The sequence below is a fragment of the Caretta caretta genome, chromosome 8, assembly GCF_965140235.1.
Source record: "Caretta caretta isolate rCarCar2 chromosome 8, rCarCar1.hap1, whole genome shotgun sequence".
In the NCBI taxonomy this organism is placed as follows: Eukaryota; Metazoa; Chordata; order Testudines; family Cheloniidae; genus Caretta; species Caretta caretta.
Window position 1 is genome coordinate 6,490,630 of NC_134213.1, and position 111,790 is coordinate 6,602,419.

Sequence of the window (111,790 nt, forward strand, 5' to 3'; positions counted from 1 at the left end):
GGGCCTATTTCCGGTGGGCCTGAGCTCTTACTCGGGCCGACTGACCTTCTGAAAACTCACGTGCTCAGTCAAAGTTGCAGCATCTCAGCTGGTTGGACAAAACCCATAAACATAGGCAGGCTCTGTAAGCAGCCAGCAGAGATCAGTGACAGCCTTAATATCTTGTTTATTTATAGCCTATCAAAAAAGGCCTCACCCTGGCAAATTGTGCATGTAGCCCGTCCGCATGCCCATGGGCCCCTGCTGTGCTCTCCTCACCCTCCCTCCCATTGTCTGTTGACTTCTAGTTCAGGTCCCAGCAGAGTAAAGTCGTAGCCTTGCGAGTAATTATGCAGGGCTACATACATGGTTGCACCGCCCTCGCTTGAAAGGCGCTCTGCTACAGCATCACTGCTCCGGGACCCGAACTAGCTACTCGGGTATGTCAGCTCCAGGGGCAATCACACCTTGTGACTGCAGTACGCACATACCCATAGTGCCATGCATGATGCCATGCCCCCAGGGAGCTGAGAGCAGGGCTGGTACAGAACCCCTGTGCCCACTCTGGAAGGCCCTTTGGGCAGAGGGCAGGGTATCCTCCAGGGGCCATCTCCAGCCACTTTTAGGTCCCTTTGCTCTGTGCAAATCTCTCCAGCCCATTTTGAATGACAGAAACATGGAAAAAACAAACCAAACCCTCTCCCCGCCTTCCCTACCAGGAGTGAATCTGACAACTCTTGTGATGCCGCGGCCACAGCTCGAGAATAAGCCCATTGTGAAACGCAGCCATTTATCAGATAGCAACAATCAAAATAAGTGAGTGCCAGATTGTGCCCTTGTGATCTGCATGGGGAGAGAACACCTCTGCTCACAGATCTCCCACCTCTCCGAAAGGGGTGTGTTCCATCTCCAAGAAACAGTCCCATGGGCCCATGAGCGGGAGGCGTTCTCTGTAGCTCTGGGGATCCTGGAGTGAGCGGGGACAGGAAGGTGTTAGAAGGTGCTTTGTGCTTCAGGGCTTCTGCTCATCTTGCTCATCTCCAACTATTAGAGACCATGATGAGGCCTAATGTGGGGGAGGAGAGGGAACAGATTACCCCACATCTGCTACCATAGGGTTCTTATGCCTTCCCCTGCAGCATCTGGTCCTGACCAGCGTCAGAGACAGGATACGGGACTGGATGAATCTTGGATCTGACCCATCTGGCAATTCCTATGTTCCTAAAGTGACTGTTTCCCTGCACCAAAATGCATGCACCGAAAGACACTGAATCCCCTTTAAATGGCTGTCTGAGGAAGGAGTAAACTCCAAGTGCATTGGACCAGGGGAAGCCACATAGGAAACAGGCCTGAAAAGCGAAATCTCGCCAGTGAGGACACATCCTGTGTAGCCCGCACAGGCGAGGTTTCATAATGATTTACTGCCAGTGAAATGCAGAGATCTTTGGTGCAGCAAAGTTACACAGCGAACCAGCTCTCCACCAGGCACCAGTGCAGAGCCAACCGCCTCGCTGAGGGGAGGGCCTGCGGGGATGTAACCTAATCTGGCCCAAGGCCCCTGATTTAAATGGCAGTACTTTAAAAGCAAACATGTGTTGTAACTGCACTCAGTAACCATAACACTCCCTGCCATGCTGCTGCCCAACACAGGAAGCCTGGCCTATCAGCACATCCAACATAGTTATCGTATTACAACGAGTAGCGTGTGCCGAGCAGCAGGCGAGAGCAGCCCAGAGAACGAGAGCCAAACATGGATCCAAGCCCGCATTCACCGCAAAACCGTCGCCGGGTCACCATGAATCCTGACCGACGGGGTGAGACCAGCCCTCCAGCTCCACAAGCTGCAAGGTGGGAACGGACACGCTGGGAAGCTGGGAACTGACCAGGGATCGGCGCTAAGCAGCAGATGGCATCTGCTTACAGATTCTGCGGGCAAGGAGGGTGGAGCCTTAATTGAGTCAGAGTTGTTAGAGCTGGTCATTTGGTGCACTTCCCTGCCAAGGTAAAGGTGTTCCCGACAGTACAGATCTATGCCCAGATACAGACCTTGCATGAGACAGTCAGTTCCAAAGACCACTTTTGTGTTCATGAGAGCAGCAGGGACTCTTCCTTCTCCTGTGACCAGCCACTCTGCCGGTACTCCACTCTGTCCTCTAATGCCCTACTGCACGCCCCCCGGTCCTCCAACAGCTCTTGCCACACATCATCCCTCCTCTTCCCATAATCCAGACAGCCTACACCTGGACTTCCATTTTGCATCTGGGTTCTTGAAGCCAGACATGCCTGAATTTGGGGGAAGTTTGATCTGGATCTATACTGTGTGGTTTAGACTTATGTCTTGCACAGACTACCAGCCCCCCTGCCCCACTCTGCTAAAATCAGAGGTATTTATGGAACGAGTCCCCAGCAGGAGGGGTCTCAAATACCCATCATCCTGCACAACCATTGACATCACATGGCACATGAGCGCTCATTTAAAAGGTGACTGGCAAAGCCCTATAGAATGTAATAAGGTTCTAGAGAAATCACTCTAAAAAGCTACCGAAGCTATAGGATTTTTTTAAATGTCTTACAGAATGATTTAGCAGCCAGAAATTATTTTCTATTTCAGGCCAAAAAAAACCATAGAAGAGTTATCGTTTCCTAATAATTAAGTTCTGTAGGATTTTCCATGAGCAAAGGGGCGTGGGATTGTGTCTGTGCCTTTTTATGGTATTTAAAGAAATATTGGGCCAGATTTCCAAAAGACCTCCGGCTGCATTTAGGAACACTGGACAGTTCTTCAGCAGCTGCCATGGAGAATTTTGGGAGTTGTTGGGTGCAGAGCACTTCTGAAAATCTGGCCCATCAGATCTGGTCCTTCTGGGGGCCTCCTTGCGTACAATGTCCACTCCGCTATCCCTTTTCATGTTATATTTAAAAGGCAGTAAGACCAGAACGGTGCCTGGGATTTCTTCTTCTTTTTTTAATATGTAAGTTAAAGATGCCTCTGAATATCCTAGCCCACCAGTGACCTTAGCCTGGCAGTCTGAGAACTGGCATCTCAAAAAATGTACATGCACAAAATTGTGTGCAGATTTGGGCACTCCGTTTGTGGACACAATTACCAATAATGCACATGCGATTGCCATCATTTCAAGTGCCAGTGACCAGTTAGAAACATAACTGGTCAGTTGCCCATGCAATTAATTCCCATGTTTCTGTGCACCATCACAGCAACCTTGTGTGCAAATTAGACACAGAAACGTGCATGTATTTTTGCATTTCCATTTTGCATGCCTTAAATTTTGAAAACCTGGGCCAGTATTTTTAATTAACTCTTAATCATCATTCTTAATCATCATTGAGTCCAGTTCCTTGTGCTGATTGAACTTTTGCCCACCAAATGGTATATTAGGCACATCCAGCAAATACCCTCAGCTGATGAACCAGTCTTGCCCAGTATATTTAATGTTCCCAAGGAAAGCACTGCCAGGACCTGCTTCCCTTATGGCAGCCATGGAAGAGTTCAGAACACTGGCCTTATCTGTGGCTCCCACATCACCTTGGCAAAGGAGAAGCTGGTGACAGCTGAATGCTGGGAGGCAAAAGTGCCTCACAAGCTGAGCTCAGAGCTAATTTGCAGCAGAAGATAAAGATTATGCAGCATCGGACCCAAAAGAGAATAGGCAAAGCTGGCTGTACCAGTCCCAAGAAGACTTCTCTGATGTACAGAACTGCAGATTGACTGGCTTGCTGCAGTGTGTCCACCCCCACCCTGTTATCAAACCAACCTTTCACAATTCTCTGGGCTTTTTCCTCCTGTGGTTGTGACAAAGCGAGCTCTGGCATGCGTCAGCCAGGAAAACTACCCACAAGCCACGCTGTTCTTACTAGGAGCATTTCTTGGGTCTCTCCATTCACAGCAGGAGCAGGAAAAAAATTAGTCTAGTGCCTTCCCAAAGGCCTTGTCTACGCTAGAAAATGTTTGGCAATAGAGCTATCCATACCTGTAAACCCTCGTAGTGTTATGGAGCGAGTGGTGGTTGGAAATATTCCTGCGGCATGGGTTTCCATTAGCAAATGCTGTTTCATTTATATCGGGGTGGCCAAACTGCGGCTTGCGAGCCACATGCGGCTCTTTTATGTTAAAGTGTGGCTCACAGACCCCCCCAGGCCACCGACCATTCTCCACCTAACAGACTGCGGGGGAGGTTGGGGCTCCTGCCCTGTGGTAGAGTGGTGGGGCTAGTGGCTTCTGCCCCATGGGGAGGGAAGAAGGGGGTCGTGGCCTCAGCCCCACTGGGGACGCCTGCCGGGACTCGGGGCTTCAGCAGGAGCGTGGCTGAAGCCCCGAGCCCCAGCAGACACACCCCGTCTCTCAAACTTCGGAAGATTGTCGTACGCGGCTCGGAGGGTCGGAAAGTTTGGCCACCCCTGATTTATATGGAAACTTGCCGTGGGAACATGTTCGTTCTGACGACATTTTGTGGCGTGAGGGAAAAAAGCGTTTCAACAAGGTTGAAACATTCTGTTTCGACATTTTCAGAGGGGAACGTTTTGATTTTTCTGCTCACAACAATCTTTCATTTGGGCATTTCTTTTATTTTATGTTGAAAGCATTTCAAATGTTGAAATCAAAACGAAATGTTTCCGTTGACACAAAATGATTTTTTCCCCCTGAAAATGTCATGGTGCGGGAAATTTTTAAATTCCAGTCCAATTCGGAACAAAACAAATAAACCAACAGCAGCATGGAATTTCCTGCGAACCGGAAAGTCCAGTCCCGCACAGCCCAACCCACAGCTTATACGGGCAAAAGTGTTTCCCAGTGTCAGGTATGCTGCTTCCCTGAGTGAAAGAAAGGATGCCAGTGCACTTTTATGCCGTACAGCTGCATCTACACTAAGACTTTTGCTGGTTTAAAAATGTAAAAACATCACTGGTCACCACAAAGATTGGCAAAAGTTTCTGGCCTAGACCTGACCTACCAGAACAGCTGGGGCTGCCCTCTGCCCAGAGGGATATGGGACACTCTGGCTCTTTCCCCATCTGTTCCTTAACACATGAAGCCAGCGACTCCTGGGGGGTAAATGTGCAGGGCAAACATGTCAGTATTTTGCTTTGTGACTCCCACTGGACTCTTCCGAAAAGCTCCCCAGCAGTTATGGGCTTGATGCAGGGATCACTGGCTGGGAGGGTGTCCTCTGGCCTGGGGGAGGGCAGAGTGGATGGCCATAATGGTCCCCTCTGGCCTTAAAACCTAGTAACCGCTTCCTCCCTCGGGGGTGGGGGCACGTGCGGCCCCGAGACAGAGGAATTGAGACCCCGAAGCTGCCCGGGGGGACCAGCTGTACGTTGGGGGCTCAGGCGGGTGGCTGTGTCCCGCCACCCCAGTTTGGAAGAGCAGGTTCCCTGCGGCGCTGGACTCCGGAGAGGGCTCCGGCCTCCCCTGGCCATGCCAACACGTGTTATCAAACGGGCGCCTGGTATGCCGCCAGGCTCAGCCCTGCCAGCTGGGGATGTGGTTTTTTGCAGGGGGGCTTCTGCTCGGGTATTTACGGCGCGCGGCGGTCCCAGCAGAAGTTCAAGCAGACGGCTCGCGCTTCGCTCGCGGGCTCGCAGCTGCAGCGCCGGGCACGGAGCGCTCCGCGCCCCGCGGCGGGTCCCGACCGCCCGGCCATGGGCTGCACATGCAGCACGACCGGCCGCTGCCAAGCCAGGAGCAAGGTAACGGCGAGCGACTCCCTCCCCCAGCTGGGTTTGTGATGGGTTCCGCTTTGACAGCGATCCCAGCGCCGGGGAAGGGTGGCGGCCCCCAGAGCCTGCCCCTGCTGGGGTGCCCCCCTGCCAGCGCCCCGCTGGGACCGAGCTTACCAGCAAACCCCAGGGCTCTGCCCTTGCCCAGCTCGCTGCCGGGCTGCCTGCCCTCTAGCATGCGGCCCCATGGAGTGCGCTGATGAACCGCAGTTAGTGACCCCGGGGGCGGGGTGGTGGGGGGCTGGGCGTCTGTTCTCCCTCTGCTTTAGATAAAGCCCCTTCCCCAAAACCATGAGCAGGAGAAGAGGTGCTGGCCCACTGCTGGGGAGAGTACCAGGCTGTAAAGGGGTGACGCTGTTGTTCCTGAAAACTGCAGGGCCTGTGTTGATTGTAGAGTTGTGTGTATAGTGAAGAGGGTCTAGGAGTTCCTTCTCTAGTAATGTGGGGGGGGGAGGGTCTTGAGAGAGACTAGGGGTTCCTTCCACTGTACTGGGTATATATAATTATTCACAACATGAGTAAACTGTGGTGAATCCCAAAGGCACAACAAAAAACTTCCTGTCCGAAGGGTCTCCCTGACTCTCAGCAAAACTCTCTCTGCCAGGAAAGGGTTAGCAGCAGTACCCAGAGAAGGGGTGAATTCCACCAGAGGCAGCAAAATCTGGCTGATTCTCCTTTCAGTTTAAACAAGAGCGTTCCTTCCATCCGCCCATTGCTGGTTCCTGGGGGGAGCGGGGCGGGGGGAGAGAAAGATGCTTTTAAGATTTAAGGAAACTAACTGTTCTACAGCAGGGAGGGTGGCAGCCAGGGAGAAGGAATAGGAGAGAATAACGTGAGCCTAGAAGGTTGAAACAGCACCAGAGCAGGATGTCTGCAAACCTCACCCTCAAGCATCTGATGGTTAGAGTCTTCCTTGTCTTGCTTTGCTACCTGAGCTGCTAAGCAGGAAGTGCAATAACTGATATTCTAAGGGTGCTAACTACATTTAAGCAAAGTACTCTGGGTGAACTATTTATTCTATGGCTTTAGCCTGTCTCCAGTTCTGGAATTATCTGCCAACAGACTGATCTTTACAAGCGTGTTCATTATTTGACTGAAACGTCACATGTTCATTGTCAGTTTCTGGGTTGTTTGTGAACTATTGGTTTCCCTTGTGCTTACAGTTATTCGCTATTTGTTATTCGGGGCCTGTGATTGGTCAGCTGAGCCAGGCAGTGCACCCTGCCTGGATGATTTTAAAAGGAGGAGGGAAATCACAGAGATTGCAAGATGGCTGCACAAAGCTTTGCACAAATTAATATTTGCACGAGGGAGTAGTTCTGAGACTTCCGGGAACACTGAGACAGAAAAAAACCCACTTGTACAGATACTCAGGGGAAACGGAAACAAAAGGACACACCTAATGTCCAAGAGAATTCACAGTGGAGTTGCAGACAAAGGTCTTTGAATATTCTTTTTCAGCCCCATGCACATGAATAGCTGAATATTAAAGAAATGTACTCATCTCTTATGCACAAGGTCAAACACTTCTAGGCCAGTCCATGCTTCTGAGGGCTCCCTGTACAAAAGAGACACTGGGTGAGAAATGCTGCATACAAAAGGCCCCAGGAATTGAGACAAGGGCATTTCGTTGACATGAGATGGAGTCATTTGGAGACTCTTCCCTTGATTCCGATATGTCCAGTAAATACCATAAACTTAGCTGGGGCAAGGAAGGGGATACAGCCTTTGCTGGCCACATCTTTAAATCAAGATTGGATGCCTTTCTCAATTGTATCCCTAGCTCAGCCAGAATGTATGGGCTTGATGCAGAAAGCACTGAGTGAAACGCTGTGGCTTGTGTTAAGCAGTAGGTGAGACTAAATGCTCACAGTGGTCGCTTCTGGTTTAAAACCTCTGGCACAAGGATAGATCAGAAAGCCTGAAAGGGGGAGTGTAAAAGGGATTGAAGGTGGGGGAAATTCAGAGAGTCACAAGGAAGTAGAAGACGAATCCTCAATGCTAGGGTTTGAGAAAAATAAAGTTGGATGCTACAGGCCTGATTCCATTCATGTTTAGTGACTTCTCAGGCTGGGAAAAGTCCCTTGGACACCAGTGGTTCTGATGTTTTAATGGGAGTGGATGTTTTAATTGCTGTGATTCTTTCACCATTGCATGGGGTTAAACCTGATTGCCAGAACTGGGGATGGGAAGGATTTTTTTCCCCGGACCCGTGTTGGAAATGACCTTGGGGAGTCGTCACCTTTCTCGAGGGTACGAACCAGGGATCATCTATTCAGATCAAGTGGGCGTATCACATCTTCTGAGTGCAGGGAGAAGGGCATTGCCAGGCCTCAGTCCTTCGTGTCATTCTATTTCTGTCTCTTAGAAGAGCAAAAAGATAAGAAAGTGATTGTGTAGGTGCCAAGTGCAAGGACCCAGCTGGGATCTTGTAGCCATAAAACCACTGGAATGTGATCAGCTCTGAAACTCCGCTGCTTGAAGTAGCAGGATGCAATCTGCATTTCATCTGACATCCAACCAGGAGAGGTGCTGAGAGGTCTTCTTGAAAGATCAGGGCTCAGGTCTGACATCATTCCAACAGTGGGTTATATACATTATAATTAAATGCTACACACACACACACACACAGTAGAACTTCAGAGTTACGAATACCAGAGTTACGAACTGACTGGTCAATCGCACACCTCATTTGGAACCATAAATACACAATCAGGCAGCAGCAGAGACAAAAGAAGAAGAAAAAAAGCAAATGCAGTACAGTATTGTGTTCCACGTAAACGACTAAAAAAAAGGAAAAAATTAAAAAAAGATTTGACAAGGTAAGGAAACTGGTTCTGTGCTTGTTTCATTTAAACTAAGATGGTTAAAAGCAGCATTTTTCTTCTGCGTAGTACAGTTTCAAAACTGGATTAAGTCAATGTTCAGTTGCAAACTTGAAAGAACAACGATAACGTTTTGTTCAGAGTTAGGAACATTTCAGAGTTACAAACAAGCTCCATTCTCAAGGTGTTTATTCTTTATTCACTTAAAATCAGAAAGGGTCAGAAATTAAGATGCTAACAAGACAGTTAACTCAGCCACAAATCTCAGTTTGTATGTTTATGGTGCAGATTTAATTGCGCGAATGGTAGTATGTTAAAAGCCATGAATAGACAATGGGGTTTAAGTGGACCACGCCTCTGCAGACATTGCTCTTGAAGCACTGAGCATCTGCTCCCATTGAAGTTATTGGCCTAACCTTCCTCCCATTGACGTCAACAGCAGTCACAGAGCAAAGCTCCTGGTGACTTTAGGGAGAGCAGTGTCAGGATTTAAACACACATTCCTTGGTTTTTGGTGATTTCATTCTGCAACACGAAGATTGCATTATGCATTAAAAAATGCAATTTTAGAAAAAAATCTTGCTCTAAAATCTAAGGCCCGGATCCTGCACATTGACTGCTCCTGGGTGCATCTCTCTACCCACACCAAGACTCACTGGCTCCACAGGGCAGCTCAATAGCAGGACTGCAGGGGTCATTCAGTCAAAGGCCGACTGGTGCCTCTTCAGTTCATGAGGAGTAGAGTAGAGTAACAAAGGGACACAGCAAATACTCACTGAGCAGTGCACAGGCTCCAAGTATCTCTGCCAACATGCCAGTGCTCCGTAGGCACGTCCAAAACGGTCTTCATTTTCAGCCAGCTTTTGTTTTGAGGCTTGGTTATGAGCCTTCTCCCCACTTAGGTTGAACGGACACCTAAGAATCAAGTTTCCAAGCTTCAGACAGCCTGGCGTTACCTCTAGGGGGTGCGGAACATGACAGTAATTTCTGACGTTGGGGAAAGTGGTTTGCTTTTCTTCGGCCCACGCTCCTCATCCGAAACTAGTGAAAGGCATTTGGACCAAGCTGCAAAATAATTCACCTTGGGACAGACACCCACTTTAAGGCCTCTTTACACGGCTGGAGCAGTGGGCTTGTGAAACACAGCTTGCTTGCGCTGCTGGACATCCTGCTGTGCTATTTATTTGGACGGTCGTTCCACCAGAAACTGCAGCCAGGGGCATGTGCTCACTCTGGCCCCTGTGAAGCAGTGAATGGTCTCTATGGGATACTCCGAGAAAGACTATCACGGAAATGGAGAGAGATTGTTAGCACATGTGGAATACTCCGACTTTTCTTCCCATTGTAAGCCTCAGGCCCTATTCCCCCCTCGCAGGGCGTGAGTCGTGTAACCTCCCTGGTTTGGTATTGGACACAGGGACAGCAGCACAATCCAGGAGCTTCCAACAAACAGCCCTTTACTGCAGCTTGCTCAGAGATTGCCCTGCATAGATCCAGCCACTTGCATCTCCTGGGGGGTGCCACAACTGGGACTGACAAAGGCGCAGTCCGCTCCAGACAACACCCATTGCATTCCATGGAAGTTACTCCTCTCCTGTGCGGAGTCGGGAGAATAGACCCCCATCACTTGTGTACAGCGTCATGTCAGAGAGAGGGGATCAGATCTAGATGTGATGGACACAAATGCAGCAAGCCAGAAAGAGCTGAAAAGAAGAATAAATCAAACCAGATTTTCTTCCATTTCCCAGGTTCCCATTTCCTTTCACCGGGGAGGGGAATCCAAATGGCAATAGGGCATCAGTCTCTGTGTTAGGTTTGCGCCAGGGGAAAGGCCTTTGGGGCCTGCCTATCATTGCCCAGCTCTAGCTAATGGGCCCGACCATCCCCTCAAGACTATCAAAGTGCACAGGGATAAGAGAGGCTCTGTCCAGGAATCCCAGACTGGACAGCCCATTCTGCCACCAGGATCAGGAGCAGCAGCTGGCAGGCATGGTGCCAGGGAGAGCGGCTGTTCTCGTTGAGGAAGAAGCCTTGTTTACCCGCACGCTCTGCAGCCTGTGCAGGCCCCCTCCTGCTTTTAGGCAGGGGTGGGGGTCTATGGTGGCCTGACCAATGCTGAAGATGGGAGGTAGCTGCTCTGTGGTCAGGACCCTCGCAAGCCCAAGAGGGCACCAGGAGCTCATGCAAATGCCCCCTCCACCAGGCTTCTGCAGAGCCTGACCGCTAGGTCTCCCTTAGGCAGGAGCCCTGGAAGCTGCTGCTGCCTGAGGGCAGAAGTGGGCCCTCGGGAGCCATCTCTATGAGGATGGAAAGAAGGCACCTGGGATTGAGGGGAGCCTAGTGCAAACCCACCAAGAGCAGCTGCCTTTGGGGAGAGTGGAGTAATCCTGGGAGCTGAGCTGCCACCTCCTTTTCCCTGGGGGCTGATATGGCCTGATGGGCTCCCATCCTTACAGGACATCAGCTGGTTCCAGGGCTAGGTAGGGACTGAGGGGCCTGGTCAGATCCCTCCCTGCCTATGCCACACACATACATCTCTGCCCCCCCCACACACACACACCCGCTCTGCACTGCCGTGTCCCTGCGCAGGGGGATGCACTGTTTCACCATGGCTTAAGATGAGGTGTGTTCCTGGGAAGGTGCAGCCAGCCCCTGGAGAAGGCAGGCAGCTAGACAGAGAAGGGTCCATCCCCTGCTGAGGTTTCATCAGGTGCCACTTTCTGATCTGAACCCTGCTGCACACTTCGAAAGGCTGTTGCCACACAGGGCATGGCTGGGAGAAGATCGCTCCCCTGACTGCTCCTTTGGGGTGTGGGCTGGGAACGGGTTGTGGCACTTCTGGCTCTCAGCTGTGATCGGGGAAGTTTGCCTGGAGTCAGGGGCCCGATTTAAGGTTTGCCCATGATTTGTTACAGCCCCCGAGTCCTCTCTTTGCAGCTCAAGAGCCAGCCATAAGGGGATGCTGTGGTGGCAAACGGCAGCCAGCCTGGCCAGAGGTGCCATGGGGAACCTTGAGGTGCTCTGCCATGGGTTCAGGTTTCCCGCATGTTGGCCTTTGTCGCTGTGCTTTCAAGTCTGTGATTAATTCAGCAAAACTTTCATGCAGCTTCACAAATCGCTGCTGGGACTGAGACTGAGGCACTTGGGAACACCCCGGCTTTTACAGCGTGCAGCCGATACCAACCAACAGGTTGCCTCCCAAACATACCTGGGGTCCAGGCAGCAATTACACGCCCCTCCCCTTGATCTGATGTTGTAATGCCTCTCCCAGGGCTGGAGGTGCCACTCCCTCCTGCCAGCCCCTACGGCACACAGACACAGGAGCTCGCTGGTTTGCCTCTGACAGAATTCGGTACAGGTTCGTGTGCCCCGCCCCTACATCACCATCGCCGTAGTATCTGAGCAGCTTCCAAAAGTGCATTAAGTGATGAGGCTGACATCTGCCACGTGTGGCACGTTCCCTGTGTCGTGCTCCATGCCGGAAGAGACGCATGCGCAGGGGAGGGTTTTGTCTGAGAGGGTTTTTTTTTTAAGTGTACGTGCAGCTTTGTGTTTATTTTAGAGGAGTCCAGTTCACTAAATATGCCTCGGCGCTGGGGTCAGAAGGTGGGAAGATTTGTGATGGGCCTTTGTTCCTGGGCGAGTTTGCTCCAAGCGGCCCCTGAAACAGCTCTGCCTCCTGCATGGAAAACTTTACTCTGATGGTAGAAGGGTCCATTGTCCTTGAGGAGCAGAGCTGTCCACTGTGGTTCTCAGGCCAGAGCGTTTGGTGATCTTTTATTGTTCCAGGCCTAGTAGGAGCATATGATCCTGCTGTAAAAAGCCGTCCCTGTGCCTACGAGGATCACTCCTTTCGGGGTAATTTACTGCTTGGAGAAGAGGTGGACAGTTTATTTCAGGGTTTTCAGGCTCCTGGCTGTCTCCTTGTCTGTCACTCATTCCCCACCCCCTGGGACTCAGTGATGCAGTGACAGTAACCTCTTTGATCTTTCCCTGTCCTGGGAAATCATGCACAAAACCCTGCTGTCCTTCCTTTCACCACTCTCTAAATGTGGCTATCACACTTCACAGGTTGTAAAGTAGCAGCCCCTGTAGCTGTTTGATATTTCTGGACTGCGCTCAGTTTCTCTCTTGCACATGCTGTGGCTTGGAGGTCTGGAGCATTCCAGCCCAGTGTTCAGAATTCAGGGAGGTCCTGCAGCTTTTAGGAAAGGTGGCACTGCCCTAATCTGTTTTGCAGCACTGGGCATTCCCCCCCCCCCCCACTTAAGTTTTCAGTCTCTTTTCCAGCCTGCGTCCTCTCTAATCCATCCCCTACAAGCACCCTCCAGGAGACCATGGCAGTGAGCAGAAAACGACTCTCCTTGTCTCCTCTCTCTTTCCGTAGTTGTTGCTGTGAGATAAGAGTGCTTGCTGCAAAGTCCTTCTAGGGATGTTCTGGGGAGGATGCAGGCACCAGCTTGGGCTTTGGACAGGCTTTATTAGCTTTGTGCTGCTGCTTCAGATGAAACTTGGCTCCTTCTCGCATTCTGTATGTTTTGGTGGCATGGAGCCTCCTGGCCCAAGTGAACAAGCCATGTGCTTCCAGCACATAAACACTGAGAGCCTGGGGCCAAAATCCTCCTAGCAAGGGTAGCTAGAGCAGGAGGGATCTCATAAAACATAGGGGACTGTGACCACTCTTGACCCGTTTCCAGGTCTTCTATTCTTGAACCCATCTCTCCTCCCTCCCATTCTGGCATGGAGTCATTGTCAGTACAATTCAGATAATTTTCAGAGCTTTGTTTTCTTGGCTCTCAGGTTCCTAGTGCAGATGGGAGGTCTATGTCAGTTAAAGGCCCCTGTTTTGCCCAGATCTGGGTCCTGAGCAGCTGTCAGTTTCCATTCAGTAAGTGGTGTCTGCATACCTCTGTCTGTTAGTCTCTAAGGTGCCACAAGTACTCCTTTTCTTTTTGCGAATACAGACTAACACGGCTGCTACGCTGAAATCTGTCTGCATGAGAGGAGCTGGGCACAGATCACCCCTGAGGTGTCTTTACCTATGCGACTATTATGCCTTTGTTTTCTGTGTACTGCACCTTTCAATCTGTAGGGACCCTCCTGTCTGCAGGGAAAGGCAGGCAGCCAGTTTGGGTTCAGTTCTCCACAGCCTATTTGATTTCCAGGGCAGAACCCACTAGGGCAACGACAAGTCCTTTTGGGCCACAGATCCCAGCAAATCAGCTAAATACCCGGAACCGAGAATGAAAAAAACAGGGACAGGGGTGCAGGGCACAAGGTCAAAACAAGGGATGCAGAGAGGGACCCGGAGCAGAGAACCCCACGGGTTACCCACTAATCCAAGGAGGAGTCTGTGAATGCCAAATTTATGATGGAAGGCAGTTTACAATGCAGGGATCACTGGGTGGAATTCTCTGTGTTATGAAGTCAGACTAGAAGATCACCATGGTCCTTTCTGGCCTTGAAAATCTGTGGTATAAGCCCTCTTCAGACTTCCATGAGCTGAATGTTCTGTTGTGGTGGGAGGGGATCTGCATCTGCACGCATTACACATGTCTGCACCTGCCCTGTTCTGGGAACTGTTTCCTGCCCATAGCAGCAGGTGTGCCAGGTTGGGAATATTTCATTCCTGATTTTGCACATGCTACTTCCCTGGGAATCTTTCATTTCCAGATGTGCATCTCCACCGTGCACGAGGTGTAGATAAGCTACAGAATTTTAATGCAGATGCTGCCCATAGGGCGATCTGCTCTCACTCTAAATAAGAGGGCAGGCGGTTGATGGTGGTTGGTTTGTTAGACACGAGGTTCAGATTTTAAAAAAATTAGAGGTGATTTACACACTGTTGAAAATTAGAGGTGATTTCACACGAGTTGAAAACTCGTGGCGAACCGGGGAAGTCCCGGATGACTGGAAAAAGGCTAATGTAGTGCCAATCTTTAAAAAAGGGAAGAAGGAGGATCCTGGGAACTACAGGCCAGTCAGCCTCACTTCAGTCCCTGGAAAAATCATGGAGCAGGTCCTCAAAGAATCAATCCTGAAGCACTTACATGAGAGGAAAGTGATCAGGAACAGCCAGCATGGATTCACCAAGGGAAGGTCATGCCTGACTAATCTAATCGCCTTCTATGATGAGATTACTGGTTCTGTGGATGAAGGGAAAGCAGTGGATGTATTGTTTCTTGACTTTAGCAAAGCTTTTGACATGGTCTCCCACAGTATTCTTGTCAGCAAGTTAAGGAAGTATGGGCTGGATGAATGCACTACAAGGTGGGTAGAAAGCTGGCTAGATTGTCGGGCTCAACGGGTAGTGATCAATGGCTCCATGTCTAGTTGGCAGCCGGTATCAAGTGGTGTGCCCCAAGGGTCGGTCCTGGGGCCGGTTTTGTTCAATATCTTCATAAATGATCTGGAGGATGGTGTGGATTGCACTCTCAGCAAATTTGCGGATGATACTAAACTGGGAGGAGTGGTAGATACGCTGGAGGGGAGGGATAGGATACAGAAGGACCTAGACAAATTGGAGGATTGGGCCAAAAGAAATCTGATGAGGTTCAATAAGGATAAGTGCAGGGTCCTGCACTTAGGACGGAAGAACCCAATGCACAGCTACAGACTAGGGACCGAATGTCTAGGCAGCAGTTCTGCGGAAAAGGACCTAGGGGTGACAGTGGACGAGAAGCTGGATATGAGTCAGCAGTGTGCCCTTGTTGCCAAGAAGGCCAATGGCATTTTGGGATGTATAAGTAGGGGCATAGCGAGTAGATCGAGGGACGTGATCGTTCCCCTCTATTCGACATTGGTGAGGCCTCATCTGGAGTACTGTGTCCAGTTTTGGGCCCCACACTTCAAGAAGGATGTGGATAAATTGGAGAGAGTCCAGCGAAGGGCAACAAAAATGATTAGGGGTCTGGAACATATGAGTTATGAGGAGAGGCTGAGGGAGCTGGGATTGTTTAGCCTGCAGAAGAGAAGAATGAGGGGGGATTTGATAGCTGTTTTCAACTACCTGAAAGGGGGTTCCAAAGAGGATGGCTCTAGACTGTTCTCAATGGTATCAGATGACAGAACGAGGAGTAATGGTCTCAAGTTACAGTGGGGGAGGTTTAGATTGGATATTAGGAAAAACTTTTTCACTAAGAGGGTGGTGAAACACTGGAATGCGTTACCTAGGGAGGTGGTAGAATCTCCTTCCTTAGAGGTTTTTAAGGTCAGGCTTGACAAAGCCCTGGCTGGGATGATTTAACTGGGAATTGGTCCTGCTTTGAGCAGGGGGTTGGACTAGATGACCTTCTGGGGTCCCTTCCAACCCTTATATTCTATGATTCTATGATTCTATGTTACAACAGATTACTTCCTTACAGCTTTTCTGATTTAAACTGTCATTGCCCTTGCTATAAATGGAGTCAGTCTGAAGCTTCTGGGACATAAAATAATAAAAACACTAGGCAAGTATCGATTGCCTTTCAGCTGGGGCAGGGACTGGCGACATTTCTGTTCTCTGTATGTACAGCTCCTAGCACAACGGAGTCCTGCTCTACAAGTGGCGCTCTGGGCACAGCCACCTCACTGCAAGCAATAGTAGGACTCCCAAAGCACTTTACAAAACCACCCTTGGTTCCTAATCTCCTATCTCCACTTTTCAGAGAGGGGTGCTGCGGCAGAGACATTGACCCAGGGCTTTGCTTAACTCTCACAGCAAATTGGTGTCAGTCAGGAACAGAACCCAGATGGCTGGACTCACATTCATCTGCTCTATTAGAGACTGGGACAGGAAAGCACAACAAGCCAGTCTAAGGTGCTGTCTATAACAAGGCATAACTCCATCAGTGTGGTTACACTGGGACGAATTTCCCGAATGTGGACAGGGCCTCCCCTGGTGTGACTTGCGCCTCCTTCGGCATGTGCACTAAGTTACACACCCTTGCCCGCGTGCTGCCCTCCATTCAGCCAGGCTCCGTGGGCCCAGTTCAGAGGTGGTCGGCGAAGGTGTGAGATACACGTTGGGCAGTGGGTGTGAATTTTCAGGAGTCTGACTGAGGCTGAGAGCGGCAGAGCCGGTGGAAGAAAGCGTAAGTGGCACCAGCTGGATTCCTTCACGTTCCTTGACGCGACAGAGTTAGGCTGACCCTGCTTCATCACGGCAGGGGGTGAAAATCTGCACCTTTGCGTGACATGGGTAAGCCCGCCTAACCCCGGGTGTAGACCGTGCCAGGTCAGTGGAAGAATTCTCCCGTTGTCCGGAGCTGCAGCGTTTCTAGTGAAGGCCGCTCCAGAGCACGGAGGTCAGTTCTCTTCATTCCACTCCACACGGGTGTAAACGCCGCTGGTGTCAGTGGGGCCGTTCCTGATGGTCACCAGTCAGATCCGCACAGGGCTTTGAGGCAGGGGGGTTGGGGGGGAGCAGAGCTGCTCTTTGGCAGTTGAACAATCGCTAAAAATAATTTAGTTTTTTCTTCCAGTGCTATTAATGCAACTAAACTAAACTGCTCCGGGGCTGGAACATGGCCTGCTGCGACTGTATCTCCTAAGCAAGCTCCTAAATCTGAGTTCTATAAACCTTGTTAAACAGGGAGGCTAGGATGGAAACTGTGACAGGACCTTCGCACTCGCTCAACCGGGGCTGGGTGCAGGAGCTGATGCTATAACAAAGCATTCCTCTGATGATGATGTAATTGTTTGAGCTGGAGGGAAAGGGAGAGCTTTGCTGGTGCCAGATATTCTGAGGCGTTGTTAGAACTGGGCTTTATCCCTGTAATTGCCTTTGGTTTAGTGTTGTTTTTCATCTTTCATTCCTGCACAGGCTCCGTGCTCAGAGCCCTATTTCTAGGCTCTGAGCCTGGCTGTCAAAAGCATCAGTTGAGCTACAAGTTTGTGGGTGTTGCTAAAAGACCTGTACCCACTGTCTGAGCCTGGGCACTGACTGGCTAGTCAGCTGTCCGGGGTCCCGGGCATGCACCAGTGGCATGAAGATGGGGTTAAGGGAGGGGCACAGCAAGAGCCCTGGGAAATGTTTCCAGCCCTCTAGCTCACGTGGACTGGTTGCTGGACAGATTTGTACGTGTCCATCACATTGTCCAGTGCTCCCATCCCAGACGCCCTTTAAGGGAGTGTGGAGCTGATAATGATACTAAGGAAAAGTGGAGATTTGGACCTCGAGCCAGGAGGGTCCTGGTAAGCAGAAAAGCCTGCTGGTGAGACTGACAGGGCCCCCCACAAAAAAGGTGGAAGGGCAGTAAATCTTCTAGCCTATCCGTGTGGCTGGGCGGCTGCACAGGAAGAGTGTGTGTTTGTGTGTGTGGGGAGGGGGGGTGTATTTGTGTGCGGCAGGGAGTGTGAAGGGAGGGGTGTGGGTGTCTCCTCCCTTCGCTGGTACATGCCTTCTCTACGGAGCACTTCTGCAAACAGAAATCCAGGGCCAAGTGGGAACTTGAGTAACCAGGAGTGAGGAGGGAGAGAAAATGAGTGGGCACATGTGACCCGGTCTCGCCTCCCTGTGCTGGGATTTCTCACCAGAATGGCCCTTTACATGCCACAGGATATCTCCACTATAATGGGGGCAGGGCCCCTCTGCATGGGAGCTCCCAGGTCACACGTTCCCCCCTTGTGTGCTGTACCATGTTAGCAATAAGGCCAGCCAACGTGTCACTTTCCATCATACCCAAAGGAGAGAGAGATGGCAGAAGGGCAGAGTGGGCTAAGTGGAGATGGAACAGCCTAAAATCGGAGGCCAAAGGTGGAGATAGCAGAGATACTGAGCTCCCTAGGAGGAGAACTGGCACAGATTCAGAGCTGGCTAAACAGGATAGAGTGTGACAGAGGCTTGGGGTCGCTGGCTGGGGCTGCAGGTTGAACTATTCCTGAATAAATACAAGGTGCTGAGTACATTTCAGCAGTGCTCTGGATTGGACGGGACCTAGCGGAGCTGCTGGGTTCTTAATGTTGCGGCAGCTCTTTCATTTAGAGGGCCTGCTAAATAACTCCACCTCATAGGGACCCATTTAAAAATGTCCTTCTCTTAGGGGGACTAATTTCAGGGTGTATCATCCATGACACGATTCCCTTCGGGTCTCAGCTCTGCCACAAACCCGCGTGGTTTTACATTTTCCCAAGGGGTCCCACTCTTCCTTAAGGCAGGCCATGCAGTGCCTTCAAAACTGAGCCTCTGGGCTTCAGCACTCCTGAGTCACACCGTGAGCTCTGCCCAGCGAGTCCCACTGAGATAGACCACTGGTCAGAGTCTTGGACACACTTCAGGGACCAATGCACCTCAGCAAGTACATTTTCCTCCCTGCATTTCATGACTCCAGTCTTCTTATTTTCCCCACAGAAACGACTAAGAGCTCAGCAGCCAAAGGGGCAGGTTTCCCGGGAGCTGACGGCCTTGAAGACAGAGAATCATGGTGAGGTGTAAATCTTTTCCCTCACAGGGCTTTTCAATGCCCTTACCCCTTTAAAAGCATTAAGCTAAGACAGGGTCCAAACAGATGGGCCAGTGTGTTCCACGCATAGATGCACCCGGTACCTTCTGCAGCACTGTAAACTCTGATGCGGCCAAAGTGGCACTGTGACTAGTGAGCCTTCTATTCTGGTCCATGCCCAGGTCATCTCACCTGTGTCTGTTCAGAAGGCTCCTCCGGATGGGGAGGCGATGTGTATGAGGATCACTGGGCTAAAAGGGCTTTACTGACTTGAGTTAAATCAGTGTGGATTCTCTCACTCCAATTTCCCTGGGGGTCTTGGCATGAGTCCCATCTGAGATGGTGTCACAGAGCCACAGGATTGGTGCTACACGCCAGCTTTTAAACAGCCCCTTGGAGGGTCCCCTTCTGTGTGGCAGACCTGAAAGGGGTCCCACTCTTCCTTAAGGTAGGCCACGCAGTGCCTCCAAAACTGAGCCTCTGGGCTTCAACACTCCTGAGTCACACCGTGAGCTCTGCCCAACGTATCCCACTGAGCTAGACCGCTGGTCAGAGTCTTGGACACACTTCAGGGACCAGGGCACCTCAGCAAGTGTTGGCAGAGACACCAGGCAGCCTTTTCAGAACAGAGGCAGATGGAACCCAGCACTGGGAAGGCCTGAGATTAGCATAGAGGAATAAAGGTTAAAACACCATCTCTTCTGGCCACACCAGCCTTCCCTCTAGTGTCCTTTTCTGGCTCTGGCTTTCCATGTCCCTGTGACACGCCCAGGTGAGAGCTGCCGAGACCCTCCAAAAGCCAGCTCTTATCCCAGCCACCTGAAACCTTTCGATCCAGTGTCTACCTCCTGCAGACACGTGCTGCGTTCACACGGCTCCACCTGCAGGAGATTCCCATGTATAAATGTCAGCTGCTCAGTGCTTGGGGCTTCCGTTGTCTTTGTGGACCCTCCATTTATATGGGTCAGTTTCAGCCAGTACTTGACAGACCCATTTATTTCACCCCAAACAGATACGTGACACAACAGCTCATGTCTCTTTCTCTGCCCCATGAGCAGATTTAACCCTTTTGCACCCCCTGGGGAGCAGTGCAGAGTACAGAGAAACTGAGGCATGCAGGGGAATCATAAAATATTACAGAAGATTCCCACTTCATCACAGATGGTTCCTTAGAAATTGACAGAGTATTTGGCATACGTTCCTGGAAATGCATCCTTGTTCTAGTGGAAATATTGCAAACTTGTATGAGACAAACCGCACAATGCAGAGCCAGGCTAGAAATAAAGATCTGTATCCTCATCTGGCATAAATTAGCCTGTCAGTGATGCTGATTTGCATCAGCTGGGGATCTAATGCTAAAAGTCCAACTCATGCTGACGAAGAGTGTAATGCTGCCATCACAGAAGCCCCTCTACCCACGGAGCAGGCTCGGTATTGGCAGGGCATCAGTGTAAGTTTTCCCTGTGCTGCCCAGGAATGAGAATCAGAGATTCACAAGCAGTTTCCAAGATGAACAGCAAATTCCACATGCTGCTGTTCATGGACTGACCCTATTAGTCACTCTCGAATGCCTGGGTGACAACACTGCTCGTGAAAATCTGAGCAAATTCTAAAAATGTCATGAATTCATAAGGGAAGCAAGTAAAAAAACAAAGCTCCTTGCCCAAGGGAAGTGGGTAGGTAGAATTCTAGGAAGCTGCCTTAGTGTTTATTCATGGACAGAGAAATCGATGACTGAAGTCTAGTAATATGTATGACCAGGCGAACACCACAGATGGCCAGCTCAAAAACTGCACTAGCTGACCAAAACGTCCCACCAGACGAACAATCCCACCCCTAAGGAAGCAGTCAGTGCAGTAGTGAGGAGGACATTGCATGGAGCTGGAGAGGATGGTGTCTGAATGCTAGTGAGATGAATTACCTTATGGGTATGTGTCTTGTTGCTCTGTTCAGAGTTGACACACTCTAGCCCTTATGTGAAGGGCTGGTTCAGGCAGAGAACTACAGACAAGCTCAGAGATAAGTGCTCTCTACCAGCTGAGTTATTCAGCAGGCAGTGTTTGTCATTCGTCAAAGTCCCGTTTAAATAGCTTCAGTCACCCAATCAGGAAGTGGATACGATACCATGTGACCACTCCCACACACCAAATTGTGACCAGCAGTCAGCTGTAGCAGACTGTTTGCAAAGCACCCGGTGGCTGGAAATGATTCGCTCAAACCAGTCGTTGAGCAATGAATGCACTCGCAGAAACTGGGAACGATTGACAGGAAACAAAGACCTAAATGAGACAGTGCAGGGAGAAATAACTGAGCTGGAAGGGTCATCCCCAGGACTGAGAGGCCAAGGTTGTCTCCTGTCTCTATTCAAAACTTGTCCCCATTGCGGAGACTGCCAACACGTTGCCCATTGGTGCTAATTAGTGCCAGGGGTAGTGTGGGTAATTGTCCAATAGGAACTAGACTGAGATCATATTTTATGTGGGCCACCAAATCACCCCCAAGTGATAATGAGTTGACCAGGCCTCAGTTCAAACTGGTGACCTGTTAGGTTATAGATATTCAGGCCTATCTGTAAAGGCCTATACTCTAAGAATTTAGGTGCATTCTTATCACTTGGCTAGTTAGAGGTATAAAAGGAAGAATCAAAATCACTGTCTGCCAGTGTAAGGGCCTTCTCTTACTGTGACAGTCTGAGGCCCTGTTCTTAGGCTAAGGCCTTTGGCTAAGCAACAGAGGCAGCCATAAGCTGGGAAGCGACGGGTCACCTCCTCATATCCCAAACTAGTCACATTGAAATAAGGTGCTATTGGGCTGTTAGGAATACAGTCCTGTCCTGAGAATGCCTATTGCCTCCAGAGAAAGGGAAGTGCCTAGAAGATGTAAAAGGAAACTTAGTTTGATAACATCCTGTCTGGCAAGAACTCACTTATCAATAGCTGGGATGTGAAATCCTCACTTCTGTATTGTTTTGTCATTATAGTTCCCACTTTGCCATTGTTTGTCTGTATAATCTCTGTCTGGTTCTGTGATTGTTTCTGTTTGCTGTATAATTAATTTTGCTGGGTGTAAACTAATTAAGGTGGTGGGATATAATTGGTTAAATAATCATGTTACAATATGTTAGGATTGGTTAGTTAAATTTCAGTAAAATGATTGGTTAAGGTATAGCTAAGCAGAACTCAAGTTTTACTACATAGTCTGCAGTCAGTCAGGAAGTGGGTGGGGGTGTGTCGGGGGGGGGAAATGGAAACAGGGAATGGGGGTGGGGACATTGGAATCATGTTTTGCTAAAGGGGGAAATGGGAACAGGGACACAGGTGTAAGGCTCTGTGGTGTCAGAGCTGGGAAGGGGGACACTAAGGAAGGAAACTGGAATCATGCTTGCTGGAAGTTCACCCCAATAAAAATCGAATTGTTTGCACCTTTGGACTTCGGGTATTGTTGCTCTCTGTTCATGCGAGAAGGACCAGGGAAGTAAGTGGGTGAAGGAATAAGCCCCCTAACATGACCGAGTGGAGAACAGTCCCAGAAATTCTAATCCTGTCAGCAAAACCAGCTGGCCATGGTCTAGCCATTTATGTTTAATTTGCAGTCACCGCAGCTCCCTTGCACGAGGATGTGGAGACAAAGAAGGCGCTGCTGCTGGAGGATCAGAAGAGTGAGATTGCGAGGCTCCTGCAAGGACATCAGGAGGAAACGGAGAGGCTGAAGGAAGCCCACCAGGCAGAGACCCAGAGACTGACCCAAGACATTAAAATCCAGGTTGGGTCAAAGTGGCTTCCCCACCCCAGGAGTGTCTGTGTAGTGTCCCAGCACAGTCACCTCAGTTCTGGGCATTCATGCTTCTGCTTACTGACATTCGAACTGCACCACTATCATTGGTTCAGAGCTAGGCAGTAGTATACAGCAGGACCTTGATGACCTGATGGTCTCCAAAGACACCAGACAGCATGAGATCCTTTGGTGGTCAGCTAGCAGGCTTTGACATTCCCCTTTCAGCCCTGATCTCGCATTCAGAGCCAGCTGGCCTGCTCCCCCAGTTATAGACACCTGTCTGCCTTCCCCAGGGTTAGCAGACTCCGTATGGTTGGTTAGTGTCCTCAGATTTCACCTCTAGACACCTAAGGCCATGAGTAAGGCTACAGTTTTGTCATGAAGGTCACGGAAATCGTGAATTTGAATAAAGTCCATGAAATCTCAGAAATGGCTGTAAAAACACATTTGACCTGGTGCACTGGGGTCACGGCATTATTCAGGTTTGGCCCCTCCAGCCCCACCTATGGCGGGATAGACAGACCCAACCTGAGAGGGGCTGTGACCCATTCCCCAGCTCGGAATGCCCAGAGCAGGAGGCTGTGCCTAGTCCCACCTGCTGCAAGGTGAGCTCGCTCTCCAACTTCTCCCCCTTCTCTGACTTGTTTTTTCCCCCCCCCGGCACTCAGTTGTGAAATTTACGTGCCAAAATCATAGCCTTAGCTGTGAGTGAAACTGAGCTCAGTGGTTCACTCCTCCTTGTCCCCCTTTTACTGATACCACAGAGCTCAGCAAAAAGGGCAGTTGTCCAAGAAATCCTGGAAAAGTCCAGGGTGTTGCAGGTCAGCTGTCCTAGCAGAGCTGTGTGTGATGCTCTCCCCCTCCCCCCCCCCACATATTGTTGCCAGTGATATTAACCCCTCATTGTCATAAGTACCAAAGTTAAATTAATTCATAAAAATAGCACCAGGAAACTGGATCTGCCGCCCAGGAGATAAATAGGAGACTACACAGGCAGGTACACTTCAATTTCTCTGAATTCCCCAGATACTTAGGGCTTGTTGTTCACTTTGTTTCTAGGTGGAAAAGGAAAGAGATTTAGAGCTTAAAAAGCAGCTCTCAGAGCAGTTCGACACACTGAAGAGAGAGCATGAAGAGAACCTCCGAGGTAAGGCCCGAGTCTCTCCTTTGCTAGGCGCTGGCTTCCCTCTACGCCACCACCGCTATGGTTTAAACTTCTCACAGGGCTGTTCTTGCATCTCTTCTCCTCTCCAGCCTCCGTGGCTCTCTTGAGCAGAGGCTGATCACTCCTGTAATGAATATTCAGCATTGTCATTAGATGTTATGTGTCCGAGAGATCTGCCCATGTTTTGACTGGCCCCGTTGGCAATCACCTACCATGCCCTCTGGATTACCGTACTGTCACCTGTCATGCCCTCAGAGGTGCGATGGTGCTCGCTTACTGTCCTGTGGCCTGCACCTCTTCAAGCCAAGAGGGAGGGTACCCTAGGAAGGGCATGGAGAAATGCTGGCAGGAGATATTACTCTGTAGTTCATTAGCTAGCATGGAGCGTTTGTGGAAACCCAGCCCAACGTTTGGAAAATTGACCCCACTGAGGTATTACACTTGCAATGCCAGTGCCTCTGAAATAAACCTAAAATGCTTCAAAAAGGAGACTCCTTCCATCGGAGCAGGAGGCGTCCCAGGGAGCTTGTGGGCTGGTAGCGTTTACACTGCAGCCAACAACGCGAGATCTGCTCACCCAGTCTCAGCAGTAAGGCTGGGAATGGTGATGGGGTCATTCCCTCTCTTTCTCCTTTCGCTACGGCTGGCATACTGCCTCTCTCCTTAGTGTGGCAATCACTCAGCTAGTAGCCCTGCGGCTTTAGCTGAGCGAGTCCTCCAGGGAGCTCCCAGCTGCAAGGCTGCTCCAAGAAACTGCATTTCCTCTGTTTACAGTCCCAAGCCTCTGCTGACTCTTAGCCCAGAGTAACTCTGGTCCCCCCTGTGGCAGGGCCATCTACTGCCATTCTGTGCAGGTAAGGGGCTTGGGCAGGGCTTGCTTTCCTGTCTTTTGACACTGTCTCCTGCTTTTGACACTGATTTTATGTTTCCCTTGCAGAACTCCAGAGGGTCCATGACCAGGAGATGATGCTCTTAAGGGAATCCTACCAAAGGTCCCAGTCTTCCTTACAGGTGCTGGTCCCCTTGCTTTGGCTTGCTGAGAAATTCCCTGTGGAGCAGAGCTCTCCAGATTCAGTGCACAGGTCTGAGGGCACTGGGGGAAGCTTCCAAGGGACCTGCCTGAACTACCCCTGGGGCAAAACAGCACTGGCTGCCCCTTACTTTTCATGAGAGCCAAATTGAGAAAGCAAAGGTTGTTCGAGCTGCCCGGAGTCCACCACCCTTGGGTAATCCAGGCTGGCTGTTTGTGGGAATTACTGGCTCACCTGAGCCCAGAGGAGCCTCTCACAAAGTGAGCGTGCCTTAATTTTGCAGCAGTCAAAGAGATATTTAAATCGAAATGGCCACCTGGGCTTTCAGTTCCAAAGTATAAAACAGTCCTTCACTGGCTCAATCAAAAAAGTGCAGAGTTCCCTGCAGCCCCAGCACCTTCTTCGCCCTCGCCTCCACGTGCCAGTCCTAGCAGCCAGCCGGGCACTCCCCTGTTCCTGCCCTGCTCTCTCCAGGGTGCTAGCTTCCCTCCACCTGCAAGGCACCCAGTCCTCCCTCCTTGAGTTGCAGGGAGTCAGGGACCCTGCTCACAGTCCCTCTCCTATTGGCTGCTTCCTGCGTAGCCTCCCGAGAGCTTATTAACCCCTTGCATGCCAGTGTGGGGCAGACACCCCATCACACCACTACTGACACAGGGGACAGGTGGCTTGCGTTTGGAATGGCTCCATGTTGTTAATGGCGCTCAGAGCTCAGGTTTTGGTTGGGGCACATCTCTGCTGGCAGGCAAGCCTGTAGCCTGAACACTCCAGACGTGAAACGGGTGCGAACAAGCTGCCTAACTGCCTTACTGTGGCTCATAGCAGAAGTGGCAGAGTCAGGGAGTCTGTTCTTATACGAGCAACCCAGGAAGTGCTGATTATAAAGAGATCTCTCCCATGGTTACCGATTGACCCATTGTAACCAAGGAAGCCAGGATGGCAGAAGGCATTACAGTGGGAACTGCTCCCTGCTGCCATTAAATACTGTATTAGGGAATTGCTGCATGGGGCTTCGTTAGTCATTGTGAAATGTCTTGCCATTTGACTCCTGCCACCTCCGTACAATGCAGTAGGTCATTTTCTTTCCTTATATGAACAGTGCCCCTGCTGGAGGGGAGGTCATAAAACAGGACTCATAATCACATCCCTCTTCCTTTCTCTTCTGCCCTAGGAGATGATTGACAGGTTGAATTCCCAGCTGAAATCCTTCCAGGAGAAAATGAAACGGGTGGAGGAATCGATCTTGAGCAGAGACTATAAGAAACATATTCAGGTGCAGGAAATAAGTGAACTGTGGCCTCCTGGGAGGATATTTCTTTAACCCATCATTTGCCAGGGTCTCCGAGCAAGCCTGTTAGATTCACAGTAGTGGCAATGGACAGCTCAAACTTACAGAGTCATAGAAGCATCTGTATGCTATAAATGCTTTGTCACCAAAATAAAAGCCAAAGAGAGGCCTCCCTGGAAAACTCCCCATCACTGGATCTGGAGAGGGTAGTGTTCATGGTGCCTGGTAAACCTGTAGTACGGTTGAAGTAAGCAAAGGGATAGGAAGTAGATCATAAGGAAATTAAGGGTACATATTCTGTGCATTATGAAGGTAGTTCAAGCTCCTTGCACTCAGGTGGCTAATGCAAATGCCGTAAAGACATGCATGTAGGCACTGAATGAACACTAGTAAGCACATTTTGGGGGGTAAGAATCCTATCAATCCAGGACTGAGAACACATGCCTACTAACGGTCATCATCTTTGGCTCACCTCCGTTGGAATGAAGAACCAAACCAGAACCATGCATTAGCCTCCCCCCCCCCCCAACCTCTCCAGTCAGTGGGGGACTCATGCATTTTCTTTCTCCCCTTCTAGGATTATGGGAGCCCCAGCCAGTTCTGGGAGCAAGAACTGGAGAGTCTGCATTTTGTCGTAGAGATGAAGAACGAACGCATCCATGACCTGGACAAGAAGCTGCTGAACTTGGAAACAGTGGTGGGTTTGATGTTCTTCTTCCAAAAAGTCCATGGACTCCTTTCCAGGGGCAGAGATTGAAAAGCACAGCCTACAGGAGAGCGCGCCACCTACCTGAATGCAAACAGCGTTCTCCAGGCGCATTCCCCTCTGGCTCACCTGCTACCTGTGGGCAGCTCTATGTCCTGGCTGGCCTCTCAGCCGAGCTAGCGTGTAGGACGCAGACACAGTGAGGGCAGCCAGCAGATGGAGGGCTGCACTAATTGGACCAGGCTGCTACAGTGCTGGGTGTTTGCTGGCATACACAGCAGGTTGCTGCTATGCATCACTAACCTCGCATAGAGGCAACTTTTGTCAGTAACCATCAATGTTCTGACGTTGGCCCTTAGGCAGGACCTCATGAACCAGCATAGGGAATCGTCTTTTGCCAAATTCATATCACTTCTGACCCTTGACCTCTCCTTTGAATCCTCCCTTCCCCAACCCTTCTGGGATGTCACAGATGGAGAAGAACCTGCTTCTGGAGGAGAAAGTGAAAACCCTTCAGCAGGAGAATGAGGATCTGCACGTTCGGACACAGAACCACTTGACAATGACAAGGTAACATGTGCAGCCTAGTGCAGTACAACCTACCTGCTGCCATTGTCGGAGCTCACGGGGGCTGAGCGCTGGGCTAGGTATGAATTGCACTCAAGAGAGGCTGTTTTCTGAATGCAAGGCTGATAACTAGATGCTGGGACAGGACACAAACAGCAGGTATGATGGCATCAAAGCGAGCACAGAAGCTGCAGGTCAGGGGGAGATAGCTGAGAAGAGCTATGAGAGTAGGGGTGCTGCATGATAGGGCTGAGGTGCACTAGCCAGGCCTCCTGTGGGTACGTGACTTTACACGGCACTGATCTGGTTCGGGTGAATATGTGGGGTGTATGTGCATTCACGAACTTGGGCTTGCATTGCACCCATCTCGCTCTGGTGAGAGTGTATGTGTGAGGTAGACCATGACCTGGCACAGCACCACCCCTTTTCAAGCCCATTTCATGTCCCCACTGCCCTGGCCTCCTTTGGCAGTGATCAGAACAGCTGGCAGGGCCCTGATCTCTATCTCACTCCGGAATTCTTACCGGCTCAGCTTCGTCACCTGCTGTTTCTTTGCAGGCAACTGTCTGACGAGCTCCTGGTGGTTCGGGAGGCCCTGGACAAGGAGTCCCAGCTGCGGGAGCAGGCGCACCGGGAGAAGGAAGAGCTGCTGTACAGGGTCCTGAATGGTGACTCCTCCTCTACCTTCCCCATCCCCTCCAATGAGGTGCCGCTCATTGCCACGTAGTGCTCTGGGAAGTGGCGACGGAGGCTGCTGGGATGAGGAAGCAAGCGAGGGGCACCAGAGACTCTTCCACCCCTCGTTTTAGCGCTTCCTTTATTGCACAGGTCCAAAGCTGCTGTCATGGGGACTCTGTCCAGTAGAAGGGGAGCTCCTCAGACTTCCAACCCTGGGACGGCCTCCCTCTAAGGGGACAGTGCAGCATTTCTTGGAACCTTTTCAATGTGCTTTTAACCCTCCTGTGTGTCCCCCTGCCTGACTCTGAACATGGAGGAGCTTACGAGACACCCCAGAACCTAGACACATGTGGTGTGAGGTATCCTGGCTGCCCCTGGCTTCACATCTCAATCAGTAGCTGTGATTACAAGGGGAACAAGCTAGCAAAGCTAAGGAGCTCTCCGGTGCGTTCAGGAAGGAGAGGCCTGTTTCACGCACTGGTTTGCCCAGGTGAAGCTGAACCGGAGCCCTGCATCTGAACAACCTCAGCTTTTGGGGAAGTTTGGATCAGGCTCCGGGGCTGAAGTTCGCAGCTCAGGTCCGTCTCTAACCAGAAACAAAGTGAAGGATGCTCATCTCAGATGGAGCTGTTTAAAACAGCAACTAGCTGAGTCCAGCATCAGCCACGGGTGGCTTTGTGGTGTACACTGGCAGGCAGCAGGTGAGGCGACCCCTTGGCGTCTCTCTCTCTGGTATTCTTCAAGAACAACCCCACAAGGAAAGTTTGAGAGTCTTGGAGCTGGAACATGCTGCTCTGTGTGACCCAGGCTCAGGGCTGGCACTGGCTTCCAGAAGACTATGCCTGCTGCTGGCCAAGAAGCAATACCAGCTTCAGAAGAAGCAGCAAGCCTGCTGTTCCCAGCTGGAGAAACGGCCCCGATGGCCCGTAGCAGCCACCCGAAGTGGTGCCCGAGGTGGCAAACAGGGGGGAATGTCTGCTGGGCCAAGTGAGGATGGGGAAAGGTAACACAGTGAGCGAGAGGTGGACAGAGCTTGTCTCTCCCTGGTGCGCTCACTGCTCAGGCTTTCTGGGAGCAGATGGTTCCAGCTCCATAGGGTTGCCCACGCACCCCCTGTCCCTGGAAACCACCTGGCAGTGGCAACCAGAGCTGGACCAATGAGCGCCTTCAGCAGGAGTTTGGGGAGCAGCAGAGGGGAAGATGGACAGCTGCATGCCCCTGTCTCAGAAATCCCAGACCTGCCTGCAGATGGAACATGTGGTCCAGTAACACCTCTGGGGAGGAGATGGGGTGCCTAGAGCTCCTGGTGCCCAATGACTAGGTTACATGGGCCCATGGAGGGTGACTGGAAAGTTTGCTCCTGTGAGCGGGGCTGCTTGTCTAGTCCCGCTGAGCTCCCAGTACTTTCCTGAACCCTGTGCTGGGCTCACCCTGGCCAGACCCCTTGTCTCCTGCCGTGCTGGTCCTTTCTGGTTCCCAGCTCCATAGTGAACCTTCCTTGGGGCTGCTGCAGTGAGAATCACCATCTCCTGTAGCCTTCGCCTTTTGATTGTCCATGGCCCTGGTGGCTTTCCCTGACAGACTCGGCTTCTCTTCCAGGTCCCATGCCCTCCTTCCTGTTGGCTTCTTGCCAGAGTTCAGCCCACGGCCTGCCAAGTTCTCTCTTGCTTTTGTTTCAGAGCACTGCCTCCCAGGGCTTCCCTCCCTGGAATCTCCCCTTCTTTGGGTCTGCCACAGGTGCCTGTCCCCTTCTGCAGCTCCTCTTCACAGTCTTCCAAGCTTCAGTCCAAATCCCCCTTAGATTTTGCTGTCACTGCCTCCTGCTTCCTCCTGGCTCAGGATAATAGTCCTATTGCCCCAGGCTTCCTCATGGGCCAGCCCCTTCTAGTTCTGGCTCTAGCCTCCTCTCTGCCCTTAGCCCAAGAGAGAACAGTTCTGGGTCTACCTCTCTCCTGGGTCTCCTCCCTGGCCTTTCTTTCTGCTGTGCTCCTTCCCATATGAAGGCCCACCTCCAGTTACACTTAACACTGCTCCAGGTGCCACCCAGTGGCCTAACGGGTCTCAGGCTGGGTTAACCAAGCTGGAGGTTTATACGCCATCACAGGGCCTGATCTCCTCTTACACTAAGGCTCCTTTACACCGCTCTGGCAGGGCAAAAGGGCCAGAAAGAGGGCACAAATGTAATTTATTCCCCCTTTAAGACCCCTTTCCTCTTGCCAGTGTGGTGTCAGGGAGCCTGTTTGTAAATAAGACTCTGGCCCCTTGATGTCATATCAGATTTGCTCTGTACAATAAGCCCCTGATGCCTCCGGTCATTTGCAAAGCATTGTCCACTGCACTCTAGACTCACCCCCTCGCTCTCTCATAGCTACAGGACACCTCCTGGAAAAGAACATTTGTTCCTTGCGAGCTCACCTGCTCCTGCTGTTTACTCCCCACATGAACCTTTAATCCTCCCCACCGTCGCTATGGAAATGACGGTGACCCTGGAAGAACACATGATGGCTGCAAACAAGCAGCTGTGCACTCCGAAAACCCCACGCTCACTTCACACTGGAGTCACTGGTAACACAAAGCACCAGGCATCTTGTCAGCTGGGTCCCATACACCACTGAACTCTGAAAATTCTCTGCCAATGAACAGTGCTGCTTCTGGCTCCGTTGTCCTGTTTGTCAAGTGGAAAGAGTTTTTTCTCACGCAACCTGACTGCCAGGCTGGGCAGACCCACCCCTGTCGGCCTGGCCGTGATTCACCTGGGAGAATGGCTGTTTCTTTGGTGAGAGTTTGGCCGACGCTGAAATCTTGTCATTTGTGTGCTAGCAGGCAGCACTTGGAGAGTCACAAGAACCCGTTCAGCCCCCAAAGAAACCTGGGCAATTTGCTTCAGGTGAAAATTGGCCATTTTCCCAAAGAAGGGTCACCATTTTCATAGTGAAATGAGGCCTTTCTGTGTCTGGGAGCTGCCTGTTTCCATGGGTGTGGGAAATTCAAGATCGTTCCCACCCTTCCCTGCCCCTTCTCTTCCTCGTTATCTTTCCATTTTCTCGTTCTCTTCTGTGCCTCTTTCCTTTATAAACCTCAGGCCCCAGGAGAGATTTTTAGACATTGCACAAAAATGTTCCAGATCACTGACACCACAACTAACAAGCAGTTCTCCTCGACCATCTTTGAGAGCAAATGGGGTGGGGGGAAGCTGTGTCTAGAATGTGAACTGCGACAGGGTCAATCCTCGCTGAGAGCCGAGTGTCTGCACAGTGCCTATGTTGGCACAACGGGGCTGGGGGAAAACCAGTCTGTTCTGCTCTGCATAGCTCAGTGTAGACAAGATCCCCTGAAGATGTCTCAAACCTTTGACAGTCTTTCTAGAACCCCCACAAGCATGGGGGCCTGAGTGAAGGGAACTTAGCGGGGCTCTTGAGAACAATGGAGAAGTCATTGCTCACTCAGTACTGACTAATTACAACTCCCCGGCTTCCCCATCCTGTACCTTTCCTTGCGGCCTCATTTCTTACAGAGCCCAGGGCACTCCGAGTGGGTTGGCCTAGAAAGAGACTGTACATAGCAGCAGGCAGGAGCAGCTCTGGTGGGCTCCATTCTCCTTTCGCCTACACTGACGTGACATGAGCAACTGCCTTAGAGTTACACCAGCCTAAGGGAGCGCTGAAGCAGGCTTAAGAACTAGGTAGAGATGCACCTTTCTAGGAGCTCAGACTAGGCCACCACAGTGGTCCCTTCTGGCCTTGAAGTCTACAAATCTTGGCTCTGAGAAGCACGACGGTCATAGGATGCATCACGACAACGTGGCCCCCTGAATTGTGTGCTCCTACTTCCCTCGCCGAGGGCTCAGAGCCCTGAGACTCTCCCAGGGCCTGTCTTAGCTGAGGAACCAGCCGTTAGCAAAGTCTGCGCTGGTGGCAGTGAGTTAATCCACACGCCGCGGACTTAGAACTTGAACCGTGTTTGGGTGCCACCCTACAACTTGCTCAGAGTACAGTGGCCGGGAAGAGAACACCTGGGCCTGCGCTCTGCTAGGGATGGTGCTCTGTCCAGTCGTCACAGGGCATGGCATCCATCTTAAGACTTGGCTGCTGTCCTTTTGCCACAGAGATACCAGCTCCAGCTCTTGCTGCGGAAGCCGAACAGAGGCTGCTAACTTTGGGGTATCTGTTACTCCTCCAGGGGTGGCTTCTTTCTAAGTCCCCGTTGTGTTTGTAGTGGTATGTGTAAAGCCAGCCCCGTCGCTGGCTGTCTTCTCTTTCCTTCCCCCCTCCTCCGTGCCCTAATGTGCCCACGCAGACAGGTAAATCAGGGTGAGAGGAGACGGCGGCCCAGTGTGGCGTGGCTGGGGAGCTGACGTGCACTAATTGGATGCACGCAAGCACTTTCCACTGGGCGTGCGAATGCTTTCAGGAGAGACCAAGAGGAGAGTTAGCTAGTGCCACAGACTGCCCCTGAGCTTTGCACCAGGAGCGTGGAGCCGTGCGTGCGTGCGTGTGTGTGTGTGAAACAGACCTGTGTGCTAAAGGCTGTAACAATACAGTTCTGGAAGGGGAAGATACCCAAAAAATGAAATGTCAGTATTTTCCATGTGGCGGCGTGTGCCTTTCCTTGGCTCATGGCACGGATTGCTTCAGCAGCTCTTTCGGGGGGTTGCAATGGGACGGTGTCGACGGTTGTGTCTTGATGTCGCCCCCCTTGGGGTCAGGGCAGGCAGCTACTCACCTCATAGATCGTTCCCTGGGCAGCAGCAGTCCTGTGGCCTGGCCCTCTGGCTGCACCCCTTACAGTCCACCCTTTTCCCGGGGTATAAAACAGTCCAGACAAAAAAGAAAGTAGTTTCAGGGCCCCTGGCCCCTCCCGCACACAAAGGAGGGAAGCGGTCTCTCCGGCTCCGGACGAAACGCTGGCCCCCCACCCTCCGCGTGGCTAAAGGCCAAGGCTTTTCAACAAAAGAAACAAACCGGCCCATCTTCTCCCCTCAGGTTGGCGGCGCTCCCAAGCTGCTCCTCAGCATGTGAGCCAGGGCCCTGGTCCCGGAGCTCGAGCTGGGCTGGGTCTCAGGAGGGCCCAGCCCCAGGGCTGACAAGCCGCACAGGTGCGGCCGGTTGGGGCTGATTGTGACCACAGGAGTTCTTTAGCCTTTTCTTGACTGCTGGGAGGGTTATAACTAGCTGCCCCACCACAGATGGGGTGCAGAGAACCTGCCCTGTGTTTGGGAGGGAGGCCGTTAAACCCTCATCCCAGAACAGAGGAGAAGCTGCAGAACCCAGCCTGCACCCTCCCTGAAACTGGGAGAGAGGGGAAGACGCCAGCTACCAAGACCTTACGATACGGGGAGACTGGCTACAAGGGTCCCTTTCCGGTGTTGTGTATAAGTGCGGTCGGTGAGAAGCCCTTCCCTGTATGAGAACAGAGCTCAGATTCCTGCTGTGAGTCACCTGTGCCTTGCCCTACGCTACAATGTATGCAGTGCAAGCATGGGCCCTTTGGAAGCAGAGGGTGTTTCAGGGCTGGCCTGTGTTTTTCTCTTTAGCTGCCCCAGAGATCCCATTGGAGCTGGCTGAAGTTTTTCTAGCGCTCACATTCAGATGGGAGGGGAAGGGATCCTGGGTGGGATTCTCCCTGGAGCAGAGGTCAGTGTGGACTCGTGTTCCTAATGCACTTAGTACTGCAGAAATTCCCACCCTCCGCCAGCATGCTGGGTGGGCTTGGATGGCCCCGAGGGCCACCTCCCCGCAGAAAGGAGCTGTTGAGTGTCAAGTCTGTGGCTAGCACACAGATCTCCATAGGAAGCACAATTTGCTTTCCTTGTCAGCGGTCTTGGCAGAGAAGCCAAAGACTGACTGAACTACCGTCTTACCCATCTCCTGCCCCTCCCTGTTAGGACAGAGACACACAGGCAGCTCAGTGTGGGTGGGTGGGTGGGGGGGTGGGGGGGGGCGGCGAGAGTTCGCACCCATTGTTTTCTAGCTACAGATCTGGCCCCCATCATGACAGTATGTTAGCCCCTCGAGCACTGGTGAAATTATCCCAGGTGGGAGGGGGACTACAGTTTTATCCCCATTATACAGATGGGGAACTGCAGCACTGAGGCTAAGGATGTTCGAAAGAACGCAGCAGGTTGGGAGTCCATGGGGTGCTGACAGCTTGAAAACCTGGCCACCGGTGTTGCAATGGGAGCTTCTGGCTGCTGAGCACTTTAGAAACTCTGCCCCTTATCGACCCACCTAAAAGACACCCCTTATTCCCCAATCAAAGTAAACCCTGAAATGAAGCAGCCTAAATAAACCCCACTATAGAGAGAAATTAACCCTTGTTTTTAAAAAATCCTTCCTGCAAGCAGTTGACAGAGATGCCAAGAAGTTCATGCGAGCCTTTCTGTTGCCACTGATTGTACATGGAAGGAACTGAGAGCACATGGGGATGGGCAGAACGAACCCCCGAGATAGAATAGGGAGCTGAGCTCTTTGGAAAACCTGGCCCTCCATGACTTTGCCAAGGGCATCAGTGGCAGAGTTGGGAACCAAATCCTGATCTCCTGAGTCCTATGCCATTGTGCTAACCACAAGAACCTACCCCCGTTCCGCAGAGACCCTGAGAACGTGGCTCCCCAGAGCTGTCAATCAGGCAATTGTCACTAAACTCATTTTAAAAGGAAACAGCTTCCACAGAGAGAAGTCTCAGCTCCTTGTGGGCCAGGAGACAGGAAAGTTTGGGCAGGGGCGGAAAGGCAGCTTGAGTCCTGCTGTTGCGGCTGTCACAGCCATGGAAAGACTCTGCTGGGCATCCAGCACTGACCCTCAGGACAGCAGCACTCACATGCCTCGGGGCAACATGAGTGACCCCATCCACAGGAGAGCTGGCTGGAAGAGCAAACCTTCACAGAGGCTGCCTCTGCTGGTCTCTGACCAAGAGGATCTCTGGAGTCTGGCCAGCCGTTCTGTCATGCCTCCAGCTCTCCCCAATGCCTGGGACCAATTAGGCTGCGGGGTGCTCTGCACAGCTCACTCGCTCTCTCCCTCATTGGTATTTTGCTAATATCTTTTCAGCCTGCTCGGTCAGGAAGGAGTCAGGGGAGGTAGGGGGAGACGAGGCCTCCAGCCATCAGTCATTCTCAGGGGTGGCAGATGACAGAACGAGGAGCAGTGGTCTCAAGTTGCAGTGGGGGAGGTCTAGGTTGGATATTAGGAAACATTATTTCACTAGGAGGGTGATGAAGCACTGGAATGGGTTACCTAGGGAGGTGGTGGAATCTCCATCCTTAGAGGCTTTTAAGGTCAGGCTTGACAAAGCCCTGGCTGGGATGATTTAGTTGGGGTTGGTCCTGCTTTGAGCAGGGGGTTGGACTGGATGACCTCTGAGGTTTCTCCAACCCTAATCTTCTATGATACATTTCTCTGGCCTGATATATAAGGGGGTATTTGTCACCTCCCGGAGGTACAATCCTTAGTGTAAGAACTGTTTTTAACACCCAGTAACACCTACTGGGTGTTAAAAACAGATGTAGGCAATAAGATAGGGTGTATTTCTATATCATGGCTGTCCCCCCTTGGGCTGTCCCCGTGAAATGGTTCCACGAGGGAGGGCAGCGTGACTGGTGCCATGTTAGAATTAAAGTTTATGGCTGCTAGAAAATACATACGATGGTCCCTGTTCAGGACTGCACATGGGAAAGCATGCTCCTGTGTGAGTACCCGCATGCACTGCACATATACATGCATGCACAGGGGTGTACATGCACATGGAGGCATGTGCCTATACAGATGTGTAGGCGAGCATACATAAATGCATGCACAAACATATGTACAGCTGAATAGGCAGACACACACACGCACACATACTCTGCATGCCCTCATGAGCCTACACATATGCACAGGGCCGTCCCTAGAAGATTGTGGGGCCCAGGACAAATCAGCCTGTATGGGGCCCCCATAACATTTTTTATACAGGTGAAATCTGGTGTGGGGAGGGGACCCTAGTGGTGGGGGGTGAGGGATGATGGAGAGTCACAGGGTGGCAACTGTGCTAGGGGCAAGGGGCCCCCCTGTGCTGGGGGGTCCCGGGAAAGAATGGAAGGGCAATGGATAGGGTGAGCCTGGCGCTGGCGTGTTCTGGCGGTGCTAGGATGCTGGCGGCCAGTGCGGCGGAGGGCAACACCAGGAGCCATGTGGGGGGGAGGGGTTGCAGTTGCTGCTGCTGGAGCCTGAGCCCGAGCCCCGCGATGTCAAGCAAGTCAAAGAAATACAAGGCACCCCTAGCCCCACCCCACCCCCAGACTGGCCTAGCACTCCCCGCAAGACACATGCATTCTGAAGTGTGGGGCCCCCCAAAGCGCAGGGCCCGGAGCGGTCGCCCCGATTTGCCATACCCAAGGGACTGCTCTGCATATGCCCGCGCAGGCTCCCATACGCTGCACACCCACGCACAAAAGTGATCACGCACGGTACATGGGTGACTAAAATGATATGATCATCTGCTGGCCTGAACTAGAGCTGGGCCTGACCCAAAATCCTGGATCCAACCAGCCCTGAACTTTGGGATAGGTTGGGCCCACAGTTCTGAACATTGCTGTTGATCCCACTATGTCCAATGAGCCCTGGGAAGAATCCCAGACCCAGGTGGCCCTGAACCTGGCAGAAGTTCAGACCCCCCTCTGGATTGGACCGTAACAGCTTAGACCACCCATCTCTCTCTTCGCCTCAGAGAGCTTTGCCCAGATCTACTTTCTTTCCCAGCAGCTGTGACCCAGCTGACGTGGTTCTGCTACCCTGGGCCCAGCTCCCCATAGTGTTGTGTTAAGAACTCAAGAGCAGAAGCAGTGAGGGAACCTGCCAGCAGGCAATGTGACTCTCTAGGGCTCTGGGGCACGTTGGCAGCAAGGCTCTGTGGCACAGAGGGACTGGCTTCCCATCTCGGATCTTCTTGAAAGGCTCTGCTTGTTCAGGGTTGACCCAGACTCACCTGGAGCAGCCTCTCTCCTCCCACCAGTACACCCTGAGGACAAAACACAGTCTTTCCTCTTTGAAGAAACTGGTCAGTTTAATGAGTAAATAAATCACATGAAGGGGAGGAGGGAGAATGGAAGCAAGTTTGGTCCCTGTGTCACCAAGAGATCTCCGGTCCTTTTATTACTTCTATGCATTGCCATAGGTGATCTCCTTGTCTGAAGCATGGCTTGGCTATCCAGACTGGGCCCCCTTTGGGGACAGGGTGGCTGGGAGTACCCGGACACGGGTGGAGACGGTGGTGGTGCCCTGTAGGTTCGTGGCGCTGCAGGTGTAAAGCCCCTCGTCTATGGCGCGTGCCTCATCCACATAGAGGATGCTCTCGGACTCCTGCTGCACCTGCCCGCCTCGGCGCGCCAGGTCGGTGCGTTCGCGGATGTAGGGGGGCCTGCCAATCTGAAAAGCAAGCAAGGAATGGGGGTTGGAGATCTCCTCTCCCTTCCTAGGCATCCTGCAGAACCTCCAGAGCTAGGGGCTGGTAAATGCAGGGCTGGAGGGCTCATCCGATGCTCAACAGCCCCTCACGCCTAGCCCCGGTCACTGCTGCAGAAAGAGGGGGCATATTAGCCAACCCCCTGTTCCATGCACGGAGCACTACGGAGGTCTTTGTATCTCCCCCCGAAGTGTCACCAGAGATGGGCAGAAGGGACCTCAGCTTCACCCCTGGTCTGCATGGCGGCCCCGCCAACTACCCCCTACACACACACTTCGTGTTACCCTGCAGCACCAGCCCTGGGCTGTCGTGCGAGCTCTGGACTCCACCCGCTTCCAGCTCAACAACAGGCCGGCCACCAGCTGAGCCTGCATGGACGTGTGTTATGCCAACTGAGCAGCCAGAATGAAGCACGTCGCGCCCCTCTGTGCCACACCCTCCCTGGGAGCTGGCATGGGCCAGTGGTGTGAGGGAAGGATGGTCATGGTGAGGACAGCGGCCAGGCTGGTACGTGCTCCAAAGCTGCCTCTGGGGAGCATACAGCGCCCTCTGTGAGACTAAGAGTAGGGCGCCGTGTGCATGTCCGATGAAGCCCAACTTCCATCCCCCCCATTCCTACCCCTTCCCCCAACCCCCTGCCCACAGTCATTGGTTTCACTGGCACCGTCCATCATTCTGCAGGCCCCAGCCCATGTCCTGTTCAGCTCTGTTTCGCTGGCCCTGGTGTGCTGAGTGAACCGTGCTAGGGCAAAGGTCACATCAGCCCTTTGTCCTGTTTTCTGTGGGGAAAATGCCTCTGGTCAGCTGCAGAGAAGAAGGAAAGTTGTGCGCAGCACAAGCCCCATGCTTCTCCCTGTGCCCTTCCAGCTGGGGAGGCACCATGGTCTGCGAGTGAGGAGACCTCAGTTCTGTTTCTGGCTCTGACCTCCTGTGTGACCTGGGGCAACTCATTCTCCCTCTCTGGCCTTTATTTCCCCCCACACACACACACTTTCTCTGTCTAGACTGTAAGCCTTGCGGGGCCGGGACTGCCTCTTACTCTTTGTAGGTACAGTGCCTGGTGCAATGGGACCCTGATCTTGGTTGGAGCCTTTCGGTATTACAGTATGGTCAGGCTAACAACACCCTTCCCACCCAGCCACCTCGCTTCCCTACCTGCTGCCCTGGATACTCCCAGGTGAAATCGACTGCGACTTCTGGTTCTCCAAAAACCGTGCATGTCACGTTGAAGTTTTCTCCAGTCCTCACCATGCTGGCTGAGGTGCTGACCATGGGTTTGGGAGCAGAGGAAGGGTCTGCGAGGGAAAGAGTGAAGTGGTGAGAAGCAGGATAAGGAAGGGCGGCAAAGTACCATGGATTAGCCACTTTCCCTTCCTGATCCTAGGAGATGGGCTAGTCAACCAATGGCAGTTCAGGGAGCTGTAGCGCTGAGAGTCCATCAGCCCCATCACCTCCCTGCCAACCCTTCTGGGCTTTAGGGCTGGGTTAAGGGAGGGACAGGCCTGCTAACAGGTATCTCCACCTAATAGGGTCACTGCTTCTGCTTAGAGACCTCGGTCTATGTAGCAACCTACCATCTCCTTGTGCTGGATGGCATGTGTACATGTGGCCGGCTGACAAATGGTACGCCAGCGTGTGTATGGTCCTCGATAATTACAGACTGGTGCAGGTGACAAGGGGCACTCAGTTAACGTGCCCTGATAGCACAGCCGGCAGAGGGACTGCTCTGCATGAGTAGATCTGTATGAGGGCAGCTGTGCCCAGAAAAGCCAGTGACAGTGAGGAGAGGGTAACGATACACAGCCTCATGGGCTAATTCCTCCCGCTCGGTCTAAGGAAGATGGGTGGAATTCTGTGTCCCCGTTCCTGCCCCCACTGCTAGTGTCACGGAGCATTTCTGGCTAGCTAGCACAGTTCCTGAGCTGACAGCGATGGAACTGGCTCGGGTAGAGGCAGCGAATGTCAGCAAGCTGGCAGGTGGAGGTCTCGAAACCAAAGGAACACATAGGTTAGGGTCTGCTGAACCAGCTCTGGCAGCTGGATCTCCCATCCCTGCCAGGCAGCGGTCACTCACAGTTGATGTAGATCAGCATGTACTTGGTGGATATCTGCCGCATGCCATCCAGGCTGGCCATGCAGAAGAGCGACCCTGCATACGAGGGCCGCGGGCGGTGGATCACGAACCCCCTCTTCATGTCATATGAGATGTCGATCCCGTCCACGGCCACCTCCTCGGGGGGGAATTCACGGTGCAGCGTCACCTTGGCCAGAGGGCTGGTCACCTGGCATGGTAGGAGTGTGGGGTGGTTCGTGCGCAGCTGGACCACTTCGTAGTAATCCTCTGTTGGCACAAACAGCTCCTGGGGGTCTGGGGAGAGAGGAGGGCAGTGGGGTGACACACTGGAGGCAGGGAGACACTTCCCGGCTCTCCCCCTGCACCGGCCTCCTGTGTAGCATGCCTTAGCCCGCATAGGCCTCACCCAGGGCTTCCCTGTCCGCTGGATAATGAGAGCAGATGCTGATGCTCTCTGGCTCAAGGCCCCTGCCTGCCCCAAACCAGTCTAAGCTCAGAAGCCTGACCTGTGAAGAAGATGAAAGCCTTGCCCGTCCTGTCCTCTCCGTCCTGGCACTCGCTGTCCCGGCACTGGAAGGACCAGCAGCTGTACTCGCCCGTGTCTGCCGCCATGGAGTTCACCACCAGCAGCTGGCTGTGCCTCTCAAAGTGCTTGATTCTGAAACAGAGGGGAGAGGGCCCCGCTCAGACTCCAGGAGAGTCACCCTGGGCCTCTGCATCAAACATTAGAACATAAGAACGGCCAGGCTGGGTCAGACCAATGGTCTGTGTCACCCAGTATCCTGTCTCTGATAATGGCCAAAGCCAGGGTCTTCAGGGGGAATGAACAGAACAAGGCAGTTATCAAGTGATCCGTCCCCTGTCGTCCACTCCCAGCTTCTGGCAGTCAGAGGCTAGGGCCATCCAGAGCATGGGGTTGCATCCCGGGCCATCTTGGCTAATAGCTCTTGATGGACTGATCCTCTATGAACATATCTAATTCTGTTTTGAACCCTGTTATAGCTTTGGCCTTCACAACATCTCCTGGCAATGAGTTCCACAGGTTGACTGTGCACTGCGTGAGGAAGGAAAACACCCACTTATCTTCACGCTCACGGTGATGGCCTGGGCCCGGGGAAGGGCTTCCTGTGACCCCGTTGCCTGTGTCCAAGCACAGACAGTGATGACAGGGTCATGGTAACGATTCCCAATGGGCACTGAGTGTCACGCTCCCCCGCTCTGGCCTACCTGCCCACCCAGAGGGGTGAAGTCCGGAGATGGTTAATAACAGGAGATTTGGCCAGTGCGCTCCAGATGCTGAGAGATGGATAGTGCATGGCACAGCCCCTCCCTTAACATGCTCCCAACTGCTGTGTAGCTCGCAATGTCCCTCAGCCCAGGGCCCTGGGGCGTGAACGGTGGGACGGGCAATGGAAGTAGGAGCCAGGCTCAAGCTGAATGTGCAGCTTGGGCTCTACATCCCTGAGCCTGGCTGAGCACAGCGGGCGAGCGCCTGCCAGCTTTGCTCCCTGGCGGATCTCACAGAGCGAGCAGAGGGTGTCTGTGTGTTTGTGCCTGTTAAACGAGCTCCGATTGTCCATGCCCAGGTAATATGTCTGCTGCATGCCCTCTCCCGTGCTTGGCTTCCAGAACAAGGGTCTGCCCGGATCTCCAAATCCAGGCCTCCTGCATGTAATTTAGTGAAGCCATTTGATGCCTTTCGCATCTCGGGGGAATGGACCCCACACAGGCCCTGCTCACCCCTCATCCATGACAGGCCCTTGACAAACACCCCGGGCCTGGATAGCCTCCCAGAGCCTGTCGCACATCACAGACACGCACCTGAGCCGCCCCTCATCCTCGTCCTCCAGGTAGGCAGGGAACCTCCACCTGACGGCCTGCCCTCTGCAGCGCAGCTCCAGGGTGTCGCCTGCCCTCAGTGTCAGGGAGTCAGGCACTTTCTGGAACCGCCCCCTGGCCACCACCCGAGTCAGGATGGATGCAGGCTGGTGCACCTGGCTGGGAGGGGCCGTGGGTTTCACTCGGACTTTGGCCTTCCGGGGCTTGGCTGCTGCCTGTTGGAGCTTTTGACCTGTTGCTTTGGGAGGTTTGAGCTTGTTTGGCTTAGGCTCTTTTGTGATCTTCTTCTCGGTGGCTTTGGGGGGCTGTTCCTTCTCCTGACATTCAGCTGAGGACAGAGAAGACGAGTTTGACAGCAGAGCAGCAGCAGGCGCAGGCCCACAGGGACAGAGGGCGCAGCATGGCTTTGCAGGTTTTTGCATTGATCTTTAATGACAAAAGCTGTTCAGCAACAGGAGCGGGTCAGGACCCAGGCACTGCGAGGATGCTTATTCTCCCTCCTAACCCACAGCACAGGGTCCATGGACACACTAAGGGTCGGCTTATGAGATGCCCCATTTCTGTGTGTGCAGCTAACTGAGCCCACAAAATGGGGGGAGGCACGCGTCGACCACAACACATCGACTGGGCTGGGGCCCAGCGCCTCAGCCGACGTGAATCAGTGTCGTTTCACTGACACTGATGAAGCTACACCAGCCGAGCATCTGGCCCGAGGTTCTTGGATCCCTGAATCCACATCCACAAAAGGCTGTTTGCGTATTCAAAATGGGAGTGTGCCTGATACAATGGCCACAATCAATAGCGGGTTCAAAATCAGAGACCAGTTCTGGAAACCTGGTCCCAAATGTCATATCCCCCCAGAAGGGGCAGAAATCTGCAATTCTTGCAGGGTAACATTATTTACCAAGGAAATTCTTACCTACTCACCATGCAAAGGACATGACTGGCAGGGTCCCTGTGCCATATAAGACAAGGCTTTACCTAGTAGGGTTACTTGTCTTCCTACTCTAAGCTGCTTCTGGGTATTGGCAGAGGAGGATGCTGTGAAAATATGGTAGCTGAGCAGACAAGAGGGCTCTCTGTTCACTCACTGTTTTGCCTGCTCTCTGTTCATTGATGTTGGGAGGCATTTGTGTAGCAAGTAGCTTTTGCCTCCTACCTGTCATCCCCACATGCACCCAAGCACGGGACATCTGGGATGCACCTGGCAGAGAGCAAGAGATCAGGCGTCCTAACTTAAATGTGGGTCTCCCAAATCTGCCAAGCCATCAGCCTGGCTCACAGCCCTCCTATGAATCCTTCTCTGGCCAGGGAAGAGATGGTTCCTGTACTTGATGCATGTCTGAAGGGAAGCTCATCCAGCTTCCTTTTTATGCTGACATAAAGCCAGCAAAACCTGGGATCTTTCCCTTGATGACACTCAAGCCAAAATAATTGGGGCTGCGGCCCATTGGCAAAGTTGCTCCAGTACCACGGCCTTGCCAAAGTGGCAGAAGCAAGTCCCAGTACAGCCACAGTCCCTGAGTTCCCGCTGGTATTGCAGGCAATAAGTGACTGTCTTCATGCCATGCCTTTCCAGCATGCTGCCCTCCAACAAGGCATCCTTGTGTAGGCCACTGAGGAATGCAAGGAGCACCCTGCTAGGGAGGGAATCGTATGGGCTTGGGAAATGAGTAGGAGGAAGGGAAAGAGTCAGAAAAGCAAGACTTACCCAAGATGAGGAGGAGAAGGCTGCAGCCCAGGGCAGCCAGGGCCTTGGAGTTCATGCTGGGGCAAGCCGGGCACAAACCGGGGAGCTGCGCTGCTGAGGTGGGGCTGCAGCGCGAGCGGCTGAGGGCTACAGCAGCTGCAACGTTCCCAGCTCGGCAGCAATTCCACACTCTCACGTCCTCTCCGAGAGGGAGGAGGGGGCGCGTGAGGGGACGGAGAGTCCGGGGGGCTCAGGAGATGAAGGGGAGAGGTTTCAAAGCAAATCAAAGGCTTGACTCTTTGCCTTGTTAAACAAAATTCCTTTCACCCCCACGTGCCATGAAGGCATTCAGGTTCCTTCAGAGGAGGTGAATGGAGCTATTCAAAGCCTGGCTCCAGCAGTCACACTCCAGGCTTAAAAAGAAAACAGTTCCCACCTCCTTCATTTCCAGGCTGTGCCCGGTCTGGTTATGCAGTGGAGAGCATGGGGCAGGTGGAGTGGTTGGATGCAAAGCCCTTTGGGGAAGGGGCCAGCTCTACCCCAGTGTTTGAACAAACTCCTAGTACAATGGGGTGCAAATCCCGAGGGAAGACACTGGGTACCAACTACCCCGATGATGGTGATAACACAGTGTGGGTGAAGGGGAGCTTCTTGCTTGAATCCTGCGGTTTGCTTCCCCTTCCAGCTATTACCTTTGATACACAGTATTAAAGGGTAAATGTTTCAGTGCAAGATCATGTCACAGAGTGCAACAAAATGCAGGCCAGCAGCCTGGATTAATAGAATACTTAGCTCCAACACAGCCCTGTTCATCCTCCGATCTCAAAGCACCATCCCTACTGTGCAGCAGGGGAAGCCAAGGTACTAGGGGATGAATTGACTAGCCCAAGGAAACTCAATGAGACAGTGGCAGGACTAGGTCTGGCAGTTCAGAGCCCCAGCACCGCTGGGTTTGCTGCATCCATTATGAATGTAAAACAATGGCTTGAGCCCCGGCCACTGCCCCCTCTAAGCTGTGCGCACGTGCGCGTGCACACAGATCCTAAACCCTGCGCACACGGCGAAACACCACACGCACAACAATTTGCACAGAAGCACAATAATTTGCACAGACGAAATGTTTTGCGCACACGGCCTGTCAAAAATTTGCACAGAAGACATTTTTTGCACACACGGCCTGTCAAAAATTAGAGGGAACATTGCCCCGGCCACTCTTCCATTACAAATTAAGCCCTGATTCATGTGGCCTCTCCATGGTAGGACAGTTCTGCAGGATGCTGGGCAAACTTGTGCACCGAAGGCCATCCCCGCAACCTGGAGGATGGGTGCACATATTAACTAGACATGGGGGCTGCGGGGCCTTAAAGGGGGACAGGACCTGGTGTGGAGTGTCCCTGTGGTTTAGGGGAGATTTAGGGTTAGGGTTAGAGCCGCTTGGGGGCAGAGGAAATATTCAGTGTTGACTTTTTACCTATATTTGCTGGAGAAGCCCCGTTTCTGAGCTTCCATGGAGAGCAGCAGTTTAATTCCCTGTGGGACGACGCACGAGGGGAGGGATAGCTCAGTGGTTTGAGCATTGGCCTGCTAAACCCAGGGTTGTGAGTTCAATCCTTGAGGGGGCCATTTAGGGATTTGTGGCATAAATTGGGGATTGGTCCTGCTTTGAGCAGGGGGTTGGACGAGATGACCTCCTGAGGTCCCTTCCAATCCTGATATTCTATGATTCTATGAGGGCCACATGGCACCCAGAGGTCTCCTCCCACTTGGAATCGTAAGCCCTGCCTAGCATTGCCCCCTAGGGCAAAGGTTTGTCACTGCATTATTAGCACAATGGCAGACAGGCCGGGTTCTGTAGCCACCCCACACACCGAAGCCTGCTCTTGATGTTCATGGGAGCTCTGCGTGTGAAGCAGCTGCAGAGCCTGGGCCCATGACAGCCCAGAAATGCAGCTTCCCCAAGATTTTCCCCTTGGGTTTTTTGCCCCCACCCCTGCACTCCAGGGAGCAGTCCTACGTGTAATCTGGTGAAGGTCGGGAAGCCACGCAGCTGCTCCTAGCACTGGTCCAGAGGCTGCAAAGTGCAGCACCAGCCTTCCGGGACAAGCTGCGGATAGCCGTGCTCCCTCTCTGACGAGATGGCCGATTGTGTGACTGGAGTGTCTGTGGCCCCAACCCACGCTCAGGTGTTGGGAGCCTACAGGGAGATGCTGATTGCCGCTGACTCACTGTGACAGATCTGGCTCATCGTCAGCCCCACCCTGATGATCAGCACCCTGGGCGTGGCTCTCCAGGCAGAGGGAACGAGGGGTCTGACGGCTTGTCCACACTTGAAACTGGGCTGCCAGAGCGCTTCAGTGTAGACACTCCCCACACCTATGGGCGGGGTTTGCCCACGGCTGTAGTTAATCCAGGTCGCCGGAAGAATTCTGTGGCTTTTTCACACCCTGAGAGACGTAGCCATGCCGATGTGAGTTCCCAGTGTAGACCAGTCACAGCGTAGCTTGGAGGCAATAGTGTGGCTGTGCTTTAAGCTGTGTGATTGGTGTTTCGACAGCCAATAAAGGTGAGATGCCAGAAGGAGGGGAGAGTTCGGGCCCTCACACAAAGTTTGTGGGGTTTTGGTAGTGTAGGGTAAGGACTCAGCCCATTTACACACACACACAGAGTCAGTGTGTAACAGCACCTGCTTGGTGCAAGGACATTTAATCCTGGATCATCCCTACTTAGAGCCTCACATTGGAATCGCCAGCCTGGATCAGATCCAGGACCATCTAGCCTAGTAGCCTGTCCCTGATGGAGGCCAGCACCAGAGGTGTCAAAGGAAGGTAAAAGAACCCTCCTAATCCCTAGCAGTTAGAGCATGGCATTAGCCCTGAAGAATAAGGTTTGATGTCTTGTCCAAACTTGATGCTAGCATTAAGTATTAGAACTCCAGACATCCCAGTTGTCTATACAAGTGTCCAATCCCTTCTGTGTGCATTTTGGCCTCAATGACCTTCCTGTGGCAGTGAGTTCCACCATCTAATGATGTGTTGCGTGCAAGAGTGTTTCCTTTCATTGGTTTTGAATTTGCCACCATTTAATTTAATTGTTCTCGAATTTAGTGGGAAGGAGAACATGGAAGGAACCTGCCATGTGTGACTCTCCCCATCCTTCATGGTACTTCCACAGCTGCATGCCCTCTCCCCCCTCCCCGACCCCCCTCCCCACACACACAAAGGGAGTTCACAGGTGCATGTTCTGCACAGAGGAATGGGAAGGGAAGGCCAAGTATGGCCATCAACTCCATTCCTTCCTCTCTCCCATGTCCTCCCCACCAGCCCCAGGGAATTTCCCCAGTAAAGAGAATGCAGCCAGAGGCTGTATTTTCTTTGCCCCAGAGCACACCCCTTCCTCCACATGGACAGCTGCAGCCCAGGGGGTCCCCATTAGTGTGATGCCATTGGAGCTGGGATGGGGAAGCTGTCAGGACTGGAGTATGGCTGGTGTGGAGGAACATGGCCTCTATGTGGATGGGGCCTGGCTTCCCATGGATCCCTGGGGAGCTGACATGCTTGTTAACAGACCCCACTGCCTTTTCCATGAAGGGAACAATGACTACTACAGGGTGATGGGGGGAATCTCTTAGAGAGAGTTTCATCCCTGAGCTAGCTCCTACGGATGGGACCTTGTGAACAGACAAACTGACCCTTGGGGAGGGAAGTGAGCCTGGTAACCTGCTAGGGGTTTCCTTCTTCAGAACTGCAGGACAATGAATGAACCCCAGACAATCCCACTCCGTTTCCAGCAGCCAGCTTGCCAACAGAAGAAGAGGTGAGATCCATTGCCTAAATGACGAGTCCCTGGATATTTACCCCATTCTAGAAAGCAGTGACCCAAAGGACAACCACCACCACCACCTAGAGCAGGGCATGTTCCCATATGGCTAATATTCCGATGTACAATCAGAGGAAGGGTGCGGGGTTGTTTAAACACCAGTTTCAATAACTGGGAGAAATCAGCTGTGGTCAGAGGCGGGCTGTACTTCTACGGAGAGGCTCTGCTGTTCAGAGTCATGGGCTCCCCAGAGTTAGTTTTTTCAAGTATTAGTGTCTGCATCCACATCACCTGCTGTGCCCTCTGCCTTCTCCTGCGCAGACATCCCTATGGCCCCACGTCTCTCGGTGCTGTGGCGGATCCCATAGCCAAAGTAAATCAGGAGACCTGGCAGCACGCAAAACAGGGAAGGGTGACCTCTTCCTTCTTTCGGAGGTCACATAACTGCCACTGCCCTCCCAAAAGGTACCATTCCTCTCTCCGGAAACAGACACGGCCAGCATCTTTCTTCTACCCTGCAAAAGGTCCACACACATCCTGTTTCAGTTCCCTGCCAGCTCCCAAGAATGGATCCATTCAAGGCTGGAGAGACGGGCATCTATGGGGGTAGCTTGTGGGTCACTCAGCTGGAGAGCAGGAACTTTGGGATGTTCTGCATTCTCACTTCCTTGAGAATCAACCTGTGGCCCATAGTTCTCAGTCTTTGCTCCCCGCTGGGCCCAAGGGCTTGCTACCGGAGCCTCGCTGCTCCTGGAAGCTCTCTGCCCATCTGGGCTATGTTGCTACTTTTACAATCACCTTACAATGATCCTTAGCGGACAGATGTGGGGCTGGGCCTCAGTTTAACCCTTAAAAGGCCAGCCACCCTATGACAGTCTCCTAACCCACATGCCTCTGTCTCAACCACTGGACAACCCTGCCTCAGCAGCAAGTGCAGAGGTCTCTTGCTGTCTACACAGCATTCTCACTTGCCCAGTGCTGTGGCTTATGAAGTGTCTTTGAGAGCCAGCTCTGAGAGGCTTACCAATCGCCATCCACACCATGTACCGCAGCCAGGTGACACCGCTGAGCTTGGCCATCAGGTAGCTGTTGACTAGGATGCTGACAGGGGGCAGAAATGGCAGACAAGGCACCTGTAGGGAACACACATGTGCAAGGGAGCGAGCATTGGTTTGTAGCACGTATGCAGCAACTCCAGGGAATGAAAGGAACAGCTAAGGGCTGGGTAATTAGAATCCAAAGTTCCTAGTAAATACTGCCAAGGTTGATCTCAAATGGATGCTTGGGAAACAATTATTAGGCTGACGTCTGCTTTGCCTCTCCCAGTAACTGGAAACAAGGTGCAATTTTTTACCATTGAGGATAATTACCCAATGGAGTAGCTTACCCAGGGATACGGTGGATTCTCCAGCATTTCACATCGAAACTGGCTGTCTCTTTCTAACAGAAATGCTCTAGTTCAACCACAAGTTATTAAGCGCAATGCAGGGATCACTGGACGAAATTCTCCGGCCTGCGTTATGCCGGAGGTGATGATCACAGTGGTTCCTCCTGACCTTAAAACCGATGACTCTATCAGCTCTGCGATGGCAGAGTCCAATGAACCCCAGGCTCATTCCATGGACCTCTGTCTAACACAGCTATGGAAGAGGTCCAGCCAATCTTGAGCTCAGATGTGGTGAACATCCCTATATCAAAGCCATTAATGAGACACCGTAAGCCTGCGAGGGCCTTTTCACGCATGAACATGGAGGGTCTCTCATCTCTGGTCACTCACCGTTTCTCGTTTGCTTTGTGGGGAGTGGGACGTTGAAAGTCCCCCAGTGTCATGTTCTGGCTCTTGCTTACCATGAAGGACACTTTCCTCTGGCTCTGAGGCTGCCTCCAGATGGTCAGCAACACACCGAGGATCCCCAGCAGAAGGAGAACCAGACAGGCAATGCACCAGGCTCCTCCAGAAGAGAGACACTCCAGCCCTGCTGTGGTCACTATGCTCACAGCGCAGACCAGGATGGCTGGGAATTGGACCATGAACAGCTTGTGAAAAGGGGCTGGCTAATGACCAGATATCCCCAAACCCCCAAACCAGATCTCCCTCCACCTCCCCAAGTGCTTTGCCAATGTAGCTGCTGTTCCAGGAACGCAGCTGGGAGTGAGAGTGGGGCAAAGGAAGGGCTTTTTGGCTTATTGTCCTGGATGGGCCAGTTCTTCTCAGCAGACACAGTGCTCCTTTCTGTCCTAAGGTGGCTGAGTCTTGGTTCTGCCACCCTATCCTCCAAACCCAGGCCTGGCTACTTCCCTGTGCTATCCCCAGTATTAGGGCCCCAGCACTTACCGGCTAGTGTCACGGCATACGACACCAGGCTGGAGGAGCACTGAGTTGGACGCACGGGTGGGCGGATGAGGAAGTTCATCCAGAGCCTTGTGGCGGGGATCTTTCCATCTGAGGGGTCCTGAGTGCTGGATTCAGGCCGGTACTTCTGGAGGAGAGGCTACAGGACATGGCTGGTTGCCAGAAGGCTGCCTCGCTGTGTGAAGTATCTGGATCATAGAATCATAGAATCATAGAATATAAGGGTTGGAAGGGACCCCAGAAGGTCATCTAGTCCAACCCCCTGCTCGAAGCAGGACCAATTCCCAGTTAAATCATCCCAGCCAGGGCTTTGTCAAGCCTGACCTTAAAAACCTCTAAGGAAGGAGATTCCACCACCTCCCTAGGTAACGCATTCCAGTGTTTCACCACCCTCTTAGTGAAAAAGTTTTTCCTAATATCCAATCTAAACCTCCCCCACTGCAGCTTGAGACCATTACTCCTCGTTCTGTCATCTGATACCATTGAGAACAGTCTAGAGCCATCCTCTTTGGAACCCCCTTTCAGGTAGTTGAAAGCAGCTATCAAATCCCCCCTCATTCTTCTCTTCTGCAGGCTAAACAATCCCAGCTCCCTCAGCCTCTCCTCATAACTCATGTGTTCCAGACCCCTAATCATTTTTGTTGCCCTTCGCTGGACTCTCTCCAATTTATTCACATCCTTCTTGAAGTGTGGGGCCCAAAACTGGACACAGTACTCCAGATGAGGCCTCACTAATGTCGAATAGAGGGGAACGATCACGTCCCTCGATCTGCTCGCTATGCCCCTACTTATACATCCCAAAATGCCATTGGCCTTCTTGGCAACAAGGGCACACTGCTGATTCATATCCAGCTTCTCGTCCACTGTCACCCCTAGGTCCTTTTCCGCAGAACTGCTGCCTAGCCATTCGGTCCCTAGTCTGTAGCTGTGCATTGGGTTCTTCCGTCCTAAGTGCAGGACCCTGCACTTATCCTTATTGAACCTCATCAGATTTCTTTTGGCCCAATCCTCCAATTTGTCTAGGTCCTTCTGTATCCTATCCCTCCCCTCCAGCGTATCTACCACTCCTCCTACGAAAACCCTCCCCTCCAGCGTATCTACCACTCCTTGGATGGAAGCTGTTACCCGGTCTGACCTCATGGCAGCCCTTGCAGAGTGCAGCATGCAAAGGGGTGTGGGAGGGCAACTCATGCCATTTAGCACTGGACTTAGGGACATAGGAAATGCCTGGCTGGATCGGACCCAAGGCCCATAGCTCTGACATTGGCCAGTACCAGACGCTTCAGAGGAAGGTGCAAGCAAACCCACAATGGGCAGATGTGGGATAATGTCCCTTCCAAAATGCTTGTTGTCATTAACTAGGATCACGCTGGGTATTCTTGATATCCAATCCCCCTTTGAATCCTGCTAAGTTCTTTGCTTGACCAGTCTGACCATTAGCTTTCCAGCTTTCCTGCCCCTCATTTGGCTCTCTAGCTGACCCATATCAAAATTCTAGTCCCCGTACCCACGGGGTCCACAGCTCCGGCACTAACTGCACCCCACCCGCTGCCCCTCGTGCAGCATTTCGTGACAATTGCTCAGAGGCAAACCTGTGCCACGAAAACCTGGAGCAAAGGCAAGAAGGGGCAAGGAAATGGGGAGGTGTGGGGGATGGAGGAAGCTTATTCTATACTGTATTGAAAGCCACACACCAGCCCAGGCCCTTGCCCCTTGCCATTGTCCATGCCATACAAGAAAGTAAAGACAATGATGGTGCTGAATAGACACTCCCTTTCTCGTCTCGCATCAGAACTGCTCCTCGGCCATTACCTGAGAAAAAGGACACAGATAGCCACCAGGGTGTAGGACAGCAGAGTGCCGACGGACATCATGTCCACCAGGGCTTTCAGATCAAAGAGGAAAGCCATCTCGGCTGTGGAGACAAGAGGGGCTTTTAGCTCACTGATGCTAGCCTCAGATTAGATATTTTCTGCTCCTTCCTGTCAGTCCATGCACAGCCTTCTGCCCAGAGCTTGTTCCTCACATGCTGAGGCCAGCCCGGAAGGACTACATGCGTGTCTCGTGATAGCTCATTATAGCCCATCTCCCTCGCCATACTGGCCCTACTGCCTCCATAGCCTGTGCGATAGCCAGGTGTGAGAGAGACCATGGACTCTGAACTGAACCTAGAGATGCCCGCCCAGCATGGCAGGTGAGAGCACTAACCACTGGGAAAGACCACCATTTATTGAAAATTACACCCCGCCTTTCTGTCTCTGCAGGCTTTACCCTCTACAGACCCTGCAGACCCTCCTCCCGCCCCACACACAGCTAAGGGCTGGCACCCCACGGCAGCACCTTCACTGTAAGGGCACTTACCTGCCACTGCGCCAGACGCCAGAGTTGCTACCACTGGGCTTTGGCGGCTGCTGACTGTGGCCAGAGGCCTGAACGAACGCCTGACCAGGAATGGGCCTGGGGCTACAAGGCAGGTATGCTGGATAGCATATGCGGCTGCGCTGTTTGACCTTATCCTTTCCTCTCTCTAGAACTGAGTTCAGATGTGGTCATGAGTGACGTGCTGATCTCTTCCCTTAGAGGCCAGCAGATGTTTGCTCACATGATAAAGCCTGCACACGAAATGGGCCTGAGTACAGATCCTTGCTCAGGAAGGGTGGGAGTAGCAGGCGGTAGGTCAGGTCACATTGGGGTGAGTTGGCAGAGCTCTGTTGGGGCCCAGGACTGGAAAAGCAGGGGTTCTGCTAGTCATGACGGGGGTGCTTTGGCTGAGCTGAGTTGGGGCTGGGAGGGGAAGCAGGCATGGCTCTAGCCAGTTCTATCCATCTCTGACTTTCACAAGGCCTAAAGCTCACCCAAGGCTTTATCGATGCCCAGGAAACTTTGTTTGGGCCTATGGAACATGAATGAGTCTGAGGTAAACTCAGCAAAAATAGCTTCTTCCCAATGTGCTTCTTTCCCCTCATTCCCTTCTCACCTGGTGGCCAGGGCGCACAGCGACCCCACGGCTACAACGTTCTTGGCCACGCTCCACCCAGGCAGTGGGCTCCTGGGGTCCAAGAGGTGGTACGGCATCATGAGAGTCAGGGCAGCCGAAACCCCAGAGCATGCCAGGAAGCAGCCCAAGAGGGAGATGACGATCCCTGCCGGGATGGATTTCTGGGGGTTCTTCACTTCCTCCACTTGGAAAGGCACGCTTGGCGGGTCAATGCAGGCATCAGCAATCCTTGTTGTTTTGGGGCCTATGGCCCCTGCTGGCAGCTGCAGTATTGTGGCACCTACAAGTAACTGACTGGAGACTTCCCTTCCCCTCCTGCTAGCCAGCCTCCTGAATGCATCCGAGGCCTCTGTGTGGCCCATTCCCCGCTCGAGCAGTTAGAGCAAGGGGTGTGTTCGGGCAGGTTTGGCCCAGGGCTGGGGAATGCCTCAGTTCTGATCCTGGCACCTATACCAACTCCTTCCGTGGCCTTGGGCAAAGTCACTGACCCTCCCTGCCTCGGTTTCCCTATTTGTCCAATGGGGATAATATTTTTCCTATTTTTCCCCTTCTCACTTACCCGTGGTAGCAATGCAGTCGAACCCAACAAAAGCGTAGAAGCAGGTCGCGGCCAGTGTCCCAGTGAAACCATAGGGCATGAACCCTCCAACTCCAAACTCACCGGTCCTATTGCCAGCCAGGGATTGGTTACTGGGAAGAAAAAGGAAGTCAGCCGGGGGAACCTCTACCGGGGGCAAGCTGAGGGCCTGCCTCTGACAAAATTCCGCCCCCAGCACCAGCAGAGGTCCCGGCCCGCGCGCTGAGGTCCACCCAGCACCAGTGGGAGTCCCGGGCCACCCCCACAGCACCTGCAGCGCCACCAGACTGCCCCCCCCAGAGCACCCCCGCCTCCACACCCACACCCAAATTTTAGTTAGGCGTATATAGTAAAATTCATGGGCAGGTCTCAGGCCATGAATTTTTGTTCACTGCCCGTGACCTGTCCATGACTTTTACTAAAAATACCCGTGATTAAATCCTAGCCACACCGATGGGCCCAGCAAATATGGGCTGCATTGCAGGCAGGGTCTTTACTAAATGTCCAACCACATGGCACTTGAAAGTACAGTTGGGGCACTTTCATACAATCACTTTAGACCCGGGGTTGGCTCTCAGGGGAGGCCTCCTTGTGGGGTGATTCTAAAGCATGCAGAGGTCTTGGGGCCGGCCCACCCACGCTCTCACCTGGCTTGGTGGGCAGCGGCCCTCAGCAGGTCATCCTCACTCATCCTTCAGTTCCTCAGGTCCCCTTTGCTGAACCCGCTCACTGTGATAAACAGCAGGAAGAGCACGTGGATGGTTGTGAATAGTTTGTTGACTGTGGTAGACTCTTTCACCCCAAAGGAAAGGAGCCCTGGGGAATCAAAACAGAAGAGCAACACGCCCAGGTGGTCAGTCCCCTTGGGGGCGCACGGGGCATCAGGGCCAGGTGCCACCATATGGAAAGGGATCCGAATATGGGATCTGTGTGTCTTTACCAAAGGAACCATTGAAAGACCCCAAAAGGAGCACAGGGGAGCACACGAGCCTTTCCTCTCTGGGAAGCTGAGTTCAGATGCTCCTTCAGAGCCCACTGAATTAAGGGAAGGGCTCCCATTGACTTTGGATGAGGCCCCAAGTCATGTATGTGAACATGAACGAGTGATCTCACCTCTCCTCTGCTGGGTGCATGAAAACACCACGGCAGTCTGTCGCACCGCCATAGCAGAGACGCAGCTGGCCAGGACTGCGGTACATGGGCCGGGCCGGGCCTAGAGGACCTGGACTGGAACGTGCAGGGGGTCCGACCTGCGTTAGTGACACTTTTAAATGGGTGTTGAGATGCTCACTTTGGGTGGCTGGTTTGCATCACACACGGCAAGGATCCACAGAACACGTTACAGACCTATGCTGCTAAGCTGCCTGCTTCTCCCAAGAGGCGACAGTTACTGACAGTGTCAAATAAGCGGAAGTATTTGGCTGCAACAAACACGCCTGTTTTGCAAACCGGACCCCCTGGCTCTTGGCAGCAGGCTGCGACCCCTGGGCGTCATTGCGAGAGGTTCACTGAAGGAAGAGCTGGCCCCTCCTCTCTCAGATGCCAGGAGAGCCATTGTGATGTGAGGGCTGGGAGTGGGGGGTGTGAAGAAAGCGGGGCCCATAGGGCTCTGACATGCATGGGAAGCACCTCCGGCCCAAGCATTTCACTGTATTTGCCTCATTTCTAAGGCTGAAGGCAAAACCAGCTCATCTGAATGCTAAATGAAACCCAGCTCTGACAGGCTGCGAAGAGGAGTGAATTCCAGAAAGGGGTGGGGGGTGAGGAAGGATGGTCCAGGGGGCTAGCCTGGGGTTAGAGCTGGCTTCAATCCCCCAGGCTTCCCCTGTGACCGGGGGCAGGTTACTTATGGCTAAGTGTCCATGCTGGAGCTGTAAATTCCAGCCCAGGTAGACACCCCCCACGTAGCGGGCTAAAACCAACAGTGGCATTGCAGTGGTGCGAACAATGGGACAGGCTCGTCGCTTGAGTATGCATGTAGGTTTTCAGACAGGGTTGTACTCAGGGTGGCTAGCCTGCCATGTTGTAGAGACTACACTGCTCTTGTTAGCATGCTAGCTGGATCAGAGCTAATGCGGGTACGTCTCCCAGAGCTGGAAATTAGTCTTTCCTTGCCTCAGTTCCCCAGCTGAACAATGGAAGCAATTGCACTTCCCTACCTCACAGGAGTGCAGGGGGTTGTGCGGTGCCCAGACACAGTGGGGGAGGGGGGAGCAGATAAGTCCCGTAGGTAGACAGAGTGACCGGCTGCCTAACAAGGCGGGTGCATGCTTAGAGTCTGGCCACAGGAACCCCCCAGCCAGTCCTAACAGTGTGCATAGGGCATAAGGCACTTTGGATAAAGGTCCCAGCCCATTTGAGGATGTAGTGGCAGCCTTTGACTGAGCCTATCCAAACCCCATATAGACTCGAGGTTTATCACATCCCCTGGGGTACGGCTGGACAGTCTGCCTCTTAGAGACAGGGTCAAATATATGAAAGCATTCGTGTGAATTGTATCCAATAAGGGAATGCCCCTTGTTTAAGCTATATTATCGTTTTTTTGTTATTGGTCTTAACAACGATCACAGGTGAAATCCTGGCCCCATTGAAGTCAGTGGGGCGAGGGTTCACCCCACATTTCCAGTGCTGTACATGTACACTGTGCTGCACAGGTTCCTTGCCTTGAGAAAGAGAGCCATGGAGAGCTATGACAGGACCAGCGTTCAGGAAGGGGCAGGGCGGGTTATTGGTTGGGAGCTCCTAGAAGTAGGTGGATGGAGTGGGGGGGCTTGGAAGACAAGAACAGAAAGAGGGGGCCAAGTGCAGGGGACGCATTGCAGGAGAATGGCAGAAAGGGGGCAGTAAAGGAAGAGGGTAGATAGGACTGGAGACATGGGGGACGCAGACAGCAATGAAGAAGGGGGCACGATTTTGTAAAGCTTTGAAAGCAAGACTCAGCTCCCGAATCCAATGCCTCAGGCTAAGCTGAATGCAAACACTGTACCTGCCAGCATGACGATGAGGCAGACAGCGAAGATGTCTGCATACTCTGCTAGTCCCAGAGACCTCATGGTCATGGAGGTGCCAAAAAACCTCCCCATCTTCTTGTGGAGGAGTTCATGAAATGTGGCACTCCAGGCCTGGGCGACACTGGAGGTACCTGGGGAGAGGCAGCCAGGTAAGCAAAGATGCCAGCATTGGGAGGCTAAACACATATCCCTGCATTAAAGCAAGATACAGCAGGGCTCTCTTCCATGCTTGACTCTCTTTGCCCACTTTTGTGTCTCCCAGGTCTATGTTGAACCAACAAGACCATGCATCCACCCCCAAGCTTTTAAACTGGAAGTCCTGTTTCTTTAACACATGCCCCCAGAATAAACCATTAGGTTACTTACAGAAGCTACCATATCAATGAGGACTTTATGGGAGGAGGAAGAAGCAGGTCAGGAGGCTGAGAGGGCTGCCTGATGTGCACAATAATATTTGTGTGTGCATTACACCTGGCTTGGAAGGACTAGATTTTTATGGGTAAATGTTGATTTCACCGTACACACGCTCACCCCAACAAAAAAATGTTTCCATCGATAATAATAAAAACGTACAGATAGGCAAGACAAGGCAGATGCTGCTTGAGAACGTATTCGAGTTTGACGTGAGGCTATTGATACGCTGACGTGCGATGTTGACCTCCCCCATAATTTTGCATAGCTGTGAAAATTTAAATCTGCTAAAAGAGAAAAAGATACATTAAGATAAACATCGATGTTCTTTCAAAATTATATAAAAAAAAAATGGAGTTCTGCCCAGCCTAAATACAACAAGGCTGAAAAATCTGCAGCAGAAAGTACAGGGGACCAATCCAGTGGGAGCTGGGCAGACCGCAGCTGCACAGTTGTAAGTCCTCGGCATTGCTGGTTGACAGAGTCAGTTGCCGGATTGCAGAGTACCGTTTCGATTGTGTCGTGAAAAGCCGCGCTCACCAGCTTAGAGCGTGCCCGGCAAAATTGTCGTGGCCAAGCTATGCTGGAGTGGAGTGCTAGCTGGTAAAAGGGCAGGGGGTGGAGACAAATGTTGTTTTCCATCATAGAGAAGGGGACAGCCTGGCAGTTGTAACAAAGCTTTTATTGTCTCCTGCAGCCATCTCCAAGGAGCAGTTGCTCCTCACGCACCTAATCGCATCAACAGGCGTGACTGTCACCCCAGCCAACTGGGTTATACAAAGCAGACGGAGTTGTGTTACCCAGAAAACCAGGCTTGGGTGACGGCCAGGGGAGTTATTGGAATGACTAGTGGGGAGCAACCAAACTAAAGGAAACTTGTGCTCCCTATAAACCCAACTCCCTCCTTGTCCTTCAGATCCCTCCTTCAAGCGCTCCCCTGCTGTGGTGCCTACAAAACCACAGTGGTTAGGCAGCTGATGGGTGTGCTCAGACCGCTGCCTGTCCTGCTGACCAGTGTTGTCTCACTGGGCTCCCCGGTCTGTCCGTCAGTATCCACCTATTGTCTCTTGTCCTGTACGTAGATAGCTAGCTCTTTGCAGCAGGGCCCATCTCTTTGTTCTGTGTTTGCCCAGCGCCTAGCTGGACGGGGGGCTTCTCCGTGTGACCACGATACAAATGACAAAAGACAATGCTAGCTAAGTGACCTGTCCACAGGGAAGTAGCAATGCCAATCTGTCAGTACTAGGACGGGTCTCGTTAGATCCTAGGTGGGGGATGGGGATGAGGAGGGATTCAATTCGTTTTTTTATACTAGGGAAAGCCCTACCTTTTCCCAGCAGCATTGTCCCTCAGGCTGTGCGATCCCTCTGCCCTGCCCCCTTCTCTGCCCCTTTCTCACCATGCCCCGACGGCTCAGCGAGAGAAGGGAAATGGGCTCAGGGAAGCGGCTGGGGGTTGTCACCAGGATGCCCGTTCTGATGATTGCCAGGATGCCACTCTAACTGCCGACAGCAGGAAGTTGGCAGCGGGATGTTCATCTCTGCTCCTCTCTACTCATCTGCAGTGATCCTCTGCTCCCCGGGCTGACCCCAAACTGCTTTGGAGTCCTGCTCTGGGGTACATCGAGCTAATGCCTTGGGTTGCTGCTGGGCTTTGCTGGGCCAGCAGGTGGCAGTGTGGACCGACACACGGGCCAGAGGCCATACCGCAGGGCTGGCTGTTCTGCCTTGGGTGGGGGAGGCAGTTCTCCAGCTGGGGTCCAGGGGAGTGCAGGAGGCAGAGGGAGACTCCTTTGCACATTGACACAAAAGCTCCCATTGGGAGAACTGTCTGTGTCTCTGGCAGCTAAGGAGCCCGGTGATAGTGTCAGGCACCGTCAGACCTTGGGGGACCAGATAGCAAGGGTGAAAAATCAGGACCCCCTTTTTTTTGGAAGGGGGAGAGCGGGGTGTAGTTGCGCATATAAGAGAAAGCCTCTAATATCGGGATGTCTGGGCACCTGAGTCAGACCTGCCAGCACCTGAAAGCGATGGACAGGGACAGGCCGCAGAAGAGAAAATTCAGTGACACGCATTGGGTTGAAAGCATGATGGAGTGGGGTGGATAGATTTTCACGGACGTGCTCGCCTCACCAGGTGCCGTATTTCTCCCACCCCATCCCCTAATACGCAGTGTAGCCAACTCTGGTGAGCTCTGGTGTTTCTCTTAAAGCCCCCGCTGCAGGAATCAGGAACTTGCGGGAGAATCTCCACTGTTCTTTGGGGAAAAAAAAAAAAGTCAAGTAACTTTCGAGCCCCCGTCAATGCAGAGGAAAGCTTGAGAACATGTAGCGAGCGCAACCAAAAGGCTCAGAAACCAGCAGGCAAAGAAAAAGATCCCAACCTTTATTACTGACAAAAATCTCATCAGTTTTAAGCAAATCTCTTAATTTGGGGACCCTGACTCGTGATTTTTGAACGCTTCGTGTTGGCAACGCTGAGTCACTCCCATTGACTTGTATTCTGCGGAGAGGATCAGTCCATCATGGCGATTAGCCAAGATGGTCAGGGATGCAACCCCATGCTCTACACACCCTTAAACCTCCAACTGCCAGAAGCTGGGACTGACGACAAGGGATGGATAACTCCAGAGTGCCCTGTTCTGTTCATTCCCTCTTGACTCCTGTTCTGTAGGGGAGGAGCATAGGGCTGCTGGGGAGGAGCCTTTACGAATCCTTTTCCAAGGGCCCTACTGCTGCACCTCCTGGTGAATTTTCCAGCTGGGCGGCTTGAATCCTAAATCCATGTCTGAGAGTAGAGTGGAAAAATAGGAGACTTTTTGCCAACAAATATAGGGCCCATCCCCTGCCAAAGGCCCTGTTGCCATATGTGTGGTGCCGCTGTAGATGGCTCTTGCTTTGCTCTTTCACTGAAAATAGGGGCAGGAGGCTCTGAGCTGGACTTGGGGGCATTCCTTCTGGCAGTATCGTCCCACATGCAGGCCTGGCTGGCGACAGCAGGCAGGGTGCTCCCTTTGCAAACAAGATCTGCCGCTCATCTCCTGAGCGCATCCTGTTAATCACTAACGGTGAAACCCTGGCCCCACTGACGTCAATGTGAGTTCTGCCGTTGCCTTCAGCCATGATCACCATCATCGTCCCAGCTCTCCAAGTGCTTTACAAAGGAGGTCGCTATCATTATCTCCATTTTGCAGGTGGGAAAACTGAGGCACAGAGCGAGCCGTGACTTGCCCTAGGTCACCCAGCGATGCAGTGGCAGTGCGGCGAATAGAACCACCGTTTCCTGAGTCCCAGCCCACTGCTCAATCCACGAGACCAGTGGTTCTCAATCAGGTGTCCAGGGCCTCCTAGGGGGCCATGAGCAAGTTTCAGGGGGGCTGCCAAGCATGGCTGGCATTAGACTCTTCCGGGCCCAAGGCAGAAAGCCAAAGCCGCGCCTCAAGGGACTGCAACCTGGGACCCTGAGCCCCACCACCCAGAGCTGAAGATGAAGCCTGAGCTGCTTTGCAGTGCCCCCGGTGGCATGAGGCCCCCCCAAGCAACTGCCCTGCTTGCTACCCCCTAACACCAGCCCTGGCTTTTATAGGCAGAAAACCAGTTGTTGTGGCACAGGTGGGCCTGGAGTTTATTGTAACTGTGATGCATTTCAGTTTCAAATATAGAAATGGCCCCCAGCCCTCTATTTACGATCAGTTTGTTCACACTATTTCACAAGAGACTGAACCAATTTCCTGGCCGTTCATGATCATGATGGAGCAAATATTTTCTTTAATGGGGGCACAGGTCTGCAGGCAAAAGAATTGTGCATGAACTCGTGCACCTCCCTCTGCACGTGCAAGGCAGGGATTGTGTGCACTGTCGTCTGTTTCCTCCCTTGTGCTTCCTACATCTAGGAGAAAACACCAGCAAATAGACTGGAAGTGCCAAAGAAACAGCCAGGGGCTGGTCGTTGACCCTTTTAAAAACACTTCAGAAATGGACTCGCTCTAGGGGCTATCTGTGCAATAAAGAGCAGCAGGCCCAGAACACACTTCTTGGAAAGAAATATAGGGCTTGATTCTCATTGACACTAAAGCAATAGAGAAGCCTCAAAGCAGGCAGGCCTCTTTACCCCACTCGAGGGGTGTAGAAGGCCCTTCGTGTCAATGAGAATCAGGCCCCTAGCGATTTCAGTAGGAATCTTTTCCTGCCCTTCTCTGGAGCATGGCCAGACTGGTGCCTGGGACCCTCTCTTAGCTGTTTGCGTTAGCTCTGGCAACGGCCCGCGACACAGCTGCTGCGGGCTGGGCGCTAACCGCGTCATTTGAGTCTCTCTCTGGTAGGACCCAAGAGCCCTCTGATGTTGGAGCAAGTCCCGCCAGCCAGGAACAGAGCCCCCACTAGAGCATGGACCTCAGCTCCCAACAGGGCAATGCTGACGGGATTGTTGGGTTAAAATCCCTGCTCTGGGAGCCACTATCCCCCTCCTGAGGTGCTGCTGAAAGGTGCTAATGGCTGCCATCAGGTGAGCCTTTGACCAATCACAGACCTTATTAAAGTCCAGGGGTAGGTAGTAAAACAGGTACAGCTGATGGCGGCTGGGGCCCGAGGCACTAAAGTGCATTGCTAGGCCTGAGTGGAGCTAATTCAGGTAGATTAACAGGGGTTTTCCTAGGGGCAAGTGCAGGGGCTAGGGTAGACTGTTGGTTTGCATCCTTTGTAGGCTATTTGGTTGGAGGCAGAACAACCTATGAGCATGAGCCAGAAAGCAGAGACACCTGGAGCTTCTTGGGCATGCTGGAGCAGCAGACAGGGGGATTTCTGAGCAAGGAAACTGCCTGCTACTTCCTGGATCCCCAATAAGGCTGTTTCTTTCTACATTTCCTCCCGCTGTGGCTGCAGCAGCCTGGAGATGGAAATGGCTGCTGCAAACAGCACACAGGCAGAGGGCTTAGTTAGAACTGTCAAGGTGCAACACACTGAAAACTGGAGGCCCCAGAGTTCCAGCTACCCACCCCAGACCTGTTGTAACCCAGGCCTGGCACGTCACCCTGCAGGCAGGGGGTATGCTATGACCACCCTCAAGTTAAGACTCTTAGTATTTCCATGATCAAGCCCAATTGTTGGTGCTTGCAAATGGCTGAAAACCCTCCTTGGTGTCTGACCCGAGAGGCTGCTTCTCTCTCAGAGGAGAAGAAATTGGGCTTTTTATCTTTTCAGAGAGCACAAGGGAAAGGCACCATATATGGTCTGGCTCTTGCTAGATCTCTCCTCACTTATATGGAGGATGCGTCCCTCTGGCCCTCCACTGTCCTGCTCTCTCCTCTCAGTCGCTCCCAGGTGGCGCGATGCTCACACCGCGAGTCACCATAGAGGTGCTTGAGATGGGAGCCCCCATAGTTCAAAAGGGGCAGGGCATTCTCCCTGAAGCCCCAAAACTTGCTTCCCTCCATAGTGGGTCAGAGTCCGGCTTCCTTAGTTAATTTTCCTGCAGCCTGCGATTTCCCCTGAACGAGGGTCAGGAATGAGCTGATGGGGCAGAGGGGATCATTGCATTACGGTCATTGGTGGACGTAGCTCAGGGGTGGCACAGACAGTTTGATCTATATTTTAAGGACTTAATTGTGTTAAATGCTCGTGTATTAAGAGGGTATAAGACTCATGCCATAAAACTGAAATAAGCATTCACTCCAGTACGTGCCACATAATGCACATCATGAGGCTGAGGGCAGTGGCATATGGCTGCTGTGAAAACCACCGGGGCTAGCCTTTCCCACCATGCTGGGCCCGACACGTGGGGGCTGGAGTTCTATCTCTGCAGCCTGGAGAGGCACCCAACTTATCGCTCTCTTTGCTCTTGTCCTGGACGTCCTGGTGTGTAGAATGAGCTGCTGCTGCTGAGCTCTGCTCCCACTGGTGCAGCGAGACAGTAAATCAGCTTGGGGCAGGCGCTGGATTATTTCTCTGAACCCTGTTGCCTTTTCTCAGTGAGGGTGACCTATGTCAGTTTGTTGGTGCATGTTCTTTCTATAGTGCCATGGGTGAGGGCCGCTGAGCGCAAACCAATGCTTCTCCTGGTGGCCTCTGCCCCTGCCTGGGTGACACTCAAGGGCTAGCCCGGATTGGAAGGCTCTGGAGCGTGTGACGTTGCTCCACCGGAGGAGAGGAAACAGCTGCATTGCAACCAGGGCAGGCTGCACACTGCCATACCGAGCGCTGTTCTGCACAGTTCCTGGGCTGTCTCACTGCAGGCTGAGAAAGGCTGCTCAGGGGAAGAGGCCTTGGCAGGACATGTAAGTCTGAACCAGGCCCGGGAAAAGGGTCTATCCTTAGTGAGAGGGGAAGCTGGAGAGTGCCAGGGCTGACTGAGGGCAAGGGGGTCTGGCAAGCCACTGGACTAAAGGCAAATGAATAGCCCCTCCTGTGTGCATTGCAAACTGTTTGGCGTGCTGGTGAGTTTCAGGGTTATTTTCTCTTTAGAGTAAATTAATTATTATTTATTATTAATGAAAATCACCATAAGTCTTCCTGGCACTCTCCAAACTGAGAGCAAGCCCCATTCCAATTCGCTGGGAGTTTGGGGGAATTGGGTGGTGTTTCTGTAACCAAAAATGGCTGGGAGCTGGTGGGTGTGTTCCGGGGCCCCTTCCCCGGGGTGTGTGTGCAAAACCCAGCCACAAGGATGAGCTTTGCTTAGCTTTGCTTGTCCCCATATTTGGGCAGATGGCAGAAAAAGACAAAAATCCCCGTGACACACTTCTTTGGGATATGGGTTAAATCTGTGAATTTGGTTTGGGGAAAGCGGATCCCCAGGGAATTTTGCCCTCCTGTTTCATAAAACGTCCCATGCGATAGTTATTTTATGATGTATGTTTTTAAAAGATTCATGACCCGGCGGGGAGATGCTTGAGTTCTGGGCCAGTTCTTGGGGAGCTGGGATCACTTGTCCTAAGACTTAAGGTTGAAATTAAAAAAACAGACTGCATTGGATTTGTAGCATCCCGTGTCTCTGCCTTCTGAGGTGGCTTGTGCATCTTTTTTTAACCCTCCCAATGTTTCATTTGCCACCGTTCAAGGCACTTCTTTTAACGAGAAGAGCCCCAAAGGGCTGATGCAGGAGGTCCTTGAGCCAACGCCCCAATTCCCAGGGGGCTGGGTGGAGCCCTTGGGCTTCACTTTTGCTCTGGGAGTTACTTTCTGGAAAACCCCTCCTGTCTAAAGCAGAAGTAAACCCTCCTGAGGCTGCAGCCTGGTACGATGCTGGATAAGAGCTGGCAGGGTGTGTGCTCACAGTACCGCTGCCAGCCTGAAAGCTTTTAAAAATAACCCCTAGGTCTCTTGCCTCTCTGTCCATGCTTCACCCTGGCATGAATCTGCAGGACTGGGAACACTGTAAAACCAAAGCCCTGCTGCTTAGAGGAGCTGTGAATCCGTCAGTAAAACACAGGGGCTGTAGGGGCTGGCCCGTGCACCATGGCTTTCACTAGCCCTTTTGGGGAAGGGGAGCTCAGGACAATTAAGCTGCCACTGTACCAAGGATTTAAAGGATGTGGGGAGGGGCTGCTGAGTCCCCAGAGACTCTGGATGCAACAGCAGAGAGCTCTCCGCTCTGGTAAATTATTTACTAGGTGCTGTGAAAAAATCCCTATAAGCCCTCCTAAAGCATAATGAGTAGTGAATCCTTTTGTCTGCCCAACAGCCGGCAGACATGGACACTCCAGCACCACCTCCCAGATTCCAACCCCCCGCCCCAGCCATCAGGGCTTTCTGTTGATTCCCTTGGTCTAGGTCGCTCTTCCCGGTGTTCAGCAATCAGGGAACGAGCTGCGCTCGCCAGGAGAGGCGGCAGCCCGAATTGTGCTGTGGGGCCAGCCCCCCAAGTAGCGATCCCGTCTGCCGCTCGTCAGCTCACGTGCTGCAGGCGCAAGGCTGTGCGGCTCGATGGCGCGTTGAAACATTCAATCCCCATGGGCCTGTCTTTGTCTTCCAACGAGTGTCCCAAGTGGTGATCGGCTCTTGCCGTTTGTCTTTTCATAGCTGGACCTTGCCTAGGCAGTTGTCATGGGAGAAGAGCCTCCCCTAGGGCCAGGGGGGTCAGGAGCATGTTAAAAAGCAGTGCTGGATGGAGCTATGGTGGCGCCGGCATGGGCCTGCTCCCATTCAAGAACAGGGATAATGCGGAAGGCCAGCTGCAACCCTGAGCAGCTGCTCGTTCCAGGGAGGTGGTGTTTCCCCAGGGGGGATCCAGGTGCTGTCGGGAGTTATCAGACACCAGTGAGATGAGTTTGGCTGTCTCTGTTGCACGTTTCTGTGGGGCTGCATGCACAGGTGGGAGCCAGGCCCGGGTAGGTGATCTGTATCAGAGGAAGTAAGGCAGGAAGCTTGCACTGTGTACAAGTCTCTTCATTTCCTTGCTGCAGTATTCACAAGCAGCCCCCTCCCCCACCCACGGCCCAGGGGAGGGGCCCCATCTATGCAAGTAACCTTGCACAACACCCCCGTCCAGCACAGCTCTACCCACCGTCACACCACGGCAGGTGATGGCCACCCTTTGTAAAGCCTGTCAGTTCAGCTGCTCTCAGCCCTGAGCCCTGCAAGTTCCTGGTATTTCACTCTCCGGGCTTGCCGTCTTCAGCATTTGTGGATAAAAGCCCAGTTTTTGGAGCTGGCCCTGAGAAAATATGGCAGGGGACGAGCCTCAGTGAAAGAACACGTCAACACCCCACTGGGGCTGGCCAGCGAAGACCAGCAAAACTGCAGAGTTCTGTGCCTCTTGGCCAGTTTGTGGCCAGACAGTGCAGCCCATGCTGCCTGGAGGCCAAGGGGTGGCTCCGGCTGGCTCTTGGATCCCTGCCCTGCAGCCTGACTGCAATGCAGGGGTAGGCTGTCAGCCAGGAGCCAGCCAGGCCTTTTACTGCGAGCCGAGCTCTCCCATTGGCGATCTGAGCTGTGTGCTCTCCACCCACACCAGACATTTCTCTCCCACCCTCTCTGGGCAGCGCTGCAGCCAAGAGTGTGCTTTTGGAAAGAGAACAGGAAAGCAAAGGGGGCTGAAGAGGCTGCTATGCAGAGCATAAGAATCATAAGTAATTCTCAGAATCACAAGTAAAACTGTGACGATGCCGGATGCTTCTGTAGCATCTCAAAGCAGTTAATTCATGTTTGGAGAGCACTCCTGAGACAATACTGTTATTACCCTTGTTAGCAAGGGGGAAACTGAGGCTTGGAGGAGGTTAAGTGACTTGCCTGGGGTCACCCAGGAAGTCGGTGGCAATCAGTCAAGAAGAGAACCCAGAACTTTTGACTCCTCGCCTCTTGAGGAACAATGAGGCAAGCCCACCCTTCCTGCTGCCCCTGGACATGATTGTGGTGTCCGAAATCCAGCCGGACGACCTCCCCACAGGCTCCTCTGGGGCTGTGCAGGAGAAGAGCTTCCCTATTTGAATGCAGTTAGCTTTGGTCGTTCGTACACAGGCTTTGTGGAAGTGGACAGGATGGAAAGTAAAATGCATTCAAAGTATGTTTTTGAAAAGTGCTCCCAGCAGGAGAGCCCCTTCCAAATTGCTGCTCTGGGGCTTTGCCACTATTGAATTTTCCTGAAACACGGAGCGTTGGCTCCAGGAAATTGTGTGTGTGTTGTGGGGCGGGTGGGATACCAGTTGTCCCGAGATCCGATGGGTGTCAGATAACACTCAATAGACTCGTTCATTTCCAGGCTCCATTATCCAGCTGCTCCTCTCCCTCTGTCATCCTCTGCTTCTCTCTAGTCCTGAGGAAAATGAAAATGGCTCTCCCTCTGTGGTGAATCTCCTCCCTGTGGGGACGGGGTGTCCATTGCACGGTGACCGGCAGTGACTTTAGCGGTGAGGGCTTGTTCCCGTTGGTGTGAAATCTATCTTAAAGTAGGAATACAGTGAGCTGTCATGGAAACCAAACTGTATTTCCTAGGGTCGGGTCTCTGTATGTCTCCGGCATCCGGCTTGATTTCTAGTCTAGACAGAGTGTGGGGCCCCTGAGAGGGAGCTGCACGGTGCGCTGCAGACCTTGAAATGTGGCACTTGGTTCTGGCCCCCAGCTCCCCTGAGAAATAAGGGACTGATTGAAGCCGAGGCGAGATTCTGTCTCTCGAGGGCCTGCGGGATGAAATGGGGAACAGGGAGCGAACCAGCCATGCTCCAGAACGCAGAGCAGCCCCGTCCCGCCCTGCTGGGTCTCTGAACACAACACCGCATTGCAGGGGGGTCTGGATTGTGAGGTCGTCACTTGTAGCAGGGGCTTTCCCCATCTGCCATTGGCCTCTGCTGCTGCCTCAGTTTCCCTTCTCCCCCTGGTAAGCTTCCCACTGCAGGCCTAGTCATCATAACCCTCCCCTTCTGGGAGTTTGGTTTATTAACAGCGTTCAACAAACAAGCCGTCCGCCCAGCCTCTTGTGCGTCACAACCTTCGGTGTCGAGCTCTTCACTCTGTCCCTGCAGTGGCTTTCCCACCATGGGCTTGCTCTCCCTTAACCCCTCCTCTCCAGCTCCTGCCACCTGCAGGCTTGTGCTTGCCAGGACTTCTGCCTGGGAGCTTTGGAGAGCCCTCTCCAGCCCGCTGTCTCTCTCACAGGCCCCCTATACGCTGTCGCCCGGGACTCACTTGCCAAACCCGGCGCGGCTGAGCCCAACTCCCTTGTGTTCTGACAGGGCCAGCATTGGAACTGGCGCACTGGTACGCATATGCACCCGGGGACCACTGCCCTGCTCCACCAGCCCCCCCGCCCTTTCCCTGGGTGGCTCCCCTGCCTGGTAGGGCTGCCCCAAGATTTTGTAAGATGTGTCTGAATGTCTTGCGATCTCTTTGGGGCCAGCGCAGCATCCTCTCCTCATGGGGATGCAGCAATAGGACCCCGAACTCTGCCTGAGGCATCTGGACGCTATCGTAATGCAAAGGAGGATGACCCGCAAGGTGAGCTCACCACAGGGTGATGCCAAGCCACGATGGTGTGACGCTGTTCCAGAGGAAAATGCTGCTGAGACGGTTGGCGTTCCGCGGGCTCCTCATACCAAGTGCACTCACTCAGGCAAACTCCAGTTGATTTCAAGGACTTCGTAAAAATGGCTGAGCATGCCAGGATCTGGCCTTTGGGTTCCACTCCTGATGATCCTGGGCTTGAACGGGGCTTAGATTCCAAATAAAACCTGTCTGCTGGTATGGTAGGTGGCTTCCTGGGGGAAGCCAAGCGCTGGGATAGCAGGGGGTGGTGCAGGCCCGGCCTGAGGTGTGTTGTCAGAGTCCTGGAGGGGAAGCTTGTTCAGCGCTGCCTGCTCTGTACCTGTCCAGAGCAATTCGTTCCTCCCCTAGAGGAGTTCTCCAGTAAACGAGGTGCGTAAGCGAGAACAGCAGGGAAAGCAGAGGGAGAGCAGAATACAAGGTGACTGGAGCAGGAACGGGGGAGCTTTTGTATTCGTGGCAAAAGCTGAATCTTCCTGACCTGCTCCTGTGGGGTCTGGTTGTTTTATTGTAACCCCTGTTGCCATAGGAACGCTGAGGTTTAATTACAATAAGATGAAAACACACAGGGCCTGATCCAAAGTCCATTGAATTCAGTGGGAGACTTTGCATTGACTTCAGTGGGCTTTGGATTAGGCCCATTGTCTATGTAAATTAGTGCCAGCAGAAGGAGGTCTTAAAAATTGAACTGGGCCACGACAATGACTTGTTACCAGCAAAGCTATGAAGACTGAGTGTCCGACAAGAGACAGAACACCCCGACGCGATCAGCCAGGGACAAAACAGCCATGGGCCATTGCGTGATGCTCCCCAAACATGGGCTCTGGGGAGGGATCGTCTCCTGCCAGCCATGGAGAGCTCAACCCTACGAAGCAACAGCAAGAGCATCTCCAGCACTCAGGATGCAGGGAGGGAGAAGGGGTCTCCTAGGTAACCAGGTCCCCAGCCCCACGAGACTTCAGTGCTCTGTGCTGAAAAGCCAGTTGCTCTAGCAGGCGTTCCTTTGGGGAGGGGGCTGCCAATGGCGCTCCAGATGCGGCACTGGTCCCCTTGGGACCACGCTCTGCTCCTTGCTGACTCAAGGGCAACTTACTTTGTGTTTCTACCCTCCCTCCTGTCCCCTTCCTGTGTCTGTCTGTGCCAGGCTGCCTGGCTTGGAGCAGAACGCCAGGGACCGAGAGCAAAGCAAAACTGGCCGCAGAAAAAGAGGCACTGTGTATCTAGATGTGCATGGGCTGCTCTCACTGGTGAATGCTGGTGATTTCTTGGAATGATGCTCCTCAAGCCAGCACAGGGCAGCAGGATTTCCGCCCTCCAGGTCTATCAATACATGCAGAATGGCTCTGGGGAAGAGAGGGGATGAAGGGCAGAGCAAATCTGGGCAGCATCTCTGCCCGACAGAGGCATCCGTGCCCTGCAGCAACTGTATTGTGTGTGTGTGAGCCTGGCCAAGCCTCGGATAGGGGCCAATAAAGGACATAACAGGCCAAACGTCTGTCCTCAGTTACGCCGGTGTAAATCTGGAGTGGATTCCCTGACTTCAGTGGCAGCACTCCGGATTTACATTGCTGTGACTGAGAGCACAAGCGCCATGAAAGCCAGTGTAGCTGTTGGGTGAATATTGGGTCATTTTGCCTGACGTTTTTCTTTTTTTCCTGCAGCTTCCTCTTCCTCCTCCCCCATTGATTCTGATCCAGAAGCCATGGCGCCCACCGGCAAGGTATTGTACTAGCTCCAGCCCATGGGACGTGTCGTAGCACTGGTTACCTCCTGCCGACTCCTCTGCAGACATAGAGAGGCTCAGGGATCCCCCGTGCACCATTTTGTCCTTGGGACAGATTCACTGGTTCACTCCGGTTGTTTTGGGCCGCTCTGGCAATGTAAAGCAGCCACAGTCCTGGCTTAAGGATTGGCTACCAAGAATCCATCCCATATTTTGCCAGGGGGCCATGTTAGTGAAGCTAGCACGTTGGTACTATTCACTGACCCGTCTTGCCATAGGAGTACTGGTTAACTCAGCATTTCTGCTCAGGGTGGGGGCAGTTTCTTTGTTTCACACAGCTTTAAGGCTGAGAAGCAGGAAAGCAGTCACAAGTTTGGCAGCTGGCGTTGCTTTTCATCCATGCGGCTTGAGATCTTGCTGACAGACACTGTTTACGGTCTTCGTCCTTCGGCTAGCACTCTGTATAAACACAAAGCAGACTCACAGTAAGATCCAAATGATTGTGATCTGAGTGGGGCTGGAAAGAAAGACAGAGGGGAACACAGAAGGAAAAAAAGAACTAGTAGGAAAAAGAAAGAAAGGAAAGTAGAAATAGAAAAAAAAAAAGGGGGGGGGGTCAGGAGTCTCTATGGGGACAAAAGAAGTGGCGTGTACAAAACTTCTCATTCAGCCTGCGGAGGTTATAGATCAGATCAGTTCATGGCCTGCAGCCCAGATTCTGGTCTCAGCTACCCCAGTGTAAATCTGGAGCAACTTCACAGAAACCGAAGGACTGACTCCTGATTTACACTGGTCTAATGGAGATCACAGCCTGGCCCACTTCCCTGGTTTTCCAAGCAAGTGGTACAACCCCTGTTTTTAAAATGTTGGGGGTGACGGTTGTGGCTGGATGCCAAGCGTCGGTCAGGTGCTGGAAGCTCAAGAAGTTCTAATCTAGAGCTTGTTGCCAAACCTTTTGTTGTAGTGTAGACTGGGGGAGGAGTGTGGGCGAAGGGAAGGGTCACCACAGCTCCCCTAGCCTGGAGCAGGGACAGCCATCTGGGCGTGACCTTTAACAGCCACAGGTGGGGGGCTGTTTGCTACAAACCCTGCACTTATATCAGATTGAGGGAAGGGTCCTTCTGCCTGCTAGGCGCTGTCCTTAGTGGGCACTTCAGCGATCCCACTATGTCCCAGCCTGGCCTCTCATCACACCTAGAAGAAACCGATCTGGCAACTCCCCTGAAGGAGAACGACTCCCTTCTGCTGAGAGAGCAAGTCCCTTCACCCTCTGCCACCTGGCAGCTCCATAAGCCAACACCCACTCGCTGCCGAGCCCCGGAGGGGCGGAGAGGTGGAAAATCCCCTGTCTCTGGTGTCAATGAGGTCTGCACGCACTCACGCCTGTCACTGCTGGAGGGCAACTCCTGCCACCTGATCCCTCGCGGCCCCCATGGGCACCTGTGGCTTGCGCTTCTTCCCACTGCAACGCATCCCGTAGCCACTGGTCAGCGTGTGTTATGTCTCCCTCTGCGTGCCCGATCCACACAGGTTGTGGGTCTGTTAGAGCCCCTCGCTAGACAGCCCAGCTCCTTAGCTCAGGCTGCAGGGCCTTGTGCTCCTGGATCTAGAGGGCCCAGTTCAATCCCGGTGCTGGCCAAGATGGTGGCTGTCACACTGGCAAGGGGTCAGCACCACTTCACTTCCTGGGAGCGTCCAGGTGTCCCCGCAGGACACTTAGGAAGGAGAGGTGGGGGGGAAGCTGGCGTTCTCTCCTCTCATCCACTGGGGAAGTCCTGTGCCCAAAACAGGAGGAATCCCTTAAAGCGACAGACAAATATTCACACTGTAAAGAAAGTGACCCCCACCCCCGAGAGAGAGGTGGCAAGAGCTTAGGGTGCTGGGCGGGTGAGCATGTGCACCCAGCGATCACTGGGCCCAGGTGGATGCTGAGGCTGTGTGAGGAGAAGCGAGTGAAGCTGTGTAGGGAATTCGGCTTCCACCCAGCATGGAGCAGCCTGCCTATTTATAGCCTCAATGGCTCCAGCTGTCTAGAGGCTGGTGTGACTCAGAAGTGGGGTATGGGAGCAGGAGGGAGTCTTATAGCCTATGCACTAATTAAAACAGCAGAGCAAATGGGAGGAAGGAAGGCTCCCCTCATTCCCAGCATCTCGCTCTGCTGCTGCCCAGCAAGACAGGAAATAGGGGATGGGGGATGTTATTGCCCCAGGAAAGCTCACTACTAGCATGGAGCAGCCTCTGCTTCCCCTCCCCCCATTCAGTGCCAAAGGGGCCCTCCATTCCTGCTAAGTGTGTATATATACAGCACAGTTTCGGGCTCCTGCGGGCTGTTCCCAGCTCTGCTACTGACGCGCTGTGCAGCCTTGCCCATGGCACTTAGCCTCTCTATGTCTCAGTTTCTCCACTGGGCTCAGAGTGGTGTGGCTGTGAGGATGAACAAGTTAATGTTTGTAAAGCACATTGAGACTACAAAGTGCCCTGTCAGTGCTGGGTACTATTAAAGTCTCTGCCCGAGTGGTGGACGCTGAGTGTGTCCCTGCCAGCGTGCTCTATGCCACCCCAGCTCCCAGGCAGAAAGAATTTCTGCTGGTACCTGATGATCCAGTGGGCCTCTGCTCTGAGTTCTCCCCTTAGATGAGTATCCGCAGAGAACATGCCCCACCCCCACACATTCTGCTCGAGTCGGTGACAAGCGGCTTGGCCTTGTAACGTTTATTCATGTCTCTCCAAGGCATTTGTGTGGGAAGCTGCTCACACTGGGCATAAGGGACCTCAGGAGCTTCCTTATGGGAAAGCATGGATAAAGCCTTGAATCACCCGCAACATGATCCTGCCCTAGCAGCAGGGACAGCGATCGGCATCTCTTATTAGCCATGCCAGAGGCTCTGCACACTGCCTCTGGGAGAGGATGGTGGTTAGAGCAGAGATGCCTGTACACATGTAACTAAGAACAGGCTCACAGTCTCCTGCTTGAGTCACCAGACCCTACTGTTTGCTTCTCCCCTGCTGTGGTCTCTCTTCTGTTCCTTGAACTGAACCATTGTGGTGGTTGAGTGTTGCTAATCGGGTGTCATAGCTGAGGCCCTACTGGACAGCAGTCTACAGTTGTCCTGCTTCTGTGTTCTTGCACGAGCTCTTCTGTAGATGATTCTGCCTCTGTGGTGGCTGATTCAGCACTGGCCTGCGAGGACGGTGGCTAAAAATTAGCCAGGCACCTTGAGAGAAATCCTAGTTTCTCCAATTTGACTTGACTTCTTCATTCTTAGACTCTATTCCTCTGCTATAACTGTGCATGGTGACTTGCTAGCAACATGGTGCATAGGAATTGCCATGGTGGGTTGGACCGTGGGCTCCACCTAGTCTAGGATCCCATCGCTGACCTTAGCCAGTACTAGATGCTTCAGAGGAAGGTGCATGAAACCCCAAAGGAGATAGTGATGGGACAACCTGCCCTTCAGGGAGCCTCCTCTCAGCCCCCCGTGGCTGGAGGTTGGCATATGCCATGAGGCAGGAGGCTTTGCATCTCTCCAAAGCATTTTGTTTTTGAGTGTTCACTAGAACAAATTTGGCTGGGCCTGCCGTCCATATCGATGGCCAAGCCCACCTGTAGCCTGGCTTGGGTAGTTGTGCTAGAATGGCAGAGCAGCCGCGCACGCTGGAGCAGCGAGGACTGCAAAGACAAAGGGTTAAGGGAGGATCCTGGGGCCTGATCCCTGTAGTTAGAGCAGGCCCAGCTGCCTCAGCGAGACCCCCGAAGAGGCCCGGAGCACAGATGATTGCCGCACCGTTGGCTGCTGGCCGAGCTGAGTTGCCTCGCTCCGGAGAAGGGCCAGGCTGGAGCAGAAACAAAGACAAGGTCCCATCAGGGCACAGGGAGGTGACTTGTCTGGGAAGCCCCCAGCTCTTGGTAGATCTGGGCCCTGTTTTCCCGGAGTTCCCCTGTGGAGGCTGGATGGCAAGCCCAGTGGTGGAATTCAGCTGGGTGGATCAGATGTTGGGTTTGCCCCACACGTTCACGTTGCCGCCCTCATGCCAGCTCTGGCCAGGCAGTGGAGAAGCGCCTCCAGCTGGCTCTTCCCCATTTGTTTTCTCGTTTCCTCTCTCTAGGCTGGCAGGTACAGGGGCTCCGTGAAGGAGTTCCCAAACTTCAACGCGAGCCAGGATGCAGAGGCGCTGTACACCGCTATGAAGGGGTTCGGTGCGTACATTCTGCTGCCGGCGCGCTATGGGCCCAGTCCAATGTCCGTCGAGTCTCCAGGGGTCTTGACGTTAGTGGCTTTGGAGCAGGCCTTGTGCGAGCATCCTGCTAATAGCCGCTGGGGCTGCACGGCCGGGTGTGAGCGGAATGGAGGGGTGACACTGGATGCCCTGGTTGTCCCTTTTCTGAAGGCAAGGGAGAGCATTAGGGGGAGAAGGCCATGAAAGCACCTCCTAGCCCTTCGGTATTGCCCCCTCCTGCGCTGGCAGGCAGTGCACACTGCATCACCTCCCTGTGCCTCCCTTGCACAATGCATGTGTTTTCAGGGCACTGCTGCTGCCTGTTTCTGTAGGGCGCCGGAGTGGCTTCATGATGCACAAACTACCCTTCCTATGGGAAATGCCCCATAGCTTATCTTTTTTCGGGGGGAAAGGCAGGACATGTCTGCAATTTATCTGGGGGGCAGGCAGAAGGCACAGCGCTTCAGTCTGGATCTGACCTGGGATAGTCTCTGGTGCCCAAGTGCAGGATTCCCATGGGGAGAGTGAATGAATGGGGCATTCCCTGTGGTAGCATGCTATGTCCCCCAACCCCTCCCTTTCCCCAAGTGATGCCCCTGAGGCCAGTCAGTCCATTGCCCTGTTCCCAGGTAGGCCAGCTGTGGATGGGTGCACCCTGGTTGCAGCTCTCTGTCCTACCAACTCCAGCACAGAGCTGGAATCTGCTTCTGGTCCAGGCAAAGCTGGATCTTAGAGCAGACCCAAATCTAGGCAGTGGGATGAGGGTGACTGACCATGTCTCCCTGCAGGCAGTGACAAGGAGGCCATACTGGACCTGATAACATCCAGGAACAACAAGCAGAGAATCGAGATCAGCCAGGCCTACAAATCGCTCTATGGAAAGGTAACCCCAGAGAATTGGACAGTGCCAAACCCTGCTCTGTGATCCGCAGGAGAGGGAGCCTTTGCTGCTTCCTCCAAACCAGAGCATGCAGGGTGTACGGCCCCCTGCTTCACCCTGTCCCTGCCAGACTGTCAATGGGCATACAAAGCAAAGTAAAATCATTGGGAAAATTCACTAGCTAATGGTAGGGTGGGGAAAAGCCTTTGGATACCCATGGCCAGCCTGGACTCTGCCAACAGCCCTACTGAGAAGGTCGTGACCTCCTCCCAAGCATCTGAGGAGGCTATCTTCATAAGTCCTTTCTCCTGGAGAGTCTGCCACTCATGCATTCTTCTCTCTCTCTCCTTCTTGCACTCCCTTCTGTGCCCGGCGGCCAGGACCTGATCGCAGACCTGAAGCGGGAGCTGACAGGGAAATTTGAGAGGCTGATTGTGGGTCTGATGCGGCCCCTGGCATACTTTGATGCCAAGGAGATTAAAGACGCCCTTCAGGTAAGGGGCAGGAAAGGGCACTCTCTGACCATCCTGGAATACAGTATGTGCTACAGGAGGGGTTCTCAAACTGGGGGTCGGAACCCCTCAGAGGATCGTGAAGTTATTACATGGGGGGTTGCAAGCTATCAGCCTCCACCCCAAACCCCGCTTCACCTCCAGCATTTAAGTGGGGGTCACACTCAGAGGCTTACTGTCTGAAAGCGGACACCAGTACAAAAGTTTGAGAACCACTGTGCACCCTCTAAGGGCAGGTGTACTTATCCCCACTCCCCAATGCAGTCCCCCAGAGGTTGCCCTTCTTGGGTGATACCCACCTGGCATCAGCGCATGGCATCTCACGTGGTGGTTGTGTTTCCTGCCTATAGGGCATTGGCACCGACGAGAAGTGCCTGATTGAGATCCTGGCATCCCGGACCAACCAGCAGATACGCAACCTGGTGGAAGCCTACAGAGATGGTGAGCGTGGGGGACAAGGGCGTCCCGGCTTCTCTGGGGCCAGGAGGCCAGCAGTCACTGCCCTGTGGGCAGGGGAGGATTAAAGTCAGATGGGATACAGGTTCACCAGAACTAGAACATCCCCCAATAGCCTCTTCCTGTGGGCTTCCCCCTCCCCCCGCCGCTCCTGAGATAGACTCCTCCACTCCAAACTCTGTGCAAGTTTCTTGGGTGCACCTCGCACATGGGTGGGAGAAGGCCTCGCGCTTCCCAAATGTTGCTGTTGCCTTTGTACCTAATCTACCCGGGTGTCAGTAAGGCATTTGCTACAGTTCCACATGAGAAATTAGCACAAAGTGCAAGGTCATGCATCTAGGGATTCACAACAAGAATTTTTGCTATAAGCTGGGGATTTATCAGTTGGAAGTGACAGAGGAGGGGAAAGACCTGTGTGACAGGGAAGTGTTAGTACCTTTATACAAGGCACTGGTGAGACCTCATCTGGAATACTGTGTGCAATTCTGGTCTCCCATGTTTAAGAAAGATGAATTCAAATTGGAACAGGTGCAGAAAAGGGCTACTAGGATGATCTGAGGAATGGAAAACCCACCTTATGAGAGGAGACTCAAAGAGTTTGGATTGTTTAAGTGGTTCTCAAACTGTGGGTTCAGACCCCAAAGTGGGTTGCGACCCCGTTTTAATGGGGTTGCCATTGCTGGCTTAGACTTGTTGGGGGCCAGGGCTGAAGCCTGAGCCCCACCACGCAGGGCAGAAGCCGAAGCCCAAGGGCTTTTCAGCCCTGGGCAGCAGGGCTCAGGTTACAGGCCCTCTGCCTGGGGCTGAAGCCCTTGGGATTTCCCCCCACACCTGTGGTAGTAGGGCTTGGGCTTTGGCTTTGCCCCCACCCTCTCCAAAGGCAATGAGGCTCAGGCTTCTGTCCCCCCTCCTGGGGTCGTGTAGTAATTTGAGAGAAGTGGGTCGTGGTGTGATGAAGTTTGAGAACCCCTTAAGCCTAACCAAAAGAAGGCTGAGAGGAGATATGATTGCTCTCTATAAATACATCAGAGGGACAAATACCAGGGAGGGAGAGGAGTTATTTAAGTTAAGCACCAATGTGGACCCCAGAACTAATAGATATAAACTGACCATCAACAAGTTTAGGCTTGAAGTTTGGTAAAGGTTTCTGTCCATTAGAGGAGCGAAGTTCTGGAGCTGCCTCCCAAGGGGAGGAGTGGGGGCAAAAAGCCTAACTGGCTTCAAGACTAAGCTTGATAAGTTTATGGAGGGGATCGTATGACATGACCGCCTACAATGGTGTGTGGCCCAGCGGTGACTGCCTGTAGCAAAAATCCCCAACGGCTGGAAACAGGACATTCGAGGGGAGGGCTCTGAGTTACTACAGAGAATTCTTTCCCAGGTATCTGCCTGGTGGGTCTTGCCCACAGGCTCAGGGTCTATCTGATTGGCAAATTTGGGGAGAGGAAGGAATTTTCCCTTGGGTCAGATTGGCAGAGACCCTGGTGGTTTTTCGCTTCCTCTGCAGCATAGGGTCATTTGCAGGTTTAAACTATGAATTCTCTGTAACTTGAAGTCTTTTAACCACGATCTGAGGAAGTCAGTAACTCAGCCAGAGATTAGAGGTTTATCACAGGAGTGGCTGGGTGAGGTTCTGTGGCCTGCAACATGCAGGAGGTCACACTAGATGATCACAATGGTCCCTTCTGACTTTAGTAGGAGTAGCTGAGTAAGAATAGACATTACCATTTTCAACCTAACCAGTATCCCTTAAGTGACTTCCCACAAGATGTCGGAACATGTTAGTATTAGAGCTGAGTGGGTCTACTATTTATTTAATTTTCTTTCTTTCTTGATATAGGAATTCGATACAGTGCTCCTGTCAGATCATTTCTAAGTTATTATCTGAAAAAAAAAATTAGAGTTTTCAGTTGTATAAGTAGCCCCTGGAATCATGGTTAAAGTTTCCCCTCCCCGCAATAAACCTGAAATGGTGCCCCTGTGGGCAGGCACGGAATTCCCCCCCGCCCATGCCCCAGCGCAATTGGCTTGACTGGAGCAGCCCCCCAAATATAGAAGTCAAACTAGGCCTCCGGTGTTGGGTCTGTGGGGGCGAGGGAGTTGTTGGCAGGGGACAGTGCTTCTGAAATGGGTTTGGCTTGTTTTGGACTTGCTGTGAGAGGCAGGGCAGCTTTGATTGCACCTGAGAGGGGGTGGCATGCTGGACAGCAGCTCCTCGGAGCCCAGTGCCCCATACATCCTTTGAACCCGGGGTCTGGATCCTGGGACCCAAGGAATGTACCTTGTGTTGGGCTCCGGCCTAACCTGAATACAGAGCTGACGTGCTTTCCGTTTTCCTTTCCAACGCTCCAGCCTATGAGAGGGAGCTGGAGGCGGATGTCCTGGGAGACACCTCGGGGCACTTCAAGAAGATGCTCGTCGTTTTGCTTCAGGTACACTTTGATCTGTCCGCCCCTCCCCGATCCCCTCTGTCTGTCCGCTGCCCTCATTCCTCTGTGACTGAGGCGCTGGCCTCTTGTCTCTGATGCAGGGCACGCGGGAGGAGGACGATGTCGTGAGCGAGGACCTGGTGGAGCAGGATGCCAAGGTAAGTGTCGCTGAATTGAGATTGGCTCACTTCCCTGGCAATCACTATTGCACAGCCAGTGACTGGAAGGAAGAATGATGGGTCAGGGCCAAAGAACAAGCTTTTTATGGCACTGGCTGGATCCCCAGCCAGTTCACATCGGAGCGACGCTGATTTATACCAGCTGAGAACCTGGCCCCTCTGACTTCAGTTTTAAACACATTTTTTTTGTAGTTTATTCATTGCTCTGCTGTGTGTCTGGGCAGCTGGAAAGGGGCCCAAAGCCCTGGCTGCGGACACCCCATACCGGAAAAGTTCAGCTCTGACCTCTGGCCCATGTTTATCACCCCTTCTTCAGCCTCTCAAATGCTGTTGTGGGCAAGAGCCACCCAGGACCTGCTTTCGAACTGAGTAGAAAGCTTCACAAACACGCATGGCTGTGGGCCAAACAGGTTACGAACCTAGGTCTCCAGCAACCAAAGACCATTGCATCTAATTCACTGAGCCCTCCTCTGCAACTGTTACTTCCAGTCTTGTGATTCTGCAAGAGTTGTAACTGGTTTTATGCACACAAACACAGACACACACACACACACCAGCCTCCGTTTCCATGTGATCTCGCAAGATTGTAACTGGTTTTTTGCACACAGACACAATCAGATATAGCATGGGAGAAGGAAGGCAAGACAGATCAGATTTTGAATTGACAACGTCCCTATAGATGAAGTCAGTTAAACAAATGATCGAGCCTGAAGCATTCCATGCAGCTGAGTGAGACTGGGAAGGAGCTTTGCCTTTTTAAGCAGTGGCATTAGGGATTGGAGCTGGCGCTGAAGGCAGGTGTTGAGCGTGTTCGTTCTGGGTTGCATGGCCAGGAGTTTAGCACTCTCTGACTCTGGGCTTTTGCTGCTCTTTTCGCCTCTCTACAAGGATCTTTTGGAAGCTGGCGACCTGAAATGGGGCACAGACGAGGCCCAGTTCATCTACATCCTGGGAAACCGAAGCAAACAGCATCTCCGGCTGGGTAAGCTGTTTTCATAGCGATCATGCGATCACCAAACCACAATGCCCCTCCCTCGCTCCCCACAAAGCAGCTAGCTGGTTCTTGCAGATTCTCTGTGGATTGGCAGTTACATGCTGGCCAGTCTGGGCTCTTGCCATCTGGTGGTCACGCTTGGGAAGGACAAGTAACCGTTTTCCATGAGATCTAATGAATCTGAATGGAGACCCCGGTGCCCATTCCGTCTCTGGCAAAATCTTATCGGGGGTGTTGCTGAGGGAGCCCTGAATGCTCAGGCCTCATGGCTGCAATAACTTGTTCACCCCAAGAGATTTTGTTTCTGTAGAAGTGCTTCATAGCTTTCATTATTGTCATTGGTGCCTCCGCTGATTACAACCCACATCGGTGAGTCGGCTGCTGGGTGGTTGCCTTAAAAGCAGACTTGCTGTGCACGTGGTAGAGTAAACCAGCCGCTGGGTGGCTGCCTTCGTGCTGTGGTGTCCGAATGACTCGCAATCTGGCTAATGCACAAAGGGCAGGAGTACGTCTGTCTAGCCCACTGGGAGTGTGTGTTACAGTGGCGGTGGAGCAATTTGTATAGTGGGGGTGCTGAGAGCCATTGGACATGACTGTAAACACTGTATATGATGGAAACCACTTCAAGCCAGGGGGTGCAGGTTACAGGGACCCTTTATGCTGGTACACAGAGGATATGAGTGGTTACAGCCCCAAGCTATAGGGTTTGGCGGTTTTAGCTCAAGCTGTAGGAGCCCACGCTTTTAGTTCTGGAGGTCCCCGGTTCAATCCCCAGCATGTCAGCTGAAGATTTCAGGTGGCTGACACATTCTCTGTGGCCAGTGAGGGTGTACCACAGGGACAGCTGCAACCCTGGCATATGGCAGTGAAGAGAAAACACAACAGATTAGTTCCTCCTCCCACGCAGCGACGGGCAGGGTTACTGAGAACAGCCGGATGCTCTGCGGCCTCTTGCCAGCCAAACACCTAAAAGGCAATAATCCCTGCCTCTGAGAGCCCCCAATGTGCAGAGTGCTGTCTGCTCCCCCACAAAGGCGCTGGCCTCCATTTCCCCCGCCTGTGGGCCATGCCAGTGTGGCTTGTGACGGGGCCTCTCTCCTGCTTTCACCCCACAGTCTTTGACGAGTATCTGAAGATTTCCGGGAAGCCCATCGAGGACAGCATCCGGGGCGAGCTGTCCGGGGACATTGAGAAGCTGATGCTGGCAGTGGGTGAGCTGGTGCTGTCTTGTGGAGGGGCAGGGCTGGAGGAGACACTCAAGCCAAAAGGGTCTAATGTGGGGACTTAAAGTGAAGGGCCCGTTTCCATATTTTGACAGCTGAAGAAGAGACCTGAGCACTCTCTGATACCGTGATCCCACTGACGTCACCTGGTGTTGTGGGTGCTCAACCCCTCTCAGAAATGGGCCACTTTTATTTAGGTGCCTTAACATGGATTATGGGGCCTACTCCAAAGCCCACTGAAGTCCATGGCAGAATTCCTGTTGGTATCAATGGGCTTTAGATCAGGCCCCAGGTGCCCATCTTGAGGCACCCAAGTTTGAATATTTGATGCTAATCCCTGTGGAAAAACACACTGGGTCCCCCCACATATACCAATGTGGGACTTGCCCGACTGCATGAGGCCATGGTCTGTCAAGTCTGGTGTCCTGTCTCAGAAAGAGATTCTGGGCGGACAATCGTTCGTGCTAAAACGTGTAACGTTCCCCTGAGCGTGCAGGGAATGGCTGGAGAGCCCCGGACAGTGGAGAGGAGCCCGCGGCGAGGCTGACTCGTGGAAGTATGTGCAAATCTCTGCTGTGCCATGGGGCCAGCTCCACGCCGTGCGTGTAAATGCAAGCCCAAATCCTGCAGTCCTCCTTCAGTCCGTACCCCCATTATTGCAGGGGGTAAGGAAGGAGGAAGAGCTGTGAGGTCCCATGTCTACAGGAATGACCTGTAATCTGCAGCAGGAAAATAGAGCTCCAAGATTTGACCCACCATTAAAAAGACCTTTACCATCTATTACCTCACACCACCATCTACAATGCTACTCTCATTTCCCTCTAACTAGATTAGCCGACAGCTGTGACATCTGAGGCACCACAACACAATAACATCCTGGCTCTTTAGTGGTGACCACTGTCCTGCGGGTGGGTTACAATACACCTTAGAGGGGTACCACTGTCCTGCGGGTGGGTTACAATACACCTTAGAGGGAGACCACTGTCCTGCAGGTGGGCTACAATACATCTTAGAGGGAGACCACTGTCCTGCGGGTGGGCTACAATACATCTTAGAGGGAGACCACTGTCCTGCGGGTGGGCTACAATACATCTTAGAGGGAGACCACTGTCCTGCGGGTGGGCTACAATAGACTTTAGAGGGAGCCTCTGGAATTATACTGGGAAAGGAGGAAAACAGACCCGGTACAGAGAGAATAACTGAGGCTGGGGAAGCTGGGGCGGGGGGGGGGGTGGGGAGCAGCATCTAATGTGGTAGTGGAGGTGTGGGGGAAGAGACCAGGAGCCTGGAAGATTTGAAGGAGTCGGCTGTGTCCTGAGCTGGGGCATTGTGGTTTGAAGGGCTAAGGAAGCCACTCTGCTCTGCTGGCCAATGAGGTCACTGGACTTTTGTGACTCTTCTTGTTTTTTTCACCTTCATTGTTTCTCCTGCAGTAAAGTGCATCCGGAGCACCCCAGAGTACTTCGCTGAAAGGCTCTACAAGGCCATGAAGGTGAGTGGTGCAGGAGGTTCTCAGGAGCCCCGGCTCCGCAGATGCTGTGTCAGGGAAACCCCACTAGCGAGGCACAAGCCCCGTTTCCTTTAGTCCGTGAGAGGCAAAGGGGCTCTCTCTTCCGGGCGCAGGCCTGGCAGGGTTCTAACACCCGGGCGGGTGCAGGGAGAGTTCAGCAGAGCATGGGACAGAGGGGTGGGAGCAATCTGGGCAGATTCATTCTGGCCATGGAACTCCTAGCCCAGGCGAGCATAATGATACTGTGCTCATTGCTCTCCTCTGAAACTGAGCCCTAGGAGAAGATTTGCACAGCTCCAGCTCCAGGAGAATTAACCTTGAAGAGGCTTGGGGACTAGCAGTGTGCATGAGCAGAGATTCTGACAATGGGCCACAGGGACGTTGGCTAGCTGGCATTCGGCTGGTTTCGCAAGGTACTGGGAGCCCAGCTGGGTGATTAGCGCAGAGAGAACCGCCCCCGTCCAGGGTTTCACCTCTTTCTCAGCTGGCGAATTGTCTGCAAACAAGTTGTGACTTTCTGGCATGATTGTGTAACTAAGCCGTGGCCTGTGGGGCATCCATTCCAGGGGCTGGGGACCAAGGACAACACGCTGATCCGCATCATGGTCTCCCGCAGCGAGATCGACATGCTGGATATCCGGGAAGTGTTTAGGACGAAGTATGAGAAGTCCCTGCACAGCATGATTAAGGTAAACAGAGGGCAGGGCTGGGAGAATACCCAGTAATTCAGCTTTGATCCCAACCACATACATAAGGAGACACATGGTGCCAGGGAATCCCATCCTTGCCCCATCTTTTGACAGTGTGGGGAGGGGCGGCAGGGAGGAGGGCTTGGAAAACCAACAGGAGAACGTTGGGGAGCTGTTGAGGTTGATTTTGGCTTTGTGAAAAAGCCTCTTCTCTGACGTGCAGAACCCCTTACTCCCCACTCGCTGCTGAGGCAGCTTTAGGGAGAGACTCTCCAATGCTCCCTGGAATCATCCTTCAGGCATTTTTGGAAGGCTCTGACTAGATTTTTTTTCCCCTGTTGGTCAGGACACCCCCAGAACTGCAGTGAGCTTTGGGGCTCCACCGCCCCAGGCTGGTTAAAGCTCCACCTAATATGTTGCCAAACTGATTTGTTCCTGAATCCACAGTGTGTTGGATGGTGGCACCCCCACCGGCCCCTCTCTGCCTTGTGCCCCGGCTTCCTTTGGAGAATGCAGACAGGAAATCCCCTCCCGCTCATGAGCTACTTTGTGAGACCCAGCGTCACGCCCACATGACCTGCTCAAGCTAGACAACGCCGGCTGAGGCCTGGCTCCGCGATGTGGCTAGAGGCCCATCAGCGAGGTCTGTCCTGTGCAAGTGTGTGGTTTTAGTGTCTCCCTCTGCCTCTTCCTTTGCAGGACGACACGTCCGGCGAGTACAAGAAGGCCCTGCTGAAGCTGTGTGGGGGAGACGATGAGTAAGCACACCCGCCTCACCCAGTGTCTACCTTGTACTGTCCCGCCAGCTTCCGTCAGGGTCTATGAGGAGGCCAGACACTAGGCTCTCCAGCCTCCTTGACTGGAGCTCCGTCTGGGGCCCACCGCAGTCCAGGGAAAGGCACGCAGCGCTGGTCTGGTGCCAAAGTGGAGCGTCCACATCATGGGCTTGATCCTCTGTCACTGACGTCAGCAGGAGCAGGTCCCGTAGTCCACATGGTCAGCGCAACCAGAGGGGTTGTAGTCCTGTCCCAATCCCCTAATATCCCCCTCCCCCCGAATCGTTGCCTCTAGGGGCCCCTGTCAGACGTTGGCTTTGGGGGCAGCCCCACCTGAGCTGAAGCATTTGTAGCTGCCTGGTCCGTGGGCTTGAGGGAGCTGCTGAAGGGATGCCACGCTCTCCCGTATCTCCAGCTTGCATTGGCACGGGGCCCCCTCCACATCTGCAGCGGAGTCACTCTCCCACTGGTGATATGCCAGCGTGAAACAGCCTCCTTTCATAGGAGCTGCCCCTGAACGCAGCTGTAAAAACCCAACCCAACTCCCCCCACCCTGCAGGGACGGGGCCATTGTCCAAACCCATGTGAGCCCCAGCACCGGCAGGCACCTTCTGATGAGAAACCAGCCTTGTTCGCAGTCCTGCGTTCCCCCCCAGCGGCACCCTATTGCTGCCAGCTGGGGGAAGGCAGGGACGTGACCGGGGGAGCACAGCAGATGCAGGATATGGACTAGAGTGGGTCCCATGCTGTAAGCAATGGTGGGGAGAATGCTTTGTCCTTGTCCCCCCAGTGCTGGGTGCAAGGAGCAGAGGAACCTCCCTGCCCTGTTCCCGGCCCACCAATCGCTCAGGTTCTGGAGCCAGCGCCTCGTCACCTACCAGTGACCCAGAGCGCAGTGAAGCAGCTGAACAGCAGATGCAGTGTCAGCTTAGTGAGCTGGCAGCACCCCACGTCCTGGCAATGCTAGTGTGAAACACACCTCCGCCCCCAAGGCTCAACTCACCCGCCTCATCTGGTCGCTTTATCCTGACAATGCACAAAAGCCCCACTAGTCTCTCAGCAGCTCTGGGTCACATTAAGCTTCAAGCTGTGGGGAAAGGGCTGCAGATTTGGGTTGGGATGCTGGCTGATTTGTCCTGAGGGGCATTTAGGGACTGGGTTAGAATGGTGGCTGATTTGCACCCAAGGGCATTAAGAACTGAATTGCAGTGTCAGCTGGTTTGGCTTGGGGGCATTAGAGATCAGGTGATAGTGTGGGCTGGTTTGGCTTGGGGGCACTGGAGATCGGGTGATGGTGTGGGCTGGTTTGGCTTGGGGACATTAGAGATCGGGTGATGGTGTTGGGCTGGTTTGGCTTGGGGGCACTGGAGATCGGGTGATGGTGTTGGGCTGGTTTGGCTTGGGGGCACTGGAGATCGGGTGATGGTGTTGGGCTGGTTTGGTTTGGGGGCACTGGAGATCGGGTGATGGTGTTGGGCTGGTTTGGCTTGGGGGCACTGGAGATCGGGTGATGGTGTGGGCTGGTTTGGCTTGGGGGCACTGGAGATCGGGTGATGGTGTGGGCTGGTTTGGCTTGGGGACATTAGAGATCGGGTGATGGTGTTGGGCTGGTTTGGCTTGGGGGCACTGGAGATCGGGTGATGGTGTGGGCTGGTTTGGCTTGGGGGCACTCAGCGGTTGGGTTATGGTGCTGGCTGATCTGTCCTGTGTTGGTGAGTTTCCCCAGTTGCTCACTCTCCTTGTGTCCTATCCCCTCCCATTTCAGCGCCGCAGGTGAGTTCTTCCCTGAAGCTGCGCAGGTGGCCTATCGGATGTGGGAGCTTAGTGCAGTGGCTAAAGTAGAGGTCAGAACCCACTCCAATCCCTCCTCCTCTGTTCCCTGCTAGCTTGGAAATCACAGCTTCCTCCCTCTGCGTGCTGGCACCTTCTAACTGGCTGCTGCCCTGGCCAATCGGACGTCTTTACCGTGCATATTAACACCAGGCTTCCCTGATTTGCAGTGATGAGTTAACCCCTGAGGTGCTGGATGCTCCCCCATGCCCAGCGGCAGCACGTGTGTCTACTAACACATGTTGCTAACACTGAAATGCAAGCCTGGTGGATCTGGCTGCATGCTGGTGCTGTCCAGTGCAATGTCAGCACAGTTCACTGCGTGCAACCTGCAGGCTGGCTTTGGTGCCTCACGGAGGTCCCATTCACATGCAGCAGTGTGGCTCAGGGGGCCTCGTATTCACCACATTAATGGTGTTGCACTGATGCGGTATGGTGAGGCATCCCAGGGCTATGGGGGGTGGTGATGGGGGTGGACATGCTTTTAACCCCCTGAGGAATGGCAGCGTGGCAGACCATCTAGGAACCTTTTCCAGATCTGGTGTGTGTGACCAGGGGGCTCTGTCCCCAGCAGCGAGGCTGTTCAAGGAGCCCCATAGAAACATTGCCTGGCAGAGTATTAGATGAGGAGCAGAGTTGGGTTGGGTGGCAAGGACCTTCCCAGCCCAGTCAGCTTGTGGAGGGAACGGATGGGTCCGTTCCCTTTGGTGGGAGCTGCATGAGGACACCCGAGGGTAGAATTTGGCCTAATGCGGGAGCAGAAAGACTTTCATCCCGTTTGTGCTGCTGACTCCCAGTTCTCAGCTCTGTCTCTTTGCCTGGCGTGTGAGGTGGTGAAGCCTAGTCTGGCTCTCAGGCAGCATGACGTGAGGATGGTATTTATACAAGCAACAGCACCTCTTCTTTGGGGCTTCTTTGGCTATTTTCTTCCCTGGGGGCCAGTATCTGGACACTGCTGGCTTTGCATCCACACACAGACCCCCAACTGCTTTCTAATCCCACTATCTGCTTTGCCTTTGGCTTGCTGGTTAGCACGCCTTCTCCTCTGTTTCTTCTCCTGTCCTGGCCCAGTGGGCTTCTGGATTTAATCTAAAACCTCTTAACATTTCTGCAGCTGAGAGGAACCGTGCGCCCGGCTTCAGACTTCAATGCTGATGGTGATGGAAAGGTGCTGAGGAAGGCAATGAAGGGACTTGGTAAGTTGGACACTGTGGGCACTGGTGGAAGGTGGGAGGCCCTGTCTCCTCTGTCTTCTGGGGAAATGTTCCACTCCCTAGTGGATTCTAGAGCAGAAAACCCATTAAGGACTGAGGCTATCTGAATAAAGATCTAGAAACATAATTCTGCAGATCGACTGGAATGAAGAACTGTCTGCATTAGGCTCAGACAACTGGAGTTGGAGCTGCGTAGAGTGGAAAGCTTGCAGTGAAGGATTTACTCAGAGAATTTGGCCCATTTTCCATATCGCTGATTGTCCCTCAACAGACGGACTTTGTTTTGCATGTTTTCTGCAAACATATTTCAGCCTAAAAGGCATTTGCAAACTCTTCACACCAGGGAGTATGCCTTCAAGCGTTAGAGATTTGCACGTGTGTGATGGGTCACAAAAGTCACACGATTTTTTTATGTGTCGCCCCCCCCCCCCCCCCGCCCCTACCACCACCACCATTGAATGGCCTAACTTTTAGAAGCTACTACACCCAACATGAATTTTATTTAGTTAGGGAACAAACTCTGATTCCTGAGTAGACGATTCTGGGCCATGGGCCTCAAATCCACTTCCCATGAACACCTGAGTTCCTGCACTTTGCTTGTGCACATCTTTGTGGAAAGGAAACAACAGGAAGAGATGAGCACCTGGGTGACTGAGATGTTTGTGGATAGTTGCTTTCAATTCACCCAGCTCTGGTCTACAAGTAGGAAGGAGAGGGGCTGTTTGGGGTGGCCCAGGAGGGGTGTCAGAGGATGTGATGAAATGTGATCAAAGGGAAATTTAGACTAAATATCAGGACATGTCCTGCCAGTGGGATCTTCTGGAGTGTGCTTCTCTTTCTGGACAGCTAAAGCCCATCTCTTAGGTCATTGAAAATTAGCCTGGAGAACATACAGTAGGGAACAACCCCTTCACTGGCAGGCTGATAAACTAATCAGGCCCTTTGGTGTCTACATTGAGGAAAGTGTCTGGGATACCTGACACTGGTTCAACTGACTGTGGCTCTCAGAGTTAGCAGTGTAGACACTTCGACTCTGGCTGGAGCCTGGCGTCTGAAACCCAGCAAGGGGGGAGGGTCTCACAGCCCAGACTCCAGCCCAGGTCTGTACGTCTGCTCTCCTATTTGTAGCCTTATGAGCCTGAGTCATAATGCCATGGCTGACACACTGTGGGTCAGGAGGAAGAAGGGTTAATGTCAACAACAGTTAGCTGTAGCCTCACCTTTCTCCTCGTAGGGGAGAATCCCAGAATCGTAGCTACCCGAGCTAGAAAAGACCCATTAGACTTTCAGTGGGATTTAGGCACCTAAGTCACTTTTGAAAATGGGACTTGTCCTTGTCTAGACACTTGAAAATTCTCCCCCCGCGTGCTCGTTTGTTTTGCTGGCAGAAGTTGCCATTGCCAGCTTTGCTCAGCTCTCTGGTCAGGTTCTCCCCCGTGGCTGGCAGATGCTGCACAAGCACCTCTGGGGAGTGCTGCCGATTTGGGGTGATTGTGTGACACCACTGCCTTGGATGTCATGAGCATAGTGTCCCAGCCATTCCAGACTGACTCTGAATACCAGGCCTGTTGTTAGAAACGGCCTTAGGGTGGGGAAGGCCTCTGCCCCAAGCCCCTCGCATTCCTGCTGAGAAGGGTCTAGATAGCAGGGCTCCCAGACCCCTAGAAACCCAACTTCCCACCTCACAGGCCTTGTGGCAGCAAACACATCTCAGGAGCTTGGACTTTGCTGAGTGGCCCTGTCTAGAGCCTGGACTGGCTCAGTCTGTGCCTACCTGTCCTCCAGGCCCATCCCTTTAGTGCGAGGTCCCCTGGTCTTCACATGGGCTGGTTTCTGTGTCATTGCAGGCACTGACGAAGGTGCCATCATCGATGTGGTCACACAGAGGAGCAACGCCCAGAGACAGGAGATCTTGAGAACCTACAAGTCTCACTTTGGCAGGGTAATGACGCTGGCTCCTTTCCCCTACCGCTTCCTGCCGCCTTCCCTTCCTTTCTGCTCTTTCCCTTCCGTCTGGTTGCTCATTTTCACCTTCTCTTTCCCCACTACTGTCTCCTCTGTCTCCCCCAGGTCTGACAAAACTGTGAAGGGTGGGGGAAAGACTCAGACAGAGTTCAGCATCTTTGTATCTATCCCTTTCCTGTGAGAGAAATCCCAGCCAGGAAGGAGTTGGGTCTTTAGTGGAAAGCCCTTCTGTCCGTTCTCCCCAAATAACCCTATCATTAAGGGCCATGTTTTCAAAATGACCCCAATTTTTGGATGCCTCAAGTTTTGAGTGTCCAACTTTAGACAACTTGGGGTTTGATCTTCCAAGAACTGAGCTCATGCCTGTGAAATGGGGTCTCCTGTGGGGCATCCCAGAACGGAGGCACTCATAATGAGAGGAGACACTTGAGAATTTGGGCCTAAATATACTATTTCCATGTCTCCATAGTACGTGCACTTCACACTCATTGATGGACTTTCTCGTCATGCCACCCAAAGTGCGGAAGTATTTAGTCCCTTTTTACAGATGGGGCACTGAGGCACAGGGTAGCCTAAGTATTTGCCCATGGTATTTCTTCTTTGCTCCCCTCTCTTATTCCTGCGTTCTGCACCTTTCCCCTTGCTGGCCAGCAGGGAGCACTGAAGATTAGGGGATAGCTGTGACTTCCTCCATCACTAGCTGCTCTGAGCTGTGACTGGTGAGGAAGACCGAGTTAAACGTCTTGACATCCATCCCCTTTGCAGGATCTGACGGCCGATCTGAAATCAGAGCTGTCGGGAAGCTTGGCCAAGCTGATCCTTGGACTGATGATGACTCCGGCACAGTTTGATGCCAAGCAGCTGAAGAAGGCCATGGAGGTAAATTGTTCGGTCGAAAAATTCTCCACAGCTGTGTCTGAAAGTCAGACATGGTGCTCCCGCTGCACTCTAGCCAGGCTTCCAGAGCTGCATGGCCAATGCACGGGAGCAATGCCATAGGGTGGCATCTTTCATCCAGTTGGCGACTTCCGTTTGCTTCTCCTGTTGCAACAAACTAACAGGGAGAGAGGCAGGGGACGGGCCCAGACCCAAAGCAGAAATAATCAGAATACCTAGCTGTCATACAGCTCGTCATCAGTAGATCTCAAAGCACTTTACAAAAGGGGGTCAATATCATGACAGGTGGGGAAAATGAGTCATGGGGAGGTGAAGTCACTTGCCCATGGTTATTCAGCAGGCCAGGGGCAGAGCTGGGAATAGGACACAGGTTCACTGAGGGCCCGTGCAATGCTCTACCCACGGGGCCATGCCAGCAGGAGTTTGGGATAGGAGCTATAATGGGAGGGAGAGCAAAATGTGACAACCTGGGACAGCACCATTTGTCAGTGAAGAGAGAGAGCAGCAGCCCTGGGTCAGATGCAGCTCAGAGACTTGCTGTGGATCCCATGTGTCGTAAATATCCCCACCCCAACAAGAAAACATGATGACGATAGAGAACCTATCATCCTACCACCTCCAGAGCCTGCTGCAGCTCTCAGCATTTGGAACAGCAGAACTTCCCTTTAAAAACTGAATGGGCACCTGTAGGATTTTCAGGGCAAAAGGGATTTTTCTTGCCTTCTTGAATCCTGAGAGCTCTTCAAGGACCAGTGGATCACTGAATGCCTAACTGCAATGAGAGAATCCCCTGATAACTATGCGGGAGAGGAACCAAGCCAGCAATCCAAGGAGAATAGCTTCTGTTTGCTGTGCTGTGAATTAGTCATGACTTGCCTTGAGGTCCATAAACACAGCATTAGGTGTCACTGTCTTGGGGGGTTCTCCAGACTCCACAAATACAGAGGAAATAAACAGAAATGAGGACATAGCAGCAGGGTATTTACCCTGGAGTTACCATGTGCTTATGGATTTTGTCTCGTGAAACAAAGCATTGCTGTGATTAAAGAGATCTTCCTTATTGTGTGACTGAGATGATGTGGAAATGCCCAGCCTGGAGGGTTTTCATCCTAACTTCACCAGCAACATCCCTCTGGAAGGCAGTTCCCATCCTGCAGTGTGCCGTGCGTCGCTAACGTAGGGACGTGCTGTTCTCTTCCCTTTGTGCTTCCAGGGGGTTGGCACCGATGAGAACATTCTCATTGAAATTTTGGCCACTCGGAACAATCGGGAGATCCAGGCTATTAACGAGGCATATAAAGCAGGTAAGGAAGCTGGAGGAGAGATCTTAGAGAAATGCTGGGGGGAATCTGCATGGGCAGTGAGCCTGGGGAGAAGAGGGCTACATTTCAGCGTTATTGAAAGTGAGGGACTCAAGACCGATGCTGCCCAAGCTCCCCCCAGCACAGCTCTGCCGGGGTAAGTGGTCTATGAACCACTGCTGCTCCAGGCTTGGGTTCCTCACACAGCTCTATGAAGGCCTGAAGCCTTCTAGGCATGGCCAGCACCTCCCACATGGCCCTTGCCTCCATTCAGGAGCAATAGAAATGTATGAGGTGCTTGGCACAAGTCCTGGATTTCCTGCATCTCCATCCTCGGCAAACGGGATCCATGCCTGCCTACCCAGGCTCTTGTCTTAGTGCCCATCACCATCGCTTCTCCCTGAGCGTCTGTCATGAGAAAACAGGAGAGCCCAGGATCCGATTCCAAGCCCCTCCCCTTCTCTCCCAAACACCCGCTGCCCTGGACCAGGCAGCTCCATCCGTAGTAACTAGCAATACATGCCCGTCCTGGAGCCTCGCCATGACCCAGTTACATGACTCATGTCCTACCCTTGCCCTCTCCTCGCCCACTCTTCCTCCATCTGGCCCTTTCGTTATGGAATCTGTGGAACAAAGGGCTTGTCCTTTTCCATGTGGGATCCAGGTGAAGGCTTTTCAGCCAGCCTCCAATTCCGAGCACCCACTGTTCCGTGTCCAAAACTGTGCCTGGAAAAGCTATTGTGCGTCCATTTTATGTGTGCAAATAAGGCAGCTGGATACACAGGCCGTAGGTGCAAAGGACCGCTCTCACCTGCCCTGTTCCAGCCCCGGGGCCCGTGTGGCAAGCATGATTAGCTGCCTGAGCAAAAACGGATGCGTAAGCGGAAGGCGGGGACTGATTCTTTGAGGTGGAATGCACATTTATATTGTGTTTGTTTTTGCACTCCTTCCTCCTCAGCATATCACAAATCTCTGGAGGATGCGCTGAGCTCTGACACATCAGGACACTTCAAGAGGATTCTTGTCTCCCTGGCTCTGGTAGGGTCACTTTTTGTCCAGTGTGCTTTGTTTGTGGGACTCTGGTTTTCCAATCTAACCCCTTGCAAAACTCCAGTTTCCTCATAGCCCCCCTTCTCCCCAACAGTTAACAGGGATGTGGTTGTGTTTCTTCAGGTAGAATCTAAGACAGCTTGCAGAACTGAGGAATACACCAGTATGCCTTGGTGTGTGCCCTTTGGTTGGCTGTACCCACTCAAATCTTTCACTTCTAGCTCCTGTGGCCTATAGGAAAGCAACATGCCAAATGGCCATCCAGTCAGACTGCAGGCTGTTGAAAAGGTCACGCTCTAGGGCACGTTTTTTAGAGTGGGGGACGGAGCTATAAATCCAGACAAAAATGTCTCTAGAGTCCCTGGGCCAGATCCTCAGCTGGTGTCAATTGGTGTAGCTCTACTAAAGCCAACCTCCTGCTCTAGGTCCATGATGCTGTGGTGATTGACCCCAGCTGCGGATCTGGCCCCATCTTGTCTCTATTTCTGAGATGGTAACTGAGTGCTGGACAGGAAATGCTCAGGGCTCTCAGGCAGCCTGTCCTTAGCGAACAGGACTTGGTGATGCTCTATCCCAGCTGGTCAAGGAGTGTTGGAGGAAACGTCCTCTGTGCCCACATGCTGGGGTGGGACTGGAGATCTGACTGTGGATGGTCCTGGAGTCTTTGTGCCCCAGTTAAACTCCTGATAAATATACTGTCACTGCAGAGAACAGGGAAGATCCGGCGAGCCCGGTGACTTAAAGGGACATTGCCACGCAGATGGTACCGTGGACTCTGGTCCTCTAATTCAATACGGAACAGGCAGCAGCAGCGCTGGCTTCCCAGCCCCATCCATGTGTGTCAGGTGTCTTCTGGAGAGACTCCTGGCAGTGGTGAAAAGGGAGTACAGGCCCCAGGGTGCCCATTAGTGCTAAGTGCGTGGCCTTTGGGATGTAGACTCGCGTGCATTAGGAACCAGGCAGAGGTCACCAAACAGTTGTCAGCAAGCCAAGGCTTTTGCCACCAACCACATGAAAGACACTCTCTGCCACTGCTAGTAGCCTCGGCCGTCCAATATTGTTTGGGTGTGCAGCCGAGACAAGGACCCTTCCTACTCGGAGCAGACATTTCTTCCAAGATCCTTTCTCCATCACTGTCATGTTTAAACACAGGGCAACCGTGACGAAGGAGGAGAAGACCTCACACGAGCTCATGAAGATGCCAAGGTGAGAACTGCACCGGCAGGCATGCACACGTACACACATGCTCACAGACGTGGGTGTGGGAGTGGGTGTTATTTATCAACCTCTCCTTTGCTCCTTGGATCTGAGAATGCTCACCCCGAGACCGCCTACCCTCTCCGTTTCTGTTAGGTTCCCTGCACCCAGCTCTGAGGTGAAGGGCCTTCAAAGAGTTTGCGTTGCTTAGTAGCTCTTCTTTTCCTAACCTAAAGGAAAAATCTCAATGAAATTTTCCATGAGAATTGTCTAGCTGGGGCTTGCAGAAATCACATCGTACTGCTAGGAGAACTGGGAGGAGTTGTGGGGGCGGGGCTTCCTTTTAGAATTTAAATCAATCATTTTATTAGTTAATAAGACATAGAGTTAGTGAGCTGGTTGGTGTCCAAGGCCCTGAATGAAGAGCTGTAACGTGTGCCAGTCTGCCCAGAGGTCCCTGTGGCATTGACTCAGATAGACTGTTCAGACCATTCCTGAAGGATTTCCTTCCTGGGTTCCACAGCAGCTCCACGCTGGTTAGTGCAATTGCTGGCTCTTTTCCTGTTTGTCTCCTGCTTTCGCTTTGCTCCTTCCGCCTGCCTTGAACGACACCAGCCGCTGCACTTGGAAAGCCAACAAAGCCAAAATGTTCAAACTGGGAGCCTAACATCCGGCACCTAAACAAGGAGCCTGGTCTTCTGAGGTGCTCCAATGGGAGCTGTGAGAGCTTAGCACCTCTGCAAATCAAGCCACGGCTTCAGGTGTCCAACGTCAGGCCCCCGTGTTTGAAAAGACTGGCCTTCATGACTCAGATGTTCCCATGCGTAGACCCACAAGAAAAATGCCCAGTGAAGCAAAACCGTTTCTGGGACAAAACTGTGTATGTTTGGGTAAAACTGCCACCCTCGATTTCTGCAAGCCCTAGTTCTAATATCCTGGAGCCGTTGCTGTGGCCAGAGCTCTGTAAACATACGTGACGGCTACAAACCATGACAGAAGACAAGGTCCCTCTCCTGAGAAGCTCCCAGTCTGGCACCCTGGATTGCAAATGTTCTTATCAAAGGAAACATCTCCTTACCTCCACCACCACCACTTGGCTGTTCAGAAGCTAGTTGGCAAAATAGCCACCATTTTTCCGGGCCACACAAAAGTCAGATCCCCCTGCGGGCACCACCGCTGCAGTTAGCTTAGGAAGGCTGTCCCACGGGGAGAAGCTCAGCGCTTTCGCTTTGCACAGGCTGGCACCAGTGGCTGCTGTGGTTTGATCTGTGGGAGTTACCGATCCCTTGCGTTCTGCTGGCAGTGACTCCGAATCTCAGAGTGGAAGGCAGCTGAAGCGGCTGGGCTGCACCTGGTTCCTAATCTGAATCAACCAGGAACTGCTGAATTCATGATTTTCAGCACCTAAACCAGCCCGGGCTTGCTTCAAAGGCCCCTGGTCCCCAGTGAGTATGGCACGAGTGCCCTGTTGGTTCGTCACCTGGACCCAGTCACGGTTAGCCTGGTGGGGGTCAAGCGTGGAGACCCCTTGGCACAGCTCTGCCCTCCACAGAGCACACACTTCAACCCCCCGTGACAAGAATCATCTCCCTTCTCCCCCACCCCCTGCACTGCACCAGCTGGAGCGCCAAAGCCTGTTTAAGAATCTGGCTGAACTATCTGAGGTGGCTTCCAAGGGCTGCGTGAAGAGTCTGCTGCTGCAATGCCTGTGGACACGGCTGCTCCATGTAGGGCGACCCGATTTTATAGAGAGAGTCCCGATATTTGGGGCTTTGTCCTATATAGGCGCCTATTACCCCCCACCCCCTGTTCCGATTTTTCACACTTGCTGTCTGGTCACCCTAGCTCTGTGGCCCCGCCATGCGCTGCTCTCTGTGCTTGAAGCATGGTGACATGTGCCTTTCGTTAGCATGGCTGGCGCTGTTCTCCTGGAGGACGTTGTTAGCATTGCTACCAGCAGAGGGGGGGCTAACATCACAACTGCATGCCGCTGTGCGTTCCTCCGCCTGTCCTGTGCGGTGCTTCACTCGGACCTGCTGCTGATTGTCCTGGAGAAAGAGAGAGGCAGCGATCGGTGGCTAAAATGACCTATGCTGAGCAGATGAACTCCAAATCCCAGGCCCCCATTCAGGCCATTCCAGCCAAACTACTCCCCATGGCTCAGCCCTGGAGGAATGCACGGGAATAATCTCCCATTTCGTCAGATAGCAAGACCAATGCCCTCCCCGCCCACGTGGGCTCAGAGAGGGCAGAGTAGATTTTCGAGGCTGGCAGAAGAGAACAACCGTCGCCATGTATTTTTGTGGGCCACGGTGTGTGTGTGTGTGTGTGGAACATCTTCTCCCTCTCACTGCACCAAGCAAACCCCCTGACCTCCTCCCAGTTCCTGTGGCTTGGCCTTGCATCACCCAGCTCCTCTCTGGCATGTGCACAGGTGGCCTGTCACGTCCTCATTCCTCCCCCTCTCCGGGTATGTCCACACTGCAGTCACGGGGTGTGATTGCAGCTCACGTAGACGTACCTGAACTAGCTTTAATCCAGCCAGCTCAGGTACCAGAGCAGTGAAGTGGCAGCAGCTTCACGCTTAGCCCTGTAATTACCCTGGGTTGGGCAGCCTGTGCTGAAGTGCACACCACCGCCTTCACTGCTGCTGAAGCCGAGCCAGTGAGATTAAAGCTGTAATCACCCCCTGGGACTGCAGCCCAGACATTGCCTTAGCCTGCAAGCTCTTCAGAGCAGGGGCCTTGTCTTCCAGTGTGTTTGCAAAACTCGGGGTGCTTTGTTGGTGCTCTGTGAATAATAATGATGGGCAAGGATGGTGTCCCTAGCCTCTGTTTGCCAGAAGCTGGGAATGGGCGACAGGGGATGAATCACTTGATGATTCCCTGTTCTGTTCATTCCCTCTGGGGCACCTGGCACTGGCCACTGTCAGAAGACAGGATACTGGGCTAGATGGACCTTTGGTCTGACCCAGTAGGGCCGTTCTTATGTTTTTATGCTCCATCACCCTGCTGGGAGATCACCACTCCCAACGGGATTTCCACTGTGCGCGCCGTTCTCCTCTGCCCCACACGAGGGCCCTCTCTTTAAGGGGTTGTTAGCAGAGGAGGGGCAATGGAGTTTTCTATATTTTACCTAATGCACTTGTGAACAGCCTGATTGCCTGCCCTGGTGACCACTGGCATTTTCAGCAGCCAGGGAAGCAAAGGGAATGGCCAAGCCGCTCAGTGGCCAGAACGGTGGGTGCCTCCCCAGGCAAACACGAGTCCTCTTCTGCCACCCTTGCCTCCTTCTCTTTCGGTAGGGGGGAATGATCGGTGCCTCCCCCAGGAAAGGGGGTGTGCTGCACATCTCTGACCCTGTTGCCTTCCTCTTCCCCTCCCCTCTCTCTTTCTCTCTGCCAGGTGGTTGCTGAGAGCCTGGTGAGTGCCTGCCCTTTTATTCTTTGACCCCCCCATCTGCATGATTAACAGGATCCTACCTAGTTTGTTTGCAGTGCCGGAGGGGTAGGGGGCAGTGAAAGCCTGCCCGCTGCACAGCTGCAGGCTCCTCCTAGGGGTTCTCTGTGCAGGGAGCTCTCCATCTCGTTCCCATGGGCCAAATCCTGACTCCTGTCTTTGTCAGAGCTCTCCCTCGACGCCAGCTGGGGAATTTTGCAGGAGTGCAGGCTCCAGGCCTGAGCCCATGTACGCAGCGTCCTGGGGGAGCAGCCTAGGCAGTGGTCCAACTCCTCGATTTCTCACACACACCCCCTCCCAGAAAGTCCCAGGGGAACCCAAGTGACAAGACTGATGATGGGTGTCTGGGAAATGTGAGTAATGGCAGAGTCCCGGGGCAGTCCCAAGTCACTTCAGAGGGAGCAGCACTGTGGGCCCAAGCAGGGGAGACATTTGCTGTGGGGAACAGGGGCAGTTCCCCCCACACCTTGGTTTATTCACACAAACTTTCCCCTCCCCTCCCGAACTCTTCTGAAATGATGCCCCCGGGCCCAGTTTAGTTGTACACCACGTAGCCCCATTGACTGCCATGGGGTTACTCCTGATTTACACTGGCCCAAGCTTTATATCTGCCCTCCCAGCAATCTACAGAGGCGTCTGCAGACTCCAGACAGACCGACAAGCCTCTCCGTGCCCAATGGGGCCCCATGGGATGTGCTCTGGGACCGCCACCTTAGAGCCTGGCCAGGCCTCAAGGTGCACTTGGGAGCTTGAATGGAAGCTGCTTACACAGGGTCCACACTAAGTGGGAAGGTCCTGCACTAGGGGGAGGAGAAGGGAGATCGGATCCTTTCCAGCCTAGACGTGGAACAGCTGGGAGCCAGTCCTGTTCCCTTTGAAGTCAAGGGCAAAACTTCCCCGGATTGCAGTAGCTTAGGCTCAGGCCCTGCCGAGGGAGCGGGTCTCAGGAGCACGGGGGAAGTGGCGCCAGCATTTTTGCCGCACAGAGGAGGCCATTTGGCTCTCAAAATGGCGCACCCGACATGCATGCGAGGTCACGCCAGCGGGGCTGTTCTGACTGTGTACAGCCCAGTCAGGACCACAGCACTGCTCAGGAGTGACCGCTGCTCACTGATGACTTGAGACTCGCGGGCCTGCACAGTTTTAGAGCGGGTTAACTATTGCTATTTGCAGTGTGACTTTCTACTGAAATAGTGAAATCGGTGCAATCCCGAGGGTGGGCACAGTCCTGGTGAGATAAAGGGGCTTCACTTCAGTATAGGCTATTCCCGTTCCCTACGGGAATAAAGCACCTTTGCACCAACACACACACACACAGAGGTGTATCTCTTTAGCTACAAGGGGTATCGTTCGCTACAGTGTTTGTGTGTGGGCAAGGCCTGAGTAAAACATAAGATCACAGAATGTGGGTCTGGAAGGGACCTCAGGACGTCAAGTTCAGCCCCCTGGACCAGAATCAAACCAAGGGAGCCAAGTTGGTTGAGAAATAATTAACTTTCCCTGTCAAACATTTTCAACAAAAACAACAGGGGGGAATCCTTTGTGTTGCAATTTTTCAGATTTTCAGATTGTGGAAAACCACAATATTTCTGTGTCTGGGTTTTCCTGTTTTTCAGTGAAAACCCAACTATTTTCCAGAGAAATGGACTTTATTGTGTGAAAATCCCAAGTTTTGTCAAAGAAGCTGTTTTCCTTCTGAAAAGCTTTTTGGACATAAATTTTTCCACCAATTCTCCCAGGAAGACAGGGTATACAGCATGCCACCTCCTGCTCTCTGCCCTGTCTCCTCTCCTCCTTCACTCTTGCTTGGTTTTGCAGAAACTATCCGATGTTTCCAGCGGCGACTCCACATCCCTGGAAACCCGTTTCTTGAGCATTTTGTGCACCCGGAGTTACCCCCATCTCCGCAGAGGTAGGAGCACATTAAATCCCCAGCATCTAGCCCCATGACTAGTCGTGAATTCTTCGATCTGACCTGTGGTGACCACATTGCGGCTTCCTGGAAGAGTGAGCTTTCGATGGCCTCGCCCATAGTGATGCAGCCCCTGATAAGAGGGTGGAAATTTTCCTTTCACCCGAGGGAAAGAGTGGCAGACCCTGCATCTCTGGGTCCTGGTTGCCAACTGCGCCTGCCTTAGGAAATACCCATGTGCTGTTTTGTAACCGTTCCTTCTGGCACCTACTTAGCCTTTCCTAACACAGACCAGAGGGCTTGATCTTCAGGTCCTAGGGGCGTGTGGTTTGGGGCAGGATGCAAAGGAGGGGCTTAGGTGGCTTTGTACCCTGCTCCCCTGCACCCCAATCTTGGGGTCAACTTGAGGCTGGTTTGGCCTGCAGCAGAACTTAGAGCAGCCTCAGGACTGGGGGGCTGGGACTTTGTATGCTCTGGCTTGTGACTTGCTCTCTTCTCCTTCGGTCCCTAGTGTTTCAAGAGTTCATTAAAATGACCAACCATGACGTGGCACACACCATCCGGAAGCACATGTCTGGAGACGTGAGGGATGCCTTCGTGGCCATAGGTCAGTTTCCCGCTGTGTGCTCAGTGGGTAAGGGGGGGCCAGGATTCTACTGTGTACACTGGCCCACTATGGGATGGTGCATGGCCCTGTGGGGCTCTCTGCCATTGCCCATGCAGGGGGTTCCTTTACTAGGTTACGCAAATCACAATCCACTTTAAGACCTGCAGTCCCATGTAACACACCTCTCTAGGGCTGGCTCTGGGGCGCCTCTTTTCTCCCTGAGTGTTCGGCTGGATCGGGGCCATAGTGAGTTCATGGTGCTGTACTATAGTCTCCAGTCCTGTGTTGATGAAGTCAAGGAGAGTTTTGCAAGTGACCGCAGTGGGAACTGGGCAGGGCCCATTGTTAGGAAGGGATTGTATTATTTAAATATTGTCATGGTATCGGGAAAGCTGTCTTTTATTCTCTCTTGTTTTCTGTATGAAAGCCATAATCAAAATCATACTAGGGGCAAACAAAAGAAAATCGGGGATTGGTTCTGGTCCGTCTTCTCCATTCAGTGGAGATGAGGCAGCTGGATAATTCAGAGCCTGCTAATTGCCTGCCTGGATTTGGGCGGGGAGAGATCTTAGAGAGTGGCCTAAACTGTGAAGTTGGGATCTAGGGTGAAATTCTGACCCCACTGAAGTCAATGGGAGTTTTGCCATTGATTTCATTGGGATCAAGTTTTCCCCCTGCGTTCCTATCCCAGCCCCACTAACATACAGGGAGGATGGTTGCTCCCTCTGAAATACCCAAGCAGAGAGCAAACAGCGCCCCCAAGGCAAAAGCTGTTAGAGGGGCTATACTGTGGGGACTGATTCCCCCATGCCAGCCCCCACTGGGGTATCCTGGAGACTTACTGCTATTGCTGGGGGTGTGGGGCAGGACTGGTTACTTGGTCCTCGGCACGGTTTCCAGACTGTCTCTCTCTGCTTGCAGTGCGGAGCGTCAAGGACAAGCCGGCTTTCTTTGCCGACAAGCTCTACGACTCCATGAAGGTGAACATAAACTCTCCGTTTGGGGTTCCCGTGGCAACTGGGCCCTCTTTGCACTTTGCAGCCTGGCTGGAGCTGGGGTGGCCCTCTAGCAGTGGCTGGTATTTTCCGTTCCGTGGGTTCAGGTGAAGCATCCGCCTGGCTGCTCCAGGTGCAATGCCTCTGCCCCGCATTATGTCCGACGGCAGTGTCGCTGCTACCATGCTTCCCTGGGCACGAAGATTTGGGAAACTCGTCTAATTTATCAGCTAGAGGAACGGTGGGAGGGGACCCCACCGTGCTCCCGCCCTGCCCGTTTTGCTTATTGTACTTTCTCCCCACGTTGCCAGGGCATTGGCACCGATGAGAGAACCCTCACCAGGATCATGGTGTCCAGGAGCGAGATCGATCTGCTGAACATCCGGCGTGTGTTCAAGGAGATGCATGAGAAGTCACTCCACCACATGATTGAGGTGAGGCGGAGGCGGGAACTTCCCTGTCACATTCCCACTGGGCGCTGTCCCTATCATTGACCAGGAGTGGGCCAGGCTTTAAAGATATGCCTCTTAGCTGGGCCTTTGCCCTTAAAGTTGACTGCAGGGGAATGTCCTGGGCTCTTCTGAATCGCTGGCCATTAGTGTCACCATGGTGACTGCTGGGTGCTTTAGAAAGTCTGGCCCCCCACTGTTTCGGGGAGCCAGCTAGTCCATCTGCCAGGGGATCCGGGTTTGTGCCCTGCTGGATGGTAACCGGCACTTTGTCCATTCACGCTTTAAATGTACCAGGCAGGCAGTGAACATTGTGAGTGAAAATTTCTAAGGTACTTCTAAGAGGCTTGTCCCCATAATGTCTGGGCCCCAGCAGTATTGATCACTGCCTTCTGCTGGAGATCAAAATGCTTCAAGGGCCAGATTGCACTCCCCTTATCGGGTTGACACAAGATTCTCCTCCCTCCTGGAGGGTGAGACTGATTTGCAGAGGCAGAGATCCCAGATGGATTCTGGCTTTTCATTTCTCTCTGGCGTTTGTTTCCTTATTGCAGAAGGACACCTCTGGCGATTACTGCAAAGCTCTGCTGGCCATTTGCGGAGGGGACGACTAAGCTGCCCCAGGAGCCCTGTGAAAGCCTGTCCCTGTGTCTGAGCCATCACGTTCACACAGCCTAGATGTCACTGTAGCTTTTAGGGGGCTTCAGAGGACGTTCAGTTCCACTTGGAAGAAGATTCACCTCGAAAAACGTACCGCAGAAGAGTGTAACATTGCAAGCAGTGCAGACCACCCAGGTGGTCAAGGGGTGGGGATTTGGGGGGTGGGGGGGAATTATTGTCTGAATTGGTGCAAGATGACTCGTGTCCAAATGTGTAACAAACCCAGGAAGTTACTGTGATATAAGAAACATTTTAAACCACAGAAATAAAACCTTAATGTTGCTGACCATGGAACGACTCCAGTTCGCTTGTTGCAAGACCTTCATGTGAGAGAAAGCCCATCTTCTCAGAATCTTGTGTAAGGCTGAGTGCCACCTAGTTCTGTCATCTGATCAAGTTGGCTGCTGCAGTTGGCTGCTGCATGCTCTGCTACCTTCACTCCCATGGGTATTTTCTGTGGGAAATCTGTCTTTTTTCTTTCTGGTGGCGTGTGGAACGGAATACCCAAGGGAAATAGCGGGAACGGTACATGCAAAAACCATGCAGGGACTTCATGGTTTAATTCCAAAATACAGAGCTGTCAGGAGTTCTCCAAGTGCTGTGTGACCCAGAGTCCGCTCCAAATGGAAACAGAAATCCAGTCCAGGATCTGTCTGAACTGGGAAGAGGTTGGTTAATTAAACCCATTGTTCATTCCCTGGCAATAGCCTATGTAAGCTTCCCTTTTCCTCTGTGAAAAATCTGGACTGGATTTCTGTACCTTTATGGAATGGACTGTGGTTACAATTCTGGATATTAGATATTTGTGTGGCTATTGGTACAATGAAGCTGAAGTAAAAATCTGACCTTCCTGCCCTCACCTCTGATCCCATTCATGGTTTGATGTGCTTTACAAGCTGCTAATGGGGCATTCAAAGCACATGTGCCAAACCTGTAATATGCACCCAACAATTACTTATTTTAAAATTGCCCTCAGATCCTAGTAAGTGTTGCTGGTTGGAAATTCGAATATCCATTCTGCAGGAAATTCCAACATTTTGGAAATTGTTTCCATTCTGAATCGGGGGGAAAAAAACATTGAAATGTCAAAACTTTTTTGCCAAATTGATGTTTCCAAATTGAAATTTTTTTTGGAACTTCCAACTGTTATTATAAATATAATAATTAAAACATCAACATCAAAATGAAATGATAACGTGGAACCTATGTTTTGAAATTATCAAAACAAGAACGTCAAAATGATTTGTTTAGATAGTGTCACCAAAAATTCTTTGCAATCGACATGTTCCCGCAAAACATTACAATTTGGACATAAGGGTAAAGCCCTGCATGGATACAAAAATGTGTATCCACATCTGGGCCACAATCCACAAAAATTGTCTGTGGATATCCTCAGATTTGCAGGGCTTTGCTTACCGTGGCTGGGCTGAGGCTCCGAGGCACCGTCCCCCCTCTGCTTCCCCCTCCGCCAGAGCCGGGGCAGGGATTGCTATGCAGGCAGCTGGGGGGAGCCAGCGAGGAGTCGCTGACCCTCCACCTGCCCTTGGCCGGTTTGGGAGCCTGGGGGGCAGGGACACGGCTGGGGGCTGCTCTCAGCCCCCTCGCCCCCATCCCCACACCGTGGGCAGGTGGACGGTCCGCACCACAGTTCCTCACAGCTGCCTGCCCAGTTCTTACCATCAGGGCCCTGTGCAGATGCAAAATTTGTATCCGCATCCGAGTGGCTATCCACAAAAATGGTCCACGGATATAAAGCGGATACCCGTGGATTTGCAGGGCTCTACAAAAGGGCATTTTCCAAAGGAAAACTGTTCCATCAAAAAATTTTTAACCCACTCTCCTCGTACCTTACCATACCCTGCCACCCCATGTACAACAAACAGGCAACCCAAGCGGAGGGACAACATTGCAATGCAAGCTCATAATCCCCAATACACAGCTGGCTTGAGGGTGGGCCACGTAACGTAGCAGCTGGCATTTAACCCATGTTGCTGCCATCTGTTGGGAAGAGCTGAGAGCATTTTGCAGGAGGATGTTTTAAAAGGGGCTAAAGCTATTGTATGAAGTTCAATTCAGTGCTGGGCCTGTCAGCCCTGTGGGCATGAGCAGGTTAGACTCAAGAACGGAGCAGGTCTAGTGGTTGCTCTGACCCACTCGCTCCTCCGCACTGCTCATCAAGAATGTTCTAAGTAGGCATCTATCCGTGGAAGCTGTGAGGCAGTTACTGCTTTGAGTCACCGGGGGGTGAATTTGGAGTAATTCCATTGACTTGGTGGAGATGTGACACCTCTGTCGGAAGGTGTGTCATTAGATATGACACCTCTGTCGGAAGAGGAATCCAGAGCAGCACGTCAAGTGTCTCTGTTAGCTTGGAAACAGGAAGATTGACAGCAACACGCAACTGCTGGCAAGTGTGATGGTGAGCTAACACTGCCCTTTTGGGCACAGCATCCTTGTGTAACTCTGACTCCTGAGGGTGGGGCCTGTTTGTCTGCATATGCTGGGGGCCACCCCAAACTGCACAACTAGAGACAAGCTGCTTCCATTCACTGGCAAGCCAAGCATAGAGAGATGATCCCCAAAGGTCTGGGAGGTCTGTTTGTTTTGGCCCTGTGCTCGGAGGAGATTGCCCTAAACTCACTCTCCGCCGCTTGCCAGAAATTCCAGCTGAACCTGACACACTGAGACCAGTGTCTTTGTTTTCATGTGTGAGGAATTTCCCTGGGAGGGCGTGGCTATGAAGTCCTGGCTGCTCCCTGTTGAGTGGATGAGGACACCAAAGTCACTCAGTGATAGGAGGGAGAAATCCTCCTCAAAGGGGCTCCCTTTGCAACACCGATTCTCTGACATTACCCCTGCCACTGATGGTTTAGCCCCAGGGCATCCATCTGTTGATCTAGGTCCTTATCTGGCCCTTACTGCTGTGGTAACAAAGCTCCACTAGCTATAGCTCCAGCAGAAACAAGCCATCATCACTGTAACCACCATCTGCACTAACCGTAACACCCCGAGCTCCATGTCTGCTCCTGCTGTTGTTAGTGCTGGTTAGTACCCAGCACTCGCTGGTGTCAGAATTTCCAAAGATCCTCAGTGCAGACCTAGACCATGAAATCAATGTCCCATCACTGTGGGAAGCTCAGCAGCCCCTAAAAGCATCCCAAGCCAGGAGGGAGCAATTCCTGGTGGCCTGGAGTATGTCGGAGGTGGGGTCCCCATCCCTGCCCTCCTCCCCCGAACAATAGGAGTGCTGTAGTGGTTTGGGGAACTCAAGCACAGTCCTACAGGATTCATTCTGCATTTGGAGTATTTTCCCTCTTCATCCCTCCCCTCCAGTGCTTTGGGAAATAATCCAACTCCACCTTCTTCTCTACTTCCCAGGCAGCCCCCCTGAAATTGTCCTTGTTCATCATCATGGATGAGTGAGGAAGAGTGCAGCTATTTCTGCAGTGAGAAGTGTAACCGAAACCAAAAGTGCAGTAGCACCCACTTGAAACGAATGACGAGGAAATGAGGGAGTAACAACCTCTGGGCTCCAAGGTTTAAGACTTCTTGTGTACCAAAAAGATAACTCAGTCACCGTGTAAACTACTGGCACTTTCTGCGGTGCAGGAAATTGGGTGGTGCGGGGGAGAAGTGATCTTATTTAACTTCTGACAGACTTCTTGATGCTATGCAAGGCCTCAGGGAAGAAATAGGCTCTGCTGCAAGGTGCTCGCAAGAGCAAGCAGGATGGCATTTGGTTAATTGAAGCAGCCTGAGCCAAGCATAGTGGTTCCCCTGCGCAGGGTTTAAATGCATCTTGATCCCCCTCTGGCAGCACCTCTTGCTACTCTTGTTCTAGGTCCCTGTCTAGCAGCCCCTGCTATCCTGGTCCTGTGAGGCTCATGGCCAAGTCTGCGGGCGGGGGAGTGTGTGTGACCTTTACAAATGGAGATATTTGAAGGTGAGAAGCCTTGAATCCAGGCCATCTTCACCCATCTAGGATTTTAGTCCTGGTCTCCAGAGGAGAGCCGGGACTATCCCTCCAGTACACCTCTCTCTCCCACATCATGAATTGGAGCTGAGCCTGTTCTAAGCTCAGATGCCAAGGGTTGAACTTTCCCAGCCTTGAAACCTTTCTCAGGACCTCACCTGACTAGAGTATGTGATTCTGAAGGCAAATGGCGACCTCTGGTAATTACCTCTGGTAATTCAATGGACACCTGTAACCAGGAAAGCGTCATCGGTCCTAGGTGGTATTTCGTCTCTCACCCGTCACACGCCAAATAGCTTCTCTCCCTGCCTCTAGTAAGTACATGAAAAGGGCCATGCAGGGATTTCCCTACACCCCCCTACCCATGGGGGTGTTTACTTCACCCCCCCTTCCCCAGTTTTGTGAACTAGTTACATGCAGTGTTGCCAATTTAGTGATTGTTTGGAAATTTGAATTGAAATTGAAACATTAATACACACTTTAAAAGCATATACAGTGTATGATAAAATATGTGTATCTGAAAAAGTATAAGAGATTTGAAAAGTATGAACATAGACTAGCTTCCTTATACAGCTGTTGTTTTTATGACCACATCAGTGCATTCATTTTGGTGATGTTGGCCAACCTAATAATTTCAAATTATGATTTGTAAGCAAAGTCTAAATGAGCTCTCCCTGCCAGCTAGTGATGAGCTGGGGGCTGGGGGGAAAGGCTTCAGGACCAGATTGTATTTACATTCACACCTAATCTACCTAGGTATCCAGCAAATAGAGCTGTGTTGCCCAAGTGACAGATTTTGGCTGGGGTTGGGTTACAAATCACTTGAATGCGGGGTGGGGGGAGAAATGTTCTTATTGTCTGAGTAAAGGGCAGTAGAACTGTACTTAGCCTGTGCCGATTGAGGGCATCGAGAGAGGGTGAGGACAGGTGTTTTACTTGATGGTCTGCCTGAGTCACAAGTACTGTTTGACCTGCCCCTCTCCACTGTTTAAAGACAGAGCTGATTAGGCTCCACAGATAGTCTTTTGTTGTGTTCAGTGACCACTACAGCTGAGATCACTGAGAATCAGGTCTAAGTGCTCAGACCTGCTGTGGGACAGTGTTTCTGTGGAAGAGATGGCCCAGTCTTCTCTAGCAGCGAGGTTCCCCCACTGAGAGCTCAGCTGAAATCACTGAGAGCTGGGTGGGACCTCAAGAGACCAACTCTCAGAGGTCATAGTGGCAGGTGGCAGCAGAAGGTGACAGCGCAGGACCATTGGCAACAGAGCGATGGAGTGAACGGTGGCACAACGAACAACAGTGGCCAGAGCGAACAGTGAGCAGCTGGAGGAGCGAGCAAGGAGCCTTCTTGCCCCCCACCTGGGAGGTGAACTCATGTGAAAGCACCTCTGAACTCGGTCTCCACTGACCAAGGACAACACCGGTGAGTGTTAATGAGGCTGTTACACAACACAGTTCATGCGAACAAACATGGCTGTGGCATCATACTTTCTATTTAGGCAAGAGATGCCACACACTACAAACCGGAGGCCAATGTTAAGTGCATTGTCACTTGTTCATCCTGAAGTTGAACACTGGTTCTGAACAAGACCAGCAAATGCTCACTGCCTTTCTGCAAGAAACTCAACGGACTGGCTAGACGCATGCGGTGCAACAGTGAAAGACTCAACAGTTGAAAAAGTGAAGAACTCTCTCACCACATTCAAAAAATTTGCATACATGGCTGATGAATGCACCGATGCAAATGGTCGTCAAGTATTAAGTCATTGTGTACGTTATCTTGATGTCAGTGGTAGGCCAGTACATGCATTTCTAGATGTTCAAGTTATAGAAGACAGATTGGCTGCATCTGTGACAACCCACATCTTAGAAGAGTTAAATGCTTGTCAGTTAGACCCCAAACAGATGGCTGCTTGTGCATTTGACGGAGCTGCAAACTTCTCTGGAAGACACGGTGGAGTACAAGCTTTGCTCAGAGAAAAGTGTTACCCTAATCTCTCCTATACACACTATATCTACTCCAACTAGCGCTAGTATGAGCTAGCAGACTCTTTAAATTTATAGCTTTTTAAATGTCTTTTGATGTCTTCATTATATTCTTTTTTCAACAAGAGTCCAAAAAGCCTGAATATCTTGGAAAATATAGAAGATACACTGGAACTGAAGTTCATATTAGTCCAACCTGGGAAAACCCTCTGGCTTTCTCATGAACGATCCTTGGCTGTTGTCTTAAAATTAGTGCAGCCATTATTACTGGCTTTGGAAAGTATCTACCAAAATGGGATGGATCTAAGTAGTGAGGCTGGTGGATTACTTTTGCTACTATGTTTAGAGAAGACTATTGCCATTCCCTCTCTTCTAAGTCTACTGTTGAAACCACTTGGGTCATTAAACAATGCCATCCAGGCATCTGCTACAACACTAGTAGATCTTTGTCCAGCAATAGAAGCTACGTTTGGGTCAATCAGAGAGCTATCCATTGAAAAAATACTGGAAGAAGCAAAGACTTCAGTCCAGAAGTTGACTAATGAAGGCATTTATATTGAATCCTTAAGTGAAGAGGACAAGAAGTGTTTGTTAAGACAACTGAAAAAGTACACAGACTAGATTCTTAAAAATCTACAACAGCAATTTCTAGATTCTACTCAACCTCTACATAGCTTTTACAGATCCCTGTCTTATAAAACACCGACAGTTGAGTGGAGTGAGGCACTACCAGCAATGGGGGTCCCATGTGCTCAGGACAGAATAGAGAATTTGAATACAGAGTGGAATATCCTACGACGAATGAATGAATATTTGACTTCAACTTCTTTTTTTATCATCATTAGTGGCTCGACCTGATCTTTATGCGGTGTTTCCTGGGCTGAAAAAACTAGGAATTCATCTCTTGCTACTCCCAGTCACAACAGCTACAGTGGGGCGTTCTTTTTCATCATTGAATAGAATTTTGTGTTTAGAAAACTTCTGCCTGATCATGGGAATGAACTAATGAGCATATCAACTGAAGGACTGGAAGTACCGGACACACGAGAAGCCACCAAAGATGAACGCATTGCATTCAAGAAGTTCATTAACAGAGTTGTGCAAAATTATAACAAGAAACCAAGAAGAATGTAGATGATGTGCTTCATAGAAGGCTTGAGTAGCCAACTTTAATTTGTGTGATGATTTAAAAATCTAATAAAATGGTCATGAAACATGTTTCAATTTTTACTATGGTGCCATACAGCCCACCTTCACCCTCACAGTCTCACCCCTCATCGGCCCTGACACCCCCCTGAAAATTTGAACACCCCCCCTAATTTCAATTCCTGGGGAAAACCATGTCAAACACAGAAATAAATGCGACAGGAAAACTCTTCTAATGGTTTAAGAGCCACAGCGCTATAGAAGGAAGGGGGGAGGGGTACAATAAAAAAAGGGAAGCACCCAAAAGCTGACTCGTGGGTGAGGTATGAATGCAGGTCTGGGTCTGTCTTCTCCCCTCCACCCCCACCCGCACCCCCTCGCCAGGAAAACAAGGCCTTTGGTGTTCCCACAGGAAACTGTCTGTGAGGGCCAGAGGTTCATGTGCAAGTATGAGAACAGAGAGGGCCAGACACACACAGCTGCTTTGCATTCTGCAGCAGCATCACTGCCAGTGATGGATTGTTTCCAGGCAAAGCAAAATTGCATTTCATTTGTTGCAACACTTAAAAAACCCCCAAAGCCAGCGATCTGAGTCCCAAATGGATGACCTTTCACTCTGGGTCAGTTCCCAGGGCTATTGCAGGTCCTCTTTGCTGCTGACATACTCTGGGAGGTCTGGCAAATGTATTCAGCATGAGGCTGGCTTTGGGGCCTAGCCCCTCTTCCTACATTCCATGCTGTGGCCTTATTAAGCTTCTGACTTCTGGCCAGAACCGACTGTGCTACTTTGGAGAAATCTGAGTGCACTAAAACACCAGCAAGCTGGATTTTGGAGCAGTGATTTCAGCATGTTTCTCTGTATGCGGTGGGGAGTGAGTAGGTTATTCTTGTTTTTCTCTGGCTTTTCAGCCCTCCCAAACTAGACAGATAAGGAGGAAACAATCTTGATTCTAGGGTTGCCAATTTTGGTTGGACTCCAAGGACAATTCTGGAGGGTTGACAACCCTTCTTGACGCCTGTTTTCACACAAAACTCCCTGTACCAGTTTTAATGGTCCACCATCACAAACCAGCTCCGTGGAACTGGCTTGTGCAGAAAGGGACCTGTTCTCACCAGAGACAGTGGATGGAAACTAGAGCTGGGTCCCAAGTTGATGTCCCTGCTGGAGGTGTATTGGCCACGGGGCCCGGTTATTTACAGACAAGTATAGCTGCAGAAAGCTGGTAAAGGCATGACCATGTTATGCTATTGTGTTACTCTTTCAGTTGTCAGAGTAGCCGCCGTGTTAGTCTGTGTGCACAAAAAGAAAAGGAGTACTAGTGGCACCTTAGAGACTAACCAATTTATTTGAGCATAAGCTTCCGATGAAGTGAGCTGTAGCTCACGAAAGCTCATGCTCAAATAAATTGGTTAGTCTCTAAGGTGCCAGTAGTACTCCTTTTCTTTCAGTTGTGTCTCTACTGCCTAATTTTCTCAGTGCATGGGACAAATCCCCTTCCCCACCCACACAGGGCTGTCCCAGGAACCTGCTCATCTCTGCGGTGCCGACATTCCAGAAGATGATGATTGTTAATTGTTTCTTGTTGTCGTGTCCAGTTAAAGGCAATTTGATGGCAAACAGTTCTGAGTCTCAGGGGTTAGAGAATCCCCTGTGTGTTACTTGACCTTGAAAATTTAGGCTTGACATAGCTAAAGGCTAAAGCAAAGCAAAACATGACCTGAGATCTCTTGGGACCAAATTCTCTGTTACTGCATATGGCTCTGCTGCTATCACTAGAGCTGCACCAGAATGTGGCCCATAGAATTGGCCATGCCTCATCTTGATTTCACAGTTCTTGTTCGCCACCAAATGGTCTCAAGTACCTACAGTCATGGGAATGGAATGATGACCTCCTTGCTGATGGAACACCACCCAGCTCCATCTCTGGCTAGGTCCTGAAGGTAATCTGGCTGGATATTCAGTCTATGCCCATCACTGACGATCAGATCATGCCACCAAAGCTTTTGGTGCCCATAGGATTGCTGGCTGGGTAGTGGAGATCCTTGGTACACGTTCTGGGAAGTGGGGGGAGTTATTTGATTAAATGAAAGGGTAAAAGCCCCAGTATGATGGGATGGGTCATGGAGGAAGCTGCTATTTAGGCATGAGCCTAAATAGCTTGGTGCATTCCATAGGCCGTGGGCTGCAAAAGGTATGGAGAAGCAATTGCCTACCTTAACTCTCTTCTCTTCTTCCCTCTAATAGTCCTGTCCCCTTCCTCTCCCCTCCTCCCATTATCACTTCTCCCCTCCACACATCTTCTTTCCCTCTCTCACCTCCTCAATGGTCCATTCTCCTTCTCCTCTTTCCCTCTCAGTTCCTGCCTCCATCCTACTTGATCTCCAAATCATCCCTCTCCCTCGCACTCTGTCCCTGAGCCCTCTCATGCTGTCAGGGTAATCTGAGTGCATGATTTACATAGTCAGGTCTTGATGTTCTGGAAATCCCCTTCTGTGGCCAAAGCTTCCTCCCTGAGCTCAGAAGGCGTCATCCTCGCAGTTCTTCTGCTTTCCTTTGTCAACCAAAGCAACAAAACAGACCAGCCTGGACTGGTAAATACTACAGCCACAGAAGCAGCGAAACCCCACTTCTGATGTCAGTAGATGCCGAGATGTCAGAAATGTGGTGCCCTGCGCAGATCAAAGTGCAAAAATAGCCTAGAAAAGCACTCAGCCTTTGATCCTGTGCCACTCCCCTCTGTGCCTTCTCTCAAGGTGCCCTCTGTGTCTGGGATTTTATTCCTGTCCTTTGTCCCCAACCCCGCTCCCCCCTCCACTTGCACAAAGATATAGGGCGAGAGCTTGGATTGCAAAATTAACCTGAGTAAGCAAACAGGGAGCACCAGGATGTCTTATTACTCAGGGCTCATCTGCATGCAGAGTTGCACCAGTTTAACGACAGGTGCAATTTTAAACTGATCTACATAAATTAGTGCAAAAGGCCGTGTGGGGGACTCTGGTTTACACCAGGTCTGTTTTGGCTTAGCAGGAGATTGATTAGGAACAGGTTTAAGCTAAACTGTAATAAGCCACTTCTGAAATGAACTAAGTGTGTGCAGCCTGGGTTTTGCACCAATGTAACCAAACTGGTATAACTAAACCAGTTCAAATTTAATTAGTTTCCTGTTCCAAGTGCTAAAGCCAAGGACAGTAATGCCAATGGGGGAGCAAGCTGGATTCCAATCTGCCTCATGCAGCATCAGTCAAGTTGTCCCCTTAATTCTCACTGTAGAAGTAAAGTGATGTAATGGCCTGGGAGAACACAGCTTGAATTTCTGATGCCAGGTAGAAGATGCAGGGCTGGCAGCTAGAAAAACTGAGCCAGAAGGTCCAATAAAAGAGATTACCTCATCCACCTTGTCTCTCCAGATTCTGCTGTCACTTGGTGCATCTAGAATAGAAAAACAAATGCTCACAACAGAGCAGGAGCCAGCAATGGTGCAGCTGCTGGGTGCTAAACTGCTCTAGGTGCTATGAGTCCCTTGACATGAGGGGAGTTATACTATCAGAGAATTTGTCCTCCCATGTAGATGGGACTCTGGCATTTTAACTGCCAGGACATATTCGGAGCATATTTGCATGATACTGTGGTAAGAGCACTGTCTACATCATCTACATAACTGCAACAGCTGTCATACAGTACAAGCAGTCATTTTGCTAGTATGGACAAGGCTGCTGGAATCATTGGGTGTACCTGACAACAGAACTTGGTCCTCCATCATCCTTTGACTTGGAGAATGAGGGAATCGGAGGAATACAAGCTGTCAGAGCAGTGTTCTGCACTATAACTAAAGTAACGTTATGGCCTCAGTCCAAGACCCCGTGGAGAGCTGGGATCAATCTCTTTAAAGTGGAAAAGACTCTCTGAGTCTTTCATGTTTATTCCAGTGCCAACTAGTTCCGGCCATTGAGCAGACTCTCAAAGAACTTGGTAACCACGCCACATGGTTTATCTGGAACGACTGCAGGGCTGGCGTCTATTCACCTTGCCTTCAGAATTTACCACTGGCCCACTTGACTTCACTGCTGCTGAGGCTGATGGGACAGTGAGGGACTGTCAATGGGATGCACTGATCACTGGCTAGGGAGGACAAGGCAGGCTGGCCAGCAGGAAGTATTTCCTAGCAACGCTAAACAGGCTTCCTAGGGAAGTCACTAAACATATGGGAATGTGGG

The 111,790-nt window shown here is 52.3% G+C and overlaps 4 protein-coding genes across 6 annotated transcripts; 2 read left to right on the forward strand and 2 right to left on the reverse strand.

The window, feature by feature from the left end:
* The first annotated feature begins 5,415 nt into the window (after positions 1-5,415).
* On the forward strand, positions 5,416-32,761 carry CCDC69 (coiled-coil domain containing 69). Its single transcript, XM_048862016.2, has 9 exons — positions 5,416-5,688; positions 18,874-18,946; positions 22,557-22,726; positions 23,798-23,885; positions 24,841-24,914; positions 26,103-26,204; positions 26,797-26,916; positions 27,398-27,495; positions 28,051-32,761. The coding sequence occupies exons 1-9, from the start codon at positions 5,641-5,643 to the stop codon at positions 28,217-28,219; spliced, it is 942 nt and encodes a 313-aa protein (XP_048717973.2). The 5' UTR covers positions 5,416-5,640; the 3' UTR covers positions 28,220-32,761.
* Positions 32,762-37,183: 4,422 nt separating this feature from the next.
* On the reverse strand, positions 37,184-43,561 carry LOC125641156 (platelet-derived growth factor receptor-like protein). Its single transcript, XM_048860660.2, has 6 exons — positions 43,233-43,561; positions 41,504-41,849; positions 40,189-40,340; positions 39,683-39,976; positions 38,764-38,903; positions 37,184-37,571 (listed from the first exon to the last, which is right to left on the reverse strand). Exons 1-6 carry the CDS (start codon positions 43,285-43,287, stop codon positions 37,350-37,352), a joined length of 1,209 nt encoding a protein of 402 aa, XP_048716617.2. The 5' UTR covers positions 43,288-43,561; the 3' UTR covers positions 37,184-37,349.
* A 3,728-nt stretch (positions 43,562-47,289) lies between these two features.
* LOC125641184 (cationic amino acid transporter 2-like) lies at positions 47,290-59,510 on the reverse strand. Its single transcript, XM_048860702.2, is given in 12 exon segments — positions 47,290-47,414; positions 48,052-48,160; positions 48,876-49,042; positions 49,363-49,507; positions 50,888-50,987; positions 51,193-51,295; positions 52,236-52,273; positions 52,358-52,562; positions 52,938-53,068; positions 53,603-53,771; positions 55,942-56,097; positions 59,351-59,510. Coding segments are annotated over 12 exon segments (1,608 nt in total).
* A 2,983-nt stretch (positions 59,511-62,493) lies between these two features.
* Positions 62,494-100,764, forward strand: ANXA6 (annexin A6). 3 transcript variants are annotated; one of them, XM_048861197.2, is made up of 26 exons: positions 62,494-62,647; positions 69,008-69,066; positions 73,177-73,267; positions 74,076-74,170; positions 74,548-74,661; positions 75,030-75,120; positions 77,488-77,567; positions 77,666-77,722; positions 78,632-78,725; positions 79,853-79,948; positions 81,394-81,452; positions 82,037-82,159; positions 82,859-82,917; positions 84,701-84,779; positions 85,880-85,961; positions 87,827-87,921; positions 88,710-88,823; positions 90,055-90,145; positions 91,101-91,180; positions 92,345-92,398; positions 95,794-95,811; positions 97,666-97,759; positions 98,271-98,366; positions 99,288-99,346; positions 99,673-99,795; positions 100,365-100,764. In XM_048861197.2, the coding sequence occupies exons 2-26, from the start codon at positions 69,049-69,051 to the stop codon at positions 100,422-100,424; spliced, it is 2,022 nt and encodes a 673-aa protein (XP_048717154.2). In that variant the 5' UTR covers positions 62,494-62,647; positions 69,008-69,048; the 3' UTR covers positions 100,425-100,764. The 3 variants fall into 3 exon arrangements, with proteins under 3 accessions (XP_048717154.2, XP_048717156.2, XP_048717155.2); XM_048861198.2 differs by lacking the exon at positions 62,494-62,647 and adding an exon at positions 62,689-62,806; XM_048861199.2 differs by lacking the exon at positions 95,794-95,811.
* The last annotated feature ends 11,026 nt before the right edge of the window (positions 100,765-111,790 follow it).

Coding starts and splice junctions, on each gene's coding strand:
- CCDC69 (XM_048862016.2), top strand. CDS start 5,641: ATGGGCTGCACATGCAGCACGACCGGCCGCTGCCAAGCCAGGAGCAAG. Junction 5,689..18,873: donor GCTGCCAAGCCAGGAGCAAG/GTAACGGCGAGC, acceptor TTTTCCCCACAG/AAACGACTAAGAGCTCAGCA. Junction 24,915..26,102: donor GGTCCCAGTCTTCCTTACAG/GTGCTGGTCCCC, acceptor CTTCTGCCCTAG/GAGATGATTGACAGGTTGAA.
- LOC125641156 (XM_048860660.2), bottom strand. CDS start 43,287: ATGAACTCCAAGGCCCTGGCTGCCCTGGGCTGCAGCCTTCTCCTCCTC. Junction 39,977..40,188: donor GGCTTTCATCTTCTTCACAG/GTCAGGCTTCTG, acceptor CTCTCTCCCCAG/ACCCCCAGGAGCTGTTTGTG. Junction 38,904..39,682: donor CATGCTGATCTACATCAACT/GTGAGTGACCGC, acceptor TTTCCCTCGCAG/ACCCTTCCTCTGCTCCCAAA.
- ANXA6 (XM_048861197.2), top strand. Junction 82,160..82,858: donor CCCTGCACAGCATGATTAAG/GTAAACAGAGGG, acceptor CTTCCTTTGCAG/GACGACACGTCCGGCGAGTA. Junction 85,962..87,826: donor GAAGGCAATGAAGGGACTTG/GTAAGTTGGACA, acceptor GTGTCATTGCAG/GCACTGACGAAGGTGCCATC.